This window comes from Aulonocara sp. 'chitande type north' Nkhata Bay, linkage group LG7, assembly GCF_057382095.1.
Source record: "Aulonocara sp. 'chitande type north' Nkhata Bay isolate Kocher_YH1m ecotype deep benthic linkage group LG7, A_spYH_male_GT1.1, whole genome shotgun sequence".
In the NCBI taxonomy this organism is placed as follows: Eukaryota; Metazoa; Chordata; class Actinopteri; order Cichliformes; family Cichlidae; genus Aulonocara; species Aulonocara sp. 'chitande type north' Nkhata Bay.
In genome coordinates this window covers 51535969-51680147 of record NC_141350.1, presented here as the reverse complement: position 1 = coordinate 51680147, position 144179 = coordinate 51535969, and the positions used below count along the sequence as shown (strand labels likewise).

Genomic DNA, 144179 nt, shown 5'->3' with positions numbered 1-144179 from the left:
TCAATCTTTATATTTTTGATATAGATTAAATAAATCTGTCAGGTGTGGTGTGTGAACTTTCAGCTTCTGAAGTGGGGCATGTCTTCTAGAAAAATAGTTCATTAATCATCTCCAAAAGTTGACTCTGTTCATCTGGACGTAGCGTTTTGTCACTCATCCAAGTGACTTCTTCAGTCTCAGCTGACTGCAGGTTTCCCCAATCTTATGAACAGTACATTGCATAAACTTTAGTCTCTCTGTGAATGGTACTCATGGCCATTGATCAGTGGGCTTTGATCAGTGGGTTTTGGTCAGTGGTTGTTGATCACTGGACATGGGAATTTGCATAATTAAGATTAAGGAACTGACCTCCCAGCCCATTGTTCCTTCAGTGGGCTGGTTTCAGTAATTATGCAAATGTACTGTTTATAAGATTGGGGAAACCTGCAGTCAGCTGAGACTGAAGAAGTCACTTGGATGAGTGACAAAACGCTACGTCCAGATGAACAGAATCAACTTTTGGAGATTTACTTACCTGGATGATTGAGCATGCATCAAGAAGTTCATTAATCAGCAAAGTCATGTGACTGATCCTCTGCCAAATATGAATTGCTGTACATGTGATAATAAATAGGGTAGTGGCTGATGCTGTTATAAATCTGCATCCAGGACTACAGGATGAACTCTTCTAGATGTTAAGAATAAAGTCTAAATATTAATAATTTTTCCCAGATCTAATCAACTACCATTCCCATAAGTCGTTAAAGCCTTTGAAAATAACATCATGTCATGGGAAGTGCAACGTTAGCATTGCATTCAGCTGCTTGGGTCCTCTCGGTGTCATTCAAGCAGCAGAGCTGCCTGTAAGGACTTTGGTTACTTCACACTGCATGCCACACACACATTATGAACACTGATAGAGAAACGAAAAGATCCAGTATTAAACTTGCCACATCTGCGTGTGTGCAGGAGTCTTCTTGACTCACTTGCGGGACTTGGTGGTAACTAAATGGATATTGGAAGATCAATCATAAACAGAAAAGGATGACGACAATGAGGCATGAAGAAGCTACAAAAGGCAGAGGGAGTTCAGTCCTTGCTGTTTTACCAGCAAATGGGTCGGGACACGAGTACCAGATTAAGGTTACCAGTTAAGGGAAATTTGTGTGTTATAGAGATGCAGTCCAAGGTGCATCAGTGACAACTGCTAACGGGTATGAGACCAGTGATCTATCTAGCTTAATATAATTTTTTTCAAACATTAATTTAGAGTTAAATGCATTAAATACATATTTTTTTGTTCAAGTGTTGAGCACAACACGTGTTGCTGCATTCAATACTGGCCTGCCACTGACATTCAATACTGTTGCTGTGTTATGTGACCGTAAGCACATGCAAAATAATGAGTATCGATGGCTATAGGATGGAATGGTGCATGATATCTGGTCTGATAAAACACTTGGTCAGCTCTATGTATGAAATAAAGGATAATTATCACTTTTAAGGTCTAATGACTAACAAAATCTGACATTTAGTTAGATTTTGTTTGGAATGCAAATAAGAAAATGTTGCAATTATCAGTACAGCAGTGTTATCCAGAGCAGACGCAACAGGGTTCGTTGGGTTCATGCAGACACACCCACACAGACACACACAAATCACAGTTGCTGGCTTGCCTTTGTGAGGCATGTCCATAAAAACAGGTCAGACTGACTATTTTATGATTGGCATTTTCTAAATTCCTGCATAGTGCTGAACATGATCGCATTTGACAATCAGGGAGATGGAAATCAGAGCTCTTGTATAGTGGATATTGCATGTATGCTTTAGAGAGTCATTGCACTCATGTAAACTTCATTGATTGAAACTCTCATTCATCACACAGCTGCCTTGTTCAATTGCATGTATACACACACGCGCGCGCACACACAAACACACACACACACACAGAGGTCTCTGTGATACACTGGTGTTGTCAGCTCAGCAGGGTGTAGACTAGCCCAGAGAAATGCCACAGACACACCAGGCATGGCGTGAGGGACTCCTCAGTGATGGAGTGTGGTCTGTGCACCTGTTTGTTCCCGTTTACTGGAAGACCTATTTTCATTATTAATGCAGTGTGGGCATGTGCTTTTCCCCTTTATAAATATATACTAACTGCTTCCCTTAAACATAGTGGTATATAATTGAACACATACAGTAACTGAGGCTCTAGTTACTTTACAGCAAGTCCTGCATTCATTTATCAAACAAGATATAATTGATTTTTGCATGAATTTGCAATGGGATTTAACATTTGTAGTTCCAACACTTCTCCATAAACAAGCATTGCATTCTGACCTTTCTCAAGGTGAACAGTTTTGTTCTTGACAAACACACAACGCCTGCTGGCTACATCACAACAGGGGCCTTGGCAACATGACTTAGGGGGATGCACAAATGATGTGTGCCCATTTGCAACTGTTTACTATGCAAATGTTGTGCAGTGATTTCAGAGGACTTGTAAATAACTTAAACTAATAATGAGAATCAATATTAATATTAATGTTCTAATAAAACCTCCCATCCACATATGTGCCATTGTGGGCATTTGGTGCCAACTCTGCACAGGAGGAGCCAGCGAGTGCAGCCACTGAAAAGATGTTTTACCCACACACACTCTCTCTATTAATGTCTTAATTGTGGCCCCAGATGGCGGAGGACAGATGGCAGTCCCAATGCCAAGAAATCTTGAAAATGAAAAACCCTTGAAGAGATGTTATAACAATGTTTTAAAAGTATTTTATATATATATATATATATATATATATATATATATATATATATATATATATATATATATATATATATAATTTAATTTGTTTCTTACTTAAACTAAGTCTACATATTTAACTGGAGTTAACGCAAGTGCTACAAAAATATTAATAAAGCTTCTGTTTGATTCAGGTAAAGCATAATGAAGCCGAGGTTTCCTCTTTTTTTTTTTAATCAAAAAGAGTGATGTAACATGAACTAGCTAAAACGACTGGATTATGGATTTTTCTATGCAGCTCTCAATAAAAAAAAAAAATCCCTCCCTAAATCTCACAATGTCATCCAAATTTTAAGACACGCTGCTCAGAAGGGTTAACAGCTTTCTAAGCTAACAAAGTAGAGAACATAGTAAACACTATAATGAAAACAAAACTAAATCATAATTATAATCGTACCGGCCAGGCTGTATTGTTGTCAAACTGTAATATTGATAAATGTAACCAGACTCTATATCACTTCAGAGACCGAGAAACTGACAAAGAAGGGGTGCCAAATAAAGGACACAACAATTTTAACTGAGTAATTAATTTTTAAAATCATTAATTACATTTAGCCATATTTTCTCTCTGTTTCAAGCTTTACATTTACATTAAGGTGCCATTGCTAGAGGGAAATTCTTCTGTTTCATCACCAAATATAGGGCTATTTCAGTGTTTTAACAGTGAAGAAAGCGTTGCAAGATTTAATGGTGACTTTTTTCAGTCTATTTGCTTTGCATTTGAATATGAACAATCTGAACTTTGAATTTAATTCAGCATGAACAGATTTTGCATCCTATTCATTTCTTTATGGAACAGAGCTAGAAATATTTGCTTCTGGCACACATTTTTTCAATGTGTATTTTTAAGTTGTTGCTTGTTTAAACATATACCCAGTTTAGTCTGTAGTGTGTCTAGACTACTGCTTTTGCCATTTACTAGGACCAAAAAGAAACAGGCAAATGGCATGACCTCAGCTGATAACCTTCCATTTACTGTGTTTCATTAAGGTCAGCTAAGTCATTCAGCACATCAGAATGAAATTAATACAGTACGTCTCTATTGCTGGTAGGAGAGTGAGATATAAGAACTTTTCTGGCAGGAACCACTGGCCATATAATATAAGTATAAATGCAGCTTGATTTTCTAAAATCCATTCAGAGTAGTTCTTGTCACGGCTGGCGGAGTGAGCCGTGTGGAGTGGAGGAAAAGGAGGACCCAAAATGCAGCAAACTGATGATACGAGTGAAGTTTATTTACATGGTGGCAGTGGCAAAAAACAGGCAATGAAGCATGAGTAATGACAAACCTAAACTGGGAGAAACTAAGTGACAAACCTGGGACCATACAAAAAGGGTGCTGGGCAGAGAGACGCAGAGACAGGACACCGTGGACCGCGGAGGAATGCAGATTAACGCAGAGACACACGGATGAATGCAGACGAGCCGACGAGGAGCACAGGCAGACACCAACTATAAATACACACACCAGGTAATGAGGAAATGGCACACAGGAGGGGACACAGCTGGAACTTAATGGGCATAACGAGACACAGACCTACAAAGTAAAACAGGAAATCTAGAACCCAAACCGGACACAAGGGGGGAGGACACAGAATAACTAGAACAGAGGGAAATAATCACAAAACACAAAACGCTGGGTCAACGACCCAGGACCATGACAGTTCTAGGCTTTCAGTGTTACCTGGATCCATAGTAAAGTGAAACTGTGCATCATCAGCATAGAAAATAGTTACTAAATATGTGGCCCAGTAATATATTTAAACTGAAAATAAAGAGGAAGAAAAATGGACTTTTGGTTGACACAAAAGCTGACAGGGTGAGATGGGAAAATGTTCATTAATAGAATTAAGGGATCAAACTGCATCAAATGCAAAGTAGAAGAAAAAATATATGAAGCACTCATAGAGCGCAAACCTCTGCCAAGACAGCTCATTCACTTGGTAGTATTTACTTTCAAGGGAAAAGTGCTGTATTTTGTATATATTCATGTTGTTTTCTGTGTTCTTTTTAAACAAATTTTAGACGAGTGTTCACCTCTTTGTTGTGATCACTATTGTGGTTGTTACTCAAAAACGAACTATTATACATATTACACAGAAGACTTTTCTTTAAAGTAATGTAGTGCGTTACTTTATTACTTGAAAGATAAGGTCATTCCTCCCTCATTACATTACTTTCATGTTACTCTATAAAATAGCTGAAACACACTGTCTCATAATTACCATTTAACAATGTAAACCTGGGGCTACAGTCCCACGGACCAACACAAATCCCTATCCAAATGAGAACACACATATGATCTTTTTCGTAGTATTTATGTACGACCAGAAAGCTGAAAGTGCAAAGCAAGAATGAAAATCAGCACAAAGAGAGTTTAAAGCGATCGCCACAGTGATTCTGCTTTAGAAACATGAAAAGGTAGAAACAGAGGCTCCAGCCTGGCTGTGCCTCAGTTTGTTACTCGTTGAAGTTCAGGGTCTGGCTGCTGGGCTGAGGTCAGCATTCTCTTAGCTTGCACTAGGTTCTTAGCTAGCTTAGCAATAGTATGCTGTCTGGCAACCTAAGCAGGTGCTCCATAAATACCTCGGAGTAAACAGAGATAATAAACTGGACTGGGTTAAAAACACAGTTTATAGGAAGGTCCAGAGTCGTCTGTATTTTCTGAGGTGACAGAGATCTTTTTACATCTATCGGACAGTGTTCAGGATTTTCTGAGTCTGTTGTGGCCAGTGGCATCCTCCATGCATCCATGCTGTTGCATGCTGGGGCAGCAGGCTGAGGGTCGCAGATGCCAACAGACTCAATAAACTGATCCACAAGGCCAGCAATGTTGTAGGGATGGAGCTGGACTCCCTCAAGGTGGTGTCAGAGAGGCGGATGTTGTCCAAGATAAGGACAATGCTGGACAACACCTCCCACCCACTCCGTGACATGCTGGCCACAGGAGCACGTTCAGTGAGACACTGAGATTACCCAAATGCACCACTGAACGACAGGCAATCTTTCTTGCCTGTGGCTCTCTTCCTGAACATCTCCTCCATCTAATGAACAGTACAGTGAAATAGTTACACCCTTTTGCACATGCTCTACAATGAAAATAACAAATTTTTACAGTTTAGAGTAAAATGTCAGTCATACATATTTAATCTTTGCAATATTCTGGATATTTATAATTAAGCTATTTTTATATATTAGAGTAAATTAAATTTAGTAACTTTGCAATGTACTTGATTAATCCCAAAGGAAATTATGTGGTTAGAGTGGCTCCAAGACAATAAAACAGTAACAGACTGAAATCAATTAAATCATACAATAGTTCAAATTTTATTCGTGCATGTGAAGAATAACATTGTATTATTTAATTGATTTCGGTCTGTTACTGTTCTTATTGTCTTGGAGCCACTGTAACCACATAATTTCCTTCGGGATTAATAAAATATTCTGATTCTGATTAAGCAGGTGACTCATTTTGAAAAGTTACAAAATTATGTAACATCTAATAGACCAAAGTTCAAAACCAGATAAGTAACAATATGAAAGAAACATGCAATGTATAAACTTACCCCACCCTCTGTTGTCTGATAGCCACTGTAGGCATCTTTTGTTCTTTTCCAGAACACATTTCTTTGGTTTCCAAAGAAATGAATTAAACAGCTTATTTCACTTCTTTGGTTTGTTTTTTAAGTATCATCCAACAAAATGGGGCTTGGTGTTTTGTAAGACTCACGTGAGTGTTTGGGTTTTGAATCATTCACATCTTTCAGTGTTCATTTTTAAATGGCTTGTCCACACACACACACACACACACACACACACACACACACACACACACACACACACACACACATCATACATTCCTGTCTATCAAATTGAAATTGCCATTGGCTCTCTATTCATCACCATCCCCCTCAAGCCACACAAACAGATACACACTCACACACACACTCACATCCATTTCGTCCTTGTCTGTATCTGGGAGACTTCTGGGGGCACCGTGTTGTATTTTTAATGGCATCCTTCTTTCCCAGCTGTGTATGATGAATGTTTGATATGACCTCCAATGGCCTTTGGAGAATAGAATCAAACCCAACCCACCACGCCACAAAGCCTCTGAAATATTCACATCCAGGAGCTGCTGAGTGGATTCCTGCTCCTGGTAGCATTTTTAAGTCAATAAAACACCTGCAGTGGCCCCGTTAGGCTTGCCAGAGGGAAATCTAGAATGAAATTCTGGATTTGTGCGCACGTGTATATGTGTATCTGTCTGACTCGTTTTTTGGTCTACACCTCCCTTTCTGTCGCTGTCATATTTGTGCCATGTTTTTTCTAGCAATGCTCAAACGTAGTTTTAAAGTTGTTTGTGTTCACAGAGGCCAAAGTTTAGCAAGTACCGGTAGGATTATTCTCCTGGGAAAACGGAGCATCTTTTATGTTCATATCAAAAGACAGAACTGTTTATTATTCACTGCCAACTGCATTTAACATCTAGACACACCACACACACACAGACACACACAGCACACACAGCACACACACTTGCAAAGAAAATATGACAGACTGGAATCCTGTGATCTCAACTCTTCTCATTTTCTTTCTGTTTGTAGTTTTCTGACTTAACCCACCCTAATATCTGATACTGCTTTCACATGAAGACTTGTGTTTTGTGAGATCTAAGATTCCAAGAATCAAAGAATTTTCCTCGAGTGACTCCCTTGAAACTTTTTAGTAGACTCTATGGGAGATCAAAGAGGGACCGCGAACAGATGCATAAAGGATATTTGTAGGATTAGAAGCCAAACACTTTTTTGGTTTGAAGTGATTTGATGTGTCTGGACATATAATACTTAGCCCTGCAACAGACTGGTGACCTGTTGGTGTGTACTACACCTCTCACCCAGTGACAGTCCCCCCAGCAATCATAAAGTGAATAAGTGGTTATCAAAATGCATGGATGGATGGATGGATAGCTACCATGGCTTCAGTCAATCTCTCAGGGGTTTTCTGCCCTGATCTTTGAGTACGGTCCTTGCAATTTGCATTCATTGTCTTTGAATATTATAGTTTTTGCATGTAAAAAAAAATAAAAAAATAAAAACAATTAAATGACTAAAAAGATGAAATCTCGGTTTAAAGTAAATAAAAAGTCTGTTTAAAAACGGAATCTCAAAAAGCACGTCAGAAAGGTCTATAAAGATTTTCACTGCGCTAACAGAAGTACAACTCGTTTACTACAACCCAACATCAGAAACTGAACCCAGAGGGGTGAAACATCAGTGCTCTAAGTATTTTTTTTAATATGAGTAACAAGTAGTGAGGAGTCCAGCACCGATGAAAACAATGAAAAGCATAAAATCTCAGTGACTTCCGGATGCGTTTGATTCGTTGCGGATGACATCAGCTGTGGAGTGAGTATGCGGAAAAAAAGCTCCGGCGCCCTCGTCTCTCCCCGGTTACCGAATGTGACACTGTGTCTGCTGGTATAAAAAGCAAGGGCCACTCCTATCAAGGCTGCACTTGCATGTCTGGAGACCACTCCAAAGCTCTGCAGCGAATAAAGGGAGGCTGGGATCCGCAAACGAGAGACAGCGAGAGAGCGGGGGCGTAAAAAAGAGAAGATAGACAGCAGGAGAGGATGGCAACCCTGGTTGAATCTGCAGACATGGAGACTTTAGGCGGCCAAAGCAACACCGGGGCGTCGCTGACATCCTCGAGCCCCTCGCAGCACTTTAATGACAGCAAATTCTACCTGCTGGTTGTTATCGGAGAGATCGTAACGGAGGAGCATCTGAAGTGTGCCATTGCGGACATAGAGAAAGGTAAGATGGGGCTTTGTGAAAGGGGGTGTAGGCCAGAGAGCTCCTCTTGACGTGTTCAAAACAGCTGGAACAGAGACGGATAGACTGGAAGTTTGGCAGCATAAAGTCACATAATCTGTGCGGGGGTTTTATTCTTTTCTTTTTTTTTCTTTTTTGGAGCTGTAGTTATTTGCAGCGCTTTGCTTTGTGAACGGTGGTGAGGAATTACGCGTGTCAACGAGTAATGAACACAGTCTGAGTGTTATTTGTTGGGCAGCTGTTTGAAGTAGACTGCGGTGGTGCTATCTGTCAGCCCCTCCCAGTAACATCACTGTGAGCTAGAGGAAAATAATCACTACATCTTCGCCCTCGGGTATTTTACCCACCAACAGGGGCAGTTCTGTATCATTTTTTTTCTATCACATAATATCAGTGGGTTCAGTTGTTGCCAGCCACAACACACGTGGGCCTGGTGCTGTTATGAAGCTGACGAGCAATGATTCAGCATCCAATTCGGATTGTGCGTCAGTGCAGTGAAGCGAATCGGGTTTCTGAGGGTCTCTCGCAGCACCTTGCTTTTGTGTCACAGTTCACGGCCTGAAGGAGGAAACGAGAGTTTTCTCTCGGTTTGTGTCGTGGAGTTGACAGTTTGCGTTTCGAGACTGCTACAGTACGCGCCCTTGAATTACAATCAACGAATTCCCCCTTCATCCCCGTGGGAATATTTCTCCATCACTACCCTCCTGCATCCAGCTTTCTCTCTCATCCCACACACCGGCTTGTGGGCGTGGCTCGGTCCGCACTGCGGTCCCTACGGAAAGCCAGGAGGACCCATCTTCAAAGTGAAGCGGGGCGTTTTTTAGAAAGGCTACAGCTGCTGTAGAGGCCTGCCTCACTGGCCATAGTGCACTGTTTGTAGGGGGGGCAATGGCGCAGTATCTGCATGGGCGTAAAACTAAGATGGGTTCATATTATCTTTACCCTGCACACTTCTAGATTTTCCAGGCACTATCAGAGTAAAAGCACAGAGTAGGTGTGGCTCTTTGTTAAAGGTTAAATCTGCTGATGATGTATACAGATGTACCAAACAAAAAATGAATAAATAATTTTTCTTTAATTAAAAAAAATAAGAGGTTACTTTGGAGATGAACCTGTTGGGGCCACAGTCATTTCTTTCTCTCTCTCTCTCTCTCTCTCTCTCTCTCTCTCTCTCTCTCTCTCTCTCTCTCTCTCTCTCTTTCTCTCTCTCTGTGTATTGTCAAATTTACACTTGACCTTGGGTCCCCTTCATGCTGTCTTTAAAATAAAAATTATCTTATTTAATGGTGTTTCGATTTTTAACTTATGCTGTCATTTATTTTTTTAAGGTTTAGGCCCTGTTGCTAAAATAAGTGTTTTCAGCCCATCGTCTGCTGTTCACCTCAGAGTAACACTGATTCACTGCTGCTATCAAATAACTTCTCGGAAGCCTTCATTAGGCCTTGGCTTTGCAAAATTATAGAGAGGATGACACTGCAATGAGTCAGCACAACAGAGGTCGTCCCTGCTTCTGGCACCGTGGCCAAACAGAAATAGGGATATAGATATTTCCTATTATAGATTTCATTCCTCTTGCCAAATTAAAAGTCAATCCTTGCTCGTGCCAAGATTTTCCTGTAAATTTTAGGAAGATAATTCACGAGGGAAGGTGACTTTTCACAGTTTTGTTTGTGCTTGTGTGCTTGTTTTGTAGGGATCCGCTCGTGGGACGCCAACTTAATTGACTGCAACCTGGACCAGGAACTCAAGCTTTTTGTGTCCAGACACTCGGCTCGTTTCTCTGCAGATGTCAGAGGTAAACTGGAAATTTATGCCACAACGTTTCACACCGATTAATGTCTTGAGATTTTTCAAACAGCTTCCATTGTGTCGTAAACAGAAACCAAAGACATACACTTTTGCAGTCATGTGAGAAATAATACGCTTAATGTATTAAAAGTAAAAACAATCACTATATAAAAGACCCCCTTTTTTATTTTAATTTATTTCAATCACGATCTACCCCTGTCATAAAATATGTTGTGAAGCACAGTACTTGAGTATTTACAGTTTCATAGCTGCGTTTCTCAGCAGTGTCCACCATTACATCTAAGTCAGCTACAGGGAGTGCAGAATTATTAAGCAAGTTGTATTTTTGAGGAATAATTTTATTATTGAACAACAACCATGTTCTCAATGAACCCAAAAAACTCATTAATATCAAAGCTGAATGTTTTTGGAAGTAGTTTTTAGTTTGTTTTTAGTTTTAGCTATTTTAGGGGGATATCTGTGTGTGCAGGTGACTATTACTGTGCATAATTATTAGGCAACTTAACAAAAAACAAATATATACCCATTTCAATTATTTATTTTTACCAGTGAAACCAATATAACATCTCCACATTCACAAATATACATTTCTGACATTCAAAAACAAAACAAAAACAAATCAGCGACCAATATAGCTACCTGTCTTTGCAAGGACACTCAAAAGCCTGCCACCCATGGATTCTGTCAGTGTTTTGATCTGTTCACCATCAACATTGCGTGCAGCAGCAACCACAGCCTCCCAGACACTGTTCAGAGAGGTGTACTGTTTTCCCTCCTTGTAAATCTCACATTTGATGATGGACCACAGGTTCTCAATGGGGTTCAGATCAGGTGAACAAGGTGGCCATGTCATTAGTTTTTCTTCTTTTATACCCTTTCTTGCCAGCCACGCTGTGGAGTACTTGGGCGCGTGTGATGGAGCACTGTCCTGCATGAAAATCATGTTTTTCTTGAAGGATGCAGACTTCTTCCTGTATCACTGCTTGAAGAAGGTGTCTTCCAGAAACTGGCAGTAGGACTGGGAGTTGAGCTTGACTCCATCCTCAACCCGAAAAGGCCCCACAAGCTCATCTTTGATGATACCAGCCCAAACCAGTACTCCACCTCCACCTTGCTGAGTCGGACTGGAGCTCTCTGCCCTTTACCAATCCAGCCACGGGCCCATCCATCTGGCCCATCAAGACTCACTCTCATTTCATCAGTCCATAAAACCTTAGAAAAACCAGTCTTGAGATATTTCTTGGCCCAGTCTTGACATTTCAGCTTGTGTGTCTTGTTCAGTGGTGGTTGTCTTTCAGCCTTTCTTACGTTGGCCATGTCTCTGAGTATTGCACACCTTGTGCTTTTGGGCACTCCAGTAATGTTGCAGCTCTGAAATATGGCCAAACTGGTGGCAAGTGGCATCTTGGCAGCTGCACGCTTGACTTTTCTCAGTTCATGGGCAGTTATTTTGCGCCTTGGTTTTTCCACACGCTTCTTGTGACCCTGTTGACTATTTTGAATGAAACGCTTGATTGTTCGATGATCACATTTCAGAAGCTTTGCAATTTTGAGACTGCTGCATCCCTCTGCAAGATATTTCACTATTTTTGACTTTTCTGAGCCTGTCAAGTCCTTCTTTTGACCCATTTTGCCAAAGGAAAGGACGTTGCCTAATAATTATGCACACCTGATATAGGGTGTTGATGTCATTAGACCACACCCCTTCTCATTACAGAGATGCACATCACCTAATATGCTTAATTGGTAGTAGGCTTTCGAGCCTATACAGCTTGGAGTAAGACAACATGCATGAAGAGGATGATGTGGACAAAATACTCATTTGCCTAATAATTCTGCACTCTCTGAATAGCTTCCTTGTGGAATCCTAAACACGTAGGCTTTATTGCCTACCACAGGATACACCCTGTCAGCATTTTCTTGCAAGGCACTTTTACCTTTGTGTCATTTGCAAAGTGAAGGAGTCTGTATGAAGATGAAACACATTCAGTGTTGCAGGACATGTGGTGTATCAGTAGGCAACATGGCCTTGACAGTCCCCAGCAGTTAAAGCTTCTGCTCCACATTGAGAACGACCAGCTTCGTATGTGGTTAGATGTTTAATAGATTGATCGAGCCGATAAATGTGGCTGCAAACTAAATCAGTAGGTCGATTCTAATGCATTAATATCCCTGTATCAAATCTCAGAAATGAAATACAGTCATCTGAGAGGCAGGATTCATCCAGAATGACATTTAACAGCACTCCAGCTTCACACTCCCTTTTATCCCGTCTTCCCATCCTCCACTCTTGCCCTTTCCTCCAGTGTACTGTTGCCTTGCAACTAGATGCACAGTTGATTTGGGAGTAATTAGCAATGTCGAATCCCTAGTGGCGGTGTCTGTCCATGAAAATAAAGAAGGGAGGGGAACGGGGAGGACTCAGGGAGCAAGAGGGTGAGGGGAAGGGCTTTTAAAATAAGACAATGACACAGGCGGGTGGGGTGGTGAGAGAAGAGGAAATAATGGAGTAAGAACAGGCTGAAGAGAGATTGGGGTGATAAATAAGCAAGGTCACACAGAGAGACACGCAGCAGAATGAAGAGAACACTTTGAGAGTCAATGTCTTGGCAGGCAAAAAATCAATAATGTTATTTTCTCATATTGTATTTCTTTCCTTTTGGCAACTCTTTTTTTTTACCTTTTTAAATTTTTGATTTCAGCTTGATGTGAACTGTACAATTTGACGGGTTTGTAGGGTTTTATGTAAAATGTCATGATTCTTTTTAATTCACAGATATATATTTTAAACTTTTGAATCATAATATTGTTAATTTAAAAAAAAAGATTTAAAAATAATAATAACATCACTTCTGTCACCTGGTGCACTGTGCTTAGTACTGGTCCTTCAAGAGCAAGAGGGTTCCTGGTTCGAACCCGCTGGCTGATTGGGTTCCTTCTACTGTCTGTGAGGTTTGTGTGTTCTCCTGGAGCCTGCGTGAGTTCACTCCAGGTACTCTGGCTTCCTCTCAGAGTCCAAAGACGTGCATGCTAGGTTAATCGGTGATTCTAAATTGTCCATAGGTGTCTGTCTCTGTGTTAGCCCATGCTAAGTGATCTAAGACTAGTGGTCTCTGGAGGGTGTTACCAGCAAACTCTTCTATAGGCTCCAGTCCCACCACACCCCAAATGGGAAAACCTCTTAAGAGAATGGAGGTTGGATGGATTTTGTCCTACCTTTCTCCCCTCACCCCCAACAGGAAGAAAACCCCCTGGTTTTCTTCCTGTTGTATTGTCACCAAGTGCTTGCTCATAGGGGCTCATCTGACTGGTGGGGTTTTCTCTAAAATAATTGTAGTGCTTTGTATGGCCTTGAGGCAACTGTTGTTGTGATTTGTTGCTATATAAATTAAACTGAATTGAATTGGATGGATGCGGTACCTCCCCATACTTTTTCACAGAAAGGTGTATATTATCAGGAGCAGCAGCTAGAAGCTGAATTGGCAATGGGCTGCAAAGCAGCTTGCACTTGCACACTATGGGCATGCTATGGCAGCTTAAATCCACTTCTTACATGAGATTTGTCCTTTGGACCCATAGAAGTTGAGCCATCAGTAGAGGTGGGCTGGCACTGAGATGAATTGATCTGCTCCAATTGCAGCCATGACCGTGACCTTCAGGCACCCCTGTGCCTGAATTAAAACTATGCTTGATATGACTTTATTAATTATAAATTAGGATTTAACAGGAAAGAACATCGAAGCTGAGTGAAACATAAAAGGTTAAAAAAAAAAAAGTTAATCCTTGCTAACAGAAGTTGTATCAAGCATCTTGTCAGAAATGAATCAGCATTGGTTCTCGGAGGGCTGTGTAGTGAGTTGAGCTTATGAGTTGATTTTCAGTGGGACTTACCCTTAGCTGTAATAAAGAAAAATCAATGAAACATCTTTAAATGCTGCATTCTTGAGTTTTCTCTTTAGCTGGTAGGGTGGTTTCATTCATTGCTTAGAGATTATTCTTTAGAGGAAAACCAGCGGGTGAAATCCGGCTCAGGAGGGCAAATGCAATTACCTGTCTGCTTGATGAACGACGAACCGTCAATCACGTGGCGCACAGGATGCCTGGCCCTCACAGTAACAAGGAAAAGAGAGGAAGAAGAGCAGGCTAGATGGGAGACCACCTGCCTTTCCTTTATAGACATATGACACTTCTGTTTACTTATAGATTTCCCATCACTCTGCCATCAGTGCAGACAGCAGTGAAGCCTCAAAAGACATGTCTAAACCACAAATCCATGAAGAAGCCTTGCTAATGAGATTCTTGAAGACAAGACTGCAATTTATGATCGATGATATTTAAAAACTGTGTTGACTTTTATTCATTTGTCAGCGAAGAAAATATTCCTAATGGTCTGTTTTCTCTTCATTCCTGACTCCAACTGCAGATCAGCAGTTTTATTCACCTGCATCATAAAAAGTCCCACATCCCCTGATATTATAAGCACTGCAATAGAAAAAAATTGTAATAATAACTGCCTTTCATCTGTCAGCTTGTCATTCAATTGCATGGGCTAATTCCTACAGTAATGACTATGAAGATGTTAAAAGCTGAATGCTGGCAGTGAGAATCAATATGGTGCCACAGGTGATCGACTGCTTTTCAAGTTAATAGCTGGATCATTGCCATTAGCTCCATTACCAGACATGTTATATATGCTTGGTTGGAGACAAATCCAAAAGTCACAGTAAAAATTTTGCCAGTGTCTCTGCTGGACGTCACTGTTTTGGTATGAAATACACTTGCTGACACACACAATACTGGGGATCTAGAGGAGCAGATCCAGTCCTTCCTTTTGCTTTAAAGCAAGTGCTGAATTTAGTTGTTCCACTGATCTATTTTTGGTGGGGTGCCATCCTCATTGATGTTCCCATCTGGCTCGGTCAGTTGCAGAGAGGGAAAAACCAACCGGTCGTCCTCTTCCTATTCAGCCAGAAGGAGAATGTTTAGCGATGCATGTCACATTACCTTACCTCCCGCTGAGACAGAGACGCACTGGGTTTTAAGGATTTTCATATCGATCAAAGTAATTGTCAGGGTCAAACAAGCTCCTGTGTGCAATCTGTCACTTTTTGATGAGTTAAATCAGACACATGGCGGTGGTGATGGATAGTTTGTTTTTTTTCCTGTGAGGAGTGCTGTGCTATACTTTCTATTTCATCACATAAAAGGCCAGTAAGCAGGGCGTAACCCACGAAGAGGGACAAGGACAAAAGAGATGCGTCTCTTTTGCATTAGCGGTTACAGATATGGCTTTGTTTCTTAGAGGAGCACCGGTCAGACCACTCCCTCCTCAGAATGGGTTTTGGTGAAGGTTTTTCCACCCCCTGAGTAGCAGGGGTTTTATGATGGTTGTAGTAGACAGACACAAATCTTCAACATGCCGGTAAAATGCAGGTGCAGGTGCACGAGGCCAATCGGTTTGACAGAAATCACCAACAGCTTGTTCGCATCTCGAAGGTGAATGTACCAACACTAGAAATAAAAGAAACAAATAAAGCTGATGCATTCATTGCCTGCTCACTGGAAAAAAATGACACACATTTAAGGTCTTCAATAGATTCTGCTGGAAAATATCCACTATGCACTCAAAAAAATGAAAGCAATGACCCTTTTGTCGTTTAAGGTTCTGTCATGATGTTGAATTTACACAAAATCTCTAGATTACAATCATTCTAGAAGAATTCATTATTATTATTTTTTTCCATCCACACCCCCAAAAACAGAACTGACAAATGCCTGGGAGGGAACAAAACCTCGAACCATTATTTCAGTTTTTACTGAACCCCCGAGATTATTAGACCCCAGCAGTCATTTACTGTGTAGGAAACACAGCAGTGAATGAGAGTGTTTTCTGTAAGGCATGATAACTCTCTGGGGTGAAGCAGTAGAGTTAATGGTTGTGCATTCCTTCATGAGAATCTGCTGCTATATGAAATATGTATGGAGGAATCAGCCGAGCAGGCAGATAGCTGCTGGAGTATTGCGTCTCCAGGGACAAGCCACACTCAGTCTTCAACACGGTGCTTCTGAATTTACAGTCTGGGTCCAAGCACTTCACACAAAGCAGATTCTCATCCTTTGTCTTTCCATTATAGCAGCAACATTTTTTTGTTTGTTTGTTTTGACTGAAATAAATGAATAAAAATAAGATCTGTGTCTTGTAGTTTGGTATCAGTTGATGCTTGATGTTGGTGACAGTGAGGAGAAACAAAGGGTCTGTGGGGTTGACTGAGTGAAGCCTGACATGTAGGGATGGATAATGAAGCTAAAGATACCATGTTCATGTCTCATCCGCTGGGCCAGAGGACAGCCAAACCCCCCTCACACACACACAGTGGGGTCACAGTCATAATCAATCAACCAAAACCTAGAAGATTGATCACGGGCCTAACCCCACAACACTGTTCGTGTTCTGTCTAATCACTCCGTCTCATGAGAGAGGAAATATTACCTTTCTCAAATTGCTGCAGATTCATCTATTTTTAGTGGCCATTGTCAGAGTTCAAATCGTTACTGGGTGTTAGAGTGAGGCAGATAATAACCCAGCCATGTCGGTGCTGTCTGTCCTCTCACAGAGGCCGAGTCTGACTGGAGTTGTGTAGCACTGTAAAAGAAGTGGCTAGTCAGTAATTGTCAAATAATTGGGAATAATAATAACATGATAACATGTCCTTTAACCTTGCAGTATGTAAATATTTGTTTGTTGAATAAAGTAGCCAGTTTAAAGCATCATCTTTATATTTGGGAAAATTTGATAGACATTTTTTAAATAGATATTTGGTCAGTTATTACAGGCAGAAACTAATTGGCAGAATAATCAGTAATGTTAATAATAATTTTTATTTTGTGTCTTTAGTGTATAACTGTTACAAAGAACTCAGGGTTATTATAGGAACTGGGAGTTCAAACGCACTGCAAGTCGAATAAAGCACAACGTAAATTTAAAAAAAAGCTACAAGAGCTTGCAAAACATAAATAAATAGATAAATAAAATAATAAAACACAATGTAAGTATTTGTGGGGAGACAAAAAAATGTGACGGAACAGCTGCAGAACTGACAAGCTAAAAGTAAACAGCAAACGTGTATGTACATGTGTTAAAAGAATCATGTGATTAAAACAAACAACAAATTTATGTAAATGTCTGGCCACTTAAATTTCCTGCATGAACAGTGAAGAACAAGGCAATAGAACATGTGTAACAGAAATATGTATATTTCATGAAAAATCAGTCATTGCTGTTAATATATGAATATTATTAGGAGAGTTTTATAATGATGAATTCAAAAAGATCAAAGAGAAATTATTCTTGTGTCACTTACATAAGATTGCTATAATATAATATATATAATATATATAATATAATTTGCTATAAATTAATAAGCACAGGGGCAAAAAAAAATACTTGATTTTTAATTCAATTAAATTTTATTTTATTGGCGCTTTATATTGTACAGCAGATCATACAATAATAATAATAATTTTTACAATTATTAAATGATAAATCCAATTATTTCCTTGAATAATCAGCCAATTGGTTTGGTTGGCAAATTAGTAAATACTTTCCTTCTTTTCCTGTCTTTTATACAATAAAGTAGGATATCATCATTACTGAGAGGCTGTATCTGATACACAGTTTTCTGTTGGTCAGCTACTCTGTAGATTGATTATGCCTCTTGGTTCTATCTAATTATATTCACAGCAGGGTTACTATATAACTCATAGCATGAGACATTTAGCATGACATTTATTTTACTATATCTATTTTCTGTTTTCTTTTCAGGCCAGAGAATTCTTCACCACAAAAGCAATATTCTGGAGACCGTTGTGCTCATCAACCCTTCAGATGAAGCCGTCAGTACCGAGGTAAAACATTTTTCCTACTAGAAATTATAGCTTCTTCCCATTATTCTCCCATCAGCATTTACAAAACATTTAAATCTTAAAACAGGTAATTATACAGCCCGGTGTGTTTGCTGATGTTGACTAAGAACCAAAAAAAAAAAAAGGGGGGGGGGGGGGTGTAATAAGAAATCTAAGAACCTGGACTGATGTGTTCTTTATTGCAGGGATAGCAAGCACAGATTTTGGATTTCGCTTAACTTCAAGGAGAATAAAAATATGAGAGGATCAGGAATTGCGCCTTCTCGTTGTTTCCTTCACTCCCTCCCTGTTTGCAGTCACACTCTGCACTTATAATATCACAGAGCACAGCAGGAGTGATTTGGCCAGCCGCCCAGAGAAACTGATGGTGCTGAAGTAGAAAAAAAGAACATCAGAAATAGTGAAGGACAGCGAGATAGAGTGATGACAGTACAATAGACAGTCAGAGAACAATTAAGCTTATTAGCTAATGGAAATAAGTGACTTGAAGCAGGTGGTATTTCTAGTACATTTATCATTAAGCTAAATGCGTAAGTATTGAGCTTCTTTATTTCCTTTTTAATATAATTATTTTGAGGAGAAGGACTGCAGCTGCAGTAAATAGTCACCACATAAGTACTTTTCTCCAAGTTTATATAAATTATTATCTACTGTTGAACAAATCAGTGCACAGACAACGTATATTTTTTTGTCCTTTCTAGGTGCGTTTGATGATCTCTGACACTGCCAGACACAAACTTTTGGTCTTGTCAGGACAATGCTCTGAAAACACCGGGGAGCTGATCCTTCAGTCTGGATTGTTCTCATTTTTCAGTTTCATAGACATATTCACTGACCAAGAGGTGAGCAAACATGGGGAGGGTTCTTCTTATGACACATTTACATAATGGTTATTGAAAAGTAAAAAAAAGAATGAGAAAAAATGTGTGGTGGTCCCACACCCATATACTTACAGACACATACTGAACCTGAAATCATTGTAAGTGCATTACTGATTCCATTAATCATTTTTTTCTCATGGCCAGATTGGTGAATTGCTCAGCACCATTCACCCAGCAAACAAAGCCAACCTCACTCTCTCCTGCCCCGAACAAGGCGAATGGAAAAATTCCAACTTGGACAAACACAATCTGCAGGACTTCATTAACATTAAACTAAACTCCACTCTCATCCTTCCTGAAATGGAGGGCCTCTCAGAGTTCACAGAGTACTTATCTGAATCTGTAGAGATCCCAACTCCTTTTGACATGTTAGAACCACCAACCTCAGGTGGATTCCTCAAGCTCTCCAAACCATGCTGCTACATTTTCCCCGGAGGTCGCGGTGACTCCGCTCTCTTTGCTGTCAACGGCTTCAACATGCTAATCAATGGAGGTTCAGACAGAAAGTCGTGTTTTTGGAAGCTGGTGAGACATCTAGACCGGGTGGACTCCATTCTCCTGACCCACATCGGTGACGACAATCTTCCGGGCATCAATAGCATGCTGCTGAGGAAGATTGCAGAGCTCGAGGAGGAACAGTCGCAGGGTTCAACAGCAAACAGCGACTGGGTGAAGAACATGATTTCTCCAGACATTGGAATTGTGTTTGTGAATCTTCCCGAAAACCTGGACAATCCTGAACCCAATTACAGAGTGCGCAGAAATGTTGAGGAGGCAGCTTTCACTCAGCAGTTTCTTAACAAACTAAATTTACGGACTGAGCCTTTGCAAAGACCTGTAGGAAACACTATAGAACCGATCATACTTTTTCAGAAAATGGGCGTGGGCAAGCTTGAGATGTATGTGCTTAATCCATCAAAGAACAGCAAGGACATGCAGCACTTCATAAAACAGTGGACAGGAAGTGAAAAGGACACCACTTCCATCCTGCTCCCGAATGGAAAAGAATCAGAGTTCCCTCTCTCTCACATGATTTCCATTGCTTCACTCATTGTGTGGCACCCTGCAAATCCCTCAGATAAGGTTGTTCGTGTTCTCTTTCCCGGAAATGCCACCCAGCATCATATTTTTGAAGGTTTAGAAAAGCTTAAGCACCTGGACTTCTTGAAGCAGCCCGTTTATATTCAAAAAACAGTGTCTGCTAACATGCCATCAACACCGACACTGAAGCAAGCCAAGATGAAACACCGAACAGACAGCAAAGAGAGCCTCAAGTCTACCCCAAAGCCTTCACCAGTCAAAAACATCAGGAAGGATTCCACAGAGGAAACACCAGAAAAGGCAAAGGCTGATGCAGAATCAGCTCGTGAAAAAACACAAAAGATGGAGAAAAAAGAAAAAGTCCCACTGAAAAAGGGAAAGGCACCTGAGAAAGAATCAAAAGCAAAGGCAGAGCAAGCTGCCCAAAACGAAACGCCAGAAAAAAAGAAACCAAAAGCTGAAAAAGAGAAGATTGTTAAAAAGGAGGCCAAAGCGTCTGTGGAAAAGAAAAAGGAGGTTAAAAAAGAAGTAGCAAAAAAAGATGAAACCCCTAAACAAGAAAGCAAAAAAGATGAAAAAATGAAGAAAGAGGATGCAAAGAAAGGTCTAAAAAAGGATATCAGAAGAGACTCACCTATGAAAGAGAAGAAAGAAGAAAAGAAAGAGCAAAAGAAAGATGCCAAAAGGCCATTAAAAGATATAAAAAAGGCATCTGCTGCAGGTGAAGAAAAGAATCTCAAACCAAAGCCTCTGAAAAAAGATGATGCTTCAAAGAAAGATTCAGGAGGTCCATCAAAGTTAAAAGACAAAGGAAAGATAAAGGTGGCAAAGAAGGAGACAAAAGAGGATGCCACCAAAGTGGAAGCTAGTGCTGCTCCAGTGACAGTGGATCCAGAAGAAGAAAGATCTCTGATGTCCTCACCAGAGGACCTCACTAAGGACTTTGAAGAGCTCAGAGCTGAAGAGTTTATGGAGGACGATGCAACAGTTGAACAAAATGTGGAAAAGGAGACTGTGATGATACACCATGAAGAAGTGATTCAAACCAAAGAGTCACCTGAGGCATTAGAGTCTGTTGATGAAGGTATAACCACAACTGAGGTGGAAGGAGAAAGTGGAGAGACTCCAGATGAACAAGTACTCAAGGGAAAAATCAATGGAAGCGTATCAGAGAAGTTTGATGATGAGGGCACTGTGATGGAGGAGACATCTGAGGGAGGGGATTATGAAGAGAAAGGAGAGACTGAAGAAATATATGAACCACAGAAAGCAGAACTGGTTAAAAATAATCTTCCTCCCAGTGTGGAAGAACACCACCAAGAGAAACATGCTGAAATGAAACAAGTTAGTGCTGAAAACAACAACGTAGAAAATGATTTCATTAGTCAAAAAGAAACAGAGAATCAAAATCTGTTTGTATCTGCTTCACCTAAAGTGTCCTCACCAGTGTCTCCAGCTGCGTCTATCCATGATGAAATGGTGCCAGTTGGCTTTGAGAGTTCAACAGCCTCCGATGAAGAGAACAGAGACGAACCTCCTGAAGATTACACTGTCACATCTGGCCACACCCAGTCCACCATTGAAATCTCTAGTGTGCCTACTCCGATGGATGAGATGATGACTCCCAGGGACATTATGAGCGATGAAGCCACCAATGACGAGAATGAGTCTCCGTCACGGGATGTTGGCAGGTTTGACACATCAGAGTGTGACAGAAAGAAGCTCTCTCAACTTCAGGATATTCCATGTTTAAATCGCTCTCAGAGTGATGCCACTGAAGGTCAGGACTACAACCATTCTGCTTCTACAATATCTCCGCCTTCATCTCTAGAAGAAGATAAATTCTCTAAGGATTTTCTCTCTGCAGGAAAAGCTAAATGCTTTGCCACGGCTCAGTATGATGCTGATTCATCTAAACTCAGTTCAGTATCCACAACAGTACCTTTTGTGCGATCTCCCTCAGTTGACAATAAGGATATTTCTGATTCACCATCAGTGTTTGCTCCTCCAATAGAATTATCCACCACACTGGCAGGATACACCAGAGCAACAGCAGATTCCTCCATTAGCCCAGATGATAAGACATTAGAAGGTGCTAATTCGCCTCAGTCATCTGGTCACACTCCCTACTATCAGTCACCCGTAGATGAAAAAGCGGGAGCTCTGGCAACTGCATCAGAAGAAAGAAAAGAACAGGGTCCAGTAATTGTGGAGGTTACAAGTGATAAAGAAGATTCCTCCAACAGAGTTACCCCAGAGCCTCATGAACAGGAACTAGAAAGTTCCTCCCCAGTAGAGAGGGTAGCATCCTCACCAAAGAGCTCGCCAACAGCTGAACCTGATTCTCCAACAAAGAAGGAAAAGTCCCCCTTTGATATAGATCCTAAGAAAACAGGAGAAAACAGTCATTCCGTCTTTTTTTCAGCACCACTGACCAAACATGAATCAGACATCAACCCTTTCACAGCGTTCAAAGAAGAGAGTAAAATGTCAATTTCAGAGGGCACTACATCAGATAAGTCTGGAACTCCTCTGGAGGAAGTAGTAGCAGAGGACACTTTCTCACATTTAGCTTCAGCATCCACAGCTTCCTTGGCCACCAGCTCCTTGCCAGAACCAACCACGGACTCTCCTTCCCTTCATGCCGAAGTGGGCTCTCCTCACTCAACTGAAGTAGACGACTCTTTGTCCGTCTCTGTGGTTCAGACCCCAACCACTTTCCATGAGGCAGAGGGATCTCCATCCAAGGATGATAGCCCAAGGCCAATGTCAATCTCCCCAGACATCTCCCCCAAAACAAAAAGCAGGACACAGATGCAGGATACAAAATCCCCAGAGCACTCTACCATGTCAATAGAGTTTGGTCAGGAATCCCCTGACCATTCCTTAGCCCTGGACTTCAGCAAGCAGTCCCCAGAGCACCCATCAGTGGGCAGCTCACGTGCTACAGAAAATGGCCCAACTGAGGTTGACTACAGTCCTTCAGATGCAACTGACATAAGAGCATCTGGAGACCCAACCTCTGCAGTGGAAAATCCATCACTTTTTGAAGAAAATGATTCAGTTTGTGCCACTTCTGCAACCCCATCAGATGCATCTCAGTCTACTCCCTCTGCAACAACCCCATGTCAAATGACAGAGATGACACGTGCTGTGGTTGAGCAAACAGAAAAGTCTCCAGTCACCCCCAAAGCAACCTCACTAATCCACTCTCCCCATTCCAGTGAGCCATCCCCTGTGCTTGGAGGTCCAGCAGGTAAAGAAAGCAGCAGCCCCATTTCACCATCTGTGGAGGATATAGCTGATAAATCTGACACATACCAAGAATATGACAGGTCACCCTCACCCCCAAAAGCTACTTCCCCATCCTCTTCTTTCACTCTTTCAAAAGAGGAGACACTTTTCCAGGCAAAGGAAACTAATCCCTTTAAATGTGATGATTATACATTTGAGAAAAAATCCCCTGTGAGCCCTAAACTTCCTTCCCCATCACATCTGCCACTCTCTTGTGATCAGTATAATTCTGCCTGTGGCTCCAAAGACCCAGACTCCACTAAGAGGAGCCCCTGTGCTCCATCTAAGACAGATGTGGACCTCTGCCTAGTTACTTCATGTGAATACCGTCACCCCAAAACAGAACTCTCCCCATCTTTCATCAACCCTAACCCTCTGGAGTATTTCATCAATGAAGAGAATGCCTTGGACGATGAGAAACCTCTGGCCAAGTCAGGAGGAGGACCTCCACCACCAGGAGGTAAGCTCTACACCAGGCAATGTGAGGAGACACCACCAACATCCATTAGTGAATCTGCTCCCTCCCAGACAGATTCAGATGTTCCACCAGGGACAGAAGAGTGCCCCTCAATTACAGCAGATGCAAACATTGACTCTGAAGATGACTCTGAGACTCTGCCTACTGACAGAACCCTCACCTACAGGCATGCTGATCCTCCTCCCGTTGCACTCAGGGACCCTGCTCCATCTTCAGGTCACCATGACGTCTGCATGGTCGATCCAGAGGCCCTCAAGGCTGAAGAAAACCTCCACAATGCTAACACAGAAGGAGGCGAAAAGCCCAACAAGAAAAAACTTTCCAAAAAATCTTCATCACCATCTAGAAAGGTTGGTCTATCAAAAGTGAAGGACTCAAAGATGGCCTCTCCAAAGAAGGGTGTAGGAGAAGGGAAAGATGCCAAAAATGCAACCAATACCTCTGCCTCCAGAGGGGTAAAAAGCACCACATCAGGTGAGTACTTATATATATATATATATATATATATATATATGTGTGTGTGTGTGTGTGTGTATAGTGTATCACATATCAGTTTTTGACATCTATTTGCGGCACAGTATCTTTTGTTTTTAGTTATTATTTTCTAAATGTCATCTGAGGCAAATTTACATTTTTTTCAGGTACAGGAAGTGGAAAGGTATCAGGTGGGACATCTCTACCAAACTGCCCTCCGATGTACATGGATTTGGTTTACATCCCTAATCACTGCAGTGCCAAAAATGTGGATGCTGAGTTCTTTAAGCGTGTGCGGTCCTCTTACTATGTAGTAAGTGGCAATGACCAGGCAGCTCAGGAACCCAATCGGGCTGTCCTTGATGCTTTGCTTGAAGGAAAAGCCCAGTGGGGAAACAATATGCAAGTAAGTACCAAGTATTAATATAATGTAATAATGCAATACAGTGGTCCAAGAGGTCAAATGGACTGCAACTTAAGAAAACACCAGGAAAGAGAAAAATGCTGCAAAAGTGCACCGAACACAACAGATGCTGAATAAAATGCAATGGAAATGGAAAAAAAAAAACACAGCAGAAGTTGAGTACTCACAAAACACAACAGAGGTGTGTCTGGGGATACGCTAATGTCACAGACTAGCACATGTGACAGAAACCAAAACATGCAAAGGACTGCACTGAGACATGCTTAACAAAAGCACAGGGTTCATCAGTGTTGCAGAAGTCAGATGTATTTTCTGTGATTCATATAATACTGTTAATACATTGTTTGCTATTAGCAAACTGTTACTGTTACCTTGTCACTTCACTTCCACAGCCGTTCCATGCACTGTCTGATATCCCAGTTGTTTCTCTAAATTCACAATAATTTTAGTCCAGGAGCAATGTTGTAACTGACCAATGACGATGTCTGAGCATTCAGTTAGCATTATCCAAGAAATTAGTTCATGTTTTTAAAAGTATCACTAGCAAAGCAGCATGAGTAACCTAAATTTGGATAACAGCAAACTTAACTTGATAATATAATTAATAAAAAAGAAAACACTTAAAATGCTTACCATTTGTTCCAGAAGAGAGTTTTGTGTAAACAAATGCATTTTTTCCTGACATTGCAGAGCTATGACTTTGCAACAATGTGATTCATCATTTGCAGTGCAGATCCTGGACCAACATCAACACAGTGCTATCAGACACACCTCGTTGCAACACACAATATGGTTTCCCCTTCAACACTTCTGTTCTGTATCATGATTTTTAATTGTTTTCAGCTTTTGCATCATTTCTTTTCTATTTCCATTGTCTTTTGTGTGCTTTTGCAGCATTTTTCTATTTAAGGTACAGCAAAAATTAAAAAAAACAAACAAACAAACCTCTGCTTCAACTAAAGTTAATGTTTATATATGATTATTCAAATTCAAGATGCCATTTCAGTTGAGTCTCTTTGTCGCCCATGTTAGGTTACGCTCATTCCAACCCATGACACTGATGTGATGAGAGAGTGGTACCAGGAGACTCATGACAAGCAACAGGAGTTGAACGTCATGGTACTGGCCAGCAGCAGCACTGTCGTCATGCAGGACGAATCCTTCCCAGCTTGTAAGATAGAAATGTAGGCCTGTTCCTTGAGAGATCAGGAAGGGTCCCAATTTTAAGTAAGAAAACCAATTCATGTAGCATAAAACCTAAGCAGACACCTAAACACAGAATGAAATAAATATCGGCAACAAGGACTGATTACCAAACTTTCCTCCTATGTACTAACAGTAACACAGATCAGCTCTGAAGGAGTCCATACAAAGGGTGATGTTTCATGCAGGTAGAGTACTGGGGGAGAGAAGAAACCAAATAAGCAAGCCAAGCTATGATTGTCCAGTTATGCTGAGTCTAGTGAAGTTCAAGAAAATGATGTTGTTGTTGATGTATCGAGTTTTCCTCTGCATCCCCACATCATACGTGAGAAAGCTTTCAATCAGCCTAACCACTTTCAGCAAACACGACGACTTGAAAAAGAAAATGTCTGTTATCCACACCAAAGGATAAATATAGCATGTTTTCTGTTACTGCCTTAGGGAATCAAAGTGAATGTATAAGAAGTGGCACAGATCTTGCAGATTAGACAGGTGGCTTTAAGCACCGGGAGTCAATCCTAAGAATGATGTTAAAAGGTTATAGAGTTGAACGATAGCAAATATGATTCCACTTGAATGGACACTGAACACTGATTAACATTAATGATGTCTAACTTATCTTATTCATAACGGGCAAATCTGATTGCTCCACCGTTATGAAAATGTTCTCTGCGTTTTGTTTTTTTTTGAGCTGGCTGGATTTTAATTGATTTAGCGTCTTTTTTTTGTCTGGTTTACGCCGCTGTCTGTGTATAAGTAAGTTATTACGTTTAAATTTCAGTTAACGTGCTTGATCGTCCAGGCAGCCTTTTACACTGTGCAACAGGAAGTTGCTTCATGGCGCTCTCCCCTGTCTTTGTCACATCTGCATAATCTACAAAGAGGAATGCCTTTTATTTCAGCTTGCTGATTTATTTACAGATTTTAAGTTCTTTCTAGAAAAGAATATCCAATCTTGTTTCTTATGAACGTTTTGTATGTAATCAATGCGCAATGGGGGGAGCTAGCCTTTTCCCACTGGAAAGCTGGTGAAGCAGGATATTTTCATAAACCTTAAAATGTCTTGTTTTTCTAAAGCATTGTACTATAATTATAAATAGCTTTGTGGCAGATGAAGTGTTTGGAAGACATGCATGAGTTATGATAAATTAATATTTTTTTTTTTTTTTCTTGGGGGTTTTGCTCAAATTTGCTTTAAGACCAACAGGGCTACGTAGGCTAAATAAAGACATTTGAGGAGCATTTTAGGGTTTTCGCAAATCTTGCCATGACACATGTATTCTATGCTCCAAGGAATTGCCAGTGTCACAGTGTTGATATAAACATGATACTGAATGCAGCACATTGTAGATTTTCTAGGTGGAGGGTTCAGCATAAGGAGGCTGAAAAATTAGTCACGAATGAGAAGGGAATCAGCCTCTAGTAGAAGCTTTTTTCTCTCGTGGAGGGGCAGCACACAGAGGTGAAAGTGAGTGACTTGTGTGTTTTAGATGAAAGTATGTAAAACCAAGACTAGACACTTTAAACACAAACACGACACATAACAAACTAACAGTACAGAGACAACAGATCAACTTTGACAGGCCAGCTTCTGGAGAAACATTTACCAATTCAAACAGGCTTTTCATATTTGGGGCTATTCACTCGACACACAAACGGTACGAGATATGAGTCAAGTGATGCCAGGTGTTCATGATACCACAATAATGCAGTTTTCCTGCAGGTCAACCTGAAGCTAACACTACAACCTTACTGTCGAGCAAACAGCAACCTGCAAACTTTGAACTGACACTACTCTTTTCTCTCTCTTCTTTCTCTGCACTTTCTCTTTTTTCTCTCTCTGTCTCTTTATCTGCCTTGTCTCCTGATCTTTCTCCCAGGAGAACTTTAATAATGTTTGTCTGCAGCTGTGTGGTATAGGTGTCTTGTGATCTTTGCATCGATCGTCTCTGCCCTTTTCCCCCGGACTCATGTGTAACTTATAGGACTTAGTTTCAAGTAAAAAATACTCCTTAGTGCTTTCTGATGTTTGTGTGCAATATTTCCTCTACCCATATGGTGAATCTAATGTAAGAGGAACCACTACTAAGGAACAAACATTAAAAAAACAACCACAATAAAATCTGTTGAAAAAAATAAGACTTTTGGTATGTTTTTTTCTTTCTTACACCAGAAAAAACTCAGATCCTTTGACAACCACTCATGTTTGCACAAATTCATTAGGTAGATGAAGTCATCCAGGCGTAATGTCTGCTCTTACTAGACATTTACTACTTAATAATTGGACAGAGACACAGACTTTATTAATCCCACACTGGGGAAACTGTTGTTACATCAGCAGGAATGAGTCAGGATGAATTACAGCTGTATTAAAAAAAGAAAAATGAATAAATATGAAAAATAGTGTACAAATATAAAAACCAAAAAAAACTATACAAGAGTGGTCTGTGCTATTTAGAAATGGCTGCTATATACAGTCAAATAGCCTCAGAGATTTTTTCATATGTACATAAAGTGCAGTGGGGGTGATAATATACACACATATATTGTATATTATGGTATGTATGTGCTAAATGAGCTGCTCATGTCCTCCACAGTCTCATGCAGGCAATGAGAGTGTTGTCCATAATGGACATCCTCCTCAATAGACTCAACAAGGTTCTGGAAACATTCTTCCTGAGATTTTGGTCCATATTGTCATGATAGCGTCACATAGCTGCTGCAAACTTGTTGGCTACACATAAGTGATGTAAAAATTACACATCCCAAAAGTGCACTAGCGGATTGAGATATGGAGACTGTGCAGACAGACAAATTGAGTACAGTAAAGTTTCACTGTCATGTTCCAGCAAACAGTTTCAGATGATCTGATCTTCTTATCGTGTGTTATTGAGCTGGAAGCAGCCATCAGAAGATGGGTACACATTATCGTAACAAAGGTTCGGGCATGGTACGCAACAATAGTCAGGTAGGCAATTGTGTTATAAATAATTAAACAATACTCAACTGGCACTGAGGCCAAGAAAATATCCCTCAAACCATTATACCATGAGCAGCCTACCACCAGTAGCCTAAGCCAGGATGGATCCATGCTTTTATTTTTTTATGCTAAATTCTGAATTTACCATTTGTCTTCTGTTGTCCACTTTTGGTGAACTGATGTGAACTGTAGCCTTAGTTTCCTGTTCTTAGCTAACAGAAGTGGCAACCGGTGCAATCTTCTGCTTCTGTAGCTCATCTGCTTGAAGTTTCAAGGTGCTGTGTGTTCAGCAGTGCTCTTCTGCATGGCATCGGTTATGTTTTTAGTTTGCTGTTGTTTTTCTACATATACATATTTTCATGCACTGAGTTGCTGCCATGTGATTGTGTATTAGATATTTGCATTAACAATCGGCTGAACAGGTGTATCTAATACAGTGTCCAGTGAGTCTATTTTACAGGGTATAGAGTGCTAGTTTCAATTTAAAGTCATATAATTACCTTGTCACCAAGGTAATTATAAGATTTCTTGAGGACCACGGACCTCTGAAAATTCCTGCCACGGTAACAAAAACTACAGTCAGCCTCATAATGTTACTAAAGTAAAAGTTTCAGAAAAAGTAGGTACATTGAGGATTTTTTTTTTTTTTTTTTACATTTACATTTTTTGCAAGTGAACAAAATTTACATACTAATATAATCTACTTTATACAGTGATCTCTATTTATTTTAAATTAAATGCCCAGCATGCCTTGGTTTAGCCACCCAAACTAAGAGCACCTGTATTTGCATCTGTTGGTACTATATCTATCATTAGAAATCTGTCACTGGCTACATAGAAACTCCTCTACACTATCTGTTCATTTTCAGTCATGTGGCAGGGATTGTTGGCTGTAAAGTGAAATTGTGGCCGAGTGGAAATTACTTCTTTTAGCCTCATTGCCAACAAATGTCCCTGAAAGTCAGAATTGAGGAGAGATTTATGTCCCCACAGAGATTTACAGAGTGGACTGGAAGCCTCATTTAGTTAGTCTAAGGGGATGTGATGAGGCTAAAATAGCTAAGAGTGAGAGTGCTTTAATACAATCTGTAGGGGTATTAATATAATCTTGTAAATGTGTTTTAAGCTTTGGTTTATATACTGCCAATAGATTATATACTTACATTCATATTTTCATGGTTTTTTTTGTATTACTGATTGATTTGACAACCAGATTAATCTACATAACATTTAATTATATTCAAAATGAAAATTAGGTCATTTTTGTCCAAAGCTGTTAGATGTTTGTTACCATTTAGTTAACATTATCATGCTAATGTTCCAAATAAAAATAATGAGCATTTGTGGATTAGCATTGGTATTATTCAGCTCAAAGCACAGCCATGACTAAAAGGCTTGAAGATACAAGTCATTAGCTACTTTTGATCGATCACTTTGTTGAAACAATTCATGCATAACTATTGAGAATCTGTCAAACTGTAAAAGAAATATATATTTAAAAACTAATTAACTAAGTGTGCACAGTAAAAGTTGTTGATGGATAAAAAAAAAGTATAACGTTAGTGTAAAATTGTCTGCAGTGCTTTCTAGTTGTTCTGACATTGGCATCTCATTGCCAGCGAAGCTATACAAAAACATGAATTACATATGCTTTATTGTTTGTTGGAAGATGCTTAAACAGATGCTAACAAACCAATGCCACTCCAAAGTGTGCAGCTCACAGCAGATTTAAAGATAAAAACAAAAATATATGGATAGATTGATAGCTACACAGAGAACAAGAAACGTGTCACAAGAATATGAAGAATGAAAAAGAAAAGGCAGAAAGGAGACTGATTATTTCAGACTTTCTGCAGCATGAACTAAACACAAGAGCCTTTCAGATCTGATGCTCCAGAGGTACCGGCTGAGAAAGAACAGATCACCAAGAAGGAACACAGCAGATCAAGATGATAGGAAATGTCTTCACCATTCAGAGTCATTTTGTTGTGCAGTGGGAGACCACAGCTTCACATGTTTGATGTCTCAGAGCAAGTGAACACTGAGCTTTGCAAGCCAAGCTTTCAGGGCTTTTAGCTAATATACAGCACTCTAGTAAACGGACAGCCTTTTTTCTTTTATAATGTATGCATATTTCCTTTGGCCTACTACTTATTTATAAGTTATGCAAATAAGGGAGAATCCCTACTGTTTCTTCAAACCCTAAGCACAGCCATGGGCCTTTAAGATCAGCCTGCAATCAGTGTAATCATAAGGCATTCTACAGATGAAGAAAAGCTGTGGCTTTATATGTCTAACACAACCAGCCTCTCACAGTAATCATTGCCAGCTGTTTTTCTTTTTTTTTCTGCTCCAAAACTGTCTCAGTGGGGACATTTATTAATGATGATGGGGCACCCCAGGCAATTTCCAAAACTAAAGGGAAGTGCACGCAGGGATAAATCAAAGAAGATGTAAGTGCTGTGATCTGTCAGCTGAACCTGGCCATTTGTCAAGGGAAATCGGAGTCTGAGTGCTAAAATAGAACCCCTACAAACAGTGTCGTGCTCCCTGTCGATTATTGCATCATTCCAGCAACTTTGCACAAGCTGCCATCACACTGATCACTCAGCCTGTGGTTATAGATAAGCAACACAGGTTTTAAAGTATGTGAAAACAGCCATATGCTGTTATAAAAACAGAAAGAGAGAGAGAGATGGAGAGGGAGAGAAGGAGAAACCCATAGAGACACATACACCTTGCAGGAAACCATAAATTATACAAGGCCCTGTGTCTGATTGGCTGAGCCAGCAATCTCAGCCGGATGGGCTGAGTTCATGTTGCCAAGGCAACTGTTGGGGATCCTCCCAGTCACAGCCCTATTTTCTCTGTGAAAGACTATCCATCTTAGGAGTTCATTTAAGAAAATACCTCAATTATAGGAATTACGTTTTCAAAACTTAAAACTTACACTGCTTTGCAAAACAGCTTCAGACTGAAAAATTGCTTCATCTATAGCTGCCCACTGCCTTCAGGGAGAAACCACCTAAACATGCAAACCTGTAGGAAATGAGAAAAAAAGAGAGTGAAAAACTACTGCATACTGGGTTCCATTTATGAATTGATTTACTGCTAATAAACAACATGTATATTTTTCTTTTACTGTAGTAGTCTGTCTGAATTTTAACATTTTTGACATTTTTCTTACACCCCCACCATGAGAAAGATTTAAAAAAAAGCATGCAAAGGCATGATTATATAATACTGTCCGGGTCAATGGGTACACTAACTAGCAGCAGAGTTTGGCACTTACTGCAGCCTTTTATGTTAAAGTAATGTTCCTTTAAAGTAATTAGAGGAATTCAAAAAACATAATCGCTTTTACTACACTGCTTGCGCGCAGAAGGATATTATTGCATTGGAAGTCACAAAAGCCACCCAAATTGCCTCTGTGGTTCAGTGACCTGACACAATTTATACAGCTGGAAAAAATAAAGTATACTCTCAAGGGGTTGAAGGAGAGATTCTTTGCAGTTTGGGATACATTGTTAAAACATTTAGAGAAAATTAAACCATACCCATCTGATACTCGCTTGGCAGCTACCGTATACCCTTATTGTTATGATGACGATTAATTTTGTGCAAACTATTGCCTTTTAAGTGCACATCTTTAAATATGGTGAATTTTGATGTACCTCATTTAAATTTATTTATTTATTTATTTATTTATTTTTCTTTCTTTCTGGATTGGTGTCCAATATGTTCTTGGGGTGGGGTACACATATAAAAAGAAGCATTGTAACTTCGTTACATGTATATCTTTGTATTACATTCTTGACGCTCAATAAAAAATATATTTAAAAAAATTTATGAATTCATTCATAGCCCTACTTGTAACCCATATTTTCTTTTTTTTTCTGCATGACATGAAATTGGCATACAAGTTTGGAATGGTTTTGGATTTTATAATGTAAATTATGGAACTCTTACACAAATTGTATTATCTTATCTTATCCTATCTTATCTTATTTTATTGTAAGTGCAAAATATGATTTGGCATGATATAGGTGTTTGCTCATTAGAGAACATGATGTGAGTTTTTGATTCACCTTTTAAAAATATAGACATAGAGGAGCCCAAAGCAACAAGGGGATCTGGAATGATAGCTTGAAACAGAAGAAACATTTTACAGAGGAGGTGAATTTATCTTAGCACTGTAAATGTCAAACAGGCCCAGAAATGACTTAAATATAAATAAAACATTTTTTTGTTTGTTCAGTAACAAATATTACAGTAAACAGCAATATAGTAACAAAGACTAATACCATATGAGTGTAAACTCATAGTTGACTTTCTGAGTCCCTGCATTTTACATTATTAAACTGTGTATATTATACCTCACTGTGTGGGTACAGTACAAACACTGTAGCTGCTCCAAGCAATGACGCCAAACCAGAAATGTTCTGCAGCACAACAGCACCGCCTGCTGGTTAACAGAAAAACACATTTTCCTGTTTGCTGCCGTTTTGTTCAGTAATAAAATTTCGCGTGGCCTTTCTGGAAACCACGATTCAAATAACATAGTTAAAGCTTCGTTTTAAATGACGATCACATCATTTCTGATGTATAATAAAAAATCTGTCTCCTTCGACCTGCTTAAAGAAACTGAGCCGGGTCATTAAGCGGTGCCATTTTGGATCATACCAACTGGAAATTGCACATGACGGAATTAAAAATAATAACTAATTATATTATTCAGGTTAAATAAAATATTGACATTTTTAAGTGTTTTATTTTGATATGGCTTAATTTCCAGGGCGGAAATTATTTTTTATTTAAAACCTTGCTTTATTATTACCAATAACATCCCCTTTGATTTCATTGCCATGGTACAGCCTGTGGGAGATATGGCGCTGGGCAGACTTGGTAAATGTTGTCGGTCGTTATTATATGAGCCCTCTAAAGGAGTTTTTTACGGTGTTTTACAGCTAGGCTGGATTGAAGGCTGCATAGGAGGTAAGACAAACAAAAGTCGCCAACAAATGTTGTCACTCTTAAAAGGTAGTACGAAAACTGCCTGGGTTGCATAGCGGGGGAGCTAGCACCCTGTAAAGCAAGCACACGTGAATTAAAGCAAGGTACAGTTGTTCTCTTTGGCTATGTGAGTATTGTGCAAGCTATTCTATGCACGGCTACCTTATCACAGGGACTCGTAAGAGCTTTCTTCTCGTATAGTTATTATTATTTTTGCCCATATATGATTGCCATGTATGGGTAACTGATTATGGATTCATTCACATATTTTAACCACCCTACAGCAAAAAGGCATTTGTTGTCGGAAGATGTTATCAAGCTACAAGACTTCCAGCAAAGAAAGCTGGCAGTGGCTCACCATGTCAATGGATCGGAAGGTAAAGTAGTTATTCTTGCCACTGGCCCAGCTCTGCAAATTTATGTCATATAAAACTTACTTTTGTGTAAACCTCACACTACAGGGAATTATATTAACCTATTCAGTCAGAAGCTGCAAAGGAATGAGCTGATATTGCGGGATGATTTGAAGCTTCTCCTTCACCTGTGCCAGTCAGCAGATGACATGCAAATAGCCAGAGATGCCATCTATAGGTAAGTGCAGCATTCATACAGGGATATTTGTTAAAAAACAACCCATCCAAATCTCACTTACCCATTGCTGGCTTGCTCTCATAAGGTATCACACAGAAAACCGTAACTTGTTGTATGGAGACTTCAAATTTGGTCCTCTCTTCATGAGACTGTGCTATGAGTTGGGTCTGGAGAGCATGGCTTTTGCTACAATAACAGACAAGGTAAACTGGGTAACATCCAAACTTGAGTTAAACAACAATAACTAGACTGGGCATATACTTTAGTGTTTGACTAATAACATTTTATTTTCTGCTGTCTGAACAGATCATGAAAGGATTTTTCCACGACACCACATCCTTTAATATAGCCATAGACATGTTGTTCATGAAAGGCTCCTTTGAAAGTAAGTAACAGATTAACTCCTGTGTTTTTTGTTTGTTTGTTTTTCTCCCACAGTGATTATGATATTTATATAATAATGCAAACTTTTAACTATTGCAGATGCTTTGGAGGTTCTAAGAACCATGAAGAGCCAAGGCATACCATTCAACAAAGACACACTCACGTTAGCAGCTGGTACCTGCTATAAGCTGGTAATGTTTCAGATATTTTACTCTTTTATGTCCATTCAACATTACAACCTCATTTATTCTTATATTTGGACCGATGCCCTGTTTTTGTGTTGGTCAGAATACGGCAGAGACCTACCGGATCTGCATCGCGCTCATTGAAGAGGAACAGACCAGAGGGCAGTTCATCCCGAGGCATACTTACTGTTTCGCTGTAGCACTAGCACTTCGAAGAGTGAGTTTTACATTATGTACCTCTTTTGCATGAAGTGAGATATAGCACATATTTAGAGCATCATTTGTTCTCTTTTCTTTGTGTGTGTGTGTGTGTGTGTGTGTGTGTGTGTGTGTGTGTGTGTGTGTGTTTTTTCCAGGGTGACCTTGAAAAGGCTCAGTCATTATTTTCACAAATTATGAGCACCGACAGCAGATTATGCCAAAACTTTAAGGTAAAGGTGCAGCATGTAAAATGTAATGTGCATTACTTCTTCCTGTCATTCTGTGTAATTTGTTTGTACTTTAGGTCCTAATACTAACAATGTCTGGAGCATTGGCAGAGGCTATTTCTATCCTTTCTGCAGCCATGTTGCCAAAAAGTCCATCTTTTGTAAAAAAGCCAGAGTTTTCTCAGGAGGTGGTAAGTGAAACTACAGCTACTTAAAATTACTGCAGCTGCCAGGCGATTGGTTAGGATTACATAATTGTTGTTAGTGTAAATGCTTACAAGATGAGTGGTGCATTTAAAGTTCTACACATTTTTTGTCCTGTTTTAAACATTGGAAAATCTAGTCCAAAGGAATTTTGATGTATCCTTGTGCTGTTATTATTAATCCATGCTACTCTGAGGAAATGTTACTCAGATTGTTCTCTCAAGCTTGAGAGAACAATCATCTGCCCAAGAGTTGACTTGGTGTCATCCGTTTCAGGTGGATTTGCTACGTTTGCGGAGTCAAGGCAGGCCGCATATAATAAAAGTGGAGCAGGTAGTGACTCAGCTTGAAAGAGACGGTCAGGTGACTCAGCAGACGCTCGATGACATGCTGTGCCGCACGCCCACAGGGAAGAGGAAACCAGCGCCAATAACACTGGAGAGGAGAACTAGCCGGAGAACTCTAAAGCCTCTACAGTCCACTTTACTGTCAGAGTGAGGCTAGAGTTGTCCATTTAAACACTCTGACATTTCCCAGATTTGACTTTGATGTTATAAACGCACTCCTATGATATTTAAGGGCCCTGACCAGCAGCCTATTAAAACACGCTTGTCCTCGCCAGTGCAGATACAACAGCCCATAGCATTGCACCTAAAGAAGCAAAATTGCCAAGAGGAAAGTTTATTTTTCTACTGCATCAGCATCATTGACAGAGTCTATGCCATCTTCAATAAAGAACACTTTAATATTTTATGTTAAATGTGTTTAAAATAAATTCACAGTACCTGTGCATACTCTTAGACTAATGAATTATTATGTGAAGGCACAAAGCAACACTTTTGTGAAAAGGTAGCTTGCCATCTTTAATGCTGAGTCATTTGACAGTCTTGTGTCATATGCATTAACTATCGTTAGCTACCAAGCAATCAGAAACAGGGACAGGTTTATTTGTAAGGCTCGTTTGGAGGTCATAAGTGGGTTTTCTGTTTGTTGGGGGAGAAGTGTGTTATGTGTATGAATGAGTGCTCAAAGACAGATTTATTAAAAATCTAAAGTTTTGGGGGGTGTTGCTGGAATCAAATGATTTTGCTTTCTCATACTTTCTAAAGAGGACACTGGCAATTGTAAAGAGCAAACACTGGGTATGTTGTGAGTTTTCCCTGTAGTCGACACTAGATATTTCCCACATCTTTAGTGTGGTTTAAAGGTTTAGTGTGTCTTATCTATATGAATGGGGGGAAAGTGGGCCAGATCTGTGAGTCTAAAGACATTTAATTACACATTTAAAAATCCCTGAGATATCTTATGAGAAAAAGAAATTCAATTGTAACTGTACAACTCAGTGTTTCTACATGGCCTGTACTATGAAGAATAAAAGAAATGTGTTACAGAAACATTTGTTTTTTAAAGGAAAATTCTATTTAGTAGATACTGAAAAAGAAATTGAGATTTCTGTAATTTAAGCATGTAATTTAGTTGGGAGAGGTCTTAAATGGTACTAACCAGCCACAATACTGTGGCTAGTCTTGAGTGTACACTCCCAGCACCTAATGCGACAACTTAAAAATAACATTACTTTAGTAGAAAATTATTACAATGCCAACAGATGGATGTGAAATGCTAGTATTTCTACTGTAACAGCATAAATTAAGTACAAATGCCAACCAAACCCGCCCGTAGGAATTTGCCCGGATGTAAACAAACCGTGACGTACATCAGACCCTTCCCACAATGCAATGCTTACGTCTATTTAACACGTAAAGAGGCGAAAGACTGAGCTGCTAAATTAACCTGAACACACCGGTTGGACAGTTTGGAAACAGCAGAAAGAGAGCGTGTTTGTTTTTTTTGTTTATGTGACTGATTTTGAAGTTATATGAGGCGGTGCGGCGACATCCTCGCCTAGCGGCCGCTGGTGGCGGTGCTTTTTAGCGTTAGCTTGCCGGTTCGCTGGGACTGTCATAAGCCGTGTGTAGAAGCTCCTCGTAACATCGGGCAGCTGACCCCAACTGGAGCAGACAAAGGAAAGAAAATAATTTATTTTAAAAAAGACGTATAAACTGAAAAAGATATAAAACTATTCGAAGGGACTGCGAGGTCGGAGTAAGATGGTTAGAAATTAGTTTGCTGGGTACTGTTACATTAATTTAGAGATTCATATTTGGGTGTTTGGTGGTCTGACATTTGTAAATACTGGCTTTGGTTAGCTTTAGCAAGCGTAGCTAGAAAAACACAATGAGCACCGAAGAGACGGCAGCGCCTACAAAATCCGCTCCGGATGATGATGGAATGACATGGTGGTACAGATGGCTCTGCAAAATAGCTGGGGTTTTGGGAGGAATATGTAAGTAGTTGTCAAAGTCTTATGTCACTCCTCGAGTAAATAACGTTATGTCCACAGAAACCCAAATCCTGCCATGACAACACGCTTAGCTTTAGTTAATACCACAGACTGTGCACTATGACCACTGCTGCTGCTGTGTGCCAGGTCACGACATTTACTTATTTTGTGTGACAGCTATGTGATTAATCTTTACGCCGTAATTGATACTGTTATGTGACCTCCTCAGTATGCAGATGAGGGGCAGCTGCAGAGTGACATGGCATTTTTTTATAACGTAACATCTGTTTTAGATTGTGAATATGCCGCAATTTAACTGCACAGCCACTAAACAAAAGCTTTGTCACTGCTTTGTCCCCCTCGCTGCAGCAGCAGCCACTCCTGGGCACCGTCTGTTTGTTTGTTTTTTCATGCCATAGCAGCTTGTTCTGCCAAAACGAACCGCGGTGCACATACTCAGGTATTCCCCTCAGGAGTTTCATGTGAGGCTTTTTATTTATTTATTTATTTATTTAAATATAACTGCTGGCTGCAGTTTTTGCAGTATCCCTGATCCACCCTTCCTCTCCCTGTATCCATCTCTCCTTCACAGTGACACCAGAGTCACCGTGGCCGTATCACATTAACAGCTGCATATTCAGTGGCTTCTGTATTATTAAGGAAGCTGGATTGTCTGAAGGTGCAGTGGATGAGTTTCAGCATGAAGCTGCTCTGTGGTGTTATTTGGTTTAGTTACCACAGTGGTGAAAACTGCAAGACTTGAATACTCTCTCAACTCCACCCTAAAAATACAACTCTGTGTAGACATAGATTGGGGTTCTGCACTCAAGGGTTTTCACGATTTAGTGCAAGGTGGGTTTTTTTTGTTTTTTTGTTTTTGTTTTTTTACATTTAAAAAATAAGAACTGTCTTTTTTTTTTCATTTTATTATTTTTATTTATTTATTTATTTTTGATTGTTTGATACCTTACAGCAAATTCTGTAAATTCTAATAAAATATACATTAACTTTCAGGATTTTTCTTCTTTTTTAAATTATTTAAATCAAAATTTTTACAGCTTTAGCATTTTTATTTATAACATTAACTACTGGCAAATAACCTTTTGCATTTCCTTTTTGTTGTTGTTGTTGTTGTTGTTTTGCAGATTTTGCAGAGCTGAGAGTCCTGTCCTCAATATTACTTAATACAGTATTTAGCATAAGATTTAGAAGCAGTGAGATTTTTTTCAGATATATCTTCTTTTTAAAAAAAATAGCTGTGGACTTCACATATGAAGTAGAGCAGGGCGATATGGCCAAAAATATTTATCACGATATATATTTGAAAATTTGCAATAACGATATAACCGACGATATAATTGATGCGAGACAAAATACAACTCCACAACATTACTAGCGCAAAAAGACAACCTTCCATTTATTTTCACTTAAGAAGCTGGTTTTTATGTACATTAAAGCTTTATAAAAATGTAACAGTGCAAATGCAAATTCCTTGCTGAAAGTTTAACCAAAAGGCATTTCCAGTAGAAATGGGCTGACATATCCTGAGCATAACCATGTATAATATCCACTGAAGTTAAAAAGAGGTGCTTTGCAACATTAAACTGCAGTGTGCAGTACGTATTTTTCGGACCATAAGGTGCACAGGATTATAAGGCACATTAAGCGAAACAAAGCAGTCAGATAAATCAAACTTTATTAAACTCATTCTTCTTGCTTCCTCCACTTCTGTACCATTGTTTCATTAATGTTGAATTCTCTGGCAGCTGCTCTATTCCCATGTTGTTGCAGTATATTAATGACTAACCTCGTATTGTGGATGGATTATCTCAGTTGTTCTCCTGCCATGCGATTGCATTTGTCTCTAACCATGAAGAACCTTCACGTTAACTTTTATAAGTGGAAAAGTGTTAGTGTTCGTCCTCCAGCTTCACTGTTTATGTTATGCTAACATAGCTGTGTCGCTAGCGATCACGTAGCACATCATTATATACCAGCTAGCCCAACTTCAGTAACCCTACAAACGTCACTGCTGTTTAGTTTCCTGTCTTCATTTATGTTGGAAGTGATAGCAGAGCTGTACGTTTGAATTTTTTCAGAAATCTCTCAGTCAGAACATGCTATATCATGCTTAGGTAACTAGCGAAACTAGCGAGCTAACTTCCGCTAGCTTCCTGCTAACTTATAACTCCGTTAAATGTAATAACTTTTGTTTTCATGGATGCCTGGAAGTTAAACTTTATAGTTACACCTGGTAAAGCAGCAATGCTGATCGTTTTATTAAAGATGAAAGAATTTAGACAGTTTTTAACTCTAAGTGATGCTGCAGTGTTGTTTGACCTGAAGTATACGGAGTTTAGGACCCAGATTACTCCCAGATTTAAGAGCATCTTAGTCCGACAAATACGACAATAACAACGGCCGCTTGCATGTTCTGCAAAAAATGTGCTTTGTTGTGTATCTGACGGACAAACACCAAACCAGTTCCACATCACGGAAGTTGCACCATTTTTACAAACCAATTCTGGTTCATCTGTTTCACTCAACAATCGGCCATGTGCGTATGAAAACAAAGGCACTGCGCATGCGCGTTTTACTCCCATTCTATCGCGATATTTCATTTTCCTATCGTTGCCTAACATTATACCGGTATTACCGTGAACGGTATAATATGGCCCAGCCCTAATATGAAGTATTGTAATTTCAATGTAGTGGATATACGCACACACACAGCAGACTGAAGATATAATAAGAGCCAACCCCAAAACTTTACCTGTTCTATTCTACATGGATATCGTGTATATAGATAGCACTTCTTGTGTTTACAGTTGACTGCATTACATTAGTGTGACTCAAACTGGCAGTAATTTACACCATTAGTTCATTTTCTGTGTTAATTGCTTTATTTCACACACATCCGTGAGATGCCAAGTTGGATACATTAGAGCCTGCCAGAAATCCTTACATGTAGGAAGTAGACATGGCTTTTTTACACAGCTTTTGAACTCACCATTTTCTACTGAGCTTTTGGTCTGTCTCATTTTCTGCTGTACACATATTTATTTTTTTACATACAATAGTGGACCTTCTGCGTCTTAGCAGTGGAAAATCTTCCTCACACTGAGTAGATGTTGTCTATCATAATCACTGTGGAGAAATGCTGCGAGTGACAGGATTAAAAGGTTTCAAACAAATGCTAGCCAAAAAGAGGGACGCGGCCTCAGTTATGATGCAGTTATTATTAAAACACTCTGAAACAAATTCTCTTGTACATGAAAAAGGCAGCCTGCTTTGATTTTTGACCTGATTTCTCTCAAATTTATTCTGTGTAGTTAATCTTTGGGCCAGGCCTTGTTTCATAATCGCCCTTTCATCGAGATAGGCGTGCTGTATTTGACCAGTTTATTTGATTTTCGTTTATTTGTTTCAGAACAAACACAGAGCACAGTTGTAGCGCTCACGAGACCTCTTTCATTCTGTGTTTGTCGTCCTTTTGCATTCGTAAGTTTCATATTTTCCACGTCACTAAGCAGCTTACACATGACAACTTTCCCACACAACTTTCGACACTGAAGTGGCTGAACTGTATTAACAGCTTCAGCCGGATGTATGGGACGGATTATTTTCTCTATCACGCAATGATCTGCTTCTGTGGTGTCATAATAACAGCCCTTTGCTTTGTGTTTTGTCCTGTCCAAATCATGCAGCCTGTGCCATCTCAGGAGTGTGGAACTGTGTCACTGTGAACCCTCTAAACATTGCTGCTGGAGTGTGGATGGTGTAAGTCTCATTAGTGTCGCACTTTTGTAATATTCACATGCCACACAGCTAGATAGTTTAAAGGACAGTTTAGAGGTGGAAATGCAGTAAACATAATACCAAATGACCTCTTTTTAGGCAACACTGTGTGTTGGTGATGTAGCGCATTCAAGGACAATCAGAAAGTTGCCTTTTCTGGTCCAGTTTGTGTAAAGTAATGATTAAAAACACCAAATGAAGAGCCTTTCAGCGAACTATACATTGATATTGAGCAGAAGTCTCATATAGCACCTAACCACACCTACTCTAACAAAGGAGGTATGAAGAGTAAATTGGAGCATCTTGCGCCAAAGTGCCTTAACAATTCTTTATTTTAGGTAGGATTTTTAAGTTATAAGCAGGTTAAGTGGTAACTGTATCTCCAATTTGGCTAGCTGGCTCACTGTGAGAACTTTGTTGTTGTTTCCATGACAGCACAATACGTCTTTTCCAACTAGCTGCTGCTTTTAGTAAAAGGAAAGGGCAAAGAATGATTTCCTTGCCGTGCTTACGTATCCTCTCCTTCCTTCTCAAGGTTGAACGCCTTTGTGTTGTTCCTCTGTGAAGTCCCGTTTTGTTGTCAGTTCATCGAGTTTGCTAATGCGGTCGCAGCTCGTGCAGACAAACTCAAACCCTGGCAGAAGGCCTTCTTCTATTGTGGGTGAGGATGATTTATGCCACTGGAGACAGAAATGAACTATATGGGGGGAAAAATAAAAAACATTTGGAACTTGGGTTTTCTGATAGTTGTGCACATCGCATATAATCTTGGAAATGTACTTAATCAGATTCAATGACTTTGCCTGTTCTCAGGATGGCTCTGTTTCCTGTATTCTTGAGTTTCTCCTTTACAACCTTGTTTGGGAACGCCATCGCCTTTGCTACAGGAGTGCTGTACGGCCTCGCTTCTTTAGGCAAAAAGTAAGAAAGAAAATATAATGCATCTGAAATATCTACACAGTACAGACTGTGCAATAACGTGTTTTTTGATATCTCACCCACATTATATCCCATTGAAACAGGCTCTCACATTAAACATTAAACGTTTCATTATAACAAGTTATCATGTTTTTAATCTCAAGTTTAAATGCTCTAACAGTTCTAATGTGATTTATGTGGTTTCTTTTGTTGTTGTTTATTCACGTAAAGTAACTTTTCACTTTTCAAGATGAGCTGTCCATTAACCTTGCAGTTAACAGTGTCATCTATTCCTGTCATTCTTTCTTTCTTTTTTCCTCCCCACACTTCCCTGAACTTAACATTTTATTATTACCATCACTCTCCTGCACCCCTGTCTTTCCTTTCCCTCCTCTTCCAGGGGAGATGCAGTGACTTACGCCAGACTGCAGCATCAGAAACAGGGGGATGAAGAGAGGATGACAGGAACGACAAACGGGGCTCCAGAGTGAGGCCTTTTCACCAGCTGTTGTTTCTTTCCCTCCTCCTCTGTTCTACACTTGGGATTTTTCTCCTGTCCTCTATCCATCCTACCTCTTTCTCCGCACCCTTTTCTTTACTAAAATGTTACATTCTTGTTGCGCTCACCTGCAAAACAGATTCAGCCTGTTATTTGGTACTTGCCCTATAAACGGGATTCATGATTGTGACCTGATCACTTATATTTAAAACTTAGTTTTTATGTTTTGTTGTGTTTTGCTGGTTTCAGTCATACAGCCTTTATTTTTCTCTCTTTCTTTTTTTTAAACTGACGTTGTTGTCGCCCATAAAGCCTTTCAGGAAATCTGATCAGAAATTAATGTGATTGTAAATTGTACATATTTGACTTCAGGTTATTCACTTTGACTTTAAGGCTGCAGTTCAGAGTTGTGTGTCAGAGGAATTCGCCCCTTTGCATTCTTTGCGTGTGAGTGTGCCTCCCTGCTGTGGCACCGTGTCTCAATGCAATTTAACAACCGTGTGGCCAGAGTGGGTATACTTTTGTTTTGGGCACAGCGTGGTACACAGTGTCAGCAGTGCAACACATCAGCGGGTTAAAAAAAACAACAACAAAAAAGTTATTACACTTTAATAATGCACAATGTCCCGAGGTAAAGAACCGCGTGTATCAGGAGCAGGAATTGTAGCAAACAGAGCTGCCCTCGTAGAGCTGGGAGAGTGGAATTATTGCCTGGAAGAACGTGACTCTTTTCTCAGCTGTCCTCAGATCAGATTCGTCACATTTTGGGATTCTCTTCAGCCTCAGGAGGCTACGTTTGCAGCTGCGAGGCATGATGTGCATCACACATGTGTCAGATCACACTTCAGTAATACTCAGAATCAGTTGGGGAGGGAAGCCTTCTCAAGTTGCGGATGAGCCACAGCTCATCTAGAGAGACACAGGTTTATTTTCTGTATCCTCTGAAGGCTGAGACCGGATCTGCTAGAGAACTTTGAGCTATGTTTACTTGCGTGTTGCACCGGCACAAACTGGGTTTGGCGTTCAAAACAAAAAAATAACATTGTCAGCATTCACAATGACACTGCAGCGACAAGATTGCATTTAAGTGGTGCAAACTTTTGCGACTGGCCCTGTTGCGTATGTATTTCGCACAAAATACAAGGAGGAGAATATTTAAATCACATGATACACAGTTTACTGCTACCTGCGGAAATATTTAACGCAGAAAAAACACTAACCACACTTATAAATACTATCTGAGGATTTCACTCATGTGCGAATTTGCTTCACTTAGTAAGTCTGGACGATAAAAAGCGATTGCGGGGATAAGCGCTGTCACTCCAGAATGTATTATTGTATTTGAGAATGTTAAGGACTATCGTCTTCTGACGATAATTAACATTCCTCTTTGGTTTTACTGAGTTAACAACATATGATTTGCGTGTAATATTTTTGTATGTGGCTATGTTTTGATTTCATGACCTTTTATCAACAATCTAGAAATTTCTAGACCAGGAATGTCAAAGTCATTTTATGTCATGGGCCACATGTGACTTGTTTTTATCTTAAGTGGGCTGGACCTGAAACTCCTTGTTCTGTCAGTGTAAAGACATTTTACTACACATTTAAAAATCCCTCAGATGCAGAAAAGTGCAGATTTTTCTACATGATCAAAAAATGTTGCTGTAGTACATGAACGAAATGCATGAGCACAAATAAATGTGTAAAATTACAGAAAAAAATGTTCTGGTAACTACAAAACTGAAGGATTGTGCTGATTCTAATGTGGACTCATTGTAGAAAAAAAATTCTGCATTTAATAGTGAAAAAACGCAATCTTTTCTGTGATTTAATTGTTTATCTATTACTTAATTACTTTAGGGTAGTATGGATGGCAATCGGGGAGGTCCTTATGTGTATAAAAAGCTCTAAAGCTCATGAAAACACAGTTAAAAGTCCAATATCAAAGCCATTCTGTGGGCCAGATTGGAGTCTTTGCCGGACTGATTCTGGCCCCCAAGCCTTATGTGTGACATCCTCAGTCTAGGCACTTAATGTCTGTCAACCAAAACCTTTTATAAATCTCTGGCCAGTGATTTCAGTAGCATAGCTTCTGAGCACACACAGGTCTAAACTGCAGCTTGACGTCATATTTGAGGGATATTTTTAACATTGGAGAATGTATCTGGTGCATCCAAAGATAGAGACCTTTTATCTTTATTTTTGTTTTGTGCTTTTTATACATTAACTTTTCAGTTGGCTTAAGTTCAGTTGAGGTATTTGTGTAGCTTTCAGTTGAATGGCAAAACCTGCTTGTGCTGCTAACGGACAAGAGACCAGTCGCCAACTTGTGGCATGTAGATTTTGTGAAACGTCATGAAACGAGGAGCAAAACTGTGCACTCATTTGGGAATCTTTGTGTAGCTGGGGTTTCTTTTCCCGCTTTAGAATCCGTTAATAAGTATCTGCTGATTTCTTTGTGTCTGACATACTGCTCTCTTATGCTCTACCAAAACCCATCCACAGTTTAATGAAGGGAAGTGTCTTGATTCAGGGAGTAATTGGTCTGTATCCCACACAGTCACCACCGCAATGGTTTCACTCAAATGAGGTATGCAGTGCTCACCAGTGTACCGTGTGTGTGGTTTGTTTTTGGGCCTTGCCATTGTTATTTTAGCAGTAATAAGGATGGAATAAGTGTTTACACATACCTCTTACAGCTGTTTCTACCTTAAGTCTTGACTGAGTGAATAATTCATACCATCACCATCAGCTCTCAGGTATCATAGTTAACAGTGCACAGCACACACAACCAGCCTGTGCGTAGGTCCTAGTCGAAGCCTGACTCTACGATTTTACTGTATCACCCGAGTCAACGTGAAAAGCATTTTGTCATGCAATTAAAACACACACAAAACAGCCTTCACACACATCCAATCCAGTGATATGCTAAAGTCTAACACTATAAAAGCGCTCCACTGCTGTTTAACACTGCTTTCTCTGTCCACGGCCATCCACAACAAAACAAATTGCTGCAGGTGTTGAGTGTATCTTGTGCTGTAAGGGATATGTGAATAATGTGTGTTGTGATGTGAATCCTGATCATGTTACAAATTAGTGAATAAACAAAATTGCTACTACTGCGTGGTGTTGGCTTCTTCTGTACCTTTTTGTATCACTCTCAGGTTTGTATTTCTTCTATCACGATGATCAGGTCAAAGTTTACATGTTTATATTAATGTCAGAGCCCATCTAACTTAGTAACTGCAGTTCTGTCCTCTGTCATTTCAAATATTTCGTGTATAAGACATAATAAAAAACTGCTTTTTACCAAATCCTCTTATTAGGTAAATACTGTACATGACATGCATTACTTATTTAGCAAAAATGACGGCCTAACATCTCCACTTTGTTCTCATCTGTCCAGAGAACTTCCAGAAATCTTGTAGTTTGTTCAAATGCAGCTTTACAAACTTACGTTGTGTTGCCATGTTCTTTTTAAGAGAAGAGGCTTTCTTCTTCTTGTTTAGTTGCTTTCTACTTCTGCTGTCAAAAGTTTTCTCATATAACATCCTAACTAAAGAGTTGGAGATGTAGCTCTTTTGCAGAGTAATGCACACTTTGACCTTGGGGTCATCCACTCGTGGGAAGATTGGCAACTGTGTTGAATGCTTTTCCACTTGAATAATCTTTCTGACTGTAGAATGACACGCTATTTCTAAGTGGCTGTATAACCACACCCAGATTGACTGGCATTGACAAGATCTTTGCTGATGTCAACAAGCTGCCAAAACTTCTGTTTTTTAATGGAGATGCACACACCTCCTGAGCTTCTCTATAAAAAGTGGGAGAAAGTATTAAGGATGTGTTTAGTATTCACATGCTGCTTCTTAGTTTTGGTTTGGTTTCTGTTTAATAAATAGTGGTGTGGTGTAATATATCATGTTTTGTCATTCATCCAATTTTAAGACCTGCTAGGGGTCCTGGTTAGATTTATCATGTTTCCTCCCCTCATCCCAAACCAGGCTGCCTCTCCCTGAACTAGGTTCTGCTTGAGGTTTCTTCCTGTTAAAAAGGAGTTTTCCTTCCCACTGTCAACAAAGTACTTGCTCATAGGGGATCATATGATTGTTGGGGTTTTCTCTGTAGAGACTTTACCTGACAATGTAAAGCGCCTTGAGGCAACTGTTGTTGTGAATTAGTGCTATATGTATAAAACTGAATTAAATTGAATTGAACTGCTGTTCTCATATGCAAAACCTTAGAACTGGAAGTGTTTATTTTAATTTATTTTGTTTTTTGCCATTAATGATTACTCTTGTTAAAAAGTTGTACACCTGGGAAAAGTAAGTATGATATGTCACAGTCACGCGTGGTTCTTTTCAGTTCTTTTTCAAATGTTATTTCCATTTACTGCAGCTAGGTAGAACCTTTTTCCTCTTTAAATTATTCAGCTGTGGTTGAATCTGGGCAGAACATCCTGCTCCTTCTGAAAGCTTCAAAAGACAAAGCATCTCTCTGTCTGAAGTGTGGAGTTAGGCAAGAAGATGAATACTGATGAAAGACTAAATTTTATAAAAAGATTTCTGTTATACGCTGGGGGTTTGGGGGTAATTTTGTTAAGTGTTAGAATGTTTTGGGGCACCTTTGATTGTGTTTTCTTAATAAAACAATTTCCCACTGACATTTTAAGATCCTTTCAGACAAATAAGCCTTACTTTGAATGATAATCTTGGAAAAAATGGCCCCTTTATGTTTTGAAAAACCAAATGAAAGCAAGTAAAATTTGTTTATTTTTCATGAAGTCCTCTCTGCCATTTTTTTAAACTGCACAAACTGTGTTTGTGACAACTGTTTATTGAATTTCATTCAGTTTCAGTTTTATTTATACATCACCACATCACAAGATTCACCTCAAGGTGGTTGTAAGGTAATGATTCTGCAATAATACAGAGAAAACCCCAAAAACCAGACAACCCCCTTTGAGTTCCCACTTGGTGACAGTGGGAAGGAAAAACTCCCTTTTAACAGGAAGAAACCTCTGGCAGAATCAGGCTCAGGGAGCGGCGGGACAAAAGACACACTGTGTGCAGATGATTCATAGAAAGGTTTCAGTGTCACATAGATGATATTGATAGATATTACTGTTATCATTAAAAAGAGATTTCAGTGTTATCTCTTATGCTTCCGCTTTTTGTATTGTTACAAGCAAAAATATTTGGGCTTTTTAAAAAAACATTTTTTATAATGCTATGTGTCATCCAACCCAATCAAACCACTGTGTTTGTAACTGTGGTTGATCTTGAGTGGTGGCCCTTTACAGTGGCAAGCTTTTGATATTTCTTATGCCCTGTCAACATGGATCAGTGTCTGCAGGTGAATGGAAATTGAAACCAGACTGTTGATCAACCACACTGAACTGAGTTAGAAGGAAATAACCTTGAGGATTTTATTAAAACATACAAGCTTAATTCTTTTCCCAGACGAAACTAGCACTCCTATTTGATTTCATCAAGTATAGTTTCTCTTTCTTTTGCTTAGCCTACTGACTTTAATATTTCTATCACGAGCTTGCAGTAAAATCAAACTGCAATTTGTTTCCCCTTTTTTTGCTGTCATGTCGGACAAATCTAAATCACATATAATTTAAAAGCAGTGATCAAAGAAAAATTAAATGCTTCACATCTCAGTGTCACACCACAGAAATTAAGGATACTCCAGAGTTCCCTGTTTTTTTTTACATTTTGCCGTACACTATTGCTTTTTTATTAGTTTTCTTTGAATTATTTGTATCTAAAAACTCATGAAAAATAAACCCAGTCTGACTTGATTTACCAGCACTTCCCCTAAAGTATGCTGTATAATAAATTACCTATTTATTAACTACTATTTAAATTTCCTTTGTAGTGAGTCATTTCACAATACATCAGTATTACATTTTGCATTGCTTCCTGGAATGTGCAACACATAAATAATGCTATCTGTAAAACTGCTCTGAGAATTCTGAATAAAGTTCTCATGTTTGAACATGTGATTCTATTTTCTATTTTCTTCTGGCCACTGAAGAATTCATGTCTTTGCCTTGAGAAACTCTTGGGTAGTGTTTACAGCATGTTTTGACTCATTGTCCATTTGTATGATCAAGTATATCTCTGTACACATTAGAGTTCATCCTGCTACTCCCAGCAGCAGCTACATCATCAATGAAAAGCCATAACATAGCCTTCACCATGTCTAACAGACGATGTAGTATGCTTTGGATCATGAGCTCTTCTTTCCTTCTCCATATTTTTTTCTTTTCCAATCATTCTGATACAACTTCATCTTGGTTTCATCTATTCTAAATAATTTTTTCCAGAACAGTGCAGGCTGTTTTAGATGTTTTCTGGTATTATCTAGTCTGACACTCTTGGACTCAAGTGTAACTAGTGGTTTGCACCTTGTTCTATGCTTTCTGTATTTAAATTCATGATGGTGTCTTTGACAATGATACACCTACTCCCTCAAAAGTGTTTTTGATGTTGTGAAGCTGCAATCATCTACTTTAATACTTTTGTTAAATCCCTTTAATTAAAGCTGAACTTCAACCAGATCTTGACTGTTAGATGAGAAAAAACAGGCGCAAAATTTCAAAAAAGTATGGCCCTAAGCATATACATACATACAATGATGCTTCACTGCAAACCTGCTCCCATCACAAGCCTGTTTATGTCTTGTGTAATTATGTCTCGGCATGTTTTCATTATCTGAACTCTGTGATTTGTCACAGTCTGAGTCTTCTGTGTGGTTTATGTTTAATAACAGCTGTTAAAGTCAGATGACTAGACAAGGAGTTACCTGATGTGTTCTGCAGATTAGATAAGTGTGAAATAACACTAACACAGCCAGATGTAGATCAGCTGCACCGCATGTGGATAAGATCAAACAGGAATGTTTCCATTAGTCTATTACATCATTAATTGTGAGACCTTTTCATATTCACAATGACCAGATACTAAGATTACAGAAGAGCAGACAGTGGACAGAGATATTTACAAAGCAAATAAAAATGGCCTAAAGCACAGCTTGTAGCTCAGGTGGTAAACATGGATGCTCATTTAACTGCAGGTTAAATCCCAGAAATGATGTGGGCTTCATAGATAATTGGCAAACCTTCTGGAGGAAACCTGGTCTTGTTAGGAGAGACCGCATCCATCCCACTTTGGATGGAGCAGCTCTCATTTCTAGAAATATGGACAAATTTATTAAACCCCCCAAAATATGACTATCCAGAGTTGGGACCAGGAAGCAGAGTTGCAGTCTTACACGCCTCTCTGCAGCTTCTCTCCTCCTGCTACCCCCCCCAAAAACCCATCTCCATAGAGACTGTGTCAGCTCCCAAACAGACAAAAAACAAACTAAAAACCAGCAACAAACAACTTAAACATAAACAATTACAAAGAAAGAACAATACAGTATCCACATCTGAACCAAAGAGTAAAACAGTGAAATGTGGATTATTAAATATTAGGTCTCTCTCCTCCAAGTCTCTGTTAGTACATGACTTAATAATTGATCAACAAATTGATTTACTCTGCCTTACAGAAACCTGGTTGCAGCAGGATGATTATGTTAGTTTAAATGAATCAACACCCCCGAGTCATTCTAACTACCAGAAATCTCGAAGCACAGGCCGAGGGGGCGGTGTGGCAGCAATTTTTCACACCAGCCTATTAATTAATGAAAGACCAAGACAGACTTTTAATTCATTTGAAAGCCTGATGCTTAGCCTCGTCCACCCCAGCTGTAAAACTCAGAAACCAGTCTTACTTGTTATCATCTATCGTCCACCTGGGCCTTACACAGAGTTTCTGTCTGATTTCTCAGACTTTATATCTAATTTAGTTCTGAGCTCAGATAAAATAATTATTGTGGGTGATTTTAACATCCATGTAGATGCTAAAAATGACAGCCTCAACATGGCATTTAATCTGTTATTAGACTCAATTGGTTTCTCTCAAAATGTAAAAGAACCCACCCACCACTTTAATCACACTCTAGATCTTGTTTTAACATATGGCATAGAAACTGAACATTTAACAGTGTTTCCTGAAAACCCTCTCATGTCTGATCATTTCCTGATAACATTTACATTTATAATAATTGATTACACAGCGGTGGAGAGTAGACTTTATCAAAGTAGATGTCTTTCTGAAAGTGCTGTAACTAAGTTTAAGAATATAATCCACCCACTGTTATCATCTTCAATGCCCTGTACCAACACAGAGCAGAGCAGCTATCTGAACGCTACTCCAACAGAGGTCGATCATCTTGTTAATAATTTCACCTCCTCACTACGTACGACTCTGGATATTGTAGCTCCTGTGAAAACTAAGGTCTCTAATCAGAAGTATTTGACTCCGTGGTATAATTCTCAAACACGTAGCCTAAAGCAGATGACTCGTAATCTGGAGAGGAAATGGCGTGTCACAAATTTAGAGGATCATCATTTAGCCTGGAGAAATAGTTTGCTGCTTTATAAGAAAGCCCTCCGCAAAGCCAGAACATCTTACTATTCATCACTGATTGAAGAAAATAAGAACAACCCCAGGTTTCTCTTCAGCACTGTAGCCAGGCTGACAAAAAGTCAGAGCTCTTTTGAGCCAACCATCCCTTTAACATTAACTAGTAATGACTTCATGAACTTCTTCACAAATAAAATTTTTATCATTAGAGAAAAAATTACCAGTAATCATCCCACAGATGTAATATTATCTACAGCTACTCTTAGTACCATTGATGTTAAGTTAGACTCTTTTTCTCTAATTGATCTTTCTGAGTTAATTTCAATAATTACTTCCTCCAAACCATCAACGTGTCTTTTAGACCCCATTCCTACAAAACTGCTCAAAGAAGTCCTGCCATTAATTAATTCTTCGATCTTAAATATGATCAACCTATCTCTAATGATCGGCTATGTACCACAGGCCTTCAAGCTAGCTGCAGTTAAACCTTTACTCAAAAAGCCATCTCTAGACCCAGCAGTCTTAGCTAATTATAGGCCAATCTCCAACCTTCCTTTCATATCAAAAATCCTTGAAAGAGTAGTTGTCAAACAGCTAACAGATCATCTGCAGAGGAATGGTTTATTTGAAGAGTTTCAGTCAGGTTTCAGAGCTCATCACAGCACAGAAACAGCTTTAGTGAAGGTTACAAATGATCTTCTTATGGCCTCTGACAGTGGACTCATCTCTGTGCTTGTCCTGCTAGACCTTAGTGCAGCATTCGATGCTGTTGACCATAATATCCTATTAGAGCGATTAGAACATGCTGTAGGTATTACAGGTACTGCACTGCAGTGGTTTGTATCATATCTATCTAATAGACTCCAATTTGTTCATGTAAATGGAGAGTCCTCTTCACACACTGAGGTTAATTATGGAGTTCCACAGGGTTCAGTGCTAGGACCAATTCTGTTTACATTATACATGCTTCCCTTAGGCAGCATCATTAGAAGACATAGCATACATTTTCACTGCTATGCAGATGACACCCAGCTCTATCTGTCCATGAAGCCAGATAACACACACCAATTAGTTAAACTGCAGGAATGTCTTAAAGACATAAAGACCTGGATGGCCGCTAACTTTCTGCTTCTTAATTCAGATAAAACTGAGGTTATTGTACTCGGCCCTGAAAAGCCTAGAAATATGGTATCTAACCAGATTCTTACTCTGGATGACATTACCTTGGCCTCCAGTAACGCTGTGAGGAACCTTGGAGTCATTTTTGACCAGGACATGTCCTTCAATGCACATATTAAACAAATATGTAAGACTGCGTTCTTCCATTTGCGCAACATCTCTAAAATTAGAAATATCCTGTCTCAGAGTGACGCTGAAAAACTAGTTCATGCATTTATTACTTCCAGGCTGGACTACTGTAACTCATTATTATCAGGATGTCCAAAAAACTCACTGAAAAGCCTTCAGCTAATCCAAAATGCTGCAGCAAGAGTCCTGACAGGGACTAGAAAGAGAGAGCATATTTCTCCTGTTTTGGCTTCCCTTCATTGGCTTCCTGTTAAATCCAGAATTTAATTCAAAATCCTGCTCCTCACATACAAGGTCTTAAATAATCAGGCCCCATCTTATCTTAATGACCTTGTAGTACCATATCACCCTATTAGAGCACTTCGCTCTCGCTCTGCAGGCCTACTTGTTGTTCCTAGAGTATTTAAAAGTAGAATGGGAGGGAGAGCCTTCAGTTTTCAGGCCCCTCTTCTGTGGAACCAGCTTCCAGTTTGGATTCGGGAGACAGACACTATCTCTACTTTCAAGATTAGGCTTAAAACTTTCCTTTTTGCTAAAGTATATAGTTAGGGCTGGACCAGGTGACCCTGAATCCTCCCTTAGTTATGCTGCAATAGACATAGGCTGCCGGGGGATTCCCATGATGCATTGAGTTTTTCCTTTCCAGTCACCTTTCTCGCTCACTATGTATTAACAGACCTCTCTGCATTGAATCATATCTGTTATTAATCTCTGTCTCTCTTTCACAGCATGTCTTTTATCCTGTCTTCCTTCTCTCATCCCAACCGGTCGCAGCAGATGGCCGCCCCTCCCTGAGCCTGGTTCTGCCGGAGGTTTCTTCCTGTTAAAAGGGAGTTTTGAATGGCAGTTCACCCATGTCCCTTATGTCAGTCAGCCTATTCTCCAATCTCATCATTTAGCCTGATATATTCAAATAAGTTCAACAATATTTTTAAAAAAGAGGAAAAAGAAATAAGAGGCTTATGGGATCAATAACGTCATGGGATTTCTGCTGGATGCTTGGCAACCAATTAGCAATGATACAGACGTACACCATTTAAAGTCTACTAAAAATTTATGTGTTAATGCATTTCAGGGTCATTGGGGAGGTTGGACGAGACTGGATACACCCTGGACAGGTCACCAGTTTGCCACAGGGCTAACGCAGAGAGATAAAAAGCCATTCCCACACATCAATGGGCAATTTAGAAATAACCAATTAATCGAACCCCACTAACGGTATGTGTTTGGAAGCAAGCTGGAGTACTCAGAGACCAGACATGGGAGAAGTCTGTGAAGGTTCTCAGTCATCCAGGTCATTGTAGTCAAAGGAGCTTGCAAAGAAAAGCGTCTGGACTTCTTTAAGTTGCTTGAAGACGTTTCACCTCTCATCCGAGAAGCTTCTTCAGTTCTAAGGTCAAATGGTGGGGAGTCCCAGATTTAAAGAAGTCCAGACGCTTTTCTTTGCAAGCTCCTTTGACATGGGAGAAGCATGCAAGCACCACCAGATGGTGGATTCAAACCCAAGGACTTCTTGCTGTGAAGCAACAGTGCTAACCACCACACCACCCAGTAAATTTAGTAAACTTTTTTCTTTTAATATAATTTGGCTTTTTAATTTAATTTGGTTGATGATCCTATAATTCATGTTTTAAAATTAACTGTGTTTTAAGAATATTCATGGAATTGTATGATAAAAACTGTCCAACAATAAAATACAACAGAAAGCACAAATATTCACATAGACCATGGATCACTAAGGGTTTACAAAATGCATGTAAAAAGAAAAATACACTCTATAGGGAATTCCTAAAACAAAGAACAAAAGATGCTGAAAATAAATATAAAAAATACAAAAATAAGTTGACCAATATTATACGTGTATGTAGAAAGGAGAATTATAGTAAAATATTGAACAACAATAAACATAATATGAAGGGAATATGGGATGTTTTAAACGGTATCATTAAAAATAATTCTGGACAACAAAGTTATCCTCAATACTTTATCGACAATGGCAATATTATGGAAAACACTGGTGATAAGGTCAACAGCTTTAATCATTATTTTGTAAATATTGGACCAAAACTGGCAGAACAAATTCCTGAGTCACTGCCATCAGTAGACTGTAGTGAAAACCTGATTGATAGGAACCCTAACTCAATGTTCCTCACATCAGTGGAGGAAAAAGAAATAATTGACATTGTACACATGTGTAAATATAAAACATCTACTGATTGTAATGATATTGACATGAAAATCGTCAAGAAGGTCATTGAAGGAATTGTAGGACCTCTAACATATATTTGCAACTTATCATTTCAGACGGGAAAAGTGCCAAACAAAATGAAAATAGCTAAAGTTGTGCCGCTGTATAAAACCGGAGATAGACGCCACTTCACAAATTACAGGCCTGTTTCTTTACTACCACAATTCTCCAAAATCCTAGAAAACCTGTTTAATAAACGATTAGACAAATTCTTAGATAAATATAAATTACTCTCTGACAGTCAATATGGATTCAGATCAAAAAGATCAACATCTCTGGCATTAATCGAATCAATTAAGGAGATTACAAATGCTATAGATCAGAAACAGTATGCAGCTGGAGTATTTCTGGATCTCAAGAAAGCATTCGACACAATCAATCATGACATATTAATTAATAAACTGGAACGGTACGGGATCAGGGGGGTTGTACTGCACTGGGTGAAAAATTATTTAAGTGACAGGAAACAATTTGTGAAGCTGGGTGTCCATTCCTCATCATGCTTGGACATTGCTTGTGGTGTTCCACAAGGCTCTGTACTGGGTCCAAAATTATTTATTATTTATATAAATGATATTTGTAAGGCATCTGATATATTAAAATTAGTATTATTTGCAGATGACACAAATATTTTTTGTTCTGGGGGGAATCTAAAGGAGCTGCTGGATACAATTACTTCAGAAATGTGCAAAATTAAAAAATGGTTTAACAGGAACAAACTATCGCTAAATCTAAGTAAAACTAAAATAATCTTATTTGGGAATTCCCTTAGAAATGCACAAGTGCAGATTCATTTAGGTGGTGTGGAAATTGAAAGAGTACTTGAACATAAGTTTCTTGGTGTGATTATAGATGATAAATTAAACCGGAAGTCTCATATAAATCATATACATAACAAAATTTCAAGAAGTGTTTCAATCTTGAGTAAAGTAAAACACATTCTGGACCACAAATCACTCCACATTCTCTATTGTTCCCTGATTGCACCGTATTTGAATTACTGTGCAGAGGTTTGGGGCAATACTTACAAATGTTCCCTATCATCAATCTTTCTATTACAAAAAAGGGCCAGAAGGATAATCCATAAAACTGGTTACAGAGATCATACAAATCCACTATTCTTAAAATCAAAAATTCTAAAATTCACAGATCTGATTCATTTTCTCACTGCACAAATTATATATAAAGCAATAAATAACCTGCTTCCTGACAATATTCTAAAAATGTTTTCTAAAAGGGAACGGGGATACAATTTGAGGGGGGAATTAAATTTAAAACATCCTCGTATCCGTACAACATTAAAAAGTTTTTGCATCTCTGTGTGTGGAGTGAAGCTGTGGAACAGACTAAGTAAAGATATGAAGCAATATCCGAGCATGGCGCAGTTTAAAAAGCGATTTAAAGATATGGTTTTTACAGGGTACAGGGAAGAGGTAGAGATTTGATAGGGTGTTCTTGTCTAATATTTTCATGTGTATGCGGGTGCACGGGTATGTTGGTATGGGTATATATATATTTGTAGGTTGTGTATCCTTTGAGGTGTTAATGGGGTTATTGAAAATGTGTATATGTGCGTATGTGTATATACGTATGTATGGATAGATAGAAACATATATGTATATATATATATATAAAAATGAATAATAAAAAAAATACACATGACATATAATGTAATTGCAAGGAGGTATTTCTGTAGTCTATTGATTACTAGATAGTGGAAAAGGGGTGGGATTAAATACCGGTAAGCTTATGCTTCTTCCTGCTCCTTTTTGAACATGAAAGTTATTTGTAGTTGTGGTTGCTCGTTTTCCTTTTGTTTTGCTTTGTTCATTTGTCTCTTTTAATTCTATGTTGTTGTACTTTTTCAACATGTTCAAAATAAAGATTCAATCAATCAATCAATCAAAATAAAAACCCAGGCGTATGACAAGATGACTGCCAAGTGGCGAGACTTGAAGGGTTTTATCAGCTGTGGCTTCACATTTGTCACACAGACCTGAGAGAAGCAATGCTCATCTCAGCTAATGCTCAGTCAGAAAGAAAAGACGCATGTTTGACGTTATCAGTCAGAGCACACTGACCATCCAGCTCATTTTAATCTGACGTTTTGAGAATGCATCTTGTCTCACACGGACAGACTGATAGGCTGCGTAATAACCTGCAAAAGTATTAAAAAAACCACCACTCCGATAGCTGCTGCTACTGATGGAACTTTTCTGTCTAACTGGATGTCATTACCATAATAGCAAAAATACAATACTTTTAATTACACACTGTGTAGAGAGAGGAACACGATAGATAGAATGCAATAAAATGGAAGACACATGTTCACACGTGGTGAGCTGTAATGGAGAAAGGGCTAGTTTTAGTTGTGTTTAGTTTCAAGGTGTTCTGTGAATGACTGTAAATGATAACTAGGGCTACCTAAACTAACAATTCACACACCACGGTCACGCAAACACATGCGCTCAACGGCAGAACATTTACAACAGCCTCACAGCGCACACAGACTTATAGGACACACACGCAAGCCACGCTTATTCATATTAGTGAATATACACACACATAGTCAGACTTATGGAGCCTCTCACCACACATTTTTTTTCTCTTTCTATTTACAAACAAGTGATGTTTCCACATTCTCTTTACCCGTCTAAAAGAAGCTCCCAGCGTACATCATTAGACATACACACACAATTATGGGCACACTAAGGTTTGTCACATGGAATGTAAATGGAGCTGGCACCAGAGAAAAAAGGTTAAAGATATTTAACCAGCTTAAAAAACTACAGGCAGATGTTGTTTTATTACAAGAGACTCACAGGCCTGTCACAGGTTTAAACGAACTTAAAACACCTGAGTTTCCTAATATGTTTGCAGCCTGTTATAATTCTAGACAAAGGGGAGTAGCAATTTTAATACATAAAAACTGTAATTTTACAGTACTCGATACAGTTATAGATCCAGAGGGTAGATTCCTTATTATTAAATTATCAATATTTAACAAAAAGCTATGTAAGTATATATGGTCCAAATGTTGATGAACCCTCATTCTTCCACGGATTTTTAGTGCACTCTCTGAACACCTTGATTGCACACTTATTCTTCGAGGCGACCTCAACCTTGGACTAAATGAAGAAATTTAGTCCAAGGTTATTATAGTCTTCATATTTAGACTATAATGACACTCCCGGAACATCAGCATCTGTTCTATGGGAAGCAGGGAAAGCTGTGATGAGAGGTAAAATAATTTCTTTCTCATCACACAAAACGAAAGAAGAAAACAAAAATATTCAGGAACTAGAAAAAACCATCAAATCCTTAGAAGAAGCCTACGTGTGCGACCAAGATAAAGAAATAATGAACAAAATATGCAAAACAAAACTAGAATTAAATGAAAGTATTAATAAAAAAAACACAATTCCAAAGACTTCGCTTGCAGAATTTTGAACACAGTAACAAATCAGGTCGATTTCTAGCTAACCAGTTAAAAATAAATAAAGAAAAAACAACTATATGTGCTGTTAAAGATTTATCTGAAAACACAATATATGACCCTGGAAGAATAAACAGCATTTTTAGGGATTTCTATGAAACTCTATATTCATCACAAATACACCCATTTAAAAATGAAATTGATCAGTTTCTTGACAACACAACTCTTCCAAAATTACTAGACAGTCAAGCAATGGAACTGGATTCACCACTGACGCCAAGTGAACTCCAGGAAGCCCTGATAAGCATGCCCAATAATAAGGCTCCAGGTCCAGACGGCTACCCTTCAGAATTCTACAAAGAATTCTGGACAATTCTGGCACCAGTATTCCACGGAATGTTGCAGGAAATCGAGGAAAATGGCAGACTACCACCAAATATGAATTCTGCAAACATTAGTCTCCTGCTAAAACCAGGCAAAGACCCTTTATTTCCCTCAAGCTATCGTCCAATATCCCTTATTAATGCAGACCTCAAAATAATCTGCAAAGCTCTCTCAAAAAGATTAGAGAAGATAACCCCCCTTTTAATTCATCCTGACCAAACTGGTTTCATAAAAGGTCGGCACTCATCAACAAATGCACGTAGATTACTTAATTTAATAGACTACTCATACAGTAAAAAAATTGAAACCACAATATTATCTCTAGATGCAGAAAAAGCGTTTGACAGAGTTAACTGGAAATTTTTATTTGCAACTTTACACAAATTTGGTTTTGGAAACTCTTTCATAAACCGGCTAAGAATATTATATAATTCCCCAACAGCTTGTGTCAGAACAAATGACCAGACATCCTCCAGCTTCTGTCTCCTGAGGGGCACCAGGCAGGGATGCCCACTCTCCCCCTCACTTTTTGCAATTTTTATCGAACCACTAGCAACAGCATTTAGACAGGCTGCAACAATTAAGGGCATAAAATGTAAGAACATAGAACATAAAATCAGTCTCTATGCGGATGATGTGTTGCTTTTTCTCCAAAACTCACAAACCAACCTTTCTGAGGTAATCACTCTAATAAACTGGTTTTCAAGAGTTTCAGATTATTTCAATTAACTGGTCAAAATCTACAGTTCTTCCAATTATCTGCTCCTTCCATAATTCTTCTTCTGCCCCACTACAATCTGGAAATATTAAATATTTAGGTATTAATGTCTCTCCTAAGCTTTCAGACTTAACTAAATTAAACCACATCCCATTTCTAAAGAAAGTAGAAGGCGATCTGACTAGATGGAAATCTCTACCCATATCACTCATGGGAAGGGTCGCCACTATAAAAATGATGATCTTGCCAAAAATAAATTACTTATTTTTGATGATCCCTAACAAACCATCACAAGATTGGTTCAGATCTCTTGATTTGTATATTTCTAAATTCCTTTGGAAAGATAAACCCCCGCGTATCAGCTTAAAACCGCTACAAAGAACCAAGGATAGAGGAGGATTAGATCTGCCTAATTTTCAACAATATTTCTTAGCCAACAGGCTTCAGTACATCTCAGGATGGTTAAAACGTACCTTCTTAAATGAGCCCTGGCTAGATGTTGAACAGGCACTATGCAATAATCTAGAGATTTCTGACCTACCATTTATCAGCTCAAACATCAAAAGACATGAATGCTTTAAAAGCATCAACATCAGCTCTTCTCTGACAGCATGGTGGGAGTTTCTAAAAATAACGGAGTCTTCATTAATCCCATGCAAACGTACACCTATCTGGAACAACCCTGACATATTACAAAACAATAATGTGATTAATTTTCCAGAATGGAGTTGTAAAGGAATTAAATACTTAGAACATATAGTAGAAGGAACAGACTTTATTCCATTTGACAGACTAGTTATACAATATGGGATCAACAAGAAAAGATTTTTAGAATATCAACAAATTAAATCCATAGTAAAAAAGAAATTTAATCCCAGTGAAGCCGAATTACAAACACCACCAAGTGTGGTACACTTTCTTACACTTAAATCCCCTAAATTATTGTCTAAAATATACAGAACACTTTCTAAAATAGATGAATCAATATCCATTCCTATTGCAAAGTGGGAAGCAGATTTGTCAGTTGGCTTAGACCAAAACTTCTGGTCTCAGATTTGCTTAAAAACCTTTAAATTGATTAGAAATCCCAGTCTGCAATTAATACAATACAAAATACTACATAGAGTGCACTATACAGGTCATCGGATGTTCCAGATGGGCTTTACATCTTCCAACAACTGCTCACACTGTCAAGGCAATGCACCAGACAATTACATCCACGCTCTTTGGTTCTGTCCACCAGTGCAGAAGTTTTGGCGCGAGATATGTGAAGACTTATCAAATTGTCTCAAATGTAAAATTCCAACCTCCCTTTAGTGTGCTTGTTGGGCAAATTGGATGATGTCACTACAGAAACTAATACAGTCCACATGGTTTTTACTGCCCTATGCATCACCAAGAAAACGGTCCTCATGAGCAGGAAAAATAAAAATAATCTTAATTCTAGCCAATATAGAAACCATCTAATAGATCACATTAGTCTCGAGACAGCCTCTACCACCACATTAGATCAATCCCTCTGGGCTCCTTTGATCGACTCCATCACCTAGCGGGGCTGGGGGGTCGTAGTTTGGTCCCGCCTTCGCCATTGTGGTTGATGTGGAGGTTGGGACGGCTTAGGGCGTCTGAAGAACCCCTAGGGACGTTATCCCTGGAGGGCTTAACCCAGGGGTTGTGGTCATAACCTGGTTAGTGGCTCTGGTTGCTCTTAGAGGGTGTTCTCCTTGTGGCTGCGTGCAGCAGGCCTGGGGGAGGGTCTGTGCTGGAGGACGTAGGGGGCCTCTGGATGTCTGGAGCCTGGATCTCCTCCATGCCTGCTTCATGCCCTGGGGGACAGGGCTATGGCTCTCTACATCCTCTAGCAGACCATTACATGGGGAAACCTTTTGAATACAAGCGCGCTGATCCACACAGGTGTGCACACGGGTGTTCACTGTTCATAGACATAAACTACACCTTTATTGGCTGCTATTTCCAAGCACATTGTGCGCTGTCAGTCCTGCTTGCTACACAACAACATTCAATATTTAGTATTTACTGCTGTTTACACTTAGCTACATTAACGTGATGGTGTTGTGTTTAGTATGTTGCTTTGTTTTGTTTTGTTTTTTTCTCTTCTTTTTCTCTCAACAGGTGATCCAGGAGATTTTTTTTCTCTTCTGTCTCTTTTTAAGTGCCCTTTCTCACTGTCCCTCTTCCCTTCTGTTTTTCTTTTCCTTCATCTTTCTTTCTCCCTTTCCTATCCCTCAGTCATGTCTGTCCCATCTGTAACAACTGAAAATAAAATAAATAATAACAACAAAGGTCGATCAAATGGACCAATACGGCAAGGCCATGATGATCCGTTTGGCAAAGTAAATCCATTAGGTATCCTTGTTGGTCTTCAGACAACAATTCTGACGGCTAAAGAACCAAAACACATACAGCACGGTGACTGCCAATTTAACTTATAAGAACCAGAGAAAAGTGTGAATACAATCAAAAGGATTTAGCTGCTAGCAGGTTATGCAGTTCATTGTGTCTGTATCAGGTGTGATCCAAACTCACCTTCTAAATGGCCAATAGGAATGCAGTATTTTTATCATTAATGGAAAAATTGCATTTTACTGTCTTTGATATTTCTTCAAAGTAGTTTTTTCCCCCCAAAATTTCCAGCTTAACCACAACCTCTATGGATTCTTTGCTTGGATCCCCCCCCCCATCAGCACTGACCTTACATGGAGGTTTAATAGATGCTTAATGCCTGTTTGATGAATCAAGGTTAATTCTACCCATCTGTCACCAATTAATTAAAATGGCATTATGTGAGAAAAAAAGTGTTGTGTGTCACAAGACTTTCTTCTCTCACTTTTAAGCTCTTGCCCTTTAAGTGCCGATTTAGTGGGATTTAGTTGTGTCACCTGGCTTCCACTTTCTCACATTCATGCATATTCATTCATTCAGTCATTTGATTTACAAGGATTAGTCTCTATAGGTCTCTAGCTCTGCTGTCTCTGGAGAACAAGGCGACAAGTTCAAGAAAAAGAAGTTTACTTTTTCTTGAAAAACAGCTGGAAAAAAGGCAAAGTTACCTTTAAAATTCAGTAACTTATAGTAAACGGCCAGCAGAGGGCGATAGGACATAATTTCATTTGACGTCTGGAGGATTTAACTTAGTTTTTAACGCAGTAATTAATTATGTAATAGATTAGCGGCTACTACTAGTACTACAAAAGGATGGCTCTCTTTATTATTGATGCTTTAAATACTGAACATGATGTTCCTCTTACAGACTGCTCACTGGGCTTAACGTTAATTTCTCAGGACGCTCTTATCAGCTGTCGGTAGCTGATAAGAGCACCCTGACAATTAACCCTCTATTCACTGTTTCTCACATCACGAAACCAAAAACTGATTTCCGGTATTTGTCATAAACAAAACAAAACAAAAAACGACAGAGTATATTTAAACTGGTGTAAATGACTTGATGGCTCACAATGTGTGAAACGTGTTAAATCTATTTATTAGGAATGATATGAGGCAGGGGCGATTCTAGGTTCAAACTTTTAGGGGGCCTCAGCTCCCACTCATAATGTCACGTTATTAATATTAATGTAATATGCTGTTTCCAAATGTAATCAGTCCTTTTCACATTTGCAAACCTCAATTCAATTCATTGACATTAAAAATGTTTTTTTAAAGAGTCGTCTGGCCAAGAGGGCATCAGAGTTTGCAACAAATATAACACTGCTGTTCTATAATGTGACCAAAAAGGATTGGGCTGATTATAATTTAGGTGCAATAAGCCATACATTGTGTAAAATGACATGCCACTGTGCAACCATCAAAAACTATCATGCAGGCATGCAAAGGGGGCTCACTGAGCTCGTCTTATAACAGACTCACAGAGGCTCTGGTTAGAAAACTCAAAGGGCTGATGAAAACGAAGGGCTGATGTGTGTGAATCCCAGCCATTTAATCAGCAGCATGAGCTGATCAGACCTGAAAAGTGTCTTTAATGTGGAGAAAAACAGCCCAGGGCTCATGGTCCAACAGAGCCACTGGATGATGAAATAAGAAATAAGCGGATATATGGCATGAGGGTTTTGAGTGGTCTGATGGTTTTCCAAACTGTATCAGTCATACTTTTAAGTGGGGTTTCATTCAATGCATGATATTTAACAGAACTTTTGTGCAAGTGGATCTATTCTATAGCCTACATCAAGTGTGTCAAACATAAGGCCCAGGGACCAAAATCTGCTCAGCAAAGACTGAAATCTGGCCCACTGGATGATTTTGGAAAGTGTGAAGGAGGGCACACGTTTTGGACTTTTAGGTAAGTTTTACAAGCCAAGCCATCCATACTACACCAGAGTAAATAAGCAATAAATAGACATGGGTTTTTAAAATGTTTACAATAGAAATTTCGTTTATTTTAACAAAGAGTCCACAGTAAGTTCCTTGAAATTTAGTTGCGAAGACTCGCGAAGACTGCGAAGATTTTTTTCATTTATTACATTAGCATTTCTTTATCATGTAGAAGACACCTGCTGCGAATATTATCAGTCAAATTCAATGACCGCTGAGAAGCGGGTGTAGAAGAACTGAGAAATACAGATGAAATCTCACCTTTTTCCCCCTTAAGATATCTCTGGCATTAAACGCATAATTGAACTTCTTCACACTGACAGAACGTGCAGTCTCGCTGGTTCGACCCACTTAAGATCAAAATGTAAATGTGATCCAGATGTGATTAGCAGCTAATTACAGTTTTATTTCCACAGCAGACCCACCTTCGGTTTCCAAAGGTTTCTAAGGTTCATGTCCCCAGGGGAGGACCAACTTAGTCGTCGGCCTTCCTCCCAGCTCCTGGGTTGCGTCATGCTTGGGGACTTCACTCCAGTGAGGGACCTGCTTTGTGCTTTGTGGAGAGAGAGAGAGAGAGAGAGAGAGAGAGAGAGAGAGAGAGTGAGAGAGCGGCGTTCCCACCAACAGGACGGGATTCAAAAAAAGGGGGAAAAAAGCACAGCCAGCAGGCAACATCACCTGCAGAGCGAAACAGCGTTGGATTTCCCCGGTGGGAAACAGACATCCGTGTTGTTTTCCTGTATGTCAGAGGCTTACTGCGTGTAGAAGAATTCGCTCAAGTGTCTTTTCGGTGTTTTGTATCAGGAAAAAAAAGAGGCGCGCAGTTTTGTCCTTCTTGAGGACCCGGGACCTTGTTGACGCTCGGAGCGGGTACGATGGACCGCGTTTCCGCCGGGAATTCGCTCTTGGAGCCGGGCCGTGCGCACACATGGGGACTGTAGCGCTTCCAGCCCGGTTTGTTTAGCGGTTGAACCGTGTTTACTGTGCCGGGAGAGGAGGTCAGGAAAGCCGCGATGCCCACCAGGAACAGGTACAACCTGGTGGATGATGTGGCGGACTCGAGGGTGCCGCTCCACAACGAGGAAGCTTACCAGCACGGGATATATTTCCAAGCAAAGGTGAAGTCCGGAGAGAGCCCGAACCTCCTTAATATGCAGTGTTTTCAGAGTTACATGAGCCTGCTGTGTGCTGCTGGAGCGGCAGGTGCACTGGGCTGAAGTTTGAACACATGGTAGCTTTGCCTGCAGGTCCTCAACCTCACACATTTATTAGTGCACGCATACATCTAAAGTCTAAAATGTTAAAGACGGGACTCAGAGCAGATGTGGGATGACTCAATCGTCTAAAAGCCGATAAAGATAGATGATCGTTTTTGATGCTTTGAGTGCATTTGGGAGCTTTTCCCAACTTGCTGAATTATTAAGGTGATCGCGAAGAAACCAGACAGTATTCAGCTTTAATGATTGCTTTTATAGTGGAGATGCAGCTCGTGATTGCTTTCATCATTGGTTGCTTTTTTTTTTTTTTTAAGATTATTTCCAATAATAGCAGTAATGGTTTGCAATAGATGCGAACAGATAATTAAAACAAAATCTGTTTTCTTAGATGTGGAAGTGATGTTAGATCCCGCTGTTTTTGTCAGATTAACAGTGCAGGACTTCAAAAGTTTCGGTTTCCGTTTATGTGAAACAGGAAAAGAAGCTGAAAATAGCAAATATCTGGCACTTTGCACAAAGTCATATTGATGGACCAATCGCTGTGTGAGTCATAGGCACATGCGTCTTTAACTGTATTCTGAGTCTGTTTGTTGTTCCGTTTGATCAGCAAACCGAAAGGGTTAAAAAAAAGGGAGTGTTTCTGGTCCAAAGTTCATTCACATGGGTGCTTGTATCTTGTATCTCACTGGGCCTGCTCAGCAGCAGGGTGATGTCACTGTTCCTTTCTTTCGCTGAGTGTCCCATAACTCCTCAGCACAAACCTGATATTTACTGTGAATATACAACACTTTTCAGTCAGATAAAAACAGTAAAATATAAAAGATGAATCCCCCCCCCCAAACAAAAACCAAACAAACAAACAAAAAGAAAAATATGCATGATGCATTTCTAAATTCAAACACCATGAGCTGCAGAATGTACACAAGACAATGAGTTATTAAATTTAAAAAAAGGAAAATCCTATTTACCAAGTAAGCAATAAATTAAGGCCAGTGTTGCTGAAGATCTCAGACAGTTTACTGTAAAATGATAGAGACATCAAAGGCGTCATTGTCCCCAGAGCCCCTTAATTACACAGGCGCGTATTCAAATATATGCAAGCCACAAAGAGCTCATTAAAAAGGCATAGCTTTGCTTTGTTTGGGTTTTTTTTGTCATACATTAAACACATTTTGTCTTAGAGACACCCTGTTTGACACTTTGCAAAGAAAATCTGTGATTGGCTGTGTTAGCTGATCTGGGGCGAGCAGTACCACATGTTGGAGGCTCGGTGAAGACGGCTTTTTTCTTTTATTGAAGTGAACAGTCTAAGTGATCCCTAATTTTGGTGCCGTTTGATAACACCCCCCCCCCCCCCCCCCCCCCCCCCCACTTGTCTTCGGGAGGCTGTTTATCTTCCAAGGATGAAAATGGAAAAAGAAATTGCACATTTAATCTTGTGAAGGCAGAATGGCTTTGGGAGTAGAAGCACGAGGGATTGGATACACTGATCTCAGTTTGTGGCTAAGGAATATTAATTGTGCAGCTGTTTTCCATGGGACAATACCTGACGCTGATGCTTTGTGTATGTGTGTTTGCGTGTTTATTGCAGTACGTGGGTAGTCTTGACGTGCCCAGGCCCAACAGTCGGATGGAGATCGTGGCAGCCATGAGGAGAATCAGGGTAAGAGCCAAAGACAGTGTCATCCTATGTTTAAGCCTGGAAGCAAAGACACACACACACAGACTCACACACTCATCAGTGTGTGAGTCCAGCGGTGAGTGGGCCTTGATGGAGGACAGAAACTACCTTTACAATAATAGGAGAATCGCACACACAGTAGAAAAAAAAAGAGCATGCTGTTGTCAGAAGGTATTTGTTCCGAGGAGGCAGTGGTGCCTGGACAGCGTGTCACGGCTTCTGACGTGGGAAAACAATGCAAGGATGAAAAAGTAAAAGGGCTGAGGTGGATTGTGTGGCTCTCTTTGCTGTGTCTCTTTGCCTCTTTGAAAAATGGGGAGGAAGCGTATACATACATGTTGTGACTGCCTTTGAACAAACTCAGCCTGTGGCTTTTGATTTTTGCATTCTGTTGAGCGGATAGTTTTTGTTTTTTTTTCCTCAAATCAGCTTTATAGTATAAGATGATGACCCCCCCCCCCCCTCTCCGCCCCCCTCCTAGCTATAAAATCATATCATTGTTACTATCATCTTTGCCCCAGAAGGCCGGTGGTTTCATCAGGAAGCTAACACAAAGCGAAATCAGACAGCCAGGCTGGTCCTGTAATCTAAGTGTGACTCACTAGATGTGCTTGGTTCAAACATGACAAAGCTCTTAGCTTTAGCCGAGTGTGTGTGAGCTACTAAAAAGTCATAATGTGTATTTACCCCCCTGAAAAATGCACAAGATTTAAGGACACTCATGCAAGCATCTCTTGGGGGTTCTATGTTTTACCCTTTTCGGGTAAATTTAAAACACTGCAATAGTGTGAACTTCAAATTTGTATAAACATTTGTACAACCGCATTTGTATAAACATAATGCAACCCTACATCTGGAAAAAAGCAGGGTTGCTCTATAAACCTGTGAAAGCTGTTGGGGGGTGACGATAACACACCTCTAAATTTACCACAATTCCAGCAAACCTGTAAATCAATAAAGGTGTAGAGTAAACATGATCATAAGGGTGATACAGCACAGGCTGCAGGTACAGACAAGGAAGGAAGATGCTGCTGGTTGCTACAAGAAAAAGATCATCTTGTACATTTCAAAAATGTACAACACTTGCAACACAGTGAGATCTGTTTACTATGTATTTATGAAGCTCCCATATAAAAATACACAATTTGTCATTAGTGATTATTCATGTTCATGTCTAAGAGTGCGCTCTCATTCGGATGCATACATGTTGGGGTTGTGCATATCTGTATATTCACTTCCTTTCAGAGCCAAAGAAAGCTGCTAAAGCTGCAACTATTAGTGTATTTAAAAAAAATATGACGTAATAGGAAATTATTAAAGCTCTGATTTGTGTCAAATAGTCTCCTGATGACTGTAAATATGATAGTGTGGCTGTCAAACAATTTGGTATCATTTTTATAGATTTTTTCATGTGTTCACAACTACATGCATCAACATGCATGGAAGTGTACCCAGGCACAGGGAAAGCATGTAAACTCCCCATAGAGAGTGCCCAGCTGAACATGGGACCCTCATAGTGTGAGGCAACAGTGCTCACCACGTTACCACTGTACCACCCTATTTACCTGATTATTATTCTTTTGCACTTATTTCAATTCATTGCATAGAAAAAAAAGTAATCAAAGATCAAAAATCCATTTTATAGAACAGTCCCACTTCAGCTCTTTTAGAACTTCGCTCTTCTCTGCAGATGGTTGACAGAACAACCATAGAACAAGCCGGAATCACCCACAGACCAATCGTCAAACATAGTTTTGATGCCGCCTCCATCTGACAACAAACACTCTCTGCAGGTAGACAGGCTGTCCACGAGGTTGCCTTTGCACTAGCCCCATTCAGGCGTAAAACACACTTAAGACTGATACACATATTTGTTCCAAAATATGGGCCAATATTTTTTCTTTTAGACTCGTGAAGCATAAACATTTCTCTAGAATTTGTTATGTGTAGTTATTTTTGAGGCCTTGTTAATTCAATTCAATTCAGTTTTATTTATACAGCGCCAAATCACAACAACAGTTGCCTCAACATGCTTTATATTGTAAGGTAGTAATCATACATATGGAAAAACCCAACAATCATATGACCCTCTATGAGCAAGCACCTTGGCGACAGTGGGAAGGAAAAACTCCCTTTTAACAGGAAGAAGCCTCAAGCAGAACCAGGCTCAGGGAGGGGCGGGGCCATTTGCCGCGACCCGTTGGGCTGAGAGAAGGAAACCAGGATAAAAGGTATGCTGTGGAAGAGAGCCAGAGATTAATAACAAATATGATTCAGTGCAGAAAGGTCTATTAACACACAGTGAGTGAGAAAGGTGACTGAAGAAGAAATACTTAGGACAATATAAGAATGCAGTTTAAAAATAATCTTGCTTTATTGTCACAAGACATGGATTATCTGTTTAAACTGCCCAGCTGCTATGTTGCCAGCAGTGGAGAAACTATGCAACATCACCACTTCTTAACTTTAGAAATTTGCATGCAACGGCTGTTATAGATGCCAATACTGATATATTGCCAAATAGCTAATATCGGCCAATATATCAGCCCTAAAGATATATCAGTCGGGCTCTAAGCTATTCCAGCATCCACAACAGTTGTAGAGGAACCGAGTTATGTGACGTACACATGGTTGCCTACTCACCAGACCTTCTAGAGAAAGCTACCATTTTTAATCAAACTTGTTTCCTTTATGTAGATTTTGTCAGCAAAAACTAAACAGCAACCTAAAAGAATAAAGTCAACACAGATGTGCCAAATACTCCTGGAGTTTATGTTTTAGGTCTGTTTTCCAAGTGAAATGTAATTAGCGTTGTATAGATGTATTTTGAGTAGCCTTCCTTATTTTCACTTCATCCTTTTTTACAAAAGCAAAGAGGCTCGTCTTTGATTTAATGCGCGACCGTTTGGCTGAGGCACTGAGCAGAGACTCCGCGGTGCGAAGCATGATTAAAGAGAGTGAGGAATAAACTGATGGCAGCGGGAGAAAGACTTGGGAGAAGGAAGTCCTGGAATCTAGCAGGGTTGTGCGGTAGCTGGCAGAGCCGTAGTCGTTTCATATCCCTCGGCTAATCTCTTTGGTCTCAGTGGATGTGAGAAAGCAGGCGCAAACATGAGAAGGGAGAGAGGAAGGGCAGACAGCACAGACCATCATCTTTGTATAAACAGTGGATCTGGGTTTGACAGAACGCAGGAGTCGTGCTAGTTTTTGGGTGGTTTTTTTTTCTTGTTTTTTCACACACCTGCCATTCCCACGGAGAGAAAGTGAATAGACACAATTTTGTATCCTGTGGATCTTTTCAGAGTCGCTTTTTTTGTTAGACGTCCTCCCATTATGGCTGACTGGTCATACTGTGTTGGTTTTGTCTGAATTTGCTTCATTCAGTGTGACCAGTGACATAGAAAGTTTGCGAGTCTGTGTGTGTGTGAGGTTGAGTGCTCTATAATAGTGAGACCTCTTGTATTCTAACAACCTCCACAATCGATTAACGAGGCAGAATAACAAAGGCTGGTGTTGCTGCATCCACACGGAAAGATTTGCGGTCTTCCACGGCTCACTGCCTCAGAAAAAGGGCGTGTGTATGTAATGGAATTTCTTTGGGAGACAAACGTGTGCTATTTACAGGAGGCCACAGACTCTCTACAAAGAAAAACAAGTTTGAGGCTATTCTCTCTCATTTTCCCCTGACCCGCCTCACCCCCCTCTCCACTGCTGTTTTCTTTCCATACCCTCACTCTTCCCCTACCAAAATAGACTGCCTCGATTTAGCCCATCTCTGGCTATCGACTCAGTGCTGACAGGAATAGATTTTAGGCTGAGGGCAGGCTACGCATGCTTCTCTTTGAATTTTGATCGGCCCTAATGGGATTTTAAGCCTCCCGCACGTGTCTTTCAGGATGCATCTTCCTTTCCCAGACTGCCAACAGTCAGGTTTTTACATCCTTTCTTTCTTTCTGCATTTGTCTCTGCGTCTGTCTGGATCATCTCATGAGAAGAGCCCCTGTCTGCCATGCGAGAAGGAAGGATACTTTTTTTTTTCCACGTTCCTGCTGTTTTAGTTTGGCTTCGCTGATTCTGTTAGTCTTCTGAGAGCTTGCAGAACTGTCATGATTGTGTCAGATGCAGATATTGGGCTGTCGAGGGGGATGAACCTGTCACGGGGTACAGCAGAACTTTTTACATGAGTTAGTTTTACTTTGTTGAGTTTTGTTTATCATGCCTATTTTATAGTCAGACATAACTCCGACTGTAGGTAGAACAACTGTTTTGTTTTGGTTTTTGACATGACAGTAGCTGATTGTTGAATAAGTAAATATTGGTGTGTAGTACTGTCATTACTTCTTCCAGTTTCTCCCAGCAGCCCAGGATTTTGTCAACAATTATCAAGCTGCAACTTCAGGGTTTAACAAAAGGACACCCCAAAAACCGCAGTACCTCTAAACACCACGTGAGGCTGGTTTCAAATATGACTCAAATCCTACAGACTTCCATTCAGCTCATTTACACCTTCATAACAAAAGCATGTGCTTAACATAGATACTGCAGGTCCATGGGCACTAACTGAGATCTGTCTATGCTACACCTGCACAAGTCTGAGCCATTTAACTGGAAGTCTACAAGTTTTTTTTGTGTGTGTATTGTACCTTTTTGAAACATTTCCAAGACAATATTATAACAAGCAATATAAACTGATCTGCAGTTGAATGCACAAAAGGACGGTGGCGAAAGTTATCTAGGATGAATTAGCATTTGTTCTAGAATTTGTGATATTTTGTATGATAGCAAGAAAAAGCTAGCTAGTATTTGTCAACTATCAGCTTCGCTCAAATGATTTCTTTGGAGCCCTTTGAAGACACTGATACTTCAACACACCAGAACCAGGAGATCTGGCTATCTTTTATATACAGTCTATGTCAAAAACCATCAAGTCACCAGACAAATTGAAGGAATCTGCAGTCGAAAGCATGTGCGTTTGTTTTTAACCATCTTCTTTAATTCTTCTTGTTCATTCACTCAGTTGTCATACAACATACTGCATCACTGTGATACTGGTCAACTTATTTGGCAGTGGCACAAATCATTTAGAGAATGACTGAAATATTAGTATTCATTTCCTTCCAGTCTGTTTCCATCGTCCATTAATTCTTAAAGGTCAAATTTTGGCAACTAGCCCTAACAACTGTTTTCCCGTGCCTGAAGGCTCCTAAACATACCACTTAGTCATAGCACTTGTGAATGAGTGTGACGTTCATAAATGAGGCATTTCGCTCAAAGCCTCTTGTAGACTCAAAGTTAGATTAAAACACTTCAGATAATCACATAACATGGCCAGGTATGACTGAACTGCAGTCAGGACTCAACATGAACAGTTCCTGAGTTACAGTTTTGCAAAACAGTTACACACCCTGCATGTCCCAGAAAGCCAGGGGAGAAATGAAAGCACAGCTTAATTCCAGGCAGTTGTAGATCTACAGCAAAGTGGGGGTGGTTGGTCACCACGTGTGAATGGGGGGGATACTCTGTTTCCAGAGAGGCATGGACAATAATGAGAGGTTATTGTCTTTTTTTTACTTTGTATTCATGCTAGCTTAATGGCAGATGTACAAGAGCATAGTCGGTGACCTATATGTGTAGTGGATTAGACGTGATCTCAGCTTTGAAAGGGTGCACTCATCTTTTGTTTACCCGGGGTGAACAGTGGTACCGTCTTCTTGATTAACAGTAAAAAAGTTACAATTTGTGACCTGCTGCGTTTGAGCCTGGTAACACTAAAAAGTGGCACAGAAGAATTTTAGCTATAGAAAATCTATATTTTGTAAAGTTGATGTCGCCAAGCTTGAGTCACTGTGCAATTAGTCTAGTACCGATACCTTTGTAATGCCACAGTTCTTAGTATTACACGTGCTACTAAATATATTTTAAATCAATCAAATGAACACATTCCAACAAAATTTTTAAATATACTCAAACTGACAGGATGAATGCTATTCTTTTCTGCAGCATCTGGTTATTTTGATGTGACAAGTTGTCTTTATCCTTTGTAAAAGTTGTATTCAGTACTGCAGTTTGCAAAAACTAATAGCAGAATTTTAGGATGCTGAGAAACAAGGCAGAATGTGGAGCAGAGGAGAGAGACTAATTTGTTTCTAAATTGTCACAATCAAACCTTTTTATTCTGAAGGTTATTTGTACCTTTGATCCTCGTCATATGTAACCATCATTCAGAATGAACCAAAGCTGACCCTGATGTGAAGCATTCATCCAGATTTGCTTTGTCTCCTCACAAAATCCACCGATTGTATAATTCAGTGGAATTCGGTTGATTTTGTAGTAAAAATTCAACAGTTTGAAGTGCTCATGAGAGCAGCTTCACTGTAACGTTCACTGGAAATTAATTCACGGAAACTTTATTCCACATTCAAAATATGCAACACAAGTGAGCACTAGCTATTATGTAATATTTGATTTTGTCTGATAGTGTGGTGTATATTCCTGGTGTGTGGGGTAGATAAATATCCTAAAGGGACAGCAAGTCTTTCTTCACATGGTTGGACAGACGGCTAGTAAGTGGTCCCTGTCTCCAGTACCAGCTTCACATGCACAGACACACAAGCTTCTCCTTTCATCATCATCCCTAAGGATATGCTTTCTTTCAGCGCCACAATTAGTCAAGTCTTATATACTCTGATGTCCCTACACTCACCCGAAGCAACGGAAAAGACATTTCTAAAACCATGAACTCAATCCTGCTGCACAGCCTGAAAGCACAGTTTTCCATAGGCATTCAATGTCCATTAGACTCTGTACCTCAGCACACAGTTCAGGTTTTATTATATTAACCAGTTAAACTCATTTGGAGTGTGTTTTTAGATATAAAATGATTTACATTACGGTGGTATGGTCTCTGAAAGTGTATAGCCAGAACCTGAGCGGTCCTGTAGCCTGCCTATTTCCACTGTTAATGCTGCCACAAAGCCTGCCGTAGCTAATCTCGAGTACAAACACAACTAAAGTCAACGAACCAGCAAGTGGATATGCTTCTGTGTATTGTTGGAACACATATGCCAGGTTCCTGCCAGAAAAGACACCAGTTCTAGGTGGATAGGACAGTACAAATGACCAAATTACCCCCCCTGCTAAAACACTCATTGTGCTGAGATAGACAGAACAGCCAGTCTGCGTATGTGCAACTCTCCAAGGAGAAACGGGGATGAACACCATCTGACAGGTACAGGTTCGTAACATTTGTCTTGTTCTTCACTGACTTTTTAAAATTGTATTTTTTTCATAATGAAAAAATGGTTACCTGCAGTAGCATGGTTCAGTGACATGTGGTGACTGCTGTTGCTGTTTAAGGTTGAGCTCAGTTTAAATACTTTGTACAGTGCTGTGCCCCTGTGTCACACTTACATTTAGATCATCAAACGTATTTTAATATTAGATTTATTAAGGCAAAAAGGCTATTCAAACCTACCTGGCCCTGTATGATAAAGTAATTGTCCCCAAAACCTAACAACTGGTTGTCTCACCCTTGGCAGCAAGGACTGCAATCAAGTCTTTGGGATGACTGGCAATGAGTCTTTCACAACTCTGTAGAGAAAGTTTGGCCCACTCTTTTTCACAGAATTGCTTTAATTCAGCCACATTTGAGTATTTTTAAGGATGAATGGCCTGCTTAAGGTCATGCCAAAGTATCTCAATTGGATTTCCATCCCAGTCTTCACTAGGCAAACAACAGTTTTTAGCAGGAACAATATGCTAATTCAGTGCTGTAGGAATTCAATTTTATGGCGTATTTTCCAATTATGTCCACAAAAGTTTAAATAAGGCAAAACTCAACTACAGTTAAGTTGTCAAATGATTTAAAGGAGCATTGAGAGAAGCAGGATGTGCCAGTCTAACTTGTGGCATTGCCAAGAGTTTAAATATTCATGTAAATGTGTTATTTCAGTCTTATTTAACAAACTAATAAGCATCCCACAAACCTGTTTTTCATCTTCGATGTGGAGGAGAGTACAGTTAAGACTGAGAAGTGTGTAATGAATGTTTTTAAAGATGAGTCAGAAACATTGTAGAAGAAACTGTGAATGTGCTGTTTTCTATACAGGGAGTGCAGAATTATTAGGCAAGTTGTATTTTTGAGGAATAATTTTATTATTGAACAACAACCATGTTCTCAATGAACCCAAAAAACTCATTAATATCAAAGCTGAATGTTTGTGGAAGTAGTTTTTAGTTTGTTTTTAGTTTTAGCTATTTTAGGGGGATATCTGTGTGTGCAGGTGACTATTACTGTGCATAATTATTAGGCAACTTAACAAAAAACAAATATATACCCATTTCAATTATTTATTTTTACCAGTGAAACCAATATAACATCTCCACATTCACAAATATTTTTTTCCCCTCCTTGTAAATCTCACATTTGATGATGGACTGCAGGTTCTCAATGGGGTTCAGATCAGGTGAACAAGGAGGCCATGTCATTAGTTTTTCTTCTTTTATACCCTTTCTTGCCAGCCACGCTGTGGAGTACTTGGACGCGTGTGATGGAGCATTGTCCTGCATGAAAATCATGTTTTTCTTGAAGGATGCAGACTTCTTCCTGTACCACTGCTTGAAAAAGGTGTCTTCCAGAAACTGGCAGTAGGACTGGGAGTTGAGCTTGACTCCATCCTCAACCCGAAAAGGCCCCACAAGCTCATCTTTGATGATACCAGCCCAAACCAGTACTCCACCTCCACCTTGCTGGCGTCTGAGTCGGACTGGAGCTCTCTGCCCTTTACCAATCCAGCCACGGGCCCATCCATCTGGCCCATCAAGACTCACTCTCATTTCATCAGTCCATAAAACCTTAGAAAAACCAGTCTTGAGATATTTCTTGGCCCAGTCTTGACGTTTCAGCTTGTGTGTCTTGTTCAGTGGTGGTCGTCTTTCAGCCTTTCTTACCTTGGCCATGTCTCTGAGTATTGCACACCTTGTGCTTTTGGGCACTCCAGTGATGTTGCAGCTCTGAAATATGGCCAAACTGGTGGCAAGTGGCATCTTGGCAGCTGCACGCTTGACTTTTCTCAGTTCATGGGCAGTTATTTTGCGCCTTGGTTTTTCCACACGCTTCTTGCGACCCTGTTGACTATTTTGAATGAAACGCTTGATTGTTCGATGATCACGCTTCAGAAGCTTTGCAATTTTGAGACTGCTGCATCCCTCTGCAAGATATCTCACTGTTTTTGACTTTTCTGAGCCTGTCAAGTCCTTCTTTTGACCCATTTTGCCAAAGGAAAGGACGTTGCCTAATAATTATGCACCTGATATAGGGTGTTGATGTCATTAGACCACACTACCTTCTCATTACAGAGATGCACATCACCTAATATGCTTAATTGGTAGTAGGCTTTCGAGCCTATACAGCTTGGAGTAAGACAACATGCATGAAGAGGATGATGTGGACAAAATACTCATTTGCCTAATAATTCTGCACTCCCTGTATTCAGATTAGCACTCTGTTTTCTATAATGTGCCGGCAGTTTTTAAAGACACACAAGGTTAAAAGTCTTTTTTTCATAATCGCAACAAAAAAGTCTATTTGACCACGTGTCCGTTTGTCATATTACTTAAAATATACGTGCCATCTTTGGAAGTTGTGCTTCTCTGCCTGGGGGCATTCTTCCTTAGCATGAGTAGGCAGATAAAACTGGGCCTATCGTACTTTAGTATCGTTTGTTGGATAATGATTGAGGAAAGTGCTGCAGGCTTTCGAGCTGGCAGGATAGGCTGCCCTACTTCTAAATGGATTTGGAGTCGCGTGTGCGTTTGTGTGGGTGTGCGCGCCTGCACATTCATTTCACTTCTCTCATCTTCTTCCAAAGTGCTACATATAAAGCCTGAAGGTCTCAATCTTCCATTCCCCCAATTCAGCTCCCCAAGACCCTGATCTTCTTTTTGTTTTACTACCGTATTACTCTCCCTCTCATCATTCCTCTCCTGTCTCAGATGTGCCGTGGTTCAAATATGCACAAAGCAGTTAAGGATTAAGCTCAGGTTGATGCAAACGTACCTCCATCAGTTAGTTACACATTACTCTTGCTCCTTTAACAGCTTCCTACTGCTTACTTGGGATGTCTTGATACCTTTAATGTAGCAAATTTATGATTTCCATATTTGGAGACACAGCTAAAGCATGGCTAATTTCCAGTTTGAATTGAACTCATCAACTCAGGTGAACCAACACTCCTCCTGACATGAATGTGGTTCAGTGTTCTCATCAGTCAGTCAAGCAATAAATTATTTCCTTCCTTCCTTATCTCATCTCACCTCATCTTAGTCACCATCTCTTTCCTTCCCAAAGCTGAGCTCTTTTAACCTTTGTCTGTGACAGTGATATTTAACTTGTATTTATATGGATTTATAGGACTTGCTTGCAATTAGGGCTGGGCCATATCATACCGTTCGATATAATGTTGGGCAATGATAAGAAAATGAAATATTGCGATAGAATATGGGTAAAATGCGCATGCGTAGTGCCTTTGTTTTCATATGCACATGGTGGAAAAAGCACGGCGGCGACGGAGAATGAGAAGGGCGAAAGCGGATCGTTGAATGAAGAGGATGAACCAGAATTGGTTTGTAAAAATGGTGCAACTTCAGTGGTGTGGAACTGGTTTGGCTTTCGTCCGTCAGATACACAACAAAGCACAATTTTTGGTAGACCATGCAAGCAGGAAATACGGCACACTTAAAATCAATCCTTTGATTTTCTGAAAAATTGACAGTGCCCCTTATAATCCGGTGTGCCTTATGTAGGAATTCTGGCTGTGCTTACTGACCTCGAATCGATTTTATGTGGTACACGACGCTCAAAAATCTGTCAAAAAATTTTTTAGTACGATACTACGAAGCCGCACCGCTTGATGGATTTTCGGAGCATTACAGTTATCGTAGTCAGGAGCCTCGCAGAGTGATACGTACTGTGCTTCAACATAATACTGCCTTATTGTGTGCGTATAACCTCTTAAGTTTTGTGGATATTATACATGGTTATGCTGAGGATATGTCGACCAATTTCCACTGGAAATGCCTTTTGGTTAAACTGTCAGCAAGGAATTTGCATTTGCACTGTTAAATTTTTAGCTTTGATGCACATAAAAAACAGCTGCTTTAAGTGAAAATACATTGATGGGTTTTTTTGCACTAATAAAGTTGTGGAGTTGTAAAGTATTTTGTCTTGCATCAGTTATATCGTCAGTGATATCGTTGTTGCAAATTTTCATATGTATATCGTGATAAATATTTTTGGCCATATTGCCCTGCCCTACTTGCAATTAATATATACCTTGTTTTAAGTTGCATGTAAATCTGTTATGCAAATCTAATTGAATTAAAAGCTGTGCATTTTCAAAAGGCAGTCCCACATTTATGTGTATTATGGACTGATACATAGAAAGCACATTCGAGTGTTTAATTGAAGTAAAAGGCACCTTGTTTTTAGCCTCATTCACCCAATCACAAAGCACTTTATTCTGTGTTTGTCTAACATTCACTCACACACTCACATGGGTGGAAACTTAGGGTTCAACATCTTTCCCAAGGATAATTCACATGTAAACATGTAGACCGGAGCTAGGGATTAAAATAGCAACCTTCCAATGACTAGATGACCCACCACGGCTGCTCCACGGTATAATGAGCTCTAGTAGATGTTTCTTCTTTGTGGACAGGCTGTGATCACATGACCAGTGATACTGGGACTCTGAGGCTTACTGCTCTTTGTGGATATATGAGCAGATCTTACATGAGCTATCACGACTGCTTTCCAGACCCTAGCCAGTATAAAGTTAGTATAAAGGTGGAATTTGCACATTACACTACAAAGTGTTATCAGCTTAAATTGAAATCTATAAATTCTGAGCTAACCTGACACTGATGATGGACACCGCAACCAGTAGTTGTAAGATATTCCACGCCTTAAACTTAACCACCTTATTGCAAATGCACTCCTTTGTCCATTGTAGCCTTGGAATAACACACAAATATTATGTTTGTTATTATTTAAACAACAATTCATTAATATTAGATAAAACTATAAATTTCCAGTATCATGTCACTTGCTGAGCAATACTATTTACCTTTGAAAATGTAATAATCATGTGAATGTAATATTATGTGTATGGCGATATTTGTTCAGCTGTTTGAAATAACCTGCCCATTGAAAAAGTGTAACAAGCTAGGTTCTGAACGTAGCTTTATTGACATCTGGATCCACGTACTCAGGATTGATGTAAAGAGGATAAAGCATGTGAGTGTGTGCAGGCAAGACGTTGTGGTGCCACTGCTTTCTGATTTGAATGTATGCTTGGCATCAGCTGGTAGAATCAGCCTGCAGCACAAGAGAAGTTATAAAATGATGTATAAAACTGCCAATCAGATTTAATAACTTAATAACTGAAGGTGCCAGATTGACATTACTTATTGTTCCCACTCATTTGTACCTCTGACGGCACCCACAAGCCAGTGAATGCGATCAAACTAAAAGCAATCTAGCATAATTCTCCAGTTACTGTATCGCACATTGGCAGAGCCAATGATGTTCAGTGGGAGATTTTGTATTAACATAGATATCTTTGAGGCCACAACCTAACATATAATATATATGTTAAGTTGTTGCAAACATATATCAAATTGTTCAAATACTTTGTAGCACCAAACCTCTCAATCACAGCTTTTTTCATGTTCACTTCAAGTAAGACGTTTGTTTGACATAAGGTGAGCACAACGTTCCTTTTTAACATTATTAATTATTGTTAATATCTTGCTCTCTTCGACAGTGCATCTTTTATCCTCTCTCTTTCCCCTCGCCTCCAATCGGTCGCAGCAGATGGCTGCCCCTTCCTGAGCCTCCAGCTGGTTTTGCTACAGGTTTCGTCCTGTTAAAAGGGAGTTTTTCATTCCTACTGTCACCAAGTGCTTGCTCATAGGGAGGTCATGTGATTGTTGGGGTTTCCTCTTTGTTATTGTAGGACATTTACCTTACAATAGAAAGCGGCTTGACATGACTGCTGTTGTGATTTGGCGCTATGTAAATAAAATTGAGTTCAGTTTAGTTTGTCCTTTACTCGCAAATTTGTGAACTCACCTAAATTTGATGTCTGTGGCACCAACGGATGTTTAGTAGGGAAGCTAGAGCTCTTCTTTCTTTTAAACAGAAACGTCGTTGTCACTGGATCATTGAACAGTTCACAAACTAGACAAAGCTTGATTATAAACATAATCTGCCCAGCTTTGATGCATACTCTATTACATACAGTGCTGAGAGTGTTTTAAACAATAGTCTAAGTCAGTCTACTGGATGATCTCACCATTTGTGAACTGTGAGTTTATCCAGTTTATCATGTCAACATGTATTATCCACAGTAGCTGCTAATACCACTCTGTGATTGGCCAATACAGGCTCATACTTGTCTATTAACAATATCTTTGTCTTACAAAGAACCGTGTTCCTGCAGCATAAGCAGTATAGGTTAAAATACAGATAAAATAAAAACTGTTGTATTTTTAGTGGACTGACTGAAGACAAAAACATCAAGGCTTTCATGTTTTGTGATTTCCTTTACAGATTTTATGTAACAAACTGCTGCAGTGAAAGTTGGAGAAACTGTTTGCTGCATTCATTGTTATCTTCACAAGCATCAAGTCATCAGGGCAGAAGAACTGAATGAATAATGAGGGAAGAGACAGCCCACAAGCTGTATAATGATATGCACTGGAGGCTTTAGCTTATTTTGGGAGCAGAATCTCAATTTCCTAAACTCTGAACTCTTTCATGTTTTCTTGTGCTTCCTTTGAATAATTTGATCCCAGCTGAATTTCTGTGTAATCTTTGACTGGTCTGGTTTCTCACTTTCTCTGCCTGTCTTTGGTGGCTTTTGATAAAGCCTAAGCTCCTTAGATCTTGTTCTTTTTTCATGTCTATTTGTCTCTATTTCCTGTCACCATCACCTAGATTAGGTACATCAGACAAGTGCAGGAACATGTTGTAGCTTTCCAGAATGATCCTGACTCCATTATACCAGCAAGCAATTTCATTCTGCTGACCATCTGTAAAAGAACTTTGGACACAGTCATATCAAATGTCAGTCATATCACCAACCTGTGTCTCTGTTGAAGAGCCAGCTATTTGTGAAAATCTAATTAGATGCCCACAGCAGCCATTGGGGAGCACTTGTGCCCAAACTGAAAAATCCCATGAGTAGATTGCCATGAAACTTGTCTCCAGAGAATAAATCCTTTACTTCTAGTGCCTCGTTAAGCCCAATAAACTTTATATGGAATGCGTCTGCAGTTACTGATTGTCTTTAAAAAACTAGCACAAACATGAATTCACCCAGAAGGCCATCAGTCAGTAATTTACTTCATTTAGCACCATGATCAGATACAAGTGCAATTTTTCCTTTATGGTGGTTGCTCCATCACGTCCCCCAAAGAGCCAATTAGAGCCAATCATTTTTATGCATTCATGCACAAGAACGGTAGAGGGTCTGTTCTGTTTTGGGGGATTTCACTGACAAATGTCTAGATGTGGTATTTATGAATACTTTATGAATACTTTATGAATGTTGGCTCTCTTTTCCTATTTTTTGCATAGGGGACTTGCTTCTTTAAGGAGCTAAACTAAACTAATATTGCCCCAGATTAGAGCTTGGCAATTGGATATATGAGCTATTTGCAATCAACTGAGTTCATCAGTGTAAGAGTAATGTAGTTCTTCTGAATCTGGTAATGTATGGTTAAGTAATGTAGAATGGAGCGCCAGTGTGGAAATCTCAATTCTTGTCTCTGAACAAGTTATCTCAGCGCTTATGCTAAGCAAGCTAGTTACTTGTAGCTCCTGACTGAGCCTGACTGATATATTGGCAAATATTGGTTATATGCCAATATACTGATATTCGCATATATAATGCTGATAAAAAAAAATAAAGAAGAGAAGTGAAGACGTGGGAGAAACACCCTTCAGCGATTTTATGACAGTTGCATAGTTTGTCCACCAGAGGGGGTTGGAGTCGAGCCAAGGCTGCTGCATTTAGCTTTGCAGCAAAACACCCAAGATTATTTTTTAACTGCACTGTCTAGGGCTGCTCGATTATGGCAAAAATGATAATCACGATTATTTTCACTGAAATTGAGATCACGATTATTTGACGATATTTATTTAACCCTTTAAGACCTACTATAGAACCAAGTCCACCAGAGCTTATATTATTTTTTTACATGCTGTAGTGCCATTTGTGGGAGCATTTCAAGTTGCTATACATCAATACAACTGTTATAGCCCATATTTTAATAATATGTATGCATTAAGTCCATAGTAATTACATAAATTGCAAAAAAGTGCAATAAACTACAAAAAAAATTGAAAATCGCTTTTGTTTTGTTTACATATATTTCTACTTGGAGAAATTTAAGAGGTTTATCCCTCAAAACTTTAAATACAATAAAGTTGCAAAAAATAGTTTCCCACCACAGGAAATTTATTTTGAGTGTCTTCATAGTTTTATTTTGGAGATACAGCAATTTTTATATACTGCAGGAAAAACAAAAAACAATCCTATGATGCAGATTTGCAAAGAAAACAGCATGTGCATCATTTCACTGTGGGAAGTGTTACGAACAGCTGATAGGAACGGCAAAGCGTGTTTCTGGAATATTATGTTTTTGTTCCTGCAAGCGCTTTTTATGCAATTTTTGCAAAGCTATATGTGGAACGAAACCGTGACCGAGGACAAGCTGATGGCATCAGATGTAAGTACAACTCCTCCGGTTTCATATGCAAAACAAATTATTGCGCTAGCTTACATGGTTCAGATTCTACAGGGATTTAAAAATAGTTACGCAAAACGGAGCGTGCTGCTCTGACCGGCTTTAAAGGGTTAACAATGACTTTAAAAAAAATAATATAAAATAGTGTGCAACACCACTGAAGTTTTTTTTTTTAAACTCTCTTTTCAACCAACGGCAGTCACTCTCCAAATAACTTCTGCTTAGCTTTCCGAGCTTCCCTCGGGTCCTCTTAATCAGCGGTCTCCACCCATTTTTGCGCTAATAATCGGCTCAGTCATTTTTAATGATCGTTGAAAGCCCAGATCGTAATCGTGATTAAAATTCGATTAATTGAGCAGCCCTAGCACTGTCACATTATCTTAGTAATATGCAATTTTTTCAGATTTTTGTGTGTCTAAGAAGAAAAAAAAACCTTTTGCTAATATATAAATACAGCTGGGCTCTAAACACCATCATACATCACAGATTGTGAGGTTTTAATGACTGCTGGCTTTTTCATGTTTAAACCCCACCGGTTAAATCCCCCAAATTGGTAATATATTCTTTTACACGACAAACAAGTGTGTATGTGTGTGAGCAGCGTGGGTCAGCTGTAGACTTTCTGGGTAATAAGTGAAAAGGACAGTACAGGAATAGTCCTGGTTATCAGACTGCACACTGCTCATCTCCACTAAGTCCTTTGATTCTGCACAAAAGGCATTCGGTGTATTTGATCTCTTTGATTGCGTCCAATCTTCTGCAGTGTATTACTACTGAAGGACCTCAAAGACTCAGGGCCGCGAAATGAAAACACCAAATAAGATACCTGATTAATTTAAAGAAATGAATGCAGGCCAGATTCAGTCTCCTCTTTCTCTGTGACTCCACTCGACCCCTGCCATTTGAGTTTGTAGTTACATTCCAGGTATTGTGGGAATCGTACAATGATTTAAACAGTTCACTTAAATATTATTACATACAGTGTTAACCCTGTCTTGTGGAAGGATGCAGTCAGGTTGGAATGAAATTTGCAGACAGCACTAAGCTGACTGTCATCAATCAATGCCATGTGGTGGCACACTTTGCACTGCCTTCTGTTGTCAGACATGTTGTTGCTGGTGTAGTGGGCTGCATGAGAAGCTGTCTCAGTCATAGATTTAAGCTACTCACGTCTGAGCTTCATGAAAGCTCTCGCACTCTCTTAAAGCCTCCTCAAGGGGACTTTTTGGGGGATGTTTGCATGTAAGGCACAGATGGTGGGCAACCCTGATTCACAGCCCATGTTTGCCTCCCTAAAACAGGGTTAGCATGTGATTAAGCACTGACCTCAAACCTTGCATTGTTCGAGTAAATGGTTCATCACATAGTGTTTCCCCAACACCCAAGATGATTTGTTTTTAGCCCAACAAAGAGACAGCACACAGAGAACAACTACTGAAATGATTAGTATCCATTCATCCATCCATTCTCTTCTATCCAATTAAGGTTCACAGGGGGTCTGGAGTCTATCCCAGCTGCCATAGGGCGAGAGGTGGGGTCCACCCTGAACAGGTCGCCAGTCTGTTGAAGGGTTTGAAATGAAATGCTTAACAGATTAACAAAAAACTGTTTTACCAGCTATTTTGACAATCAGTTATCAGTTATTCTTAAGATGCTTTATATTGTGAGGTACAGACAATAACAGAGAACACGCCATATGAGCAAGCACTTTCAACTGTGGGAAGGAAAAACTCCCTTTTAACAGGAAGAAGGACTCAGGGACGGGCAGCCAGCAGCCATGAAGGGTTGAGGGGAGACAGGAAAAACTACACACAGTGGAAGAGAGCCAGAGACTAAAAATGACTAATTATTAAATACAAAGTAGTGTGTAAACACACAGATTTCTAGAAGGGGAAATCAGAGCCTTATTCAAAAAAATCTAAAAATATCAAAACATTTTTTCTTCTGGGTCTCAGCTTATTTATTTATTTTTTTCAAAGCAGATGTCAGATATTACATACACAAGTGTTTATTAGTCAGCCTATAGTACCGTACAAGCTCTGTTACAGTATGGATGTAGATCGCTGATGGTTGCCCCCCTGCACTGGGTGCTAAGGGGATTTTATGGCTTGTGATCTGACAGCGTTCATCCCAGTAATCCTATTACTCTGACTGCTGCTTTGCCAGACTACTGCTTTGGACAGAGTCACACTCAGCATCTCTGTATCAGCCAGATGCCTTCGTTTACCCCCTTTCTGTATGATGCCCTGTTGCCCCAGTGGCTCCACCTGCCATTTCAGACACACAGTTTGGTTTCAGTTTTCATTGGTGCTTTTTTAAACAGAAACACTCTGGCCTAGATGGCGTCTTTATTGTAATATAAACCCCTGGCTAAATCGATCCTGAGTGGTATCCAGACAGCCGTGCGCTTTATAAATGACACAGAGGGCTATTATTTGCATCACTGTTGTCAACCATACCGAGCAGGTAAAATTATCCAACAGATTCAGCTGTTCAGATTCATCATCAGGGCCAGATTTCCTTTCCTTGAGAACTGTGTTTAACTATAAAGAATGAATAATTTTTACCCACACTCTTTGGAATAAGTCTGATTATGACCTTCAAAACACCAACAAGTGTTCATAGTATCACATTTAATGTAGATTATTTCCATAATTTTAACAAAACTGCACAAGTTTCAGACACTGTCACTGTCTCTTAACCTCCTAGGACCTGCGTCCACATATGTGGACATCACATTTTGGGTTATTTAGACCAAAATACTCAATTTTGCTCTACAAGGGCCTGATATCCACTTACGAGGACATTATGCTGCTACTGTTCTATCAAAATTTTAAACGAATATCCTCATATGTGGCTCTTATTTTTCTTAAAAACAAAAATAAGGTAAAAAAAAATAATCTGGTAATTCTTTGGTTTTACATTCATCGGGCTCCAATATGCACAAATATCAAAGAGAAATTAAAAATGCATGCTGTGGAAGAGTTCGGGTCCTAGGAGGTTAATGCAGCACTGGGTACTGAGATGCGTGTTGGTACAGTTCGCCCTCGCTTCCATTTTTTCAGATGTCAAGACATGCCTGATTAATTCCTCTGTTTTACACAACGTGTTAAAGCGCACCTGAAACACAAAGAAGTGTGTAACTCACTCTTTTAAGATAAGGGTTTTTCTAAGTTGTGAAATAACATGAATAACAGCCTCAGCTCCTCGTTCACCTTCAGCCTGTTTCTCATTGAGTGCAAGTGCTTGGCATGCTCAGGTTGTTCCTTTGTATTTCCTCCCTTCCCATGTGACTAACCCCGAGTAGCTGCCGTCAGCGCCCTGGGACTGGCTGTCCTTTCACCGTGCCTGTCAGTGACTCACTCAAGCGTGCGCCCATTCTCACTCCAAGGGCGCCAGCGCTCGAGGAGTGCCTGCCTTGGCCCGCACCGGGGCTTAGCTGCTTCTTCTGACAAGTCTGCCTCAAGTGTAGTTGAATCCTCTCCAAAGGTACTCACATCTCACGTCACGCTCGCTGCTTACCATCCGCGGAAGGTTTTCATCTTGACCTTGCCGCTTTCGTTTCAAACGTAACGACACGATGGCGATCAATCCATGCGCTCCGTTGTATTCGCTTCCCAGACTTTCATTCTTTTCCTCTCCCCCCTGCACAGATGCACGAGCACGAGCTGTGATGGTCAATTCTGTCTGTCAGTCACTGTAAACAGACTTGCGGTGTAAGTAATGAAAGCCATTTATCTAGAAAAGTAACAGCTGGAGGTCCCAGATGGAGCTGGTGGAGAGTCGGGACCAGCTGGTGAAGCCTGTATTCCTGGTAGAAGATTGTCACTAAAGTCCCAAAATAAACATGCTGAGGTCAGGTTAAAGAAGAGTAAATGACGGTGAAGCAGCGTAAACAAAGCCCTTCGATCAACACTGTGCCATGTTCTACTGAAGAAAAAAAGCTGCAGTTATTTAACAGCCTCCCGTCTTGCGCGTAAGCCCGCTGTCATGGAGGAGCCCCTATTTAGCAGGCCGTTAAGTATTCTGTTTTCTGCTAACACCCGCTCTCTCTTGAGAAAAGACTGCTGCTGCTCACTGGGGGCTGCAAACAGGAGTAATATCATTACACAGTAGAGAGCAGTCAGCACACGCGTTATTTCTCTTCATTTTGTCCCCTCAAACACACATATATATCTATATATAGAGAGAGAGATATGTAACGTCGCCGGGGTAAAGAAAAATAAAACTCCCCTCCATTTCTGATCTAGGCCAAGGTCATTTTCCGGGGTAATTGCACCGACACACACATTCCTGCTGACTAACGATGAGACGTGCCAGGAGGTCTGGGCATCTCTGCTATCGTGAGAGTCACTCTGTCCTCCCTGTCTGGCCTCAGGAGTGACCGGCAGCAGCAATTTAAGCTCCACTTTCTGTTCAACTCATGCAGCAAAGTACATTTTCTTCATTTTTAATTGAATTTCGTTTTTTTCCCCCAGTAATTTGATTTCCCACCCCTCTTCCAAAAAAATCTTTATTTTCATGTTAAATGTTCAGCTGTTGGAGTAGCTAGTCTGTCTTCCTGCCTCAGTTCTGCTCCCAACAGTCATCTCATTGTACCCTGAATCCAGGAAAAAAAGCAGTGAAATTCCTTGGAACTCCCCAAATCTGGGGAATTATAATGAAGCCGTTGCTAGGTTGCGATCTATAGGGCCTATTGTGGATTCCTGTATGGATTCAATGGTACAACGGGGAGCATGAGTGACCCACAATGCACCTCGCATTCCACTGCTTTTCAGGATTGCTGAAAGCGGGGAAGGGTTGTGAGTGGGAGTCGGGGGTGCGCCCTTCTCATTCCATGATTTTTATTTGCCCAACCTAAAACCCTCCTCATTTATTCATTCTTAAAATGTCCATTAACATCAAGCAGGAGGGGGAAAAATGTCCTTTTCCAACCTCTCATTTTAATTTTCTCAGAAGCCAGAATTTGAAACATGAATCGAGTAATGTTAACTGTAGGACTCGGTGGCCTTTCATTTAGAGGTTGCTGGCAGGTACCATTTGGGACCCGGAGGTTTATTTACAGTATCTGCAGTGTAATTACTTCCACATAATGACTGGGAGCTCTGTTCTTTGCTCTGCAGCCTCTCAAGAAAAAAGGGATATCAGTCACATCTTTGTCTCTTTTTCGTCTTTATATATGTACAGTAAGAATACTAAGAATAGAAAGATTACTGATCACATTCAGGGTGAAAATGGGCGTTACTTGTATACAAACACTATCTGAATTCTCCCATGATCACCATACAGGGTTAATTTAGGTAGCAGGGTCTATAGTATTATAATGTTTCTGATATCTGTATTTAAGGTAATCTAATGGTTTAATGGAGATTTTTAGCATGTAGCATGGTAACATTTGCTCATTAACACTGAACTAAAGGTGCACCTGACTGTCCAGGCCAGTCAAAGTCCTGGCTAGTCAAAGTCTAGCAGACATTTCAGTGATAAAATGTAGCATCACAGTGACGCTCGAGGGAAAATTAGGAAAGGTAACAGGATTTGTCTTTTGGACATGAATGTCAAAGCTGCTGTAATCCATCCACTAGCTACTGAGATATTTCAGTCTGGGACAAAGTCGTGTACTAACATTGCAGGCCTTAAAACCACATGAATAGATAGTCTTACATATTAAAGCTATTTTCCAAAATTTTAGTATCATTCTGAGGGCATTGCAGTTTGTCAGATAAACAATCTCAAGTATCTGATCTGGCTGCGGCTCTCATTGCCTTGAAGCTATTAAATATTTAATTACTCACAAATTGAAAATGCTCTGTAACCTTTTTTTGTCTTGCCTTCTTATACTTTCCTAATAAAAAGTGATTGATCTCTCTCCTTTGGTTTAATCTTCCTCTGTGTTTCTCTGTTGTAAAATAGCTAGCTCAAAACAAAATATAACAGTGATCTGAAATGTTCTACTGAGAGTGAGTTTTCCCTTCCTTGTTTTGTGCACATAGCAACTTCCATCACTATTCTTTCTGACACTTTCATAATAGATTGCAGAGAGGAAACGCTGACTGGAATTTGTTACGCTGTCTGGGAAGACTGATGAGTCTGAAGGCTTAAATGCTCACATCCAGGCTGAGAACGGTCTGAAGTAAATGCTCTCAGTATGTTCGCCTTGAGCTTTTACATTGCTGTAGTACTGCAACACTCACTGTCAGCATTGCAACTAAAGTTTTATGGTTAAAACCTAAGTCTTTGAAGGGAGATTTTTAGCTCATGTGCCTTTGCATGTCTGTTCAGTCTTCATTAGTCATGCACCTTTCATTACATTTCAGATCTTATTCCTCTCACGTGAGCCTGTAAATCTGGTTACCTAAATTTCTCTAACCTAATTCAGAAAGTTTCAGCATCCGTAGCAGCGCGCTAAAGTGAACTAAGCTCTTCTCTGGAATATCCTGAGGGTTTTCAGAGCTGACATATGCAACGGCTTAGTGCATCTTGTGTCATGAGCTTTTAATTGTTTGTTCTGATGTCAATACCGGGAAAACCATAACAATGCAAGTGCATTAAAAAGCCTTAATATTTCAAAACACTTTGCACTTAAGCAAAGAAAATATAAAAATTTCATACTTTGGATGAAGTTGCAAAATCCCACTTTGCTTCACCATAATTCTGGCATAAACTGTGAATTATAAATGAGCTGTGTGAGTGTTCTCACATCCTTGTGCAAGTACAGTATAAAGGTAGTTTCGTGTCTCCTGTTTTGGTATTTATTAGACCTCACAGTGTAGATCAATGTATGGAGGATATTTTTGTTCTATTTTGTATTCCTCTGTCTTACATTAGATTGGTGTTGCAGATTTTTGTTAGGCTTTGGAACTGTTAGTTAGTGTTAGTACTTAGGTAATTCAATTTTCAGTTCAATTCAATTTTATTTATATAGTATTTATATAGGCTGCTATCATGACCGGTTGGGGGTGAAGGGAGGAAGGCAGGACAAAAAATACTTGGAAGAGTGTCAGAGATTAATAATAACTAATAGCTCGCAAGCTAAAGTATTTTAGTCATTGTCATAGCAGTTGTGTTGTTTAGGTTTTAATTTCTGGTTTATGACCAGACACTAGCCTCATGATGCTAAAGTATGACTCTGATGCTAGTTTGCTGCATGTTAGTATTTAGCTCAGAGCACCTCTATGACTGTGGCAGTCCTCTTTTTTTAGCTCTCGGTTTTTTTTATTCCTCAGTCTTACATTAGAAATCTGTTGCAGATAATCCGTTTGGTCTTGGAGCCCCAAAAATCTTTCAGAAGTTAATTCTGTTACTTTCAGGACTTACGTTTAGCTTGTAAGCTAAATTGCTTTAATCATTGTCATAGTAGTTGTATAGTGTAGTCTGTACTATCTTGCTGATAGTGATTTTTTACACAGCGTGGCTCTCAAAAAATAAAGAAATGATTTAAATTCTGGTTTATGACCAAACACTAGCCTTGTGATGCCAAAATATGACAGTAAACACCAAGAATGCATGCTAGTTTTTTTTTCTCATGTGGTGAATTTGCCCTGTAGAGTCTATTATTTCTTGCATGCTCCATTTGCCTGTCACTTTGTTGCTGGAACGTGAAAGTGAATTTCCCCAATGAGGGACAATAAAGAATATTTCTATTCTATTCTAGTATTTAGCTGAAAGCACTGCTATGGCTGTGACGGTACTCTTTTTTTGAATCCTGACTAGAATTTCTTTCTGTTTCTGCAGTGCATTTCTCTGTCCTCTTCCACTTTAAAGACCTATTCTCTGTTTAATCAGCTCTCTCAGGACTCCTTTCTGTATAATTAGAGACTGAAACTTTAATCACCATGGATCCAGGGCTGAGAGAGCAGGGCAAATAGACACAAGGAGAAAATCATCACAAAACACGGAAACGGGTGACAAAAATGACTTCATCGAGTCACAACAGTTATTTACTCTGTCTTTGGAGACATTCAGAGTGTGAATATATATAAGGTTAAAATACAACACAGATGTGACTCAGAATCATATCTGTTAGGTCTTGAATTCATAAGGCTCAGCTAATTGCTATTTACTACCATTGTGTAGCTGAATTAAAAGGTCACAATTTCCGGGGGGTCCTTACGTAACAACGGTTGTCTCTTAACCTCCTTTCCGGTTGTCTCTTTGTATCTGCTCGCCTCTCCTCCTATGTTCTCTCTTCCATTTTATAGGCTTCTTACCCTTCTTTGTCTCTATACTTTTATTCACATTTATTTTGCATGCCAACATCTTATATTCTCTTCTCTTCCATTCTTTTTACTCATTCAACGAACTGAAGTATAATCACATTTGCAATATAATATAGAAAATTTACTTTTGTCAGACAAGTTTTTTGCTGAGATTTAGAAGAAAATATATGAATCTGACTGCATTTGGATACATGAGTGTACTTTGGTTTTGGTACAACTAGATAAGCAACTTCAATGATGCTGAAGGCTTTTTTTATATTAAGATGGAGGAAGGGGAGCTGTGGAAGTTGTTTAAGTTGAGCTGAGTTGAGTTTTCTAAGCTAATCACAATCATGTTCAACTCCAATCAACTCCAGGCCTTGAGGGCCGGTGTTCCTGCAGGTTTTAGATGTGTCCTTGAACCAACACAGCTGATTTAAATGGCTAAATTAGCTCCTCAACATGTCCTGAAGTTCTCCAGAGGCCTGGTAATGAACTAATCATGTGATTCAGGTGTGTTGACCCAAGGTGAGATCTAAAACCTGCAGGACACCGGCCCTCGAGGCCTGGAATTGCCCACCCCTGTTCTAGATAGTAAGGTCTCAACATTTCCCCTCTGCAGCTGAATTTCATCTCATATTGCAGGCATATGTTACCAAATATAGTCCACAAAATATAGGCATTTTGGGACATGAAAGATGGATGTTTCCTGCGGCCTCACTGTAAGCCATTATAGCTGGTAGCTCACAAGAGTTGCTTCTTATTTATAACTGATCTGAGTCGACAGGCCAGACTTGCTAACTTCCTCGGCAGAGTGCCTGGCCAGCTGATGAGGTGGAAATGTGTTAGTCACTCTGTGCAGACACAGCTGTTGTGTACAGAATGGAGACAAACCCATACCCAAGGCCTTGTACTTAAATGTTGTTTAATTTAGTAGGGTAGTTTGTGTTCCAAGAAGAGATGTGGTTCAGCTCTGCAAGGCCACAGTCTTTATAACACGATACTCGATGTACTCGACTTGCATTGCAGCTGAGGGGCTGTTTTGTCTGTCTCTGAGAGCTTTGGCGAAGTGTTTTTTTTCTTGGCTGCAAATGTTTATCGGACTTGATCAGAATTCTTATTGCAAACTGCCAAGCCATTAAAAATGCTGATAAATTAAAGTGCACTGCTGTTTTTGTTTTAATGCTGATAGATTGTTCTCTTAATGCTGCCACCCTGCCAAAGCAAGACATCTCTCACTGCAGTGAAGAACTGGAGTTGTTGGTATATGTGTGCGATGCGACTGTATAACAAGTATGAAACACAATGTCAGAGTGAATTTTAAGTGAAATACAGCAACCAAAATCCCTCTAATCACGTTCAGTGTTGGGTTTGAGCACGTGATTGACTGATTCGGTAGATGCATTAATGAGCAGCTGAACAGGTGTATGTAAAAAGTGACTGGTGAATGTAGTTTCTAAGCATTTTTCCAAAGGTATCTGATTTCATCCTGCATGTGTCTTCAGATAATCATCTGCAAGCAAACAGATGGAATTAGGAAATTGCTATAAAAGACTTATTTTCTATGATCATTCACTATTGTGCAGTCTAATTCTTTTTTTTTTTTTTTTTTTTTTTTTTTTTTTGCCTGTCCCGTTTGGCTCTTTTGCCATCAGAATTGTTGTCTAAAGGCAAAGAAAGATGCCCAACGGATTTACTTTACCAAATTGACCATCCCAGCCTTGCCGTAATGGTCCATTTGATTCACCTTTTATTGTTTATTTTATTTTCACTTACTGAATACGGGACAGACTTGACTGGGGGAAAGAAGGGGAGAAAGAAAGAGGGAAAGAGAAACAGCTGAGAAGAGGGACGGGGGAGAAGGGCAAAAGACAAAAACCAACAGAATGAGCAGGAAAAAAAAAAAGAAATAAAAAATGCATATATCAATCACCTGGGTCACCTGCTGAGAAAGAAAAAAGAAAACAAGCAGAAGAGAACAAGAGTAATAGAATAAACAACATCACAATGATATATGGGAATATGACAGTAAATACTAAATGTTAAACATTATTGTGCAGCACATAAGATCAACAGCACACAGTGTGCTTTGAGGTAGGAGCCAAAAAGGGTGTAGTTTGTGGGTGTGATCACCCGTGTGTACACCTGTGAGCATGGACGCGCTTGTTTTTTTAAAAGGTTCCTTCATGTAATGATCTGTTAGAGGGTGTGGGGGGGCCACAGCCCCGTCCTCCAGGGCATGAAGCAGGTATGGAGGAGATCAAAACTCCAGACATCCAGAGGCCCCCAGAACACAAGAGACCAAGGAAGACCAACAGAGGGGCAGCCGCGCCACTGTCCCAGAAAGAGCTGAGGAGAGTCCCAGATGAGGGCTCACTCAGCAGCCGCGGAGCAGAAGCCAGGGGGAGTTGCAGTGACGCGCCCGTGAGCTCCGCCGGCAGCCAGCTGCGCCTGAGTGACCGAGCCCCAGGCCGAGAGGCCGGGGGCACCCCACCTCCGAAGTGGCCCGAGCGAGCCCCAGGCTCCAGGCCCCGATAAGCGGCCGCCAAGGAGTGAGCCGGTGTGTACCTGGACGCCCATCCCCGGACACAAAGAACCACCAACGCACCGATGTCTGAGGGAGTCCGCCACTGGCAGGGGAAGTGGTGGTAGGGGGAGATAGGCCTCCAAACCTTGGAGGGCCTGAGATGTCCCCAGAGAGGTGGCGCCTGACACCCAACCTGACATATAGACACAGACATACAGGCACACACATATACAAACATCCATTCCCACCCTCATGCTCTCATATGCACTTACTCCACACTCAACCAACGTGGAGACAAACATAAAGAGACGTTGTACACACGATCACACTCCCCAAGCGTACTCTACAAACCGGGTCTAGGTACCCTTTCACCTGGAGGGGGGAACTGCACCCAGACCCAGGTGGTGTTACCCTTTTCCCTGCGGTGGGGGGAGGCAGACCGCCCCGACTCCGCAGCAGCAGGGAGGCCCCACACTCCAGACCGCAGTCGGACGGCCAACTCCTCCTCCTAGCCCCCCCGCTCCAGCAGGTCGCAGAGAACGGGGGTGAGAGAAGACTCCAAACCTCCCTCCACCCGCTCATTGTAGTGTTGATGCACTAAGGTGCATTTAAAACCCAGGAGGGCATGGAGCTACCTGCCAGAGAGCAGCAGGTAAGCGCATGGTCCCTCCTGCTGGCCCTCAATGTCTACGTGTATTTAACCTTGAGAGGTGGGCAACGACGCCAGGGGTGGGGTGTACACCCTGATGGTACTTTTGGTGCAGTCTAATTCTTACTTAGTTAAAGCTCCACTACTGCAGCAGTCACATTTCTATCCTGCAGAAAAGATAAGATGCTCTTTATGTATGCATGATTAATATTCCGATCTACTTTTTTTCATTTACTTTCCCAGTACGAATTCAAGGCCAAGAACATCAAGAAGAAAAAGGTCAGCATCGTGGTGTCTGTGGACGGGGTCAAGGTGATGCTAAGGAAGAAACAGAAGGCAAGCTACCAGAATCCAAAATGACCGTTTTCTCCTGGATTCAGAAATGAAGCACCACCACGAGAATATTAGAACTGAGATATAAGCTCTTTCTTTTCATTCACAGAGAAAGGAATGGACATGGGATGAGAGCAAAATGCTGATCATGCACGATCCAATATACAGGTCAGTGCACCCCTCGAAACAAGTTCATATCTTCATATATAAACAAGCAATAACATCTCATCTTCCCTTTTTCGGTTATAGACTCAGAGGATAAAGCTGCCTGATATTCAGCACAGTCTGTTCTTTGCTCTCTGCATCTTGATGTATGCTTTACCCAAAGTAATTGCTTTGAGTAGACTACAGGTTATACAGTGTACCCCTCTAAGTGGATATTTTGTCCTTTACTGCGGGCCCAGTGGCCTACATTCATAATACATAGGGGACAGCTTATGCATGCACTGTAGTTAGTGAAGCATGTTTCTGTCATTGTTTAATTTTTTTTTAGTCAAACAGTCACCAGTTGACAAGGTGAAGATGTCACCTGCTCCCAAGCGATTTAACTGTAACGTGTCAAAATTGTACTGCATATCAGATGCTAGTAGGAGCAAGGTTTGTGTGCAGTCAGAGATTTGAGTGCAAGTTCATGTAAATTATGGATAAATCTGTGGGAGGATCTCATTTGGCAGAACCACACCTCACCAAGGGTCTTAGTGATGTTCAATGTAATTATCCTTTCTGTGTGTGTAAGTGTGCTTTTTGAGCAGTAGGTCGCTATAATTTGTTTGCCTGCTTCCCAGTGGAGACATTTGACAGTAGAGGAGCTAGAAACAGATGAAACATTGACCTGTGCCAGTTTACTGCACTGGCAGTAGTGTAGTATCAACCACGACATAATGTCTGTACAGTATAAGCCACAGTAGTGTAGTACAGTAGCAGGTGTCTTTGAAAAAGCACTTTGAGCACAGTATTGCTCTTTTACTTGATTCTGAAGAAGGTGAATTATTTGTGCTTGATTAATGGCTCCACACCCTCATGATATAGGATTTTAAGACCGATAACAAAGCCAAGGTTCTGCGATCACGTTAAAGCCACTAATATTTTTTTCTTTTAGAAAAAAAAGTCCCTTTCAGTTGTTATGTGTAGTTATTTATTAATTTATTTATTAACTTATTTATGCTCTGCCTGGCTCTGCTGATTGTTTGTGACACTCCAAACACACGTTGCCAGTGGGGAAGTTGCAAAGTGCCCTCCGGTGGACAAACTATGCAACATCAACATAGACAAAGTAGTTGAACGGTGTTTCTCCTGTTTTTTTCAACCATAATAAACGCCAATACTGAATTATTTGCAGATAAGCAAAAGGCAAATATCCTGGCGCTGCTAAATCAGTGGGGCTCCACTCATTTATTTGCTATTAGATACAAATGCCTAATATTAAAAGGCAAGAGAGTTTTTTTTAAATCAGCTGTTGTGTTTTCAGGATTTTCTACGTATCACATGACTCCCAGGACTTAAAGATCTTCAGCTACATTGCAAGAGATGGCTCCAGTAATTCCTTCAGATGCAACGTCTTCAAGTCAAAGAAGAAGGTACAGTTTGACTGGCTCACACGTCTTCTAACCAGACTCATGAAAAGCTTATTATGGGTCCCCGCTATGTCCACTATGATAGTTACAGCCATTTGAAGTTAGGGCCAGCAGAGCTTGGTTACAGGGGCATAGCCGCCTTTAGAGGCAGAAGAAAGAAAACACTATGCAGAAGACATCAGGTCTGGTAGTTTAGAATTCTGTGATTTTCACTTTGCTGTTTCATTCAAGAATGTTATTCGATATTTGGTTTTAAATTTGATTTAAGATTCAATTTGTAGTGGCTTATTTAATATTCGGTGGCTTACCAGATCCACAGCATGCTGTGAATACAGAACAGATGCACTCAAGGACAAAGATTACAGCTGCATATTTGAGACAAGGATTTCTTTACTTTTCCCCATTTTAGGTTCTTTTTATATGTCCGCAGTTTTTTGCAAGTTACTGCTGCTCTGGTTTTTACATCAGTCATGAAAATTGTGCCACAAAGGGGATTTTGTTTTTGTCCAATTCATAAAATGTCAAAATTACTAATAGTTCATATTTAAAACTTGTATTAGGCTGATCAGTGTAACTGACTTATTATGCTGTACTTCTGCTATAAGCATTGATTTCTATCACAATGTTCCTCTTTTCTGTGGCAGACACAGGCCATGCGTATGGTGCGAACAGTAGGTCAGGCGTTTGAGGTGTGCCACAAGCTCAGCCTGCAGCACGCCGAGCAGGACGCTGACGGGCAGGCTGACGGAGAAAGTGACAAGTCAACAGAGGAGCCCAGCAGCCACGGTGAGGACAACATGATGAGATTTACTAATTTTTCTGTCAGTTCTAATTCAGCTTACTATCTACACGTTTATTTATTTATTATAATAAATATGACATTAAAATGGAGCAGCACTGTTACCTCACAGAAAGATGTTCCTGGGCTCAAATGGCCATGGACACTCCGTGTTTGGGTTATCTCAGAGCACTCCGGCTTCCTCCCAAGACATGCAGTTAGTGAAGTTAGGTTAACTGATGATTCTAAATTGCCCATAGGGCTACAGGTGAGTACTAATAGTTGTCTCTCTCTGTGTTAGCCCTGCACCAGATTGGCGACCTGTCCAGGGTGTACCCCGCGCTTGCCCTATTGCACCTGATCTGAATGCTATAATATACAGTTGGTGCAAAACTTCCATAAAAACATCAAGAGAAAACTGAAAATATTATTACGGTTTTAAAAAAAAAAACTGGGTGATTGCCAGTGTTGCATGTAATGAGGGTAATTTTCAAAGTGACTGAAATGTTATCTGACATAAGAGAGCTATTCATGATGTGTGTGCTTGAAATAGCATTATTATAGAGTTATATAAATTTGGGCCGTGTTTGTTTGATAGGCGCTTGTTCAGTAAATGACTCTTTAAGTTGGACATGTGAGAGAACATCTAGCATGTACCAGATGTGGACATTTTTGTGTATTCCTCTACAGGTCGCACACTGACGGGGGCAGAGCGAGGGGAAGATGAGCAGGACAGCAAACATGAGGGACGGCGAGGAGGAGAAGATCCTGCAGCTGGCAGCTCTCTGTGTGAGAAGGCAGTGAGCGAAATTCTCCAGAGCTTGGCTGAACTCAACGTCGTCAAGCCTGGACAGACCATCATGGTAAGATACTGTAAGACAAAGCTGGAACAGGTTTGACATATCAGGTACATGAACATACAGAAACATGTTGTTTTATTATTCATGAAGCTCAGGATATTTCACCTAATACACAGGTTTTTATTTTATGATATCGTTAGCTTCATAGCATAATTGCCTAAGTCATTTGACTAAGTCAATGACTTAGGCACTTATGCTATGAAGCTAACGATATATTTCCCTTTCTGAAAAGCCATCAGTCTTACTCTGTATTGCACACAGAAGTTATGGTAACATTTTGTATGTCAGCATCTTATTTATTTTTCAAACTCACACGATTACATTTGGACAACACGTTAGAGCTGGAAGGGTTTATTTCCCATTTCCAGCATTAAGAGAATGAAATAAATTCCAGCCGAACAGCCTCGTTCACATACAGTCTACTGCAATAAGTGGACGCATACATTCATTTGATTACTGTAGAGAGGCAGTTTTTGTTGTTTTATTGGAGGTAAGGTAAGATGAGCATGGGAGCCAGTCGATGGTATCGGTTCCTTCATCCTCCAGAAACGTGCATATTTTTGCCACATGAAGCCCAGCATTGTCAGGTGGAGCCCAGAACTCATTGCACCAACACAGGGTCTCATGATGGATCCAAGGATTTTATCCCAATACCTAATGACAGTCAGGGTGCCGTTACTTAGTTTGTAGCAGTGTATGCATCCCTCCATGGATATGCCTCCTCAGAGCATCACTGACGCACCACCAAACCAGTCAGACAGATAACATAACGTTCTCCATGGCTTATCCAGACCCTTTCATGTTTGTCACATGTACTCTGGGTGAACCTGCTGCCATCTATGAAAAGCACAGGGCACTAGTTTTAGCTCCAATTCTGATATTTCATGACAACTGCCAGTCGGGCTCCATGGTGTCAGGCAGTGAACACAGGGCCCACTAGAGGATGACAGGCCCTTAGGTCACCCTCGTGAATACTACTTCTGATTGTTTGGTCAGAGACGTTCATGCTGGTTGTCATTTTGTAGCTCTGGCAGTTCTCATCCTTTTACTCCTTACACAAAGGAGCAGATACCTGTCCTGCTGATGGGTTAAGGACCTTCTACAGCGCTGTCCAGCTCTACTACAGCAATTGTCTGTCTCCAGGAATCTCCTCCATGCTATTGAGACCGTGCTGGGGGACAGCAAACCTTTTGGCAATGGCACGTGTTGATGTTGAATCCTGGAGGAGTTAGACTCATGCTACCATTTCAATGGCCTCCACCTACAAAACAGTCAATAATATAAAGCGCCTTGAGGCGACTGCTGTTGTGATTTGGCGCTATATAAATAAAATTGAATTGAATTGAATTGAATACAAAACCATTTCTGTTTTGTGTCCCATTGTTCCCCCTCTGTCGATAATTTCATTAACACCAAAGCAGCTGAAACTGATCAACACCCCCCTAACTCACCTGATCCATATCCCACAAATTAACCGACTTGATGCTGTACTCTGATTAAAAATTCCCCTTTCAATTTAATGCAACAATGAGAAACAAGCTAAAAAAAAAAACTGCCTTAATTGGCATCATTCATAAGCACAATCTCAGTTATAACAAAAAGTCTGTTTGTTTTGAAAAATCACACAAAGAAGCAGCACAAGCCAGGTCTTACTTACGGAGAGTACAGGGACTATTTCCCAAGTACTTCTATGAAAGAGTACTAACTCTTTAACTATGCCAATATTTTTATTAAACTTGACATGCAAAATTCCCTTACACTGCAGTTTCACATTCACAAACTTGTACTATAAATGCCCGTGTTTTATACGGGAGTATATATTTCCACCACATTTTCCATGTGGAAGCTCCTGTTTTATTTCTGACACTGGCTGTAGGGGTGAGGCAGGAGCTTTCACACTGTAATGATGACTTTCATTTTTGCATCAAACGGCTTCTACCTTTGTAGCTGCAGGGCATCAACTCTGATTCATTGCTTTGGCTCTAGTGGTGTTTTGATACTATAATCTAGGCATATCACTGCCAAATGGCTCATTGAACTAAGTAAGTACAGTATAGTGCTTTCTCATCTACTGCAGTACCTGACCACATCACTGACTGCAGATCTTCATGACTAATAAAAGATGCTATTTGGCAGCCTATTGTAGACATAAAATAACCTGATAACTCTTGCATGAGGTGGGAAATAATAGATTTTGGTTAGATTGTGTTTAACATGTGGCAGAGCTTGAATCCCTGTGAAATTAAAAGCTGACAATGATCTTTCTTTATGGTTTTGAGAGCAATAGGAGGAAAAGATGCAAAGGCTTTGGTGTGTTATGATGTCTTGCTTTTGGATTTGTCACCAGGACCAAGTGTGGCAAGCACAGTTGTTATCATGCTACTAAAAGAGGGAGAGTGCAATAGGAGCAAGGAACCTGAATATTTTTGCTGGCTGGGTACGGGCGACACTTAATCCCAAAAACCCAGCGTGTTCCCTTTGATTTTCTGAGAAACGCCACCGTAATCCCATTGAGGGGTTCACCAACATCTGCACCATGAAGATAAGCAAGGAGGGAATAAGAGAGAGTGAGCAGCTAGTAAAAAAATAGATGAGGGAAGGAATAATGAGAGATATTGGATATCAGGAAAGACGTAAAGTAAAGCTGACAAAGGGACTGGCTGTATTTGAATGCCAGGATGATAACACTCACCACAAGGGTGGGAAAGAAATGAACAGAAATGCCCCTGACACCATCTGAAGTGTTAAATCAGCTTGCTTTTTTGAGTGTATTTTTTGTTAGACAACTACTAACACTGATTTTCATCAGTTTGAAGCTTTTTCATAACTTTTTTTAAAGCTAATAATGTACATTTAAAATGTTATTACCTTAAAAAAGTCTTCCTTAACTAGAATTCTTAAGTAAGTGAACATTTGTTGCCCAATAGGCTGTATATAAAAGATGGACATGGCCACTGTGATCACCTACTGATTTGTAGACTACCATTTTACTTATAGTTTGTCATCTTATGCCTCAGTCACACAGGCCTAGAGACGAGTCGGGGACCCTCTGACAACCTCTGGTCACTGGTGAAAAATGTGTATTCCCCAACTGGTTTGAGAGTGGTTCCTGGCTATTGCTTTGAAATTGCTTATAAAGGGGGCACTGGATTAAAAAGCTCTTTGTGGTTGCTAACACTTTGTTGCCTGTAGTTCGTATGAAAGAAAGCTTGTCTGCAGGCAGTAGTAAAACCCACGCTGTTTGACACAAACCTCTTCAGAGTAAAAGTTGTGCCCAACTTTTACTTTCAAGGCCAACGTTTTCCATTTCTAGTTTGTGTTGCACTTTTACCAGTATCCGCTCGTAGAGCAGTTAGCAAGTGTTTGTAGACATGGAAACTTACATCCAAACCATGGGTAACTGCGGCAAACAGCTACCAAACAACCAAAGATATCACAGAGAATTTTTCAGCACAGCACTTTGTACCTCTTTGAAACCAATTTCATCTACCAAGTACCAACAGCTTCCAGCAACTGTTTGCCTACTGGCAGGGGATGGGTCACTGACTGGTTGTAGGCCTATGCAAATAAAGTTTTAGCAATCAGTTTCACAGTGTCTGCCATCAGCCTCTTACCATTTGATATGTTTTTCCTCTGAGTCTGTGAAACCAGGGCCTTATGTCGCCATCTTGTTTTTTGGTTTGCTTGTTTGCCTCTATTTGAACAAAAGAGTAGCAAAGGTGATGCGCTCTAGCTCTAGCTAGCTAACTTCCCGTGTCCCGTGTTAACTATGATGATTCCAATTTTAATTAGCCAAAAAACAGACTGTAAACAAAATGTATTTTTTGTTGTGCATTTTGTTGGTTACTGGTTACTAAGGTGCCGGCCATAGCCTATCCCAGTGGTGGCTTGAAGCATGTGACATTGTTTTTATTAATTCCCATCAACTTCAAAAATAGCAAGGATGTTAGAGACTAAAATGGAAAGCTCTTGTGTAAAATGGACAAAATGGTGTGTTCATAAAGTTATGATCACTATAGTTTGTTGCTCATAGTTGATTAAAAATGTGGTAAAGCAGACTTGCTATGTGTCAGTGTCAGAACCTGTGAGAGCAACATTAGATACATTGATACATTAGAGCTAAAGCCTCATCTTTAATGTAATGCCAGTGAGCTGCCTCTCATAAAAATCTGCCTGAACTTGAAAGTACATTACAGTGTTCTGCCTGCCCTCTAGTGGTGAGATGTGGCATTTTCTTTTCTTTTCATTTCATTTTAGTAATAATAAGTGGTGTAATTATACACATATAAATCTTGTGTTTTATATGTTTTACATGTATGTTCTGTCATGAAACCATCACCACACATACAGACACACACACAACCTCCATTTTTTGATGACTGCAAATACCCCAGATGCAGAAACCCACAACCTATCTGCCCTTCTTACTGTGCAAGGCAGGAGGGGAAGTGAAAAGCTACTTAAGGAATGCCCTATATCTCCAGGAAATTTTTATGCTACCAGAGATCATCTGGAAAATCGTTAAAAATGTGTTACAGGACAGATGGAGGCAGGATGGAAGGAAACGAGAAAATCATATGGTAATGAGCATATAGCTTATAGAAGTGGCATTACAGCAGGGGCCCCTCGGGAGCTCAGTGGATGACTATCTTGATCTTGGGGACAGAACAGGAAAGTCTATATCCCGCTAGTATGGTAATTGCATTAATCTGTCCAAGGTCTATAAATAGGTCATGTTATGCAGCTAGGACATGCAGCTAGCAGCTCCGTGGGTTCTGAAGGCTCGAACCTCATACCTTCGTCCCAAGCCAGCCTGTTTTCATCAATAAGTGTGTTTTTTTCTCTCCGTGTTGTTTGTCTGGGGTTAGGACTTCGATCGAAGGTCCCTCTTCACTGTGACATCCCAAGGCATTACTCCCAGCAGCCCTTGCTCTCCTTCTATTACTCCGCTGGCATCACAGCACTACCTGCAGCTTCTTCAGCAGCAGCTGCAGCAGCAGCAGCAGCACACACACGTGGCTGTTGCTCAGGTAAGAATCATATACACACAGTCTTACAGGGTGTACAGCATTAGACACACACAAAAATCCCAAAGTACAGAATACTTTTTAATCCTCTGCTGTACATGTAATAAAAATACAGATTCAGAGCTTTATGATGAGATTCACTGTAACTGGACTTAGCTGCACGTCAGATATTAAGTGGTAAATGTCTCTATTCACACTTCATAAATAACTAACATTTAAAAAATATTCTTTTATGTTTTTTATTATCGTCTTCTACCAGCAGGATTTCAGATTATTAGAGGCACTTTGAAGATGGCATTTCATTACTCAGAATTAAAATAAATGATTTTTGCTATTGCCAGTAACTTTTTAGGTTGATCCTGGCTCATGCTGTGAATTTGCCTAATGGCAAAAATGACTAAACTTCCTTTGGCCTATTTAGAAACGTACATGGATAATGCACAAAAATAAGGTAGACTTTTCTCTGCTTCACCCCAGAGCACATTCCGAATTTGCATAATGAGAAAACAGCAACAAACAGTTTATTACCTGCTTCTCTGTGTTTCTCATATTAATGTTGTCCCACTAGAGGGCAGAACTGACACAGTAATGGAAGGACAGTTATTGCAGCTTAATATCTCACTGCCTGGGCTGAAACATAGACACACAAATGATGATAACAAAACATTTGAATGCAGTAAGTCTTCTGCACCAACCACTTAGTCAGTCTTAGACCCAAACAGCCAGAATGTCAGCACTTCCCATTGCAGTCTAGTTATTATAAATATAGAAAGTAATGTAAATCTAAATTTGTCTCCGCAAAATTCTGGAGCTTATGCCGGGTGCGATGTATAAGAACACTGTTTATGTTTCCATTTTGCACGCTCAGGTCAGAAATGTTCCCACTCAAACAAAACACACCTCGGCCTTTGTTCTCTCTCCAGGTACAGCTGCTGAAAGATCAGATGGCAGCAGAGACCGCCGCTCGTATCGAGGCTCAGGCCCGCGTCCACCAGCTGCTGCTGCAGAACAGGGATTTGCTGCAACACCTGACCCTGCTCGTGCAGCAGCTGAAAGAGCTGGAGGCCCGCGCCCTGAAAGCAACACACCCAGGGCAGCCGCAACAGGAGCTGCAAGCTAATGGACACGGTAGGCGACTGGAGGGGTGACTGCTGAGAACAGCATGTTGCCTTTTGAGTAATTTGTTGTCAGGTCAGGTTGTCTATGTGCTGCGGTCTTGATTGCTCACTCCTTTTTTTTTTTGGCCTGTGGATGAAAGTCACGACACAAGCCACGCTCACTCACCGATTTCCCGCGCTTGCCAGCATTGTCATCTGTGCTTGTGGTGATGGAAGATGAAATTTCAGCATAAACTGTCGAGCAATTCAGCCTGGAGAAATTTAACCAAACTGAAAAGGAGTGTGTGGCTGCCAGCCCGACAGATGACATTTTACGTTGAAAGGACTACTGCGCTTTTATACAGGCTTGAAAATTAAAATCGAGAACCATGCATCAACCCCATACTGTGTTATCCCCCCCCCACGCATTCCCGTGTAACGCACAGTGGCATAAATCATACTGTGCGCAGTGGATTAAAAACACTTCCCCTCAGCAATATCTTACTTCTCAGTGAGAAGGTGATGATAACAGCCTTTATTCTTTGTTCTTTTTCAGCTAAAAGAATGAAACTAACTAGAGGCAGAGCTGTCAGTCTCTACATTAGTTGTGTTGGCTTAGAGAAAATCTTGCTGACCTCAGGTGCGGCTGGCCTGAGATCAGTGCACAACCAGATCTTTTTCTATAATGAAAGTTAGAAATCTTAACAAACTATTCTAAAAAGTCTGCATGCTGGTTACAGGTGACTCGTGTCATTAAACCTCTTGTTGATTTGTCTCCCATTTTTTCTGTTTTTCTCAGATGGCCAGCAGTCATCAGGTGGCTTAGTTTCAGCATCAGCAAAGTCCCTGTCCTTAAATCTGAAGAATCACTACAGTCAGACCCTGGACCACCTCATCACCTCCACGCCCTCGCGGCTGTTTGAAACCTCGCCCCTGTCGCCCACCCAGGTGGGCTGTGCTGAGTCCTACCTCAATCTGCTTAACATGGAGAGCGGCGTCAAACCACCAGCCTCAGCCAACAATGACCTGGACCCCTTCATCAGAGCAAATGGCGCTGTGGAAGACAAGGAGATGTCCGGCAATGAGATTGTCCCGTTCACATCCCGAAACTCTGCCAGCATGGATGAAAAGTAAGACTGCTGTCTTCATGTTTATTGTAAAGAAAAAGACAATATTGGGTGGCTGGAGTGAAGCAATTACATATACATACATACAGAAATTTCTGTTTTGCTGTAACGCTATTACAAACAACAAATTGGCTTATCCCAGCATTGGGAAATTGTTCATATCACTTCCTCAAATACACAAGAGTGAGAATTCTTTTATACAAGAATTCAGAGAGTGGAGGACATCACATGCAGTTGCCTGAGGGGGGAATTTGGTATATGAAAATTCCTTGGCTATCTAGCCTAGGCAAAGCCCTGCCACTAACAGTTCAGAGTCTGTGCCTTCACAGCAGTGTGATCAACATAGCACTGTTTGTTGGTAATAGCAGCAGCGATGTATCCACCAGATAGTGGTGGGGCGTGGAGATTTTGCTCATCCATCTCCCATGTCCATGATGACAGAAGAGAAATACGGCTTGTATAGTCAATCAGTCGTTTTACATATCAGGAGATAAGAACAAAAATTATGTGGCTTTTAAAATAAAGTAAAATTCAGATGAACAACTACAGATGCCATATTGCACTGTGTAGTTATTTAATTAGTAAAAGTTCAAATGCACATGCTGTGCATAAAAATTTATCTACACCTTCATTGCTTCTAAAGGAGTTAAGAGGGTAATTAGCAGCCGGGTGCATTTGATTTATTCATCATCAGCAAGTGTGAGCACCTCTCTAAAAGGAAACGTTTTGGCAGTTTTGCTGGTCTCGAGCATGCAAGTGTGTGTGTTAACGAAATGGCGAGGAGGAAGGACATTAGCTCTGATCTCAAAGAGGCAATTGTTGCTGTCATCAATCTGGGAAGGGTTATAAAGCCATTTCCACACAAGTTGTCCATCATCCTACAGTGAGAACGATTATTTAAGAGTGGAAAATATTCCACACACTTGCCAGCCTTCCCAGGAGCAAATTCACCCCAAGGTCAGACTGTGCAATTCTCAGAGAAACTACAAAAAAACCCAAGAGCTACATCTCAGACTCTACAGGCCTCAGTTGGCATGTTAAATGTTAAAGTTCATGATTGTACGATTAGAAAAACGCTGGAAAAGTATGACTTGTTTGGAAGGGTTGGTAAGAGAAAGCCTCTTCTCTCTAAAAAGAATGCGTAAGCATGGCTTAAGTTTGCAAAGTTGCACCTAAACAAATCTTGAGAATTCTGCAAAAATCTCCTTTGGACAGGTGGAGGGGTGTTTGGTTTAATGCACAGTGGCACATTTGGTAAAAAACAAACCAAATTGGAACTCATTCCAACTGTCAAGCACGGTGGAAGAGTGGTGAGGATTTAGGCTTAGTGTGCAGCCACAGGACCTAGTCACCTTGCAGTCAGCATTAACTCTGTATACTAGTATTCTAGAGTTAAATGTGAATGATGTGGAGTATTATAAAAAACTGAAAAGTAATAACAAGCAGAACTTTGTTTCAAAGAAGTTGATTGGATTGGTAACCTTTAACGACGCTAGCAGGCGGGTTTTGCTAACTTTGGACTGAACAGCATTAGCTGTTTCTCCTGTTAAGTTAAACTAAGGAGTATAGATTGACATTTAGCACACATATCCTCGTCCAACTTGCTGAACATTTCCCCCGAACGTTAAGCTCCTTTAATGGCTTCTCAACATGAGTTTGTTTCATGAAACAGAAACACGAGGCCAGAGTTTAGAGCTGATGGAGTTTCGTGTGTTTCTCTTAAATCTCATTCCCTCTCATGAGCAACTCCAATCCCCTCTTTGTTTGTCTAACCCGAAACCTTCTCTTCCCCCGTGTTCTGTAATCCCCTGACTGCAGTCACACTTTGATTAGCTGGAGGCGTTTTCTGCTGAGTCGAGCTGTTCCCCGCTAATAACACTGAAAGCTAGCGGATGTGTATGTCGCTGCGTAGCCTGGTTACCCCAAACACAAACTGACATAAGCAGCATGCATGGCCATTAAACCACACATCGAGAGAATAAGGACAGTAAATGTGATCGTTTTCTTGCAATAATTCATTATTATTGTGTTTTGCTTTTCAGGCTTACTCGAGGCTCCATTTCTCGCTTGTACATTTTATCTTGTGAATTGCTTTTACTACCTTACCTTTGACTCAGCATCTAAATTGTCTGGCATGCCGCCCAGTGATACCTGTGCACGCACACACACACACACACACACACACATGCCTTGCAAACATATATAGAACTACTGTGTATAATCACTTTTTAATTAGGTTTAAATGCTCTTAAAACCCCTCCTGCTCTAAACTTTTACTACAAAAGATCCAGGAGAGTTCTCAGTCAGGATAAACTCTTTTAGTAATTTCCTTTTTATCCAGTTTCCTTTTCCTTTCATTCACACACTTAAATTGGCTCTACAGAGCATCTTTAAGATGATTTCAAAACAGTGAAGGAGGAAAATGGGAAGTTGACCTGGCAGATTGCTTGTGCTTATCCAGACTCATAGCCTGTGGTTTCGTCCCAGCCAGTCCCCACTCACATCCATTCACAACCTGAAACTCTACCCTGCTACTACCTTTTTTTTTTTGCATAAGCAAAAGAAAAAACAAAGGTTAACCTCAGACGTCTTCCAAAGAGAAGCGTCCTGTTACTGTACATTTCCATCTGAATATTGAATTCTTCTGGGAGTGTGCGGCTCGCATGCAAGGCCCTCTCGCTCCCGCTGTTTCACTGCCCCACCACATTTTCTATTTTAAAAGACGAAGTAGCTCAGGAACTTACCACCAAAGTGACTTTTCTCTGGCTGCCACCCTCCTCCTCATCCTCCTCCTCCTGTATTGGCTTGTGTTAGCGTCCTCTCCTGAGTGACATCATCTTTATGTAAAAAGCAATCTTGAAATTTGATGCCCGGCTCTTACACAAACGACATACAGAAGGGATGAAAGTCAGGGTTACTGCTGAGCAGAAGAAATACACAACAAACAGTTTTGACCTTTTTTGCTGTTTAGATTAGGTGATGTGATGAAGCTTATGTAGCCCAGCCAGATCTTGTAAATTTGCTACAGCATAGGAAAAATAGAGGGGAGGTGGGGGCGGCAGTGGAAAAATGGAAACTTCATCTCCTTTGTGTTATTGTGCCCCCCCACCCCACCCGTTTGCCAAACTCCTTTGCATTACCTTTGACGCAGTGAGACGCCTCCTGTGTCTGCCCTCCCCCACCCGCTGCATAGCAAATTTTATTGCTTCCATTTGCTTTTGTTTTCTGGATTTCCCCAGCGGATCAATGTTTACAGCCTGAGTGGCCCAATTTTATGTTCTGCGAATGACTAGACAGGTCCTCCAGTGCCATCTTCTCCCTCCCATCTCTTCTTTACCCCCCTCCCCGCCCTCCCTTGCTCCCATATCTAGCACTGGTCAAGCAGAGTGGCACTGTTAATGCAAAATCACCACGCATTATCCTACAAATTCATATGTGTGTTCTTCAGCTCGCCAGCTGTCCCCGGTGCTTTATGTTGCCGCTTATAGCGTTCGGTGTATAGCCAGCCGTGTAGTGAGTCAACCTTTACACAACACGAGTGGGATCAAAACAGGATGTTATAGTAGGCTTAAAATACACTTTGTTGCCACAACTTTGAGCTGAGTAAGAGGATGACTAAAGTGAGCGGAGACTCCTGAGTGTACGGACGTTTGTACAAAATGTTGAGTCAATCCATACGTTAGTGAGATATCTCTACCTGGACCAAAGTGGTAGACAGACCAAAGATTGACATCCCTTGAGCCACAATGCTGCTAAAAGCTGCAGCCTGCCCACACAGAGCTCAGACAGAAACATATAGTAGCCAGCTTATATTCACAAGTGAGTCATACTTTCCCGTGGCATACACTGCACTGTATACACTGCATTCTCTTCCACTCTCTCCGACAGGACTGCATGTTGCATAATCACATTTCCTGACCTATCTCATGATATTCCTTTCTCCTCCATCTTTTCTTCATTTTGCTGCTTCATCACATCATGGTCTCTGTTTCCGAGCTGCACTATCTGACCTCGCCGGCTGATAATTTGATTGCACAAATGTGATGGGAGCGTACTGGATAATGGTTTTAGGCATTTGGGCAGAACCCATACTGTCCGCTGAATTTGCATGCTGTTTTTCACAAACAGTTACTGTAATGTTTTTTGACAGTTTTTCAGCAAGATTCATTCGTGCCTTCGGACTCAGATTGGGCTGAATGTGATGTCTGCAAAGCTGGAAAGTTTGTAAGAATGAGCTTTGACAGGCACTCAAATTGGCAGGTTTCTGCTTTTCAGAAAAATTAGTGGAATTTTGAAGTTTTGCAGACTTTCACGTTCGTCCATCTACAAACTTAAACGTCCCACACGGACATCTAACCAACACCCTCGACTGGGGTTAAGTGTTAGTTTCTGTAGAAAAACAAGATGCTTTTACAAAGGCCCAGCGTCCCCTTTGAGTTTACACGTCCTACTTCTTTTCTTCTTTCTCTTCGTGATTGACTGCTTTGTTCCTTTTTATTTAATGGTTAAAAAATTAGTCATGTGTACTTAGGTTGTAAATAAATGTTTTAAAAAGCCTTTGCTCCTCTCTCCGCTCTGTTCGTTTATTTTCATGTGAGATTTATTAGTTCAAGAACAGACAGTGAAAAGGCTGTCACATATCTTTGGTAGTAAAATAATTCAGGGAAAAGGCACTGGTACTCCATCTACTAACCATTTCTTAAGTAATAGACTTGTCTGTGGAAAGTTTTTTATTAAGAAGATATTTTGTTTTTGTGATATTTTTGAGTTATGGAAGGAAAATTAATCACTACTTTGCAGATTTATCATGTGCCACCAAGTAGCAATGCACCAATCCAATCTAATGGAGTCCAGTCGTGAGCTCAGTTCAGTCCTGACTCGAAAAACTGGATTGGATTGGATGTCAGAGCTGGCACATTTCAGTTCAAACCATGCATCATTAGCTGCTAGCAGGATCGCTAACGTAGCATGTAGAAAGCTAGCAGCAAAGCGACAGCAGCTTGGAGATATTTTACTGTAGCTACACCAGCAGCTTTTGTTTTCTCTGCAAGTTTTTAATTTAACCACAAATTATTTTCAAGCGAGGTAATTATTGACATTATTTATGCATGCCTAAAGTAGTTGACTTGCATTGCTGTTCTAAGGCAATTGACAGGCCTCAAGGTTTTGTGTTCTGTCCAGTTTTTACAGATTACAATACATGAAAAAAATGCAGTAACTTATAGTGCCAGAATAACCAGCACAGTGAATGACAGTAATCCTTTCAGTTTTAAGTAAATTCCAAATTCCAAAAATGTTAGAATTGCTGTGAAAATGTAAATAAACGAACAAAATTCTGTAAAATGGTATTAGCGCTTTTTGAATTTGACAAAAGCCAAAAAGGCTAGAAAAGTAAGTAGCACTACAAAGAAACAGCTGTTGGGGGGAATAACTAGGTTAACAGGTCAGTAACATGGTTTTTACAGGCAGTGGTTTCACTGGTCTGCAAAAACCTGGTGCTACAAATTGTGGAAAAGTTCAGAATAATGTAAAATTGTGAAGAATTTGAGAAAAGCATCATCAGTAGTACATAGCATTGTCAAAACACTAAGAAAATCTGGAGAAATCTCTGTGCGTAAGAAAGAAGGATAAAAATCAATACTAGATTTCCATATCTTCTGGCCTTCAGGAAGCAAGGCATTAAAAACAGGCGTGATTCTGTCTGTAAAGTCACTGCGTGGGCTCAAGAACACTTCCAAAAGTATTTGTCTGTAAACACAGTTCATTTTGCCATCCACAAATAGAGGTTAAAGCTCTAACATTCAACAAAGTGCCCATATGTGAACACTGCTCAGAAATTCTGCTGTCTTCTCTGAACCAACGCTCATTTCAAATAGACTAAATTAAACTGTAAAATTGTTCTGCGGTTGGATAAACTGAAATTATTTTTGGAAAACGTGGACACTGCATTCTCTGGAGTAAAGAATAGAAATTGCATCTCTGATTGTATTGGGGGTGCATTATTGTCTGCATAATTTGCAGTTTGCACATCTCAAAAGCATCATGAGTGCTGAAAGGTGCAAACAGGTTTTGCAAGGAAGGCATTTCATATTTTAGATAGACAATCCTAAACCGCTTACTGCAGCTATTAAACAGCACAGCTTTGTAGTTGAAAAGTCCAGGTGCTGCCCTGCCTGCTGTCCAGACTTTTTACTAATTTAAAACATTTGGTCCATTATGAAATAAAAATGATGACAAAGAAGACCCAGGACTGTTAAGCAGTTAGATTCATATATCACAAATAAAATGGGACAACATCCCTCTCCCAAAAGTCCAGCACCTGGTCTTTTCAGTTCCCAGATGTTTATCGAGTATTGTTAAATCATGGTGAACATGGCCCCTTCCCTACTTCACAGCTTTTTTTAAAAGATGTGTTGCTACTATCAACGTCAGAATGACCCTATTTTTTGTTTAAATTGGTACATTTTCTCATTTTAAACATTGGTTATGTTTTCCACATTATATTGCAAGTAAAATATGGGTTTGTGAGATTTGCAGAGCTTTGCTTTGTGTATTTATTTACATTTTACACAGCACTCCAGGTTTTTTGGAATTGAGGTCATGCAGTACTTTGCAATGCTACCTTTGGATTTCAGGTCAGCTAAAGGTGACTTTTGTAAAATGCATATTTTCCACAAAGCATTTTGAATGCGCTATCTCTCTGATTTTCACCTCTTGCTGGCATTTGCAGCTGTATTCAGCGCCACGCACCAAGTCAGACTGATGGAAAAACCTTTGGTCTAGTCAGGGAAGTGCATGTTTCCACCTTATGTAACACCGAAGTTATTATTGACTTGTTGAAGCTGAGTTTAGAATGGGGGAAAATACTTCCACACCCAGCTGCTCGACCGAATATCTCCATTCCTGTCTGCTACTGTGTGGTATTAGATATTACCACGGAGGGTACCAATGATGGAAATGTTCAAATCCAAAACCTTTTAGCTGTTATTCCTTCCACATGCATAGCTCCCCGACTCTCTGTCGTCTAATTGTGGCCTCTCTTTGGTACAGGTGTGAGGACCCGCTCCTGCTCATCCTCTTCTTCCTCTAACCATCCCTCATTTCCTAACGAGATATCATCAGCCACTGCCTTAAACCCCCCCAGCTCATGCCTTTCATCGCCCTGTCCCCATCCCCATCCCTCTCATCGTTTACCGCACCAACCTGCTTCTCCCTGGGAGCCCGGGGAGCTCTCTGCCACTGCCTAAGCCCCCTTCCTCTCTTCCTCTTCCTCCTCTTCTCTGCCCCTTCTCCTCCCTCTATGTGAGTATTACTCATGGTAACCAGCATGTGGAGCATGTGTCTGTGGCACAAGCATGAGGCTGTGCATGCAGTGGATGAACAGTGTGGGTGTTCGCTGGCTCGTGCGTAGGTCTCGCCAGTGATTTCTCTGCTAATGACTGCGTAACCTCTATTTACATTCAAATGTGCTTCTGCAAATTTAGAAGCCGCATTAGCATTGAGGTAATCAATGAGTCACAAATGTTTTATGCACAGCACTTTTGTCTCTGTTTTCCACCTTTTGTTGGATTGTTTTGTCTCTCCCGGTTTTGCCAGAAGAGAGGAAACGTTCTTGTCAAGACGTGGTATTATTTTATCTGTGGAGGTTTGGCCTGAGCTGTAAAACTGTCAGAGCAGGGCTGGAGGAGCGGCACATCTTTATGTACCTGTCTTAGACTCGATCTGTTAGAGTCGGCTCTGTGAGATATTTTAGAGTGTGAGTGTGTGTTTTTGTCACATGCATGTTTTGATTTACCGAGAGAATCTGAGAAGACCATCCACCGCCATAAAGCACCAGAGGTCTCACGTACTGTTCTGCTGCATGTGTGACAAGCAGCTATTAAAGAAACCATCAGAAATCTTGTAATTAATCAAGTTCAGTCAGGACCACTACAGTCAAAACAGAACTGTATTTACATCAGAGTTAATTTATATTAATCAGCATTTATGAAACGTGGAAAGGCCAACCGGGAGCATTCCTCCCATAGCAGCAGCAAGACCTGCAGCACAGATCCGAGTGGCATTCACTGACCAATATGACAATTAAGTCACACACAGCACTAAGGGAGGAGCTGGGGTGGAATCCAAAGCAGCTGGCAGGTGCACAACAACTAAACTAGTTTTAATATCACACCCTATATGAGATTCCAGTTGGATGCGTAGAAGATTGCTGAGGAGTCATTTGCTGCTGGTTAGCTTGGGATCAGCCGGGAATTGTGACTGCGCTTGTCTTTGTGCCCTGCCTCAATTTAGAAGTAGTGGAAGTAGTAGTTTTCCAGCTGCATTGTGAAAAAAAGATAAATCCACAGTGAAATCAACTGAATCTAATTGCTGATCAAATGATACACCAGAAGTAAGCACTCATGTTCTCTTTTGAACTGTGTTTGTACTGTCATTGCAGGTACTCTCATAATAATCACTTGACTTTATAGGATAATGAGCACTGGACGACTTGATCACTGTGGGCTACTGTGGGCCATTTCACAGTCAAAAGTCTGACCCCAGTCCTTAGCTCATCTTGTATTCTGTACACCTAACGGGACTAACTGAGCATTGGATTTTTAAAGTTCAGTGACCTATTTTCAGTATTTTCTTGCTAAAGTATCTACTGTTTAATCACTAACACTCTGTAGCTCTACATAATATAGAATGAAAGCTGTTATGTTACATAATAATAAAATTTAAATTAGCTCTTCAGACTCAAGATGTGAAGGATAATACATGTTTTATCCAGCAACAACAGCTGGTTATAAGCTAACGTCATGCCAGCTAATGTTAGGCTCATGTATGTTACAAATCACGCTTTCGCTCTGATAAACAACTTGATTACATTCTCATAATGTATGAGAGCTTATTTGCTAAATGTCAAAGTTTCGCTCACAGCAGAAAGGGTTAGCAGACTGACACTCAATACAAATAAACGGTGGCCACCATAGCTAGGATTGTGCTCTTGAATTGGGAAGGGTAAAGAAATCTACTGACGTCTAGTGGTGAGATTTTACACACTGTAACTTTAAAATACAGACATGGTGTTGGCAGAGTATTTATTTAAAAAAGGTTAATATTAGAAGTTGTAATGTTATATACATTAACATTAGTTTAAGCATTTATTGAAGCAATAATTTACTTTAATTTAGCCAATCACTAGGGCTGCCACGATTAGTCGACTAGTCACGATTACGTCGACTATCAAAATCGTCGACGACTGATTTAATAGTCGACGCGTCATTTGAAGCTTTGTAAGATCCCAAAAGCAGGAATAATAGCAGGATTTAAGAGTGTAATAACGGACTGAAACAGAAGATGGCAGCACTGCATGTACAAGGATGCCAGCTGCCGTTAAACCCCGAAGAAGAAGAAACTGTGTCCCAGAATTCATAGCGCGGCCCAGCGCAGTTGTCAACAATGGCGGCAGCTAGTTAGTTTTAATATTACTCTTATTATTCTTTCTGGGTCACAAAATAAACGTTTAACATATTTTCAGGCGAGAATGTAGCTGTGTAAACCTCAAATATCTGCTCAGTTTATCAAGACACCACATATTTTCAAAAGCGCTCCGACGTTTTCGGAGGCGTCTGTTACCCACTAGCTCGATAGCTAGCCGGGGGCCATGAGAGCACCGGACTCCCGGCAGATCGTTTTCAAACCCACCGCCCTACTCAGGTTAAACATATACAAGTCACTTAGATAACTTAAAAATGTTATTGTTTGGCTTTTTTCAGTATTTTATTTGTTCCTGAGTAAATCGGCTGAGTTTATTAAACTCCACCGAAACAATCTGCACATTTAATTAGAATTCAATTAACTATCATCTTGTCTTTATTTTTAGTTAGCACAGACCTTAAACACTTAAAGCTGTAAGCTAATGATAGTTATATAAGAGCAGATGCTGCTGGTGCAATAAGCTGTACTTTTACGTTCAATGGATGATGATCTGATTAGTCGACTAATCGCAAAAATAATCGGTGACTAGTCGACTATCAAAATAATCGTTTGTGGCAGCCCTACAATCAGCACTATAGCTGACTTAACTTTGGATGCTGTTGAATGTCAGTTGTTTTAAGTGGTTCGCTAAAGTATTGGAACTATTTCCTCGTCCCTTGCAATGACATGACAGCATTTTTACATTTTGCCTTTGGCGAATTGGTTGACGAATTCGTTGGTCATCTACCTCGAATACTAAGTACTTCCATACCAGCCTTCTTATTAATGAGCGTGGCAAAGCAATTACAGCAGCTGTACTAGTCACAATCTTCCAAGTGTAGTTTATCCTGTGCTTGTGTGTGTTCCTGTTTTATTTCTTTAGCAAGTGAGGATAAACTAAAACACTTCCTGGCATATTTCATCTCGTTCAGTTCCAGAAGATTCACAGCAGTATCTGTTCTGTTGACAACCCCAATCCCAGTTGTATGTCCTGGTCTTCCAGAGTAGTGCTAAATCAAAATAGTGACAGAAAGTAGAGGAAAAGAAAATAGCCTGATGCTCAATCCAGCTGGAATCCAAGCCACAACTTGGCAGCACTTTAAAAATAACACCATTTAAACCTGCTGCAGAGTCAAACCGTTAAATGAGCAGATTGTGCGTGAACAGTGAACCTACCAGCCCAAAAAGAAGCTAAATATGAGTAAGAATCAAGTGGATTCATTTGCCTTTAGGGCTCACTATGTGTGCTACTTTGAGTATAAACATGAATGTCTCCACCAAAAATTTCTTAACATCGTTTCATGGAAAACCACAAATGTTAACCTGCTAACCTCATTAAAACTCAGCCTGTGGCCACCGTTGATGCAGGTGCCACATTTTGTGTCAGTCAATAAAAACAGTTTCCAATACATTTAACTGAAAATAAAAAAGTTACCACATGCTGTCCTTTGAGGAAAAGTCGAGGGATCCTAAAGCAGTCGGCTCCATTCTCAGGGAACCACAACCTTTGAATGCCGGCCCTTTCATTGCTACATTTTTCTTCATCTGCATTGCAATCCCCACAGCTACACTGGCTTACTAATGATACCCCCCTGTGCCTTTGGAGTCAGTGGAGTTCAGGTTGACTTTTACCTTCCTGTGCTACGTTGTGCTGCTCCATTTGTTAGTGTAGGAAATGGCGGATAATTATCTCAGGAGATGTTTTCCCCATCATTACTGTAGCTGTCATCATCATCCTCGTGTGGAGACGGCAAATACATCATTAGGTCACATAAGTTCATTACTCAGCCCAGGATTCACCCACGGACCAGATTTCTCGGGGAAACGAAGTTAGCAGCCACAGTTATAATGTAAATGGGAGGAGTCGGGGAGGAAGTGAGGCTTGTTATCGGATGTTTGTCAGGAATAATTTTCCAAGAGAATGCCTATAATTGAGTGTGGTTGTGAGCACTGGTGCTTGTCATGATGTTATGGTGGTAAAATCAGAGTGAGCAATGTAGCTATTTCTGGTTGGGGGAAAGCCTGCAGCTTTTTCCTTGCTTCTTTACGCTTCCCCTCCCGCAGTCTTTGGCTCTTTTTCTTCGCCCGTCCCTCCGTTTCCCCCGCAGAGAAGCTGTGGGACGTAGATAAGTTCCTAGACAGCCGGAACAACAGGGAGCCAGAGACAGAGTCACTGTGTCATGTAGTAGCAGCTTACACCACAGTGCACTCAGGTTAATGGAGTATAATGTGACTGATGGAGCAAAACTGGCTCAAGGTGCATTCTTCTACTAATAATGTAGAAAATTATGCTGAATATAAATAAGCAAAAAAAAACCAAACAGAAAATGTGCTCATGAATCTACTGTTTCTCAACATGTTAGCCGGTTGAAGGCTTCACTAACCGGTGCCTCTGTTTTCTCACCGACAGGTGCAGGCAGATAATCCCCAAACTCGACCCTCCTCCACCTTCCGTAAACCGCAAGAGAGCTAGCAGGACATTGTCTCCAGGGTCAGAGGTCGCAGCTGCGCCTACGCCCGCAGAGGTCACCTCTAACGACGCAGCCCCCAGCCGCAGCAGCAGCGTCTCGTTCCCTGACATCACCCCCAGCTCGCTGTCATCCGGTGACTTCCACTCCCTGAGCAACGGCGAGAGCAGCTCCTGCTCCACCAGCGAGGACTCGGGCGTGCGCTCCGAAACCAAGTCCCTGCTGTCGCCCCTGCGTGACGACGACGACCTGTTCGGGGACCGTGGGACATTTTTAACAGCCTCCAGTGGCTGTAACAGTCCCGTGGAGGAGAGGGGGGAAACCGTTCTCTCAGCCGCTGAGTCGTATCCCACTGAAGCCCCCACCCTCACTTCACAGTCGGACACTTGTGGCCACCCGCTGCCCTTCTCCCCGATGAATGATACCTGCCTTCACATCAGCTTTTCTGAGGATGAGCTGCTGGAGAGCAGCCAGGAGGACCCTAACGTCCCTCAGCGGAGCTAGGAGCTATTGATCTCCTGGAAAACTTCCATCATCTTCTGCAATCAGCTTTTAATCTAATATTTACTATCAGACCCTCCTATGTTTGCACTGGGCTCCATTTCAGGGCCTTTAATCGTTCTACCCACTTGTGACACAGTACAGGCACACAGTAGCTGATACCAGTTCCTGGAAAGTACTCTATTGTACAGTTGATTAGCCTGTGGACAGATTTAGTATTTTTGTAATAAAATAATGAGCTAATTTACTTTTTAGTGACTAGAATGTTTAGCAGAATACATGTAGCACCTCTTGCACCGTTAAAGTCAATTTAGCGTAGAATTCAAAGCCAACGAGGGAACACGTTTTATTTTTGCTAGTAGTCGACGTTAAAAGATTATTTTGTATGATGGTTTACTGTGGTACAAACTAAAGATACACGATGACCATGCAAGTGCTTGTGATTTTGATGTTGGGAGAAGCCTCGATTTCTGCAGGAGCACCCGACGGGTAATGGTGGGCGGAAAGAAAAGAACAAGAAAGTCAGTAAAAATGGAAAATGATGTGTTGCGGTCTGCGCACAGCTGTGTAGCGCTGTGCATTATGTTTTTGTACTCTCAGAGGTTAGTGGGTTTTAGAATGGTTTTTTTCTTACTTGCATTTCGTGGGCCTTAAAGCACTGCTGGGAAAATGAGTGGAATGTCTGCAGGTATTCCGTGTATTCAATTGATTTGTTTTGGATGCAATCCTTTAAAACCAAAGGGGATTTTTGAATTAAAAGCATTTTCTTTTTGAGAAACTCGACATGAAGCTAATGACCGTGAAAGTAATGGATTGCGCCCGTCTGAGTGGGGAGTCTGTTACAAGATACTGAATGGGAAGATAATTGGGGAATCAGAGAGGACCTTGGAGAAAGACAGCTTGGCAGATGGATTTTCTCTTCTTTGCTTCTATCTTTGTCAAATCTTGAATACCCAACAAATCTGCTTTCGTTTTCAGGGTGAATTAACCTAAACAGTGGGAACATTGTTGGCATTCAATCGAGAGAAAAGGACCTCGAGTAGTTTAAAGTGAATCAAACTTCACTCTCATCCCAACAGTTTAGTTATAAAAGAAATAATTGTATGAAGTTGAAATGAAAATGCCAAAATGTTCCACCATAGATCAAACCAGATTGAAAAATTCAATAAACTGAGTTACTTTAAATGTCTGACATTTTATAAATGAAATCATAAAATGTTGAAGAAAATGCTAGAGATAATAATCGGAACGACGGACGATGAAAAGCAGTAGCTGTTTAACTTCACGTTTATAAGGTTTCTGTTGCCTTGTTAATGGTGTCGAATAAAGTGCCACCTTCTGCGAGTCGAAGTGAATATAAATGGAGATGAGGGGTAAAGCACACAAGGTCACAGGGGGGGAGTGTAAAGTTGCAGGTGTACAGGCAAAACACAGAAATCAGGCTTTTCCCAACATTACACGTGGCAGGGAGCTTAACAGCAATAACATGTGGATGAAAAAATAATAAAGAGAAACAGCTGAAGAAAAATTTGTTTCTGGTTATTTGTGGATCACTTGAAATGAACTAAAGTCTTAGACCCTTACTTCCTGTTACCTTCTGCACACAGGACACCTAGGGAGAAGAGTGCTATGGAAGGAGGGGGTTCAAAGAAAACCTGTGCTTACTGTACTGCTTACATTTCCTGTCGTTGCACATATTTTAATCTGCTGCCGATCTTTGTTCACACGCCTTTTCATTCAGTGTAATTTCCTGTAACCGCTGTACAGTCAACATCATTTGAACCACAGCCAGAGCTGAAGCTACATTGAGAAGATTACACTCCAAATAGTAACGCAGCGGTGTAAGATATCAGCGCACAGGTGCGGCTCTGAGGAACTACTGTAGCAGCTCACGGCTGGATTCCAATAAAGACTGTGCTGTTGGTTTCGTCTCCTCGCTTTGAATGGAAAGCAGAACAGACAGATCGTCCGCTCTTCTGGCCTGTTTGGCTATGCATTCATTATATCTCATTACAGTCCCATTTGACATTAGGAATTCATGCCTCTCAAATTCTTTACCACACACTTAACATTTTCAAGGCTTGACGACACTTCCTGTCCCTTCCTCCAAGGCGTTGTGCTCCCAAGGTGTCCTTTTGAAGGTGAGCTTTTTCTTCTCTCTAGTCCACGAGTCTGCAAACTTCGCTTCTACAGTGTGCCCTGTCACTTCAGGGTGCAAACATCTGACTGACAGGCTTATTAGCCTTCAGGGCCTCAGTGTAATGCAGCTGTAGCAAAGAAGGCAATGCTGTTATTTCCCTGCGCACCTCTCTAATCTAAGGACTGCAAACACCACCTCTGCTACAGTCTGGAGATAAGAAATTAGCTGTGTAGTGTCCCTGCGTGCCTTCATTCTCACCTTCAACATGGAATTCCCCTGCTGGATAATCAATAATGCAGGATGCTTGTGCAGCTTGTCCCTCCTCTCTCTCCTATTTCTCTCCAGAGAGGTGGTTTCCATCCTGTTCAGTAAGCCCATTCAATACAAGACTGCATCTGATCTGCGATCAATCTAACGTAGCCCATAGAAGCTGGAAGGCAGCCTCACGCCAAAGCCCCAGCTCCTCGGCTTTACATAGCCGTTTAAAGTAGATGTCCCTCGTCCTTTATATGCCCATTAATGCTGCTGAAAAGTCATTAGTCTGTGTACGGACAGGAGCGAGCCGGTCAGTGATAAAAGCTGTGTGTGTGTGTGTGTGTGTGTGTGTGTGTGTGTGTGTGAGAGAGATGCTGGTGATCACAGGCACAGGGACCGGCTCATTATGCAAAGCCTGCTGCTTTTAACAGCTGCCAGTAGAAACCAAGATAAAGAAACAAATCAGATCTTGTTACCTTTTTTTTAAAGAAATCATCCGAGAATGAGGAAGCCCAACAGTTTAAGATAAGATAAGATAAGATAAGATAAGATAACCTTTATTAGTCCCACACGTGGGAAATTTGTTTTGTCACAGCAGGAAGTGGACAGTGCAAAAGTTATGAGGCAAAAATTAGAATACAATAAGAATAAATACAGTACACAACTGTACAGAATAGAATAAAATAATATACTATATACAGTAGAATAAAATAAAATAAATATACAATAAGATAAAAATAGAATACAAATACAAATACTATATACAACTGAGTAAAAATACAACGATGACAGAAAGGATTATTGCACTTAGTATTATTGCATATGTATGGATGTGTGTGCTTGATCAGTTAAAGTCTTTATTATGGAGTCTGACAGCAGTGGGGAGGAAAGACCTGCGAAATCTCTCCGTCCCACACCGTGGGTGCCGCAGTCTCCCACTGAAGGAGCTGCTCAGTGCTGTCACAGTTTAATTCTGACATCAACACAACAGGGTTGTGAAGATAGCAATTCAGCGCATTTTAATTAATCTAATGTTTAAATGTTCAGCTGCATTTAGTATTTACAGGGCAGAAGGCTCAGAAAAGTAAACAGAGAAGATAGAGGGTGTGATAGTGTCATCTCTCTTTAAATGCAAATTTGTAATATCAAAGTCCTTGCTGGATACCATCAGTTTTTCTCGGGTCATAATTATGTAACAAACACATTAGCAAGAAGTTCAAAGCAGAGGGCAGGATACAAGTTTTCAGGGTAAAACTCTTTTCCTTTTAAATGTTTCAGTGACTCCATTTTTATATACACAGGATGTGAAAAGTGTCTTGCTTCCTCTTTGTTATTGTTATTAATATGTATAGTGAAATCACTAAGCTGGTGCACAAAGAAGGCTGCAGCCACGTGACTTTTCACCTTTCAGACAAAGTGAGGGAAAAAATGTCTGTATTTTAATTGCTTTTTTTTATCTGTTACAAATTTAATTTGGTGTGGTATGAATGACCACAGGAGAGTTCTCTATCAATAGGAAAAGCTGTAAAATATCAACACATTCTCACTCCCTAAGCTTAATATTTTACGCCAGGTGACAAATCGTCAACATTTTATGCTTTTGGGTACCCAACGCGTTCCTAAATGACGACATCAGAAAAAGGAGAACATATAAGAACCGTTTGGACTCAATCTACACATGTTCGGTCATTTTCTTGAAATCGCTTTGGAAAACACTATTTTACGCCATTTAACTGCTGGTTAAGGTTCGGAATAAGGTTATGGTTACGGTTAGGGATAAGGTTAGGTTTAGGGCTGGAACACATGGCTGGAACATCTATTACCGTCATTCCACTGGAATTCAGCCATAACCCGGTGGCTGAAAATATATGGAAATACAGTTAAAAGTCCAAATGTTATGCCCTCCTTTACATTTTCCAAAGTTGTCCAGTGGGCCAGGTTGGAGTATTTGCTAGACTGATTCTGGCCCCCTGGGCCTTATTTTTGACACCAATGGTTTAGATATTGCTCTGTAGTTATTCCTCATAAAAAGCTGAAGTTTAACATACTGATTCAACAAAAAATATTTTTAAAGCATAAACACTAGCTGTGTATTAAATTGCAGAGAAGAGTTGTATGGGAAAGACTTTGGTTGGCTTCACCATCTATACCACAAAGCACATCTAAAAGAAAGTAACTTGATTGATTTCGACACTGGTTGGAGTGTAGCTGTGGCAGGGTAGCGTTTTTAGGTAAACATACTATGGCAATGCAAACCAAACCAGTGTAATATGTACACATCCCTGCGTTTTATCACGTCCTGGTAACAGTTGTGATGATTACTTCCAAGGTCGGCTGCAGATGACTTTTGCTCTTATATTTTTGAAGAGATGCTTTCAGGCAGAAGTGATTGTCTCGCCCTTTTAATGTAGCACCGCTCCAGTTTTCTTGGGTCCTTGGATGGGTCCTTCTTTTAGCTTCTTTAGTGAAATACTTTGTGAAATCTACCCTTGTCTTGTTTTTGATGAATGAGTCAAGTTTGAGGTGCCCGTCATTACCAAGTGCAACCGAATCAGGTATCAGACTATGTTCTGTAAACTTTTTTTGATTGTCCGGTTATACTGTTGTTCTATAGTGTCGAATATTTTAAGTGAAACAGGAAATAGGGGCATGGTGTGCTGCTTGTCTTCCACTGCCCTTGTGATCTCTTTTACAGCATTTTTGAAAACACCTGATGCAAATTCTCAGTCCTGCATACAAGTTTATGATTGGTTTTCTGGAGGCTTGTTTATATCACAACTTCAGTTCAGTTCAGTTTTATACATAGAGTGCCACTTCACAGAAACATGCTTTATATTGTATGGTAAGGACACTACAATATTCAAGAGAAAATGAATTGAAATCCACTGTGAACAAGCACTTGGTGGTGCTGGCAGTGGCAGTGGGAAGAAAAAACTCCCTTTTAACAGGAAGAAAGCTTTGGCAGAACCAGACTCAGGGAGGGGAAGCCATCTGTCACTGGTTGCGGGTGGCCTGCTTGCCTGCAGTTTAAATTGCACCAAATCATAGCAGTCCTCTGAAGGCTCTTTATATTGTAAGGTAATGACCCTACAATAATACAGAGAAAACCCCAACAATCAGACAACCTCCCACTGTCCCGTTTGGTGACAGTGGGAAGGAAAACCTCCTTTTTAACAGGAAGAAAACTCAGCTAGAACCAGGATTAGGGAGCAGCAGCCATCTGCTTGGTTTGTTGGTTGGTTGGTTGTGAGGGGAGGAAGATAAGACGAAAGAAGAACAGCAGGAAACGGGCCCCCTAGAAAGTTTTGAGAAGCAGTCAGGTAAGCAGATAACAAATTCAAATTCAAATTCAAATTTTATTTGTCACACACACACAACCATACACAGTATGACATGGGGGTGAAATGCTTGTAGCTGTACAATGCCCGACCATTAAATGACAGAAGAAAAGTTTTACAATATTTACAATTTACAGTTTACTACAAAAATTTACAAATTAACTTAGGAATTTACAGTAAAGAATGTGCAAATAGCAGAAGAGGAAGAACATTGTACCCAAACCTTTATTTTTTTTATTATAGTAACTAGCATGTAAGTCTTGGGTTGTGGCAGGGATAATAACAGCAGTCTAGGCTGACCTGGAGAAATACTGGGAAAAATGTTAACAGCTAAGAGACAGAAAGGCCAGCAGCTGCCAAAGTAGTGACCCTGGCTCCAGGATGGTTCCGGCTCATGTGATCCAGCCCTAACTTTGACCTTTATCAAAGGTCAAAGTTTCAAGCCTAATCTTAAAAGTAATATGTATGCATTGTATAAGGCAGGGGTGGGGGAACTCCAGGCCTCAAGGGCCTTTGTAACTAAGGGCTGGCTAAATTACCTCCTCAACATATCTTGACATTCTCCAGAGGCCTGGTAATGAACTAATCATTTGATTCAGGTGTGTTGACTCAGGGTGATATCTAAAACCTGGCCCTTGAGGCCTGGAATTCCCCACCCCTGGTATAAGGGTTATATTTTTTAGTAATATATAGGTTACACCAGGACTCCATATCTCTTGCCTGTTGTCCAATAAAATTGTTTGTTTAGAACTAATGTATATTAACTATAAGCTAAAACAGAAATGGTTAAAAAGTAAAAGCCTAAAAAAAACTGCTTTTTTACCCTGGCACTACATACTAGGTCTGATATATTTCTAAGTCAAATTTGCTTTTGTAGAACCGATCACAGCAAGCAAACAACAGGATGCAGTGAGAGAGCACTGACGCTGAATTTCAAAGAGGATTTGACTTTTGACTGTCCCACAGCATGTGAATAAAGTACCCAGCTGCCCTCAGCCAATGCAGCAGAGATCAGGAGAGGCAAATATGGTGACTCCAAAGTTCCCCTATACGCTGGAGAGCTGAGGTCACAGTGAGGGAGAGGCTGAGTGCTGAATTTCTTGGCTTTTCCCTAAATAGATATGTAACTGTAATGGATTTAATGATCACGAATAAGTTAAAATATCATGAAATTCAATCCAGACAAGCACAAGAATCATATCTGTGGTCTTGTTTATATCAACATATGTGCTTTCACATAAAGCCCAAACCAGACACATTGGAGCACTCCTCTCTGGTCCTTTGTAGCCAGAGTCTTCTTTCACTATGTCATGGCTTTATTAGGAAGACAGACATTTCAGATATGTAAACAGGCAGACAGATGGAGCTGGGAACAAGAGAAAAAGTGATGGGACTGTGGAGACACACAACAGCTCACTGGAACACAAGTGTCATGAAGCTGTTGGACTGTCCACCTTTTGAAATGTGCGTGTAGATGGTCTTGCATCTTAATGCTGGTAAAACCCTGTTATCTTTTTTTGGGGTTATTTTTACAATGAGAGAGCCATATGCGGGAGTTTAGAAAATGCAGATTTTATTCATTTATTTTTTTGTCTCTTGGTTGTCTGGAGGTGTGTAGCACAGCTTACATTTTCTGTTTGTCATTTCTTTTTATCAGCTTTGAGCACATGAATGTTAAGCGGGCAAAAACTGCTGCTGTGTGCTGCTTGAAGAGCCTGTGCAGAATATCAGAGCGAAAGCTTTAGGTGAGCTTTTTGTACAGCTAGACCCTGGAGCCGATAAAATACTCACTAGTTTCAAACCATTTCCTTTAACAGATGTTTTTTCTCCCTCTCTCTTTTTTGGTAATGAGGTCAAGCAGAGGAGTAGTAATACCTATCACATTTGCAGTGTGCTCAGAAAAGATCAGCTATGGTCTGAAAGCCAAGCAGCCCTTGTTATTTGCACTCCTGCAAGCTGATAAAGCCAGGCCCTTTTGCAAAGTTAAATATAAGTTACAATGACCACTACTTGGAAGTGATGTTTGATTTTAAGTTAACAAAGGTTGTCCAAACAAAGGAAGCTAGATGATGAGTGTTCTGCAGAAGCTGTTGCTTGGTTAATCATGAAAACTGCACCTGTAACATGGCAGCAATCCAGTCCACTCAGTTAATCTCACTGTTGGAGAGAGGTTAAATTACTCATACTGTCTCTCTTACTGGAAAATAATACTGTGTTATGTTTTTACAATAAATATCAAGCGGTCAGTTAGTTTTGCTATAGCAGGTACTGGAAACACATCCTGGGCCACCTTAAATTTTCAGATCATCAAACACATTTGAATATTAGATAGAGGTAACTCGAGTAAATACAAAATGCAGTTTTTAAATAGTCACTTATTGTCCAGCAGGTAACAAAAGAACCTAAATAATGCCAGGCCCCACTTGTCTCAGTTAAGGTCAGACTTGGTTATTTAGCAATAAGAAAAAGACTGAACAAAAATGGTGTCTATGGGAGAGTCCTAAGGAGAAAACCACAGCTGACCAAAACAAAACGAAATGTTCTTCTAACACTTGTCAAAAAAAACACACTTTGATGACTCCCAAGACTTTTGACTCTTCTGCGGACGAGACAACAGTTCTACTCTTTGGTTTGAGTCCATTTACATCTGGGGAAACTAACACACCATTAACACAGCATTTCATAAAAAGAGTTTATTTGTGCCGGTAGTACAATGGTCTGGGGTTGATTTGCTGCCTTATGAGCTGAATGTTTTCCCATAATTAATGGAACCATGACTTCTGTTCTCTACCAGAAAACCCTGAGGGAGAATCAATGATCTGAAACACACCAGCAAGTCTGCCTCTGAATGCCTCAACAACCCAAAACAAAGGTTTTGGAGTTGCCTAGTCAAAGTCTAGACTTTGAAGGCATGACCTTAAACAGACTGTTCATGCAGTCCTTCCACTGTGGCTCAATTAAAACAATTTTGCAAATAGGAGTGGGCCAAAATTCCTCCACAGTGATGTGAAGGAATTTTGCCGGTTATCACAAATGCTAAATTGCAGTTCTCGCTGCCAAGTGTGAAACAAATAGTTGTTAGGTTTAGGGGGCAATTACTTTATGACACAGGGCCAGGTAGGTTTGGATATTTTCCCCTTTTAGTAAATTAAAAAATAATTTATCATTTAAAGATTCAACATTTAAAAGCTGTATTTTGTTTAATGATGTGAAACATTTAAGTGTGATAAATATGTAAAAGACTGAGAAATCAGGACAGCACTGTCAGGTCATCGTTATTGTCTATAGCATTATACTGTCTTGATCATTACCAGTATAATCCAAACACTGGTGCGACACATCGACCAAAAAATGTACAGATGAAAACTGCAGAGAATATTTGCACTTCTACTGTGTGACTAACAATAAAAGATATATTTTGTTGAAATCAAAACATGCAGAGGGACTTTCAGGAATACAGTGATTAATGGTTTGCACAGAGAGTAAGGAATATACGTTTACAGCATAATATTATCTCTGGCAGTTTTGCCTGTGGTTTTTCCTGGCTGCTGCAGACGACGGGTAAGAGCCTGACATCTTTTCAGCAAACATCGGGGGGAAGACAAAAGCAGAAACAAAGATTAGGCTACTGCATGTTATGGAAGAATTAAAAACAGGGTCTAAGGTTTGGCACTCGGTGGCCATTGTGAGCTTGTGAAGTTCTGAATGATGCTGTATATTTTTCTGTGCGTGCTTAAAAAGAAGGGATTCAGCACCCATGCACTTACTATACTGTATCACCGAGAGAGGCTGTTAGACTCAGATCATTTTTCGTTTCTGTTTTCATAACTTTTTAAACCTTCACAAGATGAACTTTAGGACTTTAATTAAGCCTCTCGGCTCACAGCATAGCAGGAAGAGAAATAACCTGCTTTCACCGGATGATTAAACATTCCACGGCTTTAATTAACAGTGCTCATCTGCAAACTACCTACACGTAGTCTATAAGATCTATATCCTTGGCTTTCCCCATGCTATTATGCACCACAATCAGCACACTTTGAAATTCTACAGGCTTTACAGAGTGAAGATGGCTACTTCCCGCTGCACGCATCATTTCTCATATTTAACCTAATACGTCAACAGCACCCATTTTGACAATTCGTGCTGGGGTGAACTTAGGTGTAGTTACTGACATGAATTATGGTCCCATTTTTATTTAGTAAGTCACAGCCACAGTACAGTGAGTCAATGTGCACAACACCAGCTTCATGGTCCAGTCTAAAATCAAATGGTCCGTGTCCATTTTTCAGCTAGTAGTATTACCTGAATTTCCCTCTGACTCCTAGTGAATTACCACAGTGCTTTTAGTATATGCATCAGTGATTCACCATTCATTCCAGTCTATTTTTAGACTTGGCTATAGCTTTCTAGCCTGCATTTTGTGTTGTGCCTTGTAAATTAGCTGAACCCAGTAAACCTCAGTTTACACCATGCTTTTAGATCCTTATTTTCTGATCTGTGACACAGACGTGTGGAGCTAAGGCTGAAAGCAAGATTATTACCGGTAGTTTAGCATATAGGTCATAAGCTATAGTAAATACATTAATGCAATTTGTTCTATTTAATTCAGTTGAATTTGGTTTATAAATAGCACCAAATCACAACAACAGTCACCTCAGTGTGCTTTATATTGTGAGGTTTAGACTTCAAAATAATACAGAGAAAAGCCCAACATTCAGACAAGCAACAGTGGCAACAGTGGGAATAAGAAACTCCTTTTTAACATTATATAAAAAATGATTGACGTTGTCAACTCTATAATACTGTTCAGTTTCTGTGGGTACAAACCCAATAAATAACAAAGGCCTGTGCATCAGGGGTCCATTCAGTGTACAAGGAGTAACGTAAATCACATTGTTAATAATTTGGCGTGATATTTTCCGTTCTTTAAATCAATAATTAGATTAATTGTCACAGCCACAAAGTCATACCTACACTCAGTGTAGTAAAATGTGGTTTATAGTTCTGCCAATCCACATATATATCATTAGTAAGGACTAAGAGCTATGCTAACCCAATCTCACAGATTAGCTCTCCTAACTCTGGAGAAGCATTAGCTGCAAAAAATATCAGCCTAAATGTGCAAATGCAATCTTGTCGATTTTACGCAACAGAACGCACCAAGTCTTTCGTCCATGTTTATTATTAGTACATTATCATGCACACCCATGGAAGTAAAGTAATCTCCACCCCAATTTCATGATGGCTTCAGCTCAGTTTCACTTCCTCTTTGTAAACTCCAGAGTTCAAACAATTTTCTCAAGAAGGCTCCTTCTGTCTCTCTGCTGTCTTGTAAATTCTTCCAAGCACTGAAACATTTAATCATCTTCATCATCCATCTTCAAAAGTGTTCACTAGAGGATGTGACCGACGTTCCTATTAAAATGATACTGTACTTATGCAGTGGTACTTAAGATCGCAAGACCCTGAGTTTGTTGTGTTTTAGTATGACTTCATTATTCAGTGTTGTCACTAAGGCTACAAATCTTTAGTGCAGCAGCGTCTGAGAGTAAGGGAGAGAACACCACAAATACCACAGAAAAGTGAGCTCAGAGTGACCTGTGTCTGACCCTGTATGCAGGGCGGTGACTCTTAGCTATCAAAACAGTGACTGTTAAAGATGGAAGATATAGCCCATACTGAATGCACTGAATGCATGCTTGTTTAATAAATGCTAAATAAGACCACAGTTTGTTAAATGTGCCTTCATTTAAATACTTTTTTGTTTGGGGGGTCATGTGACTACTTTTGTGTCAGAAACGGTTTATCCTGCACTTATAATCAGAGATGGGTAATCCGATTACTTTTTTCAAGTAACGAGTAAAATAAGGGATTACTATTGCAAAAACGGTAATTAGATTACCGTTACCTTCCCGTAGGAACGCTGTGTTACTGCGTTACTAAAACCGTGATTTTTTTTGCCAGAATGTCTCATGACAGTGACGTAAGCGAGTGCGATGTTCGTGACAACAGCTGTGTGCAGATCAACAGTGGATAATATATCGATTGTGGGAGAGAGTATGAGCGTGCAGCGTTTAAAGTGTGGAAGTACTGACCTTACTTTGAGTTTGATTCCATAAAAAGTGACAAAAACATTAGCGTCCATTGTGCGTGGGAAGAAAACTTTTTACAGCGAAAAACCCCCTAAACTTCCAAGCAAGCACCGAGTGCGCTATGACGTAATGGGAAACTCAGAGAAACTCGCGGATTCCTCCACTGACCGCTGCGGCACACCTGCACCAGGGTATACCTCCGCCTACCCCACTCCTGCTTTACAGGTGAAAATAGAGCAACAGGACCGCTGAGTCTTTGACTTTATTTTTTCTGCTGTGTTTTACTTGCATCTATTTGAAAGAGTGAGTGTAAACACAAAAAAATATATATATATTTTTTATGTGCTGGAATGTGCAGAAAATAGGTTTAAATGTTAAACAAATTTCTTCCAGTCAGAGAATGTTGCATATAATTAAATTTTTGCTTGATGCATAAAGTTAAAAGATTAAAACTAATAAAACAAGTTTTAAAAAGAGACTTTTCCATTTGATTACATTCTGTATGATGGATTATGCAGAAAAAGTTGAATTGGACTGAAAGATCTATCACTTTATCACCTCTTCAGGTTGTAAATCGTGTTTTTAAAAAGTAACTAAGCAATTAATTACTTTTTAAAAAGTAATCAGTAAAGTAACGGGATTACTTTTTTGGGGAAGTAATCAGTAATTAGTTACTGATTACTTTTTTCAAGTAACTTGACCAACACTGCTTATAATGCACCCAAATCCTTGACCCATGAGTCCATGCACTGAAGGGCTAATGGATGCACTTTCGAACTACGCTATTAGTGAAGCAGACACATTTTTCACCTTTTCACATGTTTTCCTCCTCCTGTTATTTCAGTTAGACTAAATCCATAAAATGACATCATGATGTTTAGTGTCATTTGTTATCACATCATATCCAAATGTCTGTAACATGTACATTTCTTAGAAAGTTTGTCATATATCCACTTATAGTGTCCAGTGGTAAGATATACTATTAAAGCACTGATTTTTCCATTAGCTGCCCCCCTCCACAGCCTTCCTTCTTTTCTTTTTTTCATTGCTTGCCTCAGTGTTGTTAATGTGTTTCAGACCTCTTCTCATGGTTATCAAAACAGTAGAGTACTGAAATGAATTCTAGCCAGCAGACCCTCATTGATTTTCCAGCAGAGAACAATCATTTCATTAAGTTCCACCGTGTTTATCTGTGTGTGTGTGTGTGTGTGTGTGTGTGTGTGTGTGTGTGTGTGTGTGTGTGTGTGTGTGTGTGTGTGTCCTTGTTCACAATCTGCCATCTGGACAAAAATGCTTAGCTCAGTCTTCATACGCATGGACAGTAGGAGAGAATGACTCACTGTTCGTTGCACAGACAATTGTGTGTTGATACAGTGTTTTCAGTTGCACTCACAAGTGTCCCCTCCCTAAAACAGCTGAGGCAGATTGGCACCATGCTCCAAAATGAAGAAGTAACATGTAATCAGTTGTGTCTCCGGATTTCAAAGTGTTGCGATATTTAGCTGGGCGATGCAGAGCTAAGAAAAGTGCATGAACTATGTTTAAAATTTTTTATACTGTATATGTAAATGAATACCAATGGATTACAGTAAAGCGAAATTGAAATGAAGCTTTATGTGTAAATTCAGTAAGGAGGATCTATAATCACTCATCTGCCTGCTCATCACCCGAGTGTTCGGCTGCTTTTCTGTTCTTTACATGACTACCGCTTTCCCACGCTGTTAATCTCAATACTGATATCATTTCTCTAGTCCAATCACCTTCTCGCCCACCTACTTTGCCCACCTATCAAATCAGCCTCTGCTTTGCATGAATTAAACCTGTGCCCACCATTATTCTCCCTTTCAGATTCTCTTTCGTACAACCCACCTCCTCCCCATCTCCACCTCACAGACACCTCAGAGCTCCATTCAGCCCTCGGTCTTCATCTTCACCACCAGCGTCTAGACCAGGGGTGGGCAACTCCAATCAACTCCAGCCCTTGAGGGCAGGTGTCCCTGCAGGTTTCAGATGTGTCCTTGAACCAACAACACAGCTGATTTAAATGGCTAAATTAGCTCCTCAACATGTCCTGAAGTTCTCAAAAGGCCTGGTAACGAACTAATCATGTGATTCAGGTGTGTTGACCCAAGGTGAGATCTAAAACCTGCAGGACACCGGCTATTGAGGCCTGGAATTGCCCACCCCTGGTCTAGACTCTGGGCGGCTCCTGTCCTAAATCCTATCACACCTGGGATGACCATCTGCCATGATGGGTCATGGGAGTCTAATCGCCAAATATATTCATTTCTTTAACTCAGTAAATCATGTTCAGTTCTTCCAAGTGATCTTATAAATGAGCTATATTTAGTGACATTTAGAAATCGTCACTAGTGTGTTCTCAAATCAGGGACTTTGAAGGAATGCTGGACTGTTTTTTTCCATTTTAGCTAAACAATACCCATCATTTATCATTTAAATCATTTATCTGTCCCATATTACAGACGCTGATTCATTTGGATGGTAAGAAATCAAGAAACCACAAATAATCTTTCAAAAAGAAAGTATGTTGGAAAAGTATTTTAAATGTGAAGCACAGCATTGATTATATATGTCATTGTCCTGAGTCTGTCGACTCAGCGTTTTGTGTTTCTTTATATTATTCTATGTGCTTGTTTATTCTGTTATATCTTTTGCCAAGGTTTACCATTTGTTGGGGTTTTGTTCTATGCCTGCCTGCTCCCACGTCTCTGTGTCTGTGAGTTTCCTGTTTTATTCTGAAGGTCTCTGTCTCATGTGAGTGTGTTCAGTTTGATTTCTCTGATTTCTCCCAAGTGTGTTCCTCTCCTGTCTCTCATCCCTTGATTGCTGCTGTGTGTATTTAAACCCTGTGTTTCCATTGTTCTCTGTTGCATCGTTAATGTCTACTCACCCTCAGTCTACACTCTATGTTCTGGTCCCTGTTTACCTGCCTGTTAGTTTATATTTTCCCAGTATAGTTAGCCTTCTGTTCAATCTGCAACCTGCAAATAAAGCTGTTTACTTTGAGTTCAACTTTGCCTCACTGAATCCTGCATTTTGGGTCCTTCCTCCCTGCCTGCCTACACACAGCCATGACAATATATGTGTAAACGTGTATTCTTTATTTTTACCTTTTATTTAATATTCTCCTTTATACTAACGTGAGAAACAGTAAGTCAGTTCTCCTGTATGCCTATATACGTAGTAAATTAACAATTCTTTGAAAAAAGTCATTACAGCAGACTAGTGCTGTCAGCGTTAATCACGTTAAAATGACCTTAACGCCATAACCGCAGTAACGTGGCAAACCTCTGTTAGCGAGTTAACGCGGATCACCCCGTATGAGGGGCTGCGCGGCGCTAACGTATTAACGAGCTAACTGCACTAATGCGTGGACGCCATGCAGCCCTCGCACGGGGCGATCTGCGTTAACTCGCTAAGGTTTGCTGTGTTAATGCGGTTATGGCGTTAACGTCAATTTAACAAGATTAACACTGACAGCTCTACAGCAAACCCACGTTAACAGCAATCAGAGATTAATATAAAAAAAATTTACCGATGGCAAACAACATATGTAATATGCAGAACTAGCATAGCGGTAAATCCACACAGCTAAATTATATGCATGCTAATGCTAATAAAAGCTTTTTCTATACATCTTCATTTTCCAGACAGACACTGACCAAATATCAGAAAATCTGGCATGGCTTTAAAGTGCTGTGTTTTAAATATTGCAGTGTGTGTGTGTGTGTGTGTGTGTGTGTGAGAGAGAGAGAGAGAGAGAGAGAGAGAGAGAGAGAGTCATAATGTAAGTGACACAGAGCAGCCAGTTAGTTGGTATAAGCTCATTCAGCTGTTTCAGCTCTCTCTAAATCTGTTTTCACACTCAATTTGTCACATGAAGAGGGGAGATGAGATTTGAGGCTGCCTTCACAAGAGGGAATCCTTCTTTAAGGGAACATCAAGCAGGGGGGAAAAAAGACAACCGAAGCTCTCAGCTGTAATTTACTCCAACCTTTTGTGCACTCCTGTAATTCTTCTGATTGTGGTTTTAAATCTGCACAATAAACTGGAATATTTCACCAAAAAGATGTTTTTATTTTACAAACTCAACACTTTCCACCAGTCACACTTAAAAAAAAAAGAAGAAGAAAAAAAAGAGATAACAAAAAAAAATCAATTCCTTCTTTATGGAGATGAATCAGATTATTCACACTGTAGTGACAAATTGATTGGAGCAGTGCTGAAGCAGCATGTGCACCACTCACCGGAGAGACACGGAACGGAAAAGCATCCCGTCTCATTTGCTGCGCTCAATCTCAAACTTGTCATGAAGGAAGAATGTGTAGGCAAGGACGCAAACCCACACACACATGAAATACACACATGATGCCATAAACTCAGACCTGAATCAGGGATAAATCTGACTGATTTATGTTTTTAATATATCTCCCTCTCTTGCTTTATAGCACATACGTTGCAGTCCCATTCGTTTACCATCCTCACATCAAACTGCACAGCAGCAGGTAATTTTGTTATGGTGGTATCTTAAAGCAAATATGAGTCTCCGGTTTGGCATTGCAGCTCCATTTGCCGACCCAGAGGCATCATCAACCCATCAAATAGACAGCTGTGTTTCGTCCATGACCTTGAAGAGTAATTTACCTCCTCATTCATAAAAATTGCCATCCTGTCTCATTCTAACCTCGTTCTAGCTTTTTCTTTTCTCCCACTCCTTCCCCCCCCTCTCTATAAGTGCATCTCTAGCACACCTGTTTGCATTTCCCCACCTGGGATTTCTTTGATGGATCGAGCTCTAATTGAAGCCAGCAGATGAAACCTAAATGGCAGAACATGAGGACTTAATCTGTTCAATCTGATCAACTCACAGAGGTATTCCACTCACAGATGCAGCTCAGAAGAGTGCACAGAAGACGAAATACCTCAAGAAATCCTTTAATGTCACGTGAGGGATGTTTGATGTGGACTTTGATACGCAGTGGTGGAATACCAAAGCAAAGCATTCACAGGCAGACCTCATTTTCCTTCTGACATACAGATATCTGATTTACAGGAAAACAACCATATGTGCAATTCTAATAGGATTTTGGAAAATTTCCCAGTTACAGTTATATATATATATAAAAAAAAAACTTCAAGAAGTCCTGTCACATGCTTTCCAAGATCTTTGGACTGTCCACACTCCCCATATACACAGTCTGTGTTCCAATTCTGGTGAATAAAATTCTGGGGGTTGTTTGTATTTTGCACTAACTAATAAGGTACTAATTAGTGTACTTACACTAAATAACAGGTATCTGAGTGTGTGATGCTAGCTAGCATGCAGTGCTCTCTTCTAAATAAGGTCTCTCCCGTACACGGTAACAGCCACAAAGCTTTCGTTTAAGGATAGCCAAAACGGTGGTCCATGAAATAATGAGTAACATCAGGATGGCTACATCTATCATTCCTAAGCCACATGACTAATTCTTTCTCATTCTTGCAGATATTAATCACAAATCAGACCGTCAGACATGTTCAACAGTGAAAACTCTGGCACAAAAAAACAGTCATATCTAAGTCTGAGACTGAGTCAGTATCTGCAAACAAGCGTCTCATCTTCATTGTGAATCTCACTGGATCCCTCTCTTCAAGCGTAGGCTCTACATATCAGATACAGACATTAAGACCAGGACATGGTCCCACAGCAGGTAAATTATAGAACGTCTAGATGTAACTTAAATGAAATCCGCACAATTCAACTTTGAAGCAGTTGCTAGCCTTTTCACTGTAGATGCGTGTGTTCTTCATATCACTAAAGTGTACCACTCAAAATCTTGGCCATTGTGTAAATAACAGATGCTCGCCACCTCCGCATCACTTGTTTCTAGGACTGAGGCAAAAATAGAAAATTGACATGAAATGAATTTGCAGAAAAGCTCCAAAATAAAAGTCCAGAAGATTAAAAGAAACATATTAAAAACTAAAAAGATGAAATGAATCGCACACTGAACACAGAGAAGGAGAGAGACGGTACCGCAGCTCATTTGACTTAAAGGTTTATCAGCAAGGATAGTAGATAAAAACCCTGTTGTTGGTCTCTGTGTGCCTTTCCTATTGTCTCATCTCTGAGGATACTGTCGCATCTCTCACATCAAAAATGAGCCACAAGAGAACCTTCTCTTATCCTCCTCCTCATCCTCCACTGTATGAATTCAAGAAAGGAAGAGACACCAGTGCCTGCATGTGTGTACACTTGGAAGAGGAACATGTAAGAAAAAGAATAGCTACGTGTGCGACAACTAAGCCTTTTCAGCAACCAAAGCAATGAAAAACAGTGCGCTTTAATCACTTTTTTTGGTGTTTTGCTGTGTTGCCCCTGTGATCAGCAGAGCCATATATATGTAAATGAGTCTACAAATTCATCTTCAGAGAGTGAGAAACAGGAACGAAAGAACAGCTGTAGGATTTTCTGTTAGGGGGCATTCAACCTATGTGTACCTTTGTTTGCAAGCAATGAAAATGCATCACCTAATACTAAAGACGCCAGACACTGGGACGTCAACGTCAGGCACAGTTTTAACTGTCAGCCTGCGATTGTTTGTAATAAGGGAGTGAGCCTGGAGCTGTATCTGGAGCAGCATGAGTGACAGTTTCCACCCAGTCTTTTCCTGTGTGAAGACAGTCAGATGTCCAAGCCCACTTATAGATTATATATTGCATTCAGCTTATATCAGCGTATGCACACCTATTAATGGTAACTAGAAATATTCATGTTGATAAAAGCTTCAGTTTACTGATGTCGCTTCTAGCTATGACCAGTGGCTGACTCTGTGCTACTCTCAATGTGTCGTGCGTTAAATCATCTCTTATTTGCCTCTATAAATCCACACTCCTGTTACATCCACACCACCTTATGTAGTTGGCCACTATAGAGGCAAAGGGACAGAAACAGATGCTTCAATTTGTTCTGTTAAGTCGAGCAAAGTTTTCATTAACATACATTTCCATTTTTCCATCTATGAAGAGCAGTGTTTTTAAGACATAAGACACAGAATACTAAACGTGGGCGAGTGGGAGGAATAAGAGGCTAAGAATAGAGGTGACAAGGACAAAGAGAAATTTATCAGTGAGAAGTGGGCTGCAGAAATTATTACTACACATTTAAAAGAGGAAAAAATCCATCTGTCCTTCAAGTTTCTTTTCCTTTCAATAATACATCTGTATCTCCGTGTGGAGGCAAGGAAAGCCCTTCAGGTACATCCTCGCTTGAGTGACTGACAGATGTGGTGACTGGGAATCCCTGCAATCACAGATGGCACCTGCCCACCTACCGTCCTCAGGGAAACAGCCGGTTTGCAGTTCCCCTCATGTGTATGCATTTTCAGGTGCGCATCACACAAACAAATATAACAGTGTGTCTCCAGCTGCGTCGCCACATGCAACTGAATGCCGAGAGAAATTGATGTTTCTTATATCCAATAATCCAGACAATGAGCGACATTTAACAGGAAAGATGTGGTTATTGCACGGATGCATTAGACAATCCTAATCCAATATCTGACAGGATGCTGTGACACAGACACATTATGAATAATTGACATCTGTTCCTCCAATCCTCCTAAGGTCACAGAAAGCCACCAAAGGCCAGGGACGCTGAAGAGAAGCAAGTGATTTGCATGAATTTCGTCTTGTATGGCTTGTTGTGTACAGGTGAGAATAATACTTTGATCACGCTATGTAACTGTGCCCTGCGTGCACAGGCAGACTCACACTACACCATCAAAACATCGTAAGTAAAGCTGGCAGACATACGATACAGAGCTGCATGTATTCATTCAATTAGTAATCTATGTTTCCATCAGAGGGACTTCCTCTGCATATACACAGCAGCTCACTTAACATCTGCTGATGAGGCTTTTTCATGTAAAGGGCACGTCCAGTGACTAATGCTTGTAACCCAAAATATCTGCAGCTCGTTACTCTTAACCTTCACTGCTGTCCAGAAAGTACTGCTAATATTATGCTTCATTTATTAACATGATAACTGGCAGTGTTTTAATCTGCACACCTTTCTGCTCTAAATACACTGAATGTGTATTGATCCAACAGCCTTCAGCAAAGGCAACATTTTCAGCTATTCAAGTAACATTTGCTAAAAAGCATAATGGCTGGCTGATTTAGGACATTATGTTTTTACCCAGGACTAAAACCTTGCTCCAGTCGGCTATATCTTTAAGCAGCTAATGCTAAGATTAGCATGTCCACTTACTCGTGATAAAAATGTGATGGAATAATTATCCTGACATTACGATTGCAACTTGGAGCAAAGCATGAAGTACAACTCGAATCACTGTGAATGTCATTTGATAGAAAACTGTCTCAACAATAAGGGACAGTCATAGACTGCATAAAACAGATGACGACATCCACAGTGTCTATCTCTCTTTATCTTTATCTTTTTTTGAGCTAGGAATGACAAATGACATGAGGGTGGAGCGCTAAGTTATAAGCTAATGCTAGCAAACTTGGTAGACAAATAATGCATGGGTGTGTTGGCCAGACACAGACAGGCCTACTTAATTAGTGGCAAAAGCGACTGACAGACATCTGGGAAGTAAGAGAATTGAATTTAAAATGCTCCAAAACAGGGCAATGCTTAAGTCATGTTCATGAGGCTCCGCTTAGTGATTCACATTAGCTGACATAATTGCCTATCACACAGCAAGTGGCCAAACCTCTTAAAAGTCGTTTGAGAAGTGGAGGATAAGTTTAGCTTCAGAAATTGTAAAACTTGAATAAACAAATGACTAAAATAAGACAAAAACAATACCAATAATAATAATTCAGTTATTCAGTGTAAGTTTGTATTTAGGAGAAATAAGAAACCATGAAAAATTAGATTTGTCCATTGTCCTTTGACCATTAAAGTAATGACACTCACCCTCATCTCAATTTCAGATAAGCCTTGAATTAGAATATTTTAAGGAACGTTGAGTAGCACCATCTGCCCCATTAAACACTGCTACTCTTGGTGACCCCAACCTGTGAGCTAAGTGTTGTTTTTAAAAAAAAGGAAAAGAAAGAAAGAAAGAAAGAAAGAAAGAAAGAAAGAAAGAAAGAAAGAAAGAAGACTTTCTGGCTTCCTACCAAGGACTTGGTGTTTGTGAGTTTCTGTATTTGTTTGTGCGTTTGAGTGTGCCTCCTTCAGTAATAAGCTAACACTGTAATAGGCACACAGAAAGCAGTCAGAGTTTACTCAGGATCTGCAGTGAGTCAACTAAGCACTCGTTCTTCAGGATAAACTCAAGTAAATTACAAAGACCCATTTCTTTACATCAGTCATTGAATACATATAGTGCAGTGCTGTGTGTTAATGTTTCTGCTGACATTTCTTTTTTTACAAACCTTAATGTCAAAACCAGCCACACTGAAGAAAGCATACTGAGACCTTGCATTGTATTTTCTCAGCTTAGCACAAGGAAAACACATATTTAAGTGGGCAAATGTTAACATTCGCACTCACACGCTCACATGGCCATTAGGTCGACATCAGTGATCACAGACCACCGGGCTGTAATTACTCTGTCCCTTTGTCTGCCCTGTTGCAGATGGGGGCTTGGGCTTTTATTGACACTTGAGTAGATAAAAGAGGCTTGGACACCTGCACCTAATTGAATAGAACAGTATTATGATAAATCCACACTTTGAAGGCTTAATATTGAATTTTTCTTGACTCTGTCTTATAGGTGTTGATTTAATTCTGTGTAATACTTGGAGATGGAAGTTAAAATTGAAGCAGAAAAGCTTACAACTTCGCTGATTATAGGTTTATCACATATATTATCAATAAACTGCAAATATTCATGTTTCTTGGAAGATAAACTGTTAATAACATATTCCGCACTCACAGATCATAATATTGTTTATTATATCATGGCAATAAGAAAAAATATAATAAAACTAAATGAGTTTAGGCCCCATAAAAGAGACCTAGGGAATCGTTGGCAACTGTCTGGCAGCCGCCAGTCGCTAGGGAAAAAGTTTGCCAACTGGTTGCTGGAGGTTGCTTGCTAATGCTCGGGGAAAGATTAGTTTTTGGCTAACACTTGCAAGCTAATTGAATAGCTTGGTAGTGATTGGTAGGGAAGTTTTTAGTGTGGCAACCACAGCCAGCAAACTTCAGGGACCACTTATTCATTGGTCCATTTAACGGTGCTTGTGACGGGTCAGATAACCATCTTCCAGGCCCGTGTGTCTAAGACCTTAGCGATCAACTTCACTGAAATATCTCAGCCAGCATTAGCATCTGCCATTACATCCGCCATTGTTTACAATTGCAAATGATCATATAATTTCGTTTTGTCCTTTTTCTTTGACTTTCTTTCTTTCTTTTTTGCAAAAATGTACTGGCTAGTTTGACAAATCTTTTTATGATCTGACTTTCTGACTAGACAGAAAGAAGAGGCTTTATTATGGAAACCATGAATAGAAAAGGTTAGGAAATACTCATTTTAGTCTTTATCAGTTTACTTGTTATGTTTTAGTAATGTATATGGTTTTACATATAATATTAAAGTCCGTAGCAAACTAAATTCATGTAAGTAAACTACCTAAATGCAGTGCTGTACTTTCACTCTCAGATAATTTATGCTACAAAGTACGAGGGTAGCGATAAGAGAGCACAGAAATCCAGAGAAAGAAAGAAGGAGTGGAGTAGCAGAGAGGTTTACGGATTAGCGTCAAAACGAAGTAGCACTCTGGGAAAAAAAACAAAAAAACTGAAGCACATTCAAGATGACTAGCCGGCAAAGTACGTGCAGCTGTGAGAGAATTTGTAGGAGAGCGATGAGAAGGTGACTGACAGCCTGCCAATTAATACATGAATGTATTCGTGAGCAGAGAGGGGTTTTTTCTATCTCCCTGTGACGACTGAGATTAAACGCATGTATGAAAACATTACAATTCAGAAGTCGAAGCAGCCTTCATCTTTAATCCATGGAATATTAATCAATCCATTCATTTTAATTCTGGTTTGGGGATGTGGGATCACCGTGTTCAGACAAAAGGATGCTAATGGCTATTCTACAAACATCTTTGTGCTATAGCCATTCACATACCCTCGACACAGCTGGAAGAGAAAAGACATTCAGACTAGGTTTTGTTTGTTTCACATGGGGTCAAAAATACCTGGCAGAGAGTAATTTTCCCCCCTCTCCTTAGCTGAAGGAGGATTTTGACATTTTGATGTTTAGACTTTTCATCCTTCAACTGTTAATGGCTTTTGAAAGCAGAAACAGCTCTGTCAGTGGCTCAGCAATTATGAAATGATGGCTTGAGCTGTGATTTCATAGCAAATTACTGCAGGACATCAGTATTCAGACACTTTAATGCGCCTGTCTCTGTGATTGCTCAGATTTTGCTCCTACGTTATGCATTTATCAGTGTAATCAGTTGCCGCAGGAAGCGTAAAGGTGTAGGAGATGTTTCTTTTATTTGATTTTGTAGCTGATGAACAAGTGCAGCACCTAATAACATTTGCTCTTCAGAGTTCCTCAGTTTCCTTTGTTATCATGATTTCCATCTGCAAAGTCATTTCTCTGATTGGCTGTGCGATCTTTTAATCAGGCAAGGGAGGGAGAAGCAAAGAAGTAAATAAAAGGTTGTCCCTTCCTGCAGTAACAGTGCCCTTGATGTCTTTCTCCCTGTGGCCTGAGTGAGGGCAGTCAACCCCAACGAAACCCCTGCATCTGTTCATCCTCGGCTACATGCAGACGCACACGCTGTCAATTGATCTTTAGCTGAGAGTCTCCTCTGAATTGATTTGAATAATGATTAGGGCTTTTTGCAAGGTTTCTGTTCCTTTTTTACATTTTAAGGACTGATAAAGAGCGGCACTTTAGCTTAGTTTGCAAAAAGAGGTCGTGCCTTTTCACACTTTTTTCACACTTTAAATGTGAATACCCTTTAAATGTTAAAAAATATATTCCCCCCCCCCCCCCCCGCCATATTTTTGAACTGAACAGGCATGACTCACTAAAATGAATAAAAGATGCTTAATTATGATGTGTGGAATGAGAGGTTGCTTTTGTCATAGACATTCGTTGTCATTTAGACGTAGGGTATCCGAGTTAGACGTTTTTTGGCAAGTCTTTAGGAAGTTAGAAGAGTTGAGGATAAACCAGACAACATGTCCACAATCCAACACTTTGGTAGGTGACCTCAGGAAAAGTGCTTGATGCTTTAGCAGTTCTTGTTTGCACATCACTGTCACTGCAGTTGTGCTCTCTCAAGCATGAGCCCCAATTTGTGAAGTGAGTAGCTTGTTCAAGGATACTTGATTTGAGCTTTATATTTAAGAGTCCCTGCTCTTTGTTGGTGTGCATTACTTCTGTGTTTGGCTTGATTACTTCCTGGGCATATCTGTCTATTCCCTTAAGAAAACATGAATATTGCTTTTTATTCAAGTCAACTACCGTACATAAAAATGCTTTTAACGAAACAGTAGATAGACTTTGCCTCTTAAATGAAAACTGATAAATTAAGAATCTACAGCCTCACTTTCGTATTTCTGAGGCAGAACCCTGAAGTTATACAGGGAGTGCAGAATTATTAGGCAAGTTGTATTTTTGAGGAATAATTTTATTATTGAACAACAACCATGTTCTCAATGAACCCAAAAAAACTCATTAATATCAAAGCTGAATGTTTTTGGAAGTAGTTTTTAGTTTGTTTTTAGTTTTAGCTATTTTAGGGGGATATCTGTGTGTGCAGGTGACTATTACTGTGCATAATTATTAGGCAACTTAACAAAAAACAAATACATACCCATTTCAATTATTTATTTTTACCAGTGAAACCAATATAACATCTCCACATTCACAAATATACATTTCTGACATTCAAAAACAAAACAAAAACAAATCAGCGACCAATATAGCCACCTTTCTTTGCAAGGACACTCAAAAGCCTGCCATCCATGGATTCTGTCAGTGTTTTGATCTGTTCACCATCAACATTGCGTGCAGCAGCAACCACAGCCTCCCAGACACTGTTCAGAGAGGTGTACTGTTTTCCCTCCTTGTAAATCTCACATTTGATGATGGACCACAGGTTCTCAATGGGGTTCAGATCAGGTGAACAAGGTGGCCATGTCATTAGTTTTTCTTCTTTTATACCCTTTCTTGCCAGCCACGCTGTGGAGTACTTGGACGCGTGTGATGGAGCATTGTCCTGCATGGAAATCATGTTTTTCTTGAAGGATGCAGACTTCTTCCTGTACCACTGCTTGAAGAAGGTGTCTTCCAGAAACTGGCAGTAGGACTGGGAGTTGAGCTTGACTCCATCCTCAACCCGAAAAGGCCCCACAAGCTCATCTTTGATGATACCAGCCCAAACCAGTACTCCACCTCCACCTTGCTGGCGTCTGAGTCGGACTGGAGCTCTCTGCCCTTTACCAATCCAGCCACGGGCCCATCCATCTGGCCCATCAAGACTCACTCTCATTTCATCAGTCCATAAAACCTTAGAAAAATCAGTCTTGAGATATTTCTTGGCCCAGTCTTGACGTTTCAGCTTGTGTGTCTTGTTCAGTGGTGGTTGTCTTTCAGCCTTTCTTACCTTGGCCATGTCTCTGAGTATTGCACACCTTGTGATTTTGGGCACTCCAGTGATGTTGCAGCTCTGAAATATGGCCAAACTGGTGGCAAGTGGCATCTTGGCAGCTGCACGCTTGACTTTTCTCAGTTCATGGGCAGTTATTTTGCGCCTTGGTTTTTCCACATGCTTCTTGCGACCCTGTTGACTATTTTGAATGAAACGCTTGATTGTTCGATGATCATGCTTCAGAAGCTTTGCAATTTTGAGACTGCTGCATCCCTCTGCAAGAGATCTCACTATTTTTGACTTTTCTGAGCCTGTCAAGTCCTTCTTTTGACCCATTTTGCCAAAGGAAAGGATGTTGCCTAATAATTATGCACACCTGATTTAAGGGTGTTGATGTCATTAGACCACGCCCCTTCTCATTACAGAGATGCACATCACCTAATATGCTTAATTGGTAGTAGGCTTTCGAGCCTATACAGCTTGGAGTAAGACAACATGCATGAAGAGGATGATGTGGACAAAATACTCATTTGCCTAATAATTCTGCACTCCCTGTATGGATCCGTAAGCATCGAAAGATCCACTTTGGCCTTCAAAGTGTCAAATATATCATCGCAGGATGAACACGGGGCTCAGTGAAAACATGTGGGTACCCTCCACACATACACTGGAGTTACACCAGTTAAACTGGAGTCCTTCAGGTGTTTTTCTAACAAACCTAAAGTAATACAGTGGGGCAAAAAAGTATTTAGTCAGCCACCGATTGTGCAAATTCCCCCACTTAAAATGATGACAGAGGTCAGTAATTTGCACCAGAGGTACACTTCAACTGTGAGAGACAGAATGTGAAAAAAAAATCCATGAATCCACATGGTAGGATTTGTAAAGAATTAATTCGTAAATTAGGGTGGAAAATAAGTATTTGGTCACCTCAAACAAAGAAAATCTCTGGCTCTCACAGACCTGTAACGTCTTCTGTAAGAAGCTTTTCTGTCCCCCACTCGTTACCTG

General features: G+C 40.2%; 4 protein-coding genes across 8 annotated transcripts; all 4 read left to right on the top strand.

Moving 5' to 3' along the window:
* Positions 1–8202: 8202 nt before the first annotated feature.
* Positions 8203–28302, top strand: map1b (microtubule-associated protein 1B). Its single transcript, XM_086301209.1, has 7 exons — positions 8203–8610; positions 10322–10423; positions 18260–18342; positions 19062–19202; positions 19386–24528; positions 24696–24934; positions 25985–28302. The coding sequence occupies exons 1-7, from the start codon at positions 8427–8429 to the stop codon at positions 26138–26140; spliced, it is 6048 nt and encodes a 2015-aa protein (XP_086157335.1). The 5' UTR covers positions 8203–8426; the 3' UTR covers positions 26141–28302.
* A 5688-nt stretch (positions 28303–33990) lies between these two features.
* Positions 33991–37259, top strand: ptcd2 (pentatricopeptide repeat domain 2). The gene is made up of 10 exons (XM_086301205.1): positions 33991–34130; positions 34433–34525; positions 34610–34739; positions 34825–34942; positions 35046–35124; positions 35223–35314; positions 35412–35525; positions 35665–35739; positions 35814–35927; positions 36217–37259. The coding sequence occupies exons 1-10, from the start codon at positions 34001–34003 to the stop codon at positions 36436–36438; spliced, it is 1167 nt and encodes a 388-aa protein (XP_086157331.1). The 5' UTR covers positions 33991–34000; the 3' UTR covers positions 36439–37259.
* Positions 37260–37474: 215 nt separating this feature from the next.
* On the top strand, positions 37475–46618 carry cacfd1 (calcium channel flower domain containing 1). Of its 3 annotated transcripts, XM_086301206.1 has the most exons (7): positions 37475–38284; positions 38651–38763; positions 38874–38960; positions 41989–42061; positions 42615–42740; positions 42893–43000; positions 43398–46618. In XM_086301206.1, exons 1-7 carry the CDS (start codon positions 38235–38237, stop codon positions 43486–43488), a joined length of 648 nt encoding a protein of 215 aa, XP_086157332.1. In that variant the 5' UTR covers positions 37475–38234; the 3' UTR covers positions 43489–46618. The 3 variants fall into 3 exon arrangements, with proteins under 3 accessions (XP_086157332.1, XP_086157333.1, XP_086157334.1); XM_086301207.1 differs by lacking the exon at positions 38651–38763; XM_086301208.1 differs by lacking the exons at positions 38651–38763; positions 38874–38960.
* Positions 46619–65020: 18402 nt separating this feature from the next.
* LOC147326181 (carboxyl-terminal PDZ ligand of neuronal nitric oxide synthase protein) lies at positions 65021–119249 on the top strand. 3 transcript variants are annotated; one of them, XM_086301201.1, is made up of 11 exons: positions 65021–65541; positions 67232–67303; positions 94752–94844; positions 94951–95009; positions 96310–96418; positions 97060–97201; positions 97884–98056; positions 102922–103083; positions 104004–104208; positions 104977–105307; positions 117177–119249. In XM_086301201.1, exons 1-11 carry the CDS (start codon positions 65437–65439, stop codon positions 117736–117738), a joined length of 2013 nt encoding a protein of 670 aa, XP_086157327.1. In that variant the 5' UTR covers positions 65021–65436; the 3' UTR covers positions 117739–119249. The 3 variants fall into 3 exon arrangements, with proteins under 3 accessions (XP_086157327.1, XP_086157328.1, XP_086157329.1); XM_086301202.1 differs by lacking the exons at positions 65021–65541; positions 67232–67303 and adding an exon at positions 71061–71251; XM_086301203.1 differs by lacking the exons at positions 65021–65541; positions 67232–67303 and adding an exon at positions 71309–71482.
* The last annotated feature ends 24930 nt before the right edge of the window (positions 119250–144179 follow it).

What these genes read in the sequence shown, in the direction of transcription:
- ptcd2 (XM_086301205.1), top strand. Translation starts at nt 34,001, where the DNA reads ATGGTACAGCCTGTGGGAGATATGGCGCTGGGCAGACTTGGTAAATGT. An exon ending in TAGCACTAGCACTTCGAAGA is followed by an intron (nt 35,526 to 35,664) that starts GTGAGTTTTACA and finishes TGTTTTTTCCAG; the next exon opens with GGTGACCTTGAAAAGGCTCA. An exon ending in CAGAGTTTTCTCAGGAGGTG is followed by an intron (nt 35,928 to 36,216) that starts GTAAGTGAAACT and finishes CATCCGTTTCAG; the next exon opens with GTGGATTTGCTACGTTTGCG.
- cacfd1 (XM_086301206.1), top strand. Translation starts at nt 38,235, where the DNA reads ATGGTGGTACAGATGGCTCTGCAAAATAGCTGGGGTTTTGGGAGGAAT. An exon ending in GGAAGCTGGATTGTCTGAAG is followed by an intron (nt 38,961 to 41,988) that starts GTGCAGTGGATG and finishes CAAATCATGCAG; the next exon opens with CCTGTGCCATCTCAGGAGTG. An exon ending in GCTGCTGGAGTGTGGATGGT is followed by an intron (nt 42,062 to 42,614) that starts GTAAGTCTCATT and finishes TTCCTTCTCAAG; the next exon opens with GTTGAACGCCTTTGTGTTGT.
- LOC147326181 (XM_086301201.1), top strand. Translation starts at nt 65,437, where the DNA reads ATGCCCACCAGGAACAGGTACAACCTGGTGGATGATGTGGCGGACTCG. An exon ending in AGAGGAGCCCAGCAGCCACG is followed by an intron (nt 97,202 to 97,883) that starts GTGAGGACAACA and finishes ATTCCTCTACAG; the next exon opens with GTCGCACACTGACGGGGGCA. An exon ending in CACACGTGGCTGTTGCTCAG is followed by an intron (nt 103,084 to 104,003) that starts GTAAGAATCATA and finishes TTCTCTCTCCAG; the next exon opens with GTACAGCTGCTGAAAGATCA.
- map1b (XM_086301209.1), top strand. Translation starts at nt 8,427, where the DNA reads ATGGCAACCCTGGTTGAATCTGCAGACATGGAGACTTTAGGCGGCCAA. An exon ending in ATGAAGCCGTCAGTACCGAG is followed by an intron (nt 18,343 to 19,061) that starts GTAAAACATTTT and finishes TGTCCTTTCTAG; the next exon opens with GTGCGTTTGATGATCTCTGA. An exon ending in GGTAAAAAGCACCACATCAG is followed by an intron (nt 24,529 to 24,695) that starts GTGAGTACTTAT and finishes CATTTTTTTCAG; the next exon opens with GTACAGGAAGTGGAAAGGTA.